Source organism: Humulus lupulus, chromosome 5 (assembly GCF_963169125.1).
Source record: "Humulus lupulus chromosome 5, drHumLupu1.1, whole genome shotgun sequence".
NCBI lineage: Eukaryota > Viridiplantae > Streptophyta > Magnoliopsida > Rosales > Cannabaceae > Humulus > Humulus lupulus.
Genome location: NC_084797.1, coordinates 5,147,695 through 5,273,667, shown reverse-complemented (window position 1 = coordinate 5,273,667; position 125,973 = coordinate 5,147,695). Strand labels below are relative to the sequence as shown.

Here is a 125,973-nt window from a genome sequence, read left to right as displayed (position 1 = left end):
ATTACAAAAAATGGCAATTGTGTCAGTCAAACACGTCAGTCAATGCAGTTGACTGACGCTGTTGACCAAGAATTATCATTTGTGGCAATTGGACACTGCCACAAATGAGGGCCCAATTGCGTCATAACGTACACTGACATTGTTTAATGAGACCGTTTGCGTCAGTGGGGTACTGACGCAAATGGGCCGTTAACGGTGTCAGTGGCCCACTGACGGTAACGGAGCGTTTGCGTAGTGGGACACTGACGCAAACGGCAAAGTAAAACGCGCGTTTTTATAATTATTTAAAAATAAAAAAATCATTTTATAACTTAAATAAAATTTAATTAAACTTAAACTCAATTATTAGAATAATACCATATTAAACATATAATATAATGTACTGTCAATTAGTAACAAATTATTTTTAAAAAAATTACCAGAAACTTAAATTTAAAATCCACCTATAATGTTTAATATTACATTAAACATATAATATATAATCTCTTGTTGTTACTCTTAAATTCAAAAAACTAGAACAAACATAAACTTAAATAAAAATAAATAAATTATTTAATTAAAATATGATATTTATTTGAATTTATATGACATTAATATAAATTTAATAAAAATAGTTAATAAATTCTATTAATAACAGTTTAATGAGTTAGTTAGTCAAAACATTATTGCAATTATTAATTGTTATACCCAGATTTCGAGCCATAGTAAATATGACCTCGAAATCCGGGTTCGCCACAAATGATCTCGTGAGGATTAGAGTGAGCTAGGATTGTAAGTCGAGCCTGCAAAGTATGATGTATGATCTCGAATGCGGTGATCTCGAAATGACCTCGATCTCGAAAGGTAGCTCCGGGAACACCTTCATCTTCAGGAACTTCGGAGCATGGTTCTTGAGCTCGATATCCCATCTCGAAAGAAACGTTAGCTCGGGAGATGTCAGTGGCTCGCACAATGACATGAGACCAGAAATGCTGGAGCCTTGAAGATACGCTATGACCACCTTGAATATCTACAAGTATTATAACTATGAGATGTAGCCCTCATTAATTGATGTAAATCCCCAAGAATTGTGGGATATTATTTAATACAGTTATACGCCCCCTGATCTTTGGGGGACGTTTCCTTTTATATCTGATTATTGGCATTTAAAGCCATTTATTTTTATTCACAAAAGAGTAACTACCCAAAATATGTGGGATAGTATTCTGCATCCTTCTCTATAAATAGAGAAGTCATGCACCATTGTAAATGACCGAAATTCTGATCCTTGGGAGAAAACTCTGTAGAATTCATGCTAAAGAATTGTTCAGAGATAATCTTGAGGTTAATAACAGAGACTCGTGGACTAGGCAGATTTAACTGCTGAACCACGTAAAAAACCGTGTGTTTGATTCGTTTGTTTCTTTTGGCCATTGTCTTTAATTGTTTACGTGCTCTCTTCTTTTATCTGTTGACGAAAAACGGCGTCAACAGTTTGGTGCTTTCATTGAGAGCCTCAAGCATCCATCCCTGAGAGATTCATGGCTGCAAACAATCAGAACACTCCTGAAGAAAATTACCCAAGGCGTCCTGGAAAACAGCCAATGGAGAACCCGGACGCTGATGAAAGGAGTGGGTCCTCTGATTCCCGGGGACCACCTCCACAACCAAGGGATGAGGACATGTACTATAACCCTAAGCGTTATGTCCCTATGGTAGAATTGGAGAATCAGCAGCTGAAACAGCTGTTGGCAGAAGCCAACAAACGTAACGAGGAGTTGACTAGGATAGCCGCAGAGGCGCAGGTAGCTCAACTCCCGCCTCCACGCGAAGACCAAGTCCCTCCTCCAAGGGACGTGCACGTTCCTCCCCGAAGGCCCCGTGGACGTCCACGAAAAAATGCTGCCACAAGGAGGCCAGCATAACCTCCAGCACCAACAGAGCCATCTGCTCCTTCTAGGCCTCAGAGGAGTACCCGAGCTCGGGTCCCGCCTAATCCACCTGTGGAAGTGCCTGCAGGAACTGAGAACAACCGAGCTCCTGCCGAGGCTCGGACTCAGGTTCCTGGTAGTGCACCGAACGCAATTGGCCTATCTCGGGCAAATTCTGGACCCTCCAGGCCGAGGCAAGGACGACAACCACCGTCACCTATACGGTTCCCTCCGTCTCCCATAAGATATCCTTCACCTCCCCGCAGAAATGCTCAACCTGGTCGAGATCAGGATCAAGGGCGTACAGGGGAAAGACAAGGAAACAGAGAGACGTTCCAGGGGCGGAGAGGCGCGCCATCTGAGAGAAGTCAGACGTCCCGATCTCGCACTGCGGAGACAAGGCGACGTAGAAAGGATCCACCACGAAATGACCGATCAATGAGTTTCACCAGTGATGAGTCCGGAGAAACTAGGTCCGTCAGTAAACACGACCGGGGTCGTAAAAATACTAGAAATCACAAGAGCCATCCTGACCTGCGAAATCATCTGAATCAGAGCAGGGGGAAAGGAGATCAGACAAATTCGGATCTAAGGAATCATCTGAATGGGCGTAGAGATCCCTCACGGAGGCGCGAGCCTGGGATCGCGATTAATGACTATCAATTCCAGACACCCCCTAAGGACCCAGTCCAAGAAAGGATTGATCAGCTCGAAAAAGCCTTTAGGCTTTTGAAGAATGAACGAGGGAGTGGTCGATACGAGGACTCTGATGAGGAGCTCGAGCCGTTTGCTCCCAATATTTCTAACACTCAGTTTCCTCAAGGGTTCCGGATTCCTCACGTCCTAGCGTTTGAGGGAAAAACCGACCCATGTAGCCACCTGAGTACATTCAACACTATTATGAGAGCCAGTAACGTAGGTTACGAGCTCAGATGCATGTTGTTTCCGACATCATTGGCCGGACCTGCCAAGAGTTGGTTCGAGAAGTACAAGAGACACTCGATAACTTCGTGGGATCAGTTGTCTAGAGACTTCAAGAAGCAGTTCCGAGCTATGATGGGAGTCAGACCAGAGGCGTCCACTTTGACTAACGTCCGGCAACAGCCGGGTGAAACACTAAAAAGCTACCTGACAAGATTTAATCTAGAGGTCGCCCGGGCACGAGATGTGGACGACAGTGGACACTTGATGGCTATCCGAGCTGGTGTGTTGCCTGGAAGCGCCCTTTGGGATGACATGCAAGGGAAACCGGTGAGGTCAATAACCGAGTTTAACAAGCGGGCGCAGAGATTTGTCAATGTAGAGGAGGCGAGGTCAACGCTAAAAGCGACCTCGCAAACCGAAACTACAACGATAAACATTAACTCCGCCTCAACCTCGGATGATCTAGTAATTTCACAACCTACCTCAGAGAATCCCTCTAAGAGGAAAAAGAGCGAGGGAAATAACCCCGAGGCTGAAGGAGGAAAGAAAAAGAAAGGAGAAAGGTATTACTCCGTATATAAAGTACACACCGAGCTCAACGAGTCTCGGGAAAATATATACCTGGCTAATGAAAACCAGGTCCCCTTCAGGCGTCCGGACCCAATGAGGAATCAAAAGTCCAAGAGGGATTCCAGCAAGTATTGCCGGTTTCATAGAGACACCGGACACACAACTGATGAGTGCCGACAGCTGAAGGACGAGATCGAAGGGTTGATCTCGAGAGGTTATTTCCGGCAGTATGTCAAAAACCAGAGTACTGGATAGACTACTGCAAGCCAGAGAGTAGCCGCACTTCCGGCAGCACAGAATAATAACTCCCGATCTCGGGAAGAAGACAAGCCTCCGCCGATAGATGGAGAGGACGTAATAACCATCTCGGGAGGTCCTCATCTCGCAGGAGGGGGTAGAAATGCTCAAAAGCGATATGCGAATGAGCTGAAGACAGGGGACGGGTCTCCTTATGAACCCGAACCAAGGGCACCAAAAATCCAAAGGGTTGAAACTCAGCCTATAACCTTCACCGAAGAAGATGCCTCCCATGTCCAGTTCCCTCATCATGATCCACTTGTCATCACCCTGCAGCTTGCCAACAAAAGAGTGCGCCGAGTTCTCATAGACAATGGGAGCTCAGTTAACATTCTCTATAAAGCAACACTAGAAAAAATGGGACTCTCCCTTCGCGACCTGAAGGCTTGTGCAACCATGTTGTACGGCTTTTCTGGAGAAGGAACCGCTTGTATGGGGTCCATCGAACTCCCTGTGACCTTGGGAGACTATCCAGTCTCGGTGACCAAGATGATGGAGTTCGTGGTAGTAGAGTTACCATCTACCTACAATGTATTGCTCGGGAGACCCGCCCTGGTCGGGCTGGGGGCAGTTTCATCTGTAAGGCATCTAGCCCTTAAGTTCCCAACTCCGAGCGGAGTCGGAACATTGAAAGGAGATCAATTGGCAGGAAGGGAGTGCTACAGCATTTCCTTGAGGGGAAAGAAACAAACGAGCGCTCAAGCACTCGTTGTCATACAGAATAAAGATAGGACAGTTTTAGAAATTGATGAGGAGATCGATCCGAGGATTGAGGAAAAGGTTGACCTTCAACCTTTGGAAGAGCTCGAAGAGGTTCAGCTCGAGGAAGCTGATCCCTCAAAGAAGGTGAAGGTCGGGAAACACCTCCAAGATGAATCAAAATAGCAATTAATTTGCTTTCTGAAGAAAAACCAGGATGTCTTCGCGTGGTCACACTCTGACATGGTGGGAATAAGCCCTAATGTAGCGAGCCACGCATTGAATATAGACAAAAGCTTTCCCCCGAAGCAGCAAAAGCGAAGGCAGCTGGATGAAGACAGAAAGAAAGCACTAAAGGAGGAGGTGGACAGGCTGAAATCAAATAATTTCATAAGGGACGCTTTTTACCCGGACTGGGTGGCCAATCCAGTGTTGGTCCCAAAGCCCAATGGGACGTGGAGAACGTGCATTGACTACTCGGACCTCAACAAGGCCTGCCCGAAAGATTGTTTTCCCCTGCCGAGAATTGACCAGCTCGTAGACGCCACGGCGGGGCATGGTCTGATGTCGTTCATGGATGCCTATTCTGGATATAACCAGATTCCCATGCATGCCCCCGACCAAGAGCATACGAGCTTCATCACAGATAAAGGGCTCTACTGCTACAATGTCATGCCATTCGGACTCAAGAATGCCGGAGCCACGTACCAGCGGCTCGTAAACATGATGTTCTCAGAGCAAATAGGGAACAACATGGAAGTTTATGTTGACGACATGCTTGTAAAGTCTCAACTTAACAAGAACCATGTTGATGACCTCGAAGAGTGCTTTGGCGTGCTCAGAAGATACAACATGAAGTTGAATCCTCAGAAGTGCACTTTTGGGGTGTCTTCAGGAAAATTTCTGGGTTTCATTGTCAATTCTCGTGGGATCGAGGCTAATCCCGACAAAATAAAGGCCCTAATCGATATGCCTTCGTCTCGGAAACATAAAGATGTTCAAAGCTTGACCGGCAGGATGGCAGCTTTGAGCAGGTTCATCTCGAAGTCAACGGACCGCGGTCTCCCATTCTTCAACTTATTAAAAGGAAGTAAGAAGTTCGAATGGACAGATGAGTGCGAGCTAGCCTTTCAGGAGCTCAAAAAGCACTTAGCCGAACCGCCCATCCTATCGAAGCCTGAGACGGGGGAAATACTGTTCCTATACCTCTCAACTACCGAACACGCGATAAGCGCGGTGCTCGTACGAGAAGAAGAGAAATTACAGAAACCCGTCTACTATGTCAGTAAAAGATTACTGGGGGCAGAATCAAGATATCCACTGATGGAGAAGCTCGCCCTCAGTCTAATCCACTCATCTCGCAAGCTCCGCCCTTACTTTCAGGCACATCCTATCCATGTACTGACAGATCAACCATTAAGGCAAGTCTTGTCTAAACCAGAGGCGTCTGGTCGACTCCTAAAGTGGGCTGTTGAACTCGGACAATTCGAGATCACCTACCATCCGAGAACGACCGTTAAGGCACAAGCGTTGGCGGATTTCATAGTGGAGTGCACCGGTATAGCCGACGACGAGGTAACAACCACGGCCCACGAGCTGTGGAAACTTTACGTCGACGGGTCATCAAATGAAAATGGAGCGGGGGCAGGAGTTATTCTGATCACCCCTGCAGGGAGCAAATTTTACTCTGCGTTAAGGTTCGGCTTTAAAGCATCTAATAATGAAGCTGAGTACGAGGCTTTACTTGCGGGACTACGAATAGCAAAAGAGCTCAAGGCCAAAGCTATACATTGCTACAGCGACTCCCAGCTCGTGGTTAATCAAATCTTGGGAGAATACCAGGCTCGTGGTACAAAAATGGCAGCTTATCTGGAGAAGGCAAAGTCCGCATTAGAGTTTTTTGAGTTTTATGCAATCGAACAGGTTCCCCGAGAACAAAACTCAAATGCAGATGCCTTAGCTCGGCTCGCCACCTCCGTCGAAAATGAGGAGCTGAATGTTGTACCCGTAGAAAACCTGTCAGCACCCAGCATTACTGAGCCTGACGAGGAAGATGTGTGTATGATCGAGACAGAGCCGACCTGGATGAGCCCGATAGTTGAGTACCTCGAAAATGGAATTCTTCCAAAAGATCAAAATCAGGCTCGGAAACTAATGTATCAACTTCCTCGTTACACCATCCTGGACGGAAGGCTATACAGAAGAGGGTATTCCATGCCATTGCTCAGATGTGTAACTCCTCCCGAGGCAAAGAAGATTATTGAAGAAATTCATGAAGGGTTCTGCGGAGACCATACCGGGGGGCATAGCCTGTCCAAGAAGGTTATACGCCAAGGATATTTCTGGCCAACCATTAAAACGGACTCTTTCGAGTACGTGAAAAAGTGCGACAAATGCCAGAGATTCGCCACGATACCCCGAGCTCCACCTTCCGAACTGACCATGTTGACATCCCCATGGCCTTTTGCGGTGTGGGGCATCGACCTCATAGGCTCGCTCCCAACTGGAAAAGGAGGAGTAAAGTATGCTGTGGTCGCGGTTGATTACTTCACAAAATGGACGGAGGCTGAACCATTGGCGACCATAACTTCGAAGAAGATCCTAGATTTCGTGGTAAAGAACATCGTATGCCGATATGGAGTGCCAAGAAAGATTGTGTCTGACAACGGAACCCAGTTTGATTGCGACTTATTTACCAACTTTTGTAACAAGAACGGTATAATAAAGAGCTTTTCGTCAGTGGCTCACCCTCAGGCGAATGGTCAGGTCGAAGCCGTTAATAAAACTCTCAAAAGTTCTTTGAAGAAAAAGTTGGAAGAAGCAAAGGGACGATGGCCTGAGGAATTACCTCAAGTCCTTTGGGGATATAGAACTACAGCTCGGACATCAACTGGACATACCCCATTTTCTCTAGCATACGGCTGCGAGGCAATGTTGCCCATTGAGGTCGAAATTCCAACGATTCGAACTCAGATTTACGACCAAAGTTTCAATCATACTCAGCTCGAAGAAACCCTAGACTTGATCGAAGAAAAAAGGGAAGAGGCTCAGCTGAGAAACGCTGCTTACCAGCAACGAACCACAAGATATTTCAATAAAAGGGTTCGAGATCGAAAGTTCGGAGTAGGAGACCTGGTATTGAGACACGTATTCTTAGCAACCCGAGATCCAGCAGCAGGAGTACTCGGGCCAAACTGGGAAGGACCATACCAGATAGAATCAGTCATCCGCCCTGGCGTATACAAACTTGCGAGATTAGATGGGAGCCTCATACCACGAGCATGGAATGGCGAACACCTTAGACCTTATTATCAATAGTATAGGAAAATCGTTGCCTGTAACCATGATTTTCTATCTATGTTAGTTTGTTTTTGAATTTCCATCAAATAAAATGTCAACTTTGTTTCACATGTAATTTATTTTTATTTTTGCAAACTCTCTTAATTTAATAACCTATGGTCACACTCATAGGATATTAAGGGGGGCATCATTGGTATACATACCTCCAGCTTAAAAAATAAAAAATATATAAAGTATTTGGATATAACCAAGTACGCGATCTTAGGTAGTTCGGACACAACCGAATTGTCAAACATGAAGTATTTGGAGATGACCAAATACGCGAGCTCAGGTAGTTCGGACACAACCGAATTATTAAACATGAAGTATTTGGATATAACCAAATACGCCAGCTTAGATAGTTCGGATATAACCGAACTACCAAAAACCTAAAACGTTTGGAGTTAACCAGATGTGCAAGCTTAACAGGTTTGGAACAAACCAGCCAAATTATCGATCGATGATAAATGGGAACCTAAACCTATTGCGAAATATGTCGAGATCGAGGCTGGAATATCTTAAGAAAAATAGTTTCGAACTCGTAACCTCGGAGCCAAAATACTGAGGAAGAGGAAAAGTGACTAAAAAGATAACCAAATCATTCATATTACATACCATATAAGTACTTTCGAGTTCATGGTTGAAGTAATATCCGACCTTGATAAATAACGAGGTCGGAAACGGATAATTCGAATAAACTATGCATGAATGCATCGAATTTCGAGCCTAAATCCAAACTATGTTTGTATGCACAAATAAACATAACCGGTTCATCAATTATAAAAATGTGCAAAATATTTCGAGCCAAGAAATGTAAAGCATGAAAAAGAATTAGTTAAAAGAAATTGTATCAGCCCCATGGGCATAAATTACAATAATTACGTAAGGGGACGCATCCCCGATAACTGATCTCCCCGAGGTCAGATTCAGTGAAGAGGAGTCTCCTTGGCCTTCTCAGCATCAGTGGCACCGGACCCCTCAGGACGAATAGCATGACTATCCTCCTGAGCTTCCTCCGAAACGGTCCTCGGAGCAGCCTTTTCCTTCTCGAGCTGCTCAGCCTTCTCCTTCTCAAGCCGTTCAGCCTCTTCCTTCTCGAGCCGAGCATTCCATCGTTCAAGAAACGGCGCCTCGAGGGGACCCAAAAAGCTGGTGTCCAGCTCTTCGTTATAAGCCCACATCCGGTACATGGCTGAGTCGACCGCTGTCTCTTTCTTTTCTTTGTACTCGGCAGTAAGGCGAGCTTTGACATCCTCTATAAGGTCGAAGGTGGCGGTCTTCTCTTCCTCGAGCTTCTTATTGGTCTCTCGAAGCTGGGTGTTATCTTTCTTTTGCTCCTCGAGTTCAGTTTTCAGCTTTCCGAGCTCCTTGGCCATTTCCTCACGCTCCTTAACCACTGCCTCGAGCTTAGTATTCGCCGCCTTCAGATCATCATTCGCTCTAAGGTGGAGGTCCCTCTCCTCTTGGGCGAGAGTCCTGCTCGAATGGATTTCGTTGTTCAGCTCGTAATTGAGCTGGGCAGTGAAAGCAAGAGCCTGAAAAAAGGAAGAAACTACCATTAGCCTCGAGTCAGTATGAATGTAAGTGAAAGGAATATAGAAGGATACTTACCGCGGCAGTGTGCTCGATACTCTTCTCGTACAGGACAGTGCGGTCTCGGGTGCCAGTTAGGCACTGCCACTGAGGAGCCTCGAAACTGCTGTAGCTCTGGCCGATCCGGGACATGACGTCCGAAATCAGCGTAGATCCGTGAGGTCCGGCAGCATTATCCACCACATATGAGTCCATATGGGTGGAAATGGTTAGCTTCTGAGCTCGAGAAGCAGAAGGTCTTTTGGCGAGCTGAGCAGAAGACGTTTGACCCGCCACAGGAGGTTGGGATTCGACCACGGCAGGGACACCAGCCTGCGAGGCCGGTGCCACCGCAGAGACGACGGCCTGCGAGGATGGCATCGTTGTGGGGGCGTTAGTTTGGCCAGTCGACGCAGCAGCAGAGCTCGAGGCCGGCGGGGGAGGAGGAGGCGTTTTCCTAGATCTCTTGGAGCCTTTCCCAGGCTGGCTGGTTTTCAGTCCCCCTGACCTGGGGCGTTTGCTCCTCTTGGCACCCGCATTGTCGATAAGGGCGTCGAGGTCGGAGTCCATATCGCCTGCACAAGTCAACGCAGTGAGTCAGTAAAAGAGGTGTACAAGTTACTTCAGTATCGCAGACGTATAGAATGATGGTAGAAAAAACCTAACTGGAACTTTCCCCCGAGCTTGAGCTTGGGGACCATGAAATTCCCCCGTCTTCAGAAGAGGCGGGGGGAGTGCCTTCCCTATAAGTTGGTGATAACCTCGAGAGGTCCCTATAGTCATTGGTCCCGTACTGCACCACTATCCCATTCCACACCTCGTCCGTGGTGTACATGGTATCATATTTCCCGAGCCCACTATCAAACCTATGGACACAGTCATCTACCCAACTCCATATGTAGAAGTGGTATCTATCCTGTGGGCACGAGACTAGTCAATTGGGCCTGTGTTTTAATAAAGTGGGGGACCACATTCGCGAAGTAGGAAGGGTTTTACCTCCACCGGAGTCCGAACTCGAGGCTTCGTCATTGGCCTCATTTCCCGACCGCGGACTTCTCGAGCGAATTGGGAGAGATGCTTTCCTTTCTCTCCTCGGAGGAAGGATGCCTGTGGGCAGTGGCACTTCCTCCCAGCGTTCATATTTTTTACTGGACCAGTCAGAGGTTGACTGGCCCTGTCCCAACAACCCACAAGCTCGTAGCTTGTCCTCATGTAATAGAAATGAGAGAGACCTCTTGCCGTAGGGAAGTCGGAGCAGGGCCTCTCTGTGCTCCTTCATTGTTTCGTCAGGGGTGGGACGCTGAAAGTTAGCTGAAAGACGAGGTACACTTCAACTAAATATGGATTTTAGGGCTAAAATTCTGAGCTCAAAAATGTATAGTAACAAGAGAACTTACGAATTCGCCTGAAAGAGTGATGTCGAGACGGGGACAGACCGTCTGTCCAGAAAAAAGCCTTCTTGGAATCAGGAGGGTGGTTTGGAAGATCTTCAAAGATCTTTGTCTCTTTGGGGTAGCTCGAAAGATAGTAAAAACCATCTCCTCCCCGAGCTCGGGAGGGATTGCTCTTCAAACAAAAGAGATATAAAATCTCTTGGGGAGAAGGCCCTGTCCACCCCAGCTCGTGGAACAAGGACCTCAGGGCAGACAGCACCCTGTATGAATTGGTGTTGAGTTGGAATGGAGCCAACCCAACGAAATCAGTGAAGTCTCTGAAAAAGGACTTCAGGGGCAGCAAAGCTCCTGCCCTCATATGTTCCTGGCTCCAGGCCGCGTATTTCACACTGGAATCGCGACCCCCAGGAGCGAAACAGCTCCGTTCATGCCTTGTCGGAGCTCGACACTTCAGTGTGTCCAACGAACTAAGGCCATGGAGGGCCAATATATCAGTTATTTGGTCAGTGGTGGTAACCGAGCTCTGGTAGAATTCGGCTTCAAACATCTCCCTCCTAGGCTGTGAAGACGAAGGCTCCGTCATTAAGGAAAACTGGAGTTCCCTTGGGTGGTATGCAATCGTGACTTTTAACGCTGGGTCGAGGGGAATTGGCCTAGGTCCTGGGTTGGGCTCCGGATAGATGGCTTCCCGAAGGACTTTTCTCTTCTTTTCAATGACCTCGTCTATCTGACGACGATAGTGGGCTCGAATGTCCTCCTGCTCGCGCGCAAGCTCGTATTCTTTTATCCGACGTTGGTTCCGGGCAAAGACCGATTCCGGGCTCGGAGATTTGGGCTCGTAAGGGATTGCTCGTAATGACCCCCACCGTCTTTCCGGATTCTGTGACATCTAACGAGAAAGAAAAAATGGTGAGGGCCATGCATGCAAGGATCACGAGCTCGATGGGATGAGCTCGGATATCTAAGGACAAGAAACTAAGTATTAAGACCCTCACTAAAGAGTCAGAGCGCGTGTTCCACAGGGAAGAAAAAGAACGTGGATGATTTTTTGAAAATCCCGAAATTCAAGGGAAAGAAAGGTGGCGGTTAGCCAGGAAAGGGCATTTTTGGGTTTCGTGTAATTGTCAAGAACAAGGGTTTTTACCCGAAAACTTAGTGTACAAGAAACATGGCCTAAAATTTTCAAAACCCAGAAAGTTGAAACCCCGTTCAAAGGACAAAACTGGGCATAAACCAGAGGCGAACATCCAGAAAGAAAATCCAGAAAACATAAAAGCCTATTGATTCAAAACCTCCTATCGTATCATTCTAGTATACGCAACAAGTACGACATAAAAAAAAAAAAAGAGCTAAAAACAAAAATGGCATACTTACACAGTGATGGTGATTGCAGCAAAATCGTCATTCGGAGAAGAGGTTGCAAGAAAGAACTCACTGACTCGAACAGACCAGGATTCCTTTGTTTTTTGGGTCGAGAAAACATGCACGGGACGGAAGCTTCTTAAGAAAGTTTCTGGCTTTCTTGTTTTTCTTTTCTTTCTGGTTTACGATGAACAAACGTAAGGAAGAAGACGAAGAGGAGGTCTTATATATATAGGTGGGAAAACTGAATTGATCAGGAGCGTTGGTTAAAATCCTCAACAGATCGAATGGATGGGAATCGGTGACAAGATGGCGCCGAAAAGTTGTCAGACGAACGATCGTGGGCGTGTTCCCAAGGTACTCAAGTACCTAAAGTGAGCAATACCCATCTGGCAAGTGTCCATTTTCAAGAGTGTGACGGTATGGTTCCCAGAAAGAATAGTTCAAAAGTTTCCTTCTCTTAGGACTCGAACAAATACTTTTGAGGGGGCAAAATGTTATACCCAGATTTCGAGCCATAGTAAATATGACCTCGAAATCCGGGTTCGCCACAAATGATCTCGTGAGGATTAGAGTGAGCTAGGATTGTAAGTCGAGCTTGCAAAGTATGATGTATGATCTCGAATGCGGTGATCTCGAAATGACCTCGATCTCGAAAGGTAGCTCCGGGAACACCTTCATCTTCAGGAACTTCGGAGCATGGTTCTTGAGCTCGATATCCCATCTCGAAAGAAACGTTAGCTCGGGAGATGTCAGTGGCTCGCACAATGACATGAGACCAGAAATGCTGGAGCCTTGAAGATACGCTATGACCACCTTGAATATCTACAAGTATTATAACTATGAGATGTAGCCCTCATTAATTGATGTAAATCCCCAAGAATTGTGGGATATTATTTAATACAGTTATACGCCCCCTGATCTTTGGGGGACGTTTCCTTTTATATCTGATTATTGGCATTTAAAGCCATTTATTTTTATTCACAAAAGAGTAACTACCCAAAATATGTGAGATAGTATTCTGCATCATTCTCTATAAATAGAGAAGTCATGCACCATTGTAAATGACCGAAATTCTGATCTTTGGGAGAAAACTCTGTAGAATTCATGCTAAAGAATTGTTCAGAGATAATCTTGAGGTTAATAACAGAGACTCGTGGACTAGGCAGATTTAACTGCTGAACCACGTAAAAAACCGTGTGTTTGATTCATTTGTTTCTTTTGGCCATTGTCTTTAATTGTTTACGTGCTCTCTTCTTTTATCTGTTGACGAAAAACGGCGTCAACATTAATTAAATGATTTATATATAGTTTTTTCAACTTTGATAGATTTCTTATAGATTCATACACGTAAGCATCCATTATTACTTTTATTAGTAGACATATTTTTATTGCTTTTATCCATATAAGAGGGAACAAGTTGTGATAAGATTTTTGCTTTTTGAAGTAAACAACAAAAACATGTCAAGAGATAATTCTACTATCATATAATAATAACACATATAAATATATTTATATACGTCAAATATCAAAGCAATGTACAAAAACCTCATTATACTATTTATTTTTAAAGATTATAATATTTCTATTACTTTTTCTACAAAAAGAGTTTTTAGCAACAATAAATCTATGCCATTTAATTAATATTTTGAAATTTATTAAGAAAAAAAAGTAACAAATATTTTGTGTTTAAGTTAGGCTTTTTATTGGCACATTTAATTTTTCTTGTTGAAGCATGTAAAAGAGAACTGAATCTTATAAGAATATTATTAAATTAAACTTACATCACACAATTGTAATTTTTTTTTAATAAATTAGAGGTTAATTAGTTTGAACGAGAAAATTTCTAGGAGATAATAATTGTAATTAATATTTAGTATATATAGATATATGTTAGGAAGACATTGAAAATGAATGAATCAAGAGTGAAGAATGAATGGAGAGAATGAATATTAAATAATTTTTTTTATTCTTTAATTAATAAATATGTGACTACCATGTCATCAAGTAGTCCTTCCAAAAGTTTGAAAAAATTAAAATTTATTTGTAGAAATATTAATTAACAGCTATAAATATAGATCATTGATCTTAATCTAATAGTTAATATTAAAGTAAATATCCATAGGTAGTAACCATTAAGAGTGTCCCATATATGTTAATATTGTTCATTTTTTTTTCTCACTAGATGTGTATATATATATATGCACTCTTAATAGTTACTACCCATGTGTGTTTACTTTAATATTAACATGTTGACGCCGTTTTTCGTCAACTTAAATTGTAGAGCAATTGAACAATTAAACAATGGAGCGAATGAATGATGAAGAGAAACATGAGAATTTTTACGTGGTTCAACAGTTAATTTTGCCTAGTCCACGAGTTTATGTTATTAAGGCTTAGAGTTTTCTGGAAATTCTTCAGAGATGAATTACCCAGAGAGCTTTCTATCAAGAAATCAGAAATCGATCCCCTACAAGTGGTCATTCCTCATCTATTTATAGGGAAGGTTACAGAGTTCATTCCCACATATTTCGGGATGATATTCTGTATATCAATTCAAATAATGACATTAAATGCAATATCTCCTATATACATGGAAACGTCCCATAAAAATCGGGAACAGATAACAGACTAAATGGTATCCCTTAAATATTGGGATTACACAACAATAAATATGTTCACACGTAATAGGCTATCCCAGGTGACTCACCAGGTCTTCGAGATCAGCCATCGACATTGTGACTGTCAAGACTTACGGAACCGTTACGAACTTGTCACCCAACTTCAGGATATGCTCGGAGTAGGTAGATACTATTGAAGTTGTTACACCCGAGCTTGAACTTCCCAAGCTCGGACTATCTTATCTGAAGACAATCGGTAACAAATATATCCGAGTGTCGTGTCATTTCGAAATCAGAAAGTATCCCGAGGTTACACATCTTCGAGGTCGTTGTTTTACTTCAGAGATTTTACAGCTGGACCATACGATGTTTTCATACATTTCGAGCTGACACTTGACGAGCCCAGATTTCGGGGTCATAACCTCTTATCTCGAAATCTGGGTGTAACATTTTGCCCCCTCAAAAGTATCAGTTCGAATCCTATGAGAAGGAAACTTTTGAACTGCTCCTATTACGAACTGTACCACCAAATACACTCGAGTGCGGACACGCGTCAGCCGGGCATTGACCAATCAAAGCACTTGAGTGCCTTGGAACCCTGCCCACGTTCGTTCGCCTGCCAACTTTATGGTACTATCATTTCATCGGTCCCTAACCATTGGATTGGATACGAAATCTGGCCAATGGCCCAGATTAATTCGGCTTTTAACATTCCCAGGGGTCTATAAATACATTTCCATCATCTTCCCTATTTTACTTTTGCCTTCAAGCTTTCAGAGAGAGAAAAAGAGAAAAACCAGAAATTTCTTTGCCCAGATCTTGCATGTTCTCCAAGCCGAGAAGACAAAGCAACATTGGCCTCTTCGAATCCGTGAGATCGTCTTTGCAACCGCTTATTCGATCATCGATTTCTCTGTTTTCGCCGACTACATTGTGTAAGTTTAAGTTCTTAGCGTGTACATGCACTGCTTTCATGCACGTTTATATTGTTGCATTGTTGGTTCACTTACTAGTTTTGAACACTAGAGTATTTAGGTGATAAGTATTATTCTTAAGTTCTAATATCATGGGTTCCAAACCCAAATTCTATGTAATAGATCCAAATACGGTTCTTCTACTGAGTTTTTTGAATTTTGGATGACATAGTGTGTGCACCAAGATACTGGGTACAAGATTAGGGTTTACATGTATAAAAAAACATTAGATACACATGCAATTGACTCTTTCATCGTGATTTTGGCACTATAAATTATTCTTTACGAGTGTTGAGAATTTATGATAAGATACCAAAATTGTGAAAAATTACACTACTACCAAAAAAAGCTTTTTAGGACTCGTGGGGCGCGAGTCCTCTATTTAAGAACCTTAAAAACTGTGACTTTTTAAGGCTTGCAGAATATTTTAGGGCTCGCATTGCGAACTCTAAAAGAATTGACGCGAGCCTTAAAATAATGACCGAGTAAATGGTGGCATATGAGAATTTATGATAAGAAACCAAATTTGCGAAAAAATTATCAAAACAAAACTATATATATATTTTTGTAAAATGATTATATATAAAAAAAGTAATAATATGTGAACTAAAATTATACATTAAAATATTATACCAATTGATATACCGATTTCATTTAATCAATCAAATTTATTTTAAACCAGACCCACTATTTTATAAAAAAGTGACATATCATTTAGTGTAATATTTTGATACATTACTTTGATTACCAAAGACCTTTTGATTGCATATTCATACACGCAGGCACCCATTAATAATTCTATTAATTAATGCAAATTTATTGCTCTTTTATCCATAGATAAATGGAAAATAAAATCCTACCGTTAATTGATTGACTTCATAATACATAAGATTTTTTTTTTCTTTTTTTTTTTTTGAAGAAAACAACTTGGGAATAGACTTATTAAAAAAAGATTAAAAATACTATTTGGCTTTTTCTCTCTCTCTCTCTTAATGTTTGGTGAGATATGTACGATGAAAATAAACATTCCACTCTACAAATAAATAAATAAACATTCCACTCTCTCGACAAAAATAAAAAAAGAAAAAGAAAAAGCAATTATTAAAGCAAGCACAAACCTCACTCTCCAATTTATATCCCATTTTTTTTTATATCTCTTCAGTATAAAAAAAATGTGCAGATTACATAAATGATTAGTTTTAACTATTTGTATTGTTAATTTTAACGAAATATTTTAAATATTTAATATAATATATTTTTAAAATTAACTAAAAATAGATATTTATTAATTATATTAATATAAATTTAAATATTATAAAATATTATTATTATATTAATATTTAATATAAGACTACATATATAATAATTATATTAATATAAATTCAAATGTTATAAAATATCATTATTATAATAATATATAATACACGACTAGATATTCAATAACTATATTAATATAAATTTAAATATTATAAAATATTATTATGATAATAATATATAATCCTAATTTTTTACTAATTATATTAATATGAATTCAAATATTATTATGATAATATATAATCCTAATTTTTTACTAATTATATTAATATGAATTCAAATATTATAAAATATTATTATTATTATAATATTTAATACTTATATTAATATAAATTTAAATATTATAAAATATCATTATATTAATATATAATACATATTCTTAATTTTTATTAAAAAATTATCATTTATGTTTAAAAATGTTATCATATTATATCTCTTCTATATAATAAGTGTGTAGATAACATAAATTCTTGGTTTTAACGGTTTTTTATTTTTTTAATGTTAACTTTAACAGAAAATTCTTATATTTAACGGTATTTTGTAAACACTTAAACTTAAACTTAAATAAAATAAATAGTTAAAAAAATTAAAATAGGATATTTTTGAGATATTTTACAATGATAATTATTTAAAAATAATAAATAATTAAACAAATTAAAATAGGATATTTTTTAGATTTTTTACATGATAATTATTTAAAAATAATAAATAATTAAACAAATTAAAATATGATATTTTTGAGATATTTTACAATGATAATTATTTAAAAATAATAAAATCATTTTATTATTTAAATAAAATTTAATTAAACTTAAACTCAATTATTAGAATAATACCATATTAAACATATAATATAATATACTGTCAATTAGTAACAAATTATTTTTAAAAAAACTAGCAAAAACTTAAATTTAAAAGCCACCTATAATGTTTAATATTACATTAAACATATAATATATAATCTCTTGTTGTTACTCCCAAATTCAAAAACTAGAACAAACATAAACTTAAATAAAATAAATAAATTATTTAATTAAAATATGATATTTATTTGAAATTTATATGATATTAATATAAATTTAATAAATTCTATAAATAAAACTAAGCAAACGTGCATATTGCATGTTGCTTGTATCTAGTGTATATAAAAAACATAAACAATATTTTGATTTAATATATTTATGTTATTTTTTTATATATAATATTATTTATTTATGTTTATATAATAATAATATAAATTTAATAAATATAATTAATAAATTCTATAAATAAAACTAAATGGATATATTACACCTGAAATAGTTTAATGAGTTAGTTAGTCAAAACATTATTGTAATTATTAATCAAATGAGTTATATATAGTTTTCAACTTTGATAGATTTCTTATAGATTCTTACACGTAAGCATCCATTATTACTTTTAGTAGTAGACATATTTATTGCTTTTATCCATATAAGAGGGGAACAAGTTGTGATAAGATTTTTGCTTTTTGAAGTAGACAACAAAAACATGTTAAGAGATAATTCCACTATCATATAATAACACATATAATTATATTTATATACGTCAAATATCAAATCAATGTACACAAGCCTCATTATACTATTTATTTTTAAAGATTATAATATTTCTATTACTTTTTCTACAAAAAGAGTTTTTAGCAACATTAATAAATCTATGTCATATAATTAATATTTTGAAATTTATTAAGAAAAAAAGTAACAACTATTTTGTGTTGAAGTTATGCTTTTTATTGGCACATTTGATTTTTCTTGTTGAAGCATGTAAAAGAGAACTGAATCTTATAAGAATATTATTAAATTAAACTTACATCACACAATTGTAATTTTTTTTAATAAATTAGAGGTTAATTAGTTTGAAGGAGAAAATTTGTAGGAGATAATAATTGTAATTAATATTTAGTATATATAGATATATGTTAGGAAGACTTCTCAATGGTAATTACTCATGGATAGTTATCATAAATTATTAAATAAGATTTTGATGATGAATGATTATAATGATGATGAAAATAAATAAATAAAATATATAAAAACAATAATTTTGATTTTTTTTTTAGATTAATTAGGCAATAAACATTAGTTGTTGGAAAGATAATAGTCACAATAATTATTCCCATTAATTCCAAAATGATTTTTTTTTCTCATGGAATGGATAAAAAGGAATGGATCAAGAATGAAGAATGAATGGAGAGAATGAATATTAAATAATTTTTTTATTCTTTAATTAATAAATATGTGACCACCATGTCATCAGGTAGCCCTTCCAAAAGTCTGAAAAAATTAAAATTTATTTTTAGAAATATTAATTAACAGCTATAAATATGGACCATTGATCTTAATCCAATAGTTAATATTAAAGTAAACATCCATAAGTAGTAACCATTAAGAGTGTCCCATATATGTTAATATTGTTCATTTTTTTATTCTCACTAGATGTGTATATATATAGGTGCACTCTTAATGGTTAATACCCATGGGTGTTTACTTTAATATTAACCCGTTGACACCGTTTTTCGTCAACTTAAATTGTAGAGCAATTAAACAATTAAACAATGGAGCGAATGAATGATGAAGAGAAACATGAGAATTTTTACGTGGTTCAGCAATTAATTCTGCCTATTACCACAAGTCTATGTTATTAAGACTTAGAGTTTTCTGGATATTCTTTAGAGATGAATTACCCAGAGCTTTCTCTCAAGAAATCAGAAATCGATCCCCTACAAGTGGTCATTCCTCCTCTATTTATAGGGAAGGTTACAGAGTTCATTCCCACATATTTCAGGAAGATATTCTGTACATCAATTCAAATAATGACATTAAATGCAATATCTCCTATATACATGGAAACGTCCCATAAAAATCGAGAACATATAACAGACTAAATGGTATCCCTTAAATATTGGGATTACACAACAATAAATATGTTCACACGTAATAGGCTATCCCAGGTGACTCATTAGGTCTTCGAGATCAGCAATCGGCATTGTGACTGTCACGACTGACGGAACCGTTACGAACTTGTCACCCAACTTCAGGACATGCTCAGAGTAGGTAGATACTGTCGAAGCTGTTACCCAACTTGTCACCCAACTTGTCACCCAACTTCAGGACTGCACTTCCCAAGCTCGGACTGTCTTATCTGAAGACAATTGGTAACAGATATATCCCAGTGTCGTGTCATTTCGAAATCAGAAAGTATCCCGAGGTTACACATCTTCGAGGTCGTTATTTTACTTCAGAGATTTTACAGCTGGACCATACGATGTTTTCATACATTTCGAGCTCACACTTGACGAGCCCAGTTTTCGGGGTCATAACCTCTTATCTCAAAATCTGGGTGTAACATTTTGCCCCCTCAAAAGTTTCAGTTTGAATCCTATGAGAAGGAAACTTTTGAACTGCTCATCTTAAGAACTGTACCACCAAATACACTCGAGTGCGGACACGCGCCAGCCGGGCATTGACCAATCAAAGCACTTGAGTGCCTTGGAACCCTGCCCACGTTTGTTCGCCTGCCAACTTTATGGTACTATCATTTCATCGGTCCCTGACCGTCGGATTGGATACGAAATCTGGCCAATGGCCCAGATTAATTCGGCTTTTAACATTCCTAGGGGTCTATAAATACATTTCCATCATCTTCCCCATTTTACTTTTGCCTTCAAGCTTTCAGAGAGAGAAAAAGAGAAAAAAGAAGAAATTTCTTTGCTCAGATCTTGCATGTTCTCCAAGCCGAGAAGACAAAGCAACGTTGGCCTCTTCGACTCTGTGAGATCGTCTTTGCAACCGCTTATTCGATCATCGATCTCTCTGTTTTCGCCGACTACATTGTGTAAGTTTAAGTTCTTAGTTTCGTATTGTTAGAGAATATATATTATTGCTCAATGGAAATATGGAAAAACCAATATACAACTCTATGCAAAAATACAATAGACAAGGTAATTGATTAAATAAATATTACAACTCAATTGCTCAAAATACATGTAACGCCCCAACCCTAGGGACCGTTACGGTGTGCCTTGTAAACAGTGCTAAACTCGCTAGCCGAGTCATTTGGCCAAAAACGTGAACTAAGCATGGTTAGTGGTTTAGGGATTAAACATTTTGGATAAGATGTAACGTTTCACTAGAACGTTTAATATATACATTGGGATCCCGAAAATATAATTTCAGAGTCTATTACAGAAAATATTTACAACAGGCCGTTCTAAGCGGCAAAACAGGGTTCAACCCTAGTTCCACTCTAAACCTCGGCTGTGGCGGACGAGCAGCTGCATATGTACACGTCATCACCTAAGCTCTCCAACTCAAGGATGGTCCAGCTTCCTCTTGCCTTTACCTGCACCACGTAGCACCCGTGAGCCGAAGCCCAGCAAGAAAACACAATATAACATGATATAATATCAACTATAACCATAGTAACCATTTGGAACCAATGGTCCATCCAGATAGGTGACAATAGCCAAAAGTCACAATAATGAGCATCGCTCCTTCTAGCCATGTGACGATAGGGTCACCAGGGCTTAACTGATAAGTGATCCTTTCATAAGTTTGATTAGGACAGGTGCAAGGTGATTAGTCACCAACATAACCTTCCTCACGACTCTAGAGTCGAAACTAAGGATAGCGTCCCCCAGCCATGTGACAACCAGTCACCGGGGTCATATACCTTGGCTGAAATCATCTGGTCTCAGACCAGGCAAGCGCTTATAGTTCTCATTGACCTTCCGATCGGTCTAGCATTAATACCCCATATGAGTCATTCAATGCCGACCTCGATTAGATCTAATCTTTATTTGGCCCGGCGTTCACAACACACTGCCACCCCTGACCCTTGGGTCGGTAAAACACGACCAGTGCTCAGCCCGTGGTGAACTTAACTAATAAGTCACAGCTTCACAGACGGATCTGGCACCATTGTCGATTCTGACTAATAAGTCAGTGCCATACACAGGTAAGCCATGCCACTAAACATATATCACATGTCCAATATCCATAAACAAGGTATTTAGCATGCTTACTAACAGATACCAGTACAATTAGGACTATGCACAACCACAGAGGCTCAAGCTCAAGACAATATCATACCCAGTATACAAAGCATGTCCTAATCACATGTTTCTCGTGCATCACATGCATCATACTCAACAATCCAACATGCACCAATAATCGCCATGCATGTCACGATCAACAATTAACCAACATGCATCAAGAATAGCCATGCATGCCATACTTAATAATCAATCCACATGCATCAAGAATAGCCATGCATGTCATACCTAATAATCAACCAACATGCATCGTAATAGCCATGCATGTCACATATACACAGGGTGCAGTTTTCTTACCTCAAAGTCGAGCTAGAACGATTAAAAGAACGACCCTTGAGAACGATCAACCTTTAGTCCTTTAGCGGTCACCTAGTCATAACCAAATATAGGATACCATCAATCAAAATGGTCAACATAAGTTCCCAAATCAATATCTAGCCTCCGGGACATCAATCCCCACTTAACCGGGTACTAGGATCAACCCCGAGGCCTTAAGCTAGCATCCCTAGGCCAAAATCCCATTTTTGGCCAAATCTGCCTTGATGGGCCGCGGCTCACCACAGCCATGCCGCGGCTCACCCTCCTGACAGAGCCATTTTCACCTTTAGAGCCAACACAGGCCGCGACACACCACAGACAGGCCGCGGCTCATTTCGCAAATCAGCCAAGAAACCAGCATGCACCAGCCAACTCTCCCCTGCGTTTTCCCTTGGAACCAAGCCTTCAAACTTGTCCCAAACCCCAACCTAACACCCAATTTAACCACCAAACATCCTCTACAACTCACCCTCAACAAAACCCAAAGTAAACATCACCCAAACCTCCATTAATTCAAACTTTCCACAAGTGATTCACAAGTTAAAAACTAAAACTCAAAACAGAGTATGAACCAGAAACTAATGGTTGAAGCTTACCTCAAACACGATTTGAATCCTCTTTAATGGCTGAACTCAAGCTAAACCTCCCCAAGCTTGACTCCCTAGCTTGTTTCCTCAAGATAGGCTCTCAAAACCTAAAGAAGAGGGTGAAGGAGGACTTGTATGGGAAGGAAGGGAGAAAGAGAGGATAGGCTCTGTTTTAACTCTGTATTTTCTACAGCCTTCATGTCATATATATCCTTAGGGTCAAAAGACCATTATGCCCCTAAGCCAAATAAATCCCTCTAAGAGCTTCCAAGGGTAAAACCGTCCTTTCCCGCCTATCTCGTTAATTATAATTAACGCTCTCCAATTTCCGCTATTCTCAATATTCCCAAATACCAATAAATCATATCCCATTACCCTTTAATTCCCGGTAATGATCTAATCATTAATTTCACCCCGAGACTCACCCTGAGCCCCGAACTTAAACCCGTTATGACTAGACCGAACACTTACATCACATGATCGTCTCATGTCGATTAGCTCAAACCAATCCACCTTATAATGTGGCTATATTAATTAATCACAACCATGCACCCAAGATATACAATTACGCCCACAGTGGCCAAATTACCAAATTACCCTCATAATTAACATATGAGCCCATATGCATGCATTCACCATCATATAATAATATAATTCACGTAAACATGCATATAATCATTAAATACTATAATAAATCAATTATGGCCCTCCCGGCCTCCTAATCAAGGTCCTAAACCTTATTAGGAAATTTGGGGCATTACAATACAAGTAACTAGAAAGATGTAAGAGAAGAAGATTACAAACTCAATACTATAATAATACAAGTAAATAAGAAGAACAAGAGGAACAAAAGAATGAAAACACAAACAAACTCTCACACAATCAAAGTGTAGAGTAGTGGGGATCACCAACTTGAACAAGGTTCAAGACCTTTGTCCAAAAGCTTATTTCCCCCTATTCTCTAAGCACTAAGGGATCTCTCTAGGAAATAGCTCTCTGGAATAATCAAGCCTCAAGGTGTATTTTTCAGCCAAGTGCTTTGTGGATGAAAATGGTGTGTCTTACAAGTGAGCATTAGGCTCCTATTTATAGAGTTTTGAGACACCCTTTGAATTTCAAATTCCACCAACCCCTATGGCTGTTACCAATGATTAATTGGATATTTTATGGAATTAAAATAGAGATTTGGGAGTTACTTGGCTGTTGGAAACGTTCAAAATTGAATAAAAACCGAAATTCAAAGAAGCTGTCAGCCACTAGGGCCGCGGCGCTTGTTCCAGGCGCCGCGGCCCTCAGTCAAGTTCAGCAACAAATTTTTTTAGTTTTTTCCAAAATGTTCCAATTTATTCCCACTTGATTTTGTAACTTCCATACACAATATGAGAGTTAAAATCACATCTCTATCAGCCATTTCTCATATGGCTTTATGAAATCCAATCTCAAATGTGTAACATATAATATACACATTATTGGGTAATATTTGGGAGTTACAAATTTGTAACTGATTTTGTAACTGGAAAATATGTCACATTTGGACACACACATGTGTCCAATTTTGTGACTCTCAATAATATGTTACAAGGTATGACAAATCACATTTGTGTGACAAATCACATTTGTGTGACAAATCACATTTTGTCACATTATTTAATCTAATATTATATTATATGAAATAATATAACACATATGTCCGTGTACATGCACTGTTTTCATGCACGTTTATATTGTTGCACTGTTGGTTCACTTACTAGTTTTGAACACTAGAGAATTTAGTCGATAAGTATTATTCTTAAGTTCTAATATCATGGGTTCCAAACCCAAATTCTGTGTAATAGATCCAAATACAATTCTTCTACTGAGTTTTTTGAATTTTGGATGACATATCGTGTGCACCAAGATACTGGGTACAAGATTAGGGTTTACATGTATAAAAAAACATCGGATACACATGCAACTGACTCTTTCATCGTGATTTTGGCATCATAAATTATTCAGAATTTTTTCAAAAATTAGTGGAATGCCTGCAATAACTAAAATGTACACCGTCATAAAATTTTTTGAGTTATAATTTCTTTACACGCGAAAAACAAAAATGCTTCGTAGAAATAAAAATGATAACCCAATACCTAATATATGTATATATATTTATATATAAAGTTTTAAACAAAACTAAAATGAGTGGGCACGATTTTGATTTGAGTGTATTGGATTTGTCATTAATAATTGGTTTGTCAACATTGTAAACATATATATATATATATATATTTATATAAGAAAATTCTTCTATAGAAGATTCACTTTAAGTCCTACCGGTAGGGCTTTCAGTGTTTCTCGACCCGTGAACAGTTTTCGGCGCGACTTTTTTTTATGATCATGTATATTGTAGCGATTTAGAGCATTCTGCAAATTTTCAGAAAATTCTGAATAGTTTACAGTACCGAAAACTAGGTTCAAATATATTGTTTTCCACGAGCATAAAAAAAATTAGTCACGCGTGCAACAACATGTTTGAACCTAGTTTTCGGTACTGTAAACTATTCAGAATTTTCTAAAAATTTACGGTTCTGTGTGGGGAATTATCTCTTAATTTGCACATTTTTTTGGGATGCTTTACCCTATATAGTTCTATTTTACTATATTCACATATATAATTCAAACATATCTTATCAAATTCAAAAAGAGATGGAAAGACAAAAGATAATTATTACACACTAGCTATTATACACTAGTGCATTTTTTGCATGTGCTACAATATTATAATTAGAAATTTGTTTTCCATATAGACCAACTATAAAATAAACATGTAATTTATATTGGAACAACTACATATTTTTTATTATTATTTGCTATTCACACTATTCTTTCTTTTATATATATACATATTTTTAGTCACGGATATTACTTTTGACCCTACTCCCCACTTTATCATTTTATTTCTTTTTTATTTTCTTATCAAATGCTTTGCTGCTTTATAAATACATATAAATTATTTTCCTAACATAAAATTAAATTTAAAAGATGCTTGATTCTTTCTTTCTGAATATGAATATCCCAAAATTTCCATTTTTTTTGTAAAATAATTATTATTGGTTTTTTTGGTAACTTTATTCCAAAAAAATATTTTTTTATTAAATAAGTTAAACTAAAAGGTAACTTGATTAAAAATAATCCTCACATAAAAAAAAACCTTTATAAAAAATGAACACGATTATCTTACCTTAATAATAATTAAAAAAAAACTCACGGAAGGAATAGTCAGCCACCTTCCCAAATAATTACGCTTCAAAAAGTTTAAACAATAGTTTTTTCTTTTTTTTAAGCCATAGATTTGTTGTCCACGTGGCAACTCAATAATTCAAATGAAATGTTAGAAAAACTAGAAAAAAAAGGAAATATTGAAAAATACTTAAAATATTCTGGTTTTTATCTTTTGTTGGCATTTAATTCTCTACTCAAATTCTGATTTAACTTTTAATTTTTAAAAGAGAGTTTATGTTATTAAGACTTAGAGTTTTCTGGAAATTCTTCAGAGATGAATTACCTAGAGTTTTCTCTCAAGAAATCAGAAATCGATATCTTACAAGTGGTTATTCCTCCTCTATTTATAGGGAAGGTTACAGAGTTCATTCCCACATATTTCGGAAAGATATTCTGTACATCAATTCAAATAATGACATTAAATGCAATATTTCCTATATACATGGAAACGTCTCATAAAAATCGATAACAGACTAAATAGTATCCCTTAAATATTGGAATTACACAACAATAAATATGTTCACACGTAATAGGCTATCCCAGGTGACTCATCAAGTCTTCGAGATCATCAATCGACATTGTGACTGTCACGACTTACGGAACCGTTACGAACTTGTCACCCAACTTCAGGACATGCTCAGAGTAGGTAGATACTGTCGAAGCTGTTACACCCAAGCTTGCACTTCCCAAGCTCGGACTGTCTTATCTGAAGACAATCGGTAACAAATATATCCCAGTGTCGTGTCATTTCGAAATAAAAAAGTATCCCCAGGTTACACATCTTCGAGGTCGTTGTTTTACTTCAGAGATTTTACAGCTGGACTATACGATGTTTTCATACATTTCGAGGTCACACTTGACGAGCCCAATTTTCGTGGTCATAACCTCTTATCTCGAAATCTAGGTGTAACATAACCACTAAATTAAGATCAATGATCTATATTTATTGTTGTTAATTAATATTTCTAAAAATAAATTTGGATTTTTTCAAATTTTTGGAAGGGTTACGTGATGAAAAACATGTATTTATTATGAAAATATAATATTGTAAACTTTTCATTTTTCAAATGCATGTCAATTTCTAAATATAGCTAGTGTCTCTCATTGGTTGGAAACAACATTAATATTTATGATAACAAAAAAATAATTAAATTCGAAATTAATGTAGAAAAAAAATATATACCTGTTGGTGATTTGCTATACCAAGTCACTATGTTGCCACATCATCATAATGATTAGTATCTATCTATGAGTAGTAACCACTGTTGGTGATTTGCTATACCAAGTCACTATGTTGCCACATCATCATAATGATTAGTATCTATCTATGAGTAATAACCATTGAGAAGTCTTTCATATATATATATATAAATCCACTTGATCACAACAAAGTAAATAAATTGATGCAACAAAACTATATGATTAATTATTTTCCACCACCAACAAAGTTGTCAAAACAACAAATCATACAATTATTTTCCACTACTACCAACAAAGTTTTATTTCATTATTTTAATTAATTTACATGGGAATTGGATTAATAATCAAGTCTAAAATGCGTTCCTTTGTTTGACTAGTCTGAGAACCATGTCCATCTCCATGCTGGTACATGAGTAGTGCCATTCTACCAAGATTTTTGCAAACTTGGACAAACTCTTTCGAGTAACAAGAGTTATATTCATCTTCACTATTCATCTCCTTCCATATTTTACTTATCATAAATTTGCTATGCTCACGAGCTTCGTCTTCAGAAACACCAGTATCATGCATGTAACATTGAATCGATTTAGGATTGTCACCTCTTTTCAACTCATCCTGGTTAATTAGTTATAAGAAAATATATCATGTTGAGTTGAGTAAATAGACTATATATATATAAGGTAAGACTATGTGTTCACAATGTTTTGTCAATACCGGTATTGATAAAATTGGTTTTGGCATGTGGATAGTTATAAATTCTAATTTTTCAATATCACAGTGTATATTGTAATCATTTAGAACATCCCATAAATTTTCAAAAAATTATGGATAATTTACAGTGCCGAAAACAAGGTTCAAACAGCTTGTTGCACGCGTGCACTCAAAAACAGGCACGCGTGGAAAATTCGACTGTTTAAACCTTATTTTCAGCATCGTAAATTATTCAGAATTTTTTTGAAAATTTGTGGGATGTTCTAAATGATTACAATATACACTGTGATATTGAAAAATTAGAATTTATAACTATCCACGTGCCGAAATAAACTTTTATCAACACCGGTGTTGACAAAACACGTTTTCAATAATGATAATTATTAATTTATGATAAGCTTACTGATGATGTTCCAAGATCATCTGCAAGTCTTAAAATTGTGGATCCTTGGCGAATTATAGAAGGATAATAACCATCTTCCAAGAACTGTAATGCCTCTTTTGTTATGGGATTTGTAAAAGAGAAAAATGCATGCACACAAATAACTGGTCCTCCAATTGAAAGCCAAGCTTTATCAATATATTCTTTCAAGGTTGGTTTGTATCCACTATAGAACCATTTTGCCTCATGCAAATAACATCTACACAACTCTGCCCACTGCATATTTTTTGCTAGAAAAATGTTAGACAAAATTATATATGTAATATTCTATATATATATATTAATTTGAAATATATTTTTCTTAAGAAAAAAGAGAGAGAAAAAAATCATACCGTATTCTTGAGGAATTTAACACTGACAAAATTTTGCTCTCCTAGTAGATCATAAGCCATTTCATTTATGGTATTAAATAGAGTAAAGAAAGGCATCTTCATGTAATCCGGTAACTCATCTATTGCTTTCACATCCCACCTAGAACAACCATTTTAATTTTTACACAAATTAAAAATCAAATAAATATTGCATAAATAAAAAATAATCTCAAATAAATATTGCATAAATAAAAAATAATCTCGATTCAGTCTATAGTCCATCCAGATGATAAAATTGTACAGGTTTCACCGATAATACTGTTAACTCTATACCGAGAACATATTTAATGTCCTCGATAGAAGTTTTCCTCTACCGACGAGATGTATACTGAAAACTTTCTACCGAGGACATGTTCTCGGTACAGTATTTACCGAGGACATACGAGCTTCTGCCGACAACGTATATTCTCGGCATAGCCGCTGTTTTTTTTTTTGTAATAAGTTTCATTCACACGCATATATATATATATATATACTGAATTTAAGTAGAAGATGAATATATGCTGTTATAAATAATATAATCACAACCTAAATATCTTTTTTTTTTTCTTTGATCGATCAATAATATTCAAGTATCTATATATGTATATAAAATATATTATTATTGCACTACTACTTACCTCTCAACAGCATTTGTGAAAAGCTCTAGTTCTTCCAAAGTTCCATACACATCATATATATCATCAATTGCTGTAATTAGAACATATAATCTTGCAGATATTCTCCTAAAGTAGCTGAATTCTGGCTCAAATGTTACTCCAATCTGCCATAGAAAACCCTCCATCAATCTATCTCTAGCATAATCCATTTTCTCTCCAAGTTTAGAATGACTCCACCACCTTAATCATATGATAATACAACCATTGCATAATTAATAAGTACTTGAAGAGAAGAAATAAAACTTTTATTTATTTCATAACATTAATTTTATTACCTGGATAAATGCTTTAGATCTTCCTGATATATTGATTGTACCATGTTGAAATCCAATTTGGCAAACTCAAGCAAAGTAGAATTATTATTATTCATGTCTTTTCTTCTCTCATACACATCAATGAACCACCTAGCTTCTGTTTTTGTTGTCCTCCAATGAAGTGGAATCTCCAAGGCACGTCTCACTAATAATACCATATTATCATCATTACATAATAATTTATTTTGCTCCATCATAATCATGTATTTTTTGAGATATTCAGTTGTGAAAACTCTTGCTTCCTCCAAAATATTTTCATCTTTTTTCTCATAGAAAGAAGCTTCGTACAAGGCTAACACTCCCATAACATCATCACTAGCCTTGAACTCTCCTCTCTCGTCCTTAAAAACGTTAAAAATTTCTGCAATTATAACACTAATAGATCAGTGTTCATCACACTTATTAAACAATTAATTTATATATATGTATATGGAAGACTTCTCAATGATTAGTACTCATAGATGGATGGTAACAATGATGATGATGTGGCAACATAACCAACAGGTAAATATTTTTTTTTTCTACATTAATTTTGAATTTAGTTATATTTTTGTCATAATTAATGTTGTTTTCAACCAATGAGAGACACTAGCTATATTTAAAAATTAAAATGCATTTGAAAAATGAAAAATTTACAATATTATATTTTCATAATAAGTACACGTTTTTCATCAGATAACCCTTCCAAAAACTTTGAAAAATAAAAATTTATTTTTAGAAATATTAATTAACAACTATAAATATAGACTATTGATCTTAATCCAATGATTAATATTAAAGTAATAATTCATGGGTAGTAACCATTAAAAGTACACCCATATATATACCTTGAGTTACTGCAAATCCATACTGACTGACGTAGAAGCCTAAACTCAAGGGCAGTGGCGTATAAATCACAAGTAGGATTACTAACAATAGTATTGTTGATGAACTTTTTCTTCAAAAGAGTTTTGATTTCATTCTCAAAATGGTAAGGTATTCCAAGTCTCTGAAGTGTATCAATCAACTCAAGTTGAGTTAATAATAAAGAGCTTTCCATCTCAACTAACATCCTTTTCACATCTATCTTTAGCTTATTCAGTCGAGTTGTGTAGGGTTCTCCCTGCATGCATGCAATTATTATACTTATATGATTGTCATGTTATATATAAAAGAAAACAAATATAACATCATCATCATCATATATATATATATGTATATTTGAAAAAAATAAAATAAATGACCTTATATTGGCTTGAAAGAGACTGAATGTAATCAAAAGACCAAATCGGTGGCTCATAGTTAGCTGATCTTCGATCTATTGTAGTAGAATTAGAGCTGTTGACCACACTACATTGGATGGGATAGCAAGTACTTGATCCTACTTTTGATTTTGCTCTTGCAGTACTAAATGTTTTTTGTGTAATAAGTGTACCAAAACTACTTTTGCATATAAGGAGAGATGAAGTAGTAAATTGGTGTTGAAGTGCCATACACTGCATTTTTTTTTTCTATATATATTATAACAACACAATATTTTGGGATGAGAAAAATTTGATTGCATTACCTATAGTATTTATAAGTGTGGAATATTAGTTAGGCAAATATTCTTTAATCATATTCATTAATAATGTCTATTTGAAAACTAATGAGTAACAATTTTCAACTAATTCTAGTCATAATTATTATTGTTATAAACCCCACCAGCTTTATAAAGAGAGGCAATGTTTTTCAAATAATTAGTGAAATTCATATGTCATTTATCGATTTAGAGAGTACAAAAGATAGTGTAATATAGAGTGTATTTAGCAGTTATCTATAATATATTCTACCGTATGAATCTTCAAATAAAATTGCTAAGGGCATCACTGATGCCCAACACTACAAGTAGGTGACATAATGCTATTGATGTAATCCAATATCGATTCTCACACATTTGACTTTAATAAGAATTATAAGGCATCGCTAACCAACCATATAATATGCTAAATAGGAACACTCATCTTCAAAAGTCCTATGTAAGATTTTCTTTTGTGGAAAAATAACAATAATTAACAAATACAACTTGGAAATTTAATTATTAAAAAAATGTTTAAAACACTATTTTGGATGAGATATGATAACGAAATAATAGAACTCAGTATTAGAACACGTTTTACTTTCTAAAAAACAACAAAAATGAAAACAACAAAAAAAACCCCAGATATGCTTCGTTTCAGTACAAAAAAAAATAATTGATTGTTATATATATTATAATGGCAATAATTAAAGCGATAAACACAAACTCTATACCGAGAACTATTATCATCGATACAACTTGTATTGAGAACATATTTAATATTCTCGGTAGAAGTTTTCCTTTACTGATGAGAATGTACTGAGAACTTTCTACCGAAGACATGTTCTCGACACAGTGTCTACTGAGAACATACGGGCTTCTACCGAGACGTTTCATACACATATATATATATATACATTTATTAATTTTATTTTGATTTACGTACATCATTACACCACTCATCATTACCTAAATTACAATTTAAGTATATATATATATTGAATTTAAGTAGAAGATGAATATATAATATAATCACAACCAAAATTAGGATTATAACTATTCATATAGTAGTAGAATTAGAGCTGTTGACCACACTACATTGGATGGGGTAGCAAGTACTTGATCTTACTTTTGATTTTGCTCTTGCACACTACTAAATGTTTTTGGTGTAATAAGTGTACCAAAACTACTTTTCCATATAAGGAGAGATGAAGTAAATTGGTGTTGAAGTGCCATGCACTGCATTTTTTTTTCTATATATATTATAACAACACAATATTTGGGAAAAATTAGATTGCATTACCTATAGTATTTATAAGTGTGGCATATTAGTTAGGCAAATATTCTTTAATCATATTCATTAAATGTCCATTTGAAAACTAATGAGTAACAATTTTCAACTAATTCTAGTCATAATTATTATTGTTATAAACCCCACCAGCTTTATAAAGAGAGACAATATTTTTTAAATCACTAGTAGAATTTACATGTCATTTATTGATTTAAGAGAATATAAAAGAGAATGTAATATATAGTGTATTTAACATTTCTCTATAATATACACTGCTATATGAGTCTCCAAACAAAATTGTTAAAGGTATCACTGGTGCCTAACACCACAAAGATATGACATACTGTTAATGGTGTAATCTAATATCGAATCTTACACATTTTGACCTTAATAAAAATTATGAGGTATTGTTAACCAACCATATAAGATGCTAAATAGCAACACTCATCTTCAAAAGTCTAGATTTTTTTTTTTGTGGAAAAATAACAATAATTAACAAATACAACTTGGGAACTTAATTATTAAAGAAATGTTTAAAACACTATTTTGGATGTGATATGATAATGAAATAATATAGAACTCAGTAGAACACGTTTTACTTTCTAAAAAACAACAAAAATGGAAAAAATAAAATAAACCCCAGATATGCTTCGTTTCAGTACTCTTCAATTGATTGTTATATATATTATAATGGCAATAATTAAAGCAATAAACACAAACCCCACCCTCCCCATTACAATTTATATATTATTAAAGAAATAATTAAAGGCGAATCCAATGTACAAATCTTAAACGCACTCATCTCTTTTTCTTAATTTAATCTATATATAGGAAAATTATAATAGTGATTTTGTTTAAATCACTATGCATATAGGTACCAAACATTTATAAAATAATTTTTTCTCCATGTTTTCTATTCTCACAGCATATAACTGAAGAAATTATAATTCAATTTTTCTTATATGATGACATATATGATAGTTATAACATGTTTTCCACATATTTTAATTTTTTTTAATAATATAGGGTACCGAAACATTGTTCAAACATTGTGTGGTTTACATGTATAAAAAAACATCGGATATACATGCAACTGACTCTTTCATCATGATTTCGACACCATAAATTATTCAGAAGTTTTCAAAAATTAATGAGAGATGCCTGGAATAACTAAAATGTACACCGACATAATTTTTTTTGAGTTATAATTTCTTTACATGCTAAAAACAAAAATACTTGGTAGGGACAAAAATGATAACCCAATACCTAATATATGTATATATATTTATATATAAAGTTTTAAACAAAACTAAAATGAGTGGGCACGATTTTGATTTGAGTGTATTGGATTTGTCATTAATAATTGGTTTGTCAACATTGTAAACATATAATTAAGATTGTAAATGGAGTAAGAACGAAACATTTGTGGTTCCGTGTGATGCTTTACCACTTAATTTGCACATTTTTTTGTGATGCTTTACCCTATATAGTTCTATTTTACTATATTCACATATATAATTCAAACATATCTCATCAAATTCAAAAAGGGACGGAAAGACAAAAGATAATTTTTTTTTTTTTTTTTGATGAATAAGCCATTGTATTACTCATAAACAAACCAATACAACCACCATTTGTACACCCAATACATATACAATAACCCACAGTATTCAACCGATTAACAGACCCAACCAATCACCCCTGATATCTGACTAATACAGATCAAAGCAACCTGGTAAAAAAATCTCTATCTTTCCTAGAAGCTTTACAAGGAAATACACTAAGCAATCGAAATTTACAATCACTTTGAATTCTACTAACTGTATGATGCACTTGCCACAACTTTTGATTCCAAAGCACATCATTTCTTACTCTCCAAAGATGGTACACTGTCGCAACAATACAGGAGAAGAATATACTTTTATATGTACTCGACACATGCTTGGCATGATAAATGCAATGCAGGAGCCTGTGTAGATTGATGGACTGTGCATTCCAATGAAGCCAGCCTTTGATAGCCTCTAAACACCTCTTGCTGTATGTACACTTGAAAAAGAGATGGTCTATGTCTTCATTCTCTGTTCCACACAGCAAACAAACCAGATCCATATTAGAATTATATCTAGCTATTCGATTCTTTGTGTGCAGCCGTTCCCACATGACTAACCACATGATAAAACGATGTTTGGGAGTGATAAATCTATCCCAAACAAATTTCCTCCACGGGACTCGGACTTCAGGAGAAACCAGCAGATTTACACCAAGTTGTATATGATATCTCTGTGATAAGAATGAATCAGAAGAGATTTTGTCTTTAAAGCAATCCTTCACAGCTACTAAGCGCTTCCAGTACCAACTACAATATGAGGGACACTTGTAATCCCACCAATTCTTGTCCATTAGATAAACGCTATTAATCCACTTGACAAAAAGGTTATCTTTCTTTTTGGCAATTGCCCAAACATACTTTCCCATGGCAGCTAAATTCCAATCATGTAATCGCCGAAAGCCCAATCCACCAGCCGCCCTTGATGCGCAAGTATACTCCCAAGCAATCAATCCTGGTAAATGGGATTATGAAATATCTTTCCAAAGAAAAGCCCTACAAATTGCTTCAACATCTTTTATCAATTTCTTTGGTAGAATCATTATTTGGGCCCAATATGAATGCATTGAGATGAGGACTGAATTGATCAAGGTCACTCTCCCCATATAAGATAGATTCCGAGTGCTCCATGAACGAAACCTACTAGTCATCTTCTCCACGATGCATTGACAATCTGCTGCAGAAATTCGTTTAGAACATATAGGTATCCCGAGGTACCTGAAAGGCAGGTAACTTCGAGTGAAACCAGAAGCCGCCAGCACTCTATCTACAACAGCATCAGAAATTCCATGACAGTATATAGCAGTTTTCTCAGCATTAGGAAGCAAACCCGAAGAAGAAGAGAACAGCTTCAAACCCCTCAACATAAGCATAATTGAAACAAAATCTCCATTGCAAAAGATAAGAAGATCGTCCGCAAAACATAAATGATTCAACTTCAGATTTGAACATTTATTATGGTACTTGAACCCAGGTAATGACCCCACCTTACTCATAATTCGGGACAAGTATTCTAACCTAAGCACAAACAATAAGGGGGAGATGGGGTCTCCTTGTCTAAGTCCTCTTTTTGATGCAAAGAACCCATGTAATGAGCCATTGAGAAGCAAGGAAAACTTGGGAGTTGTTACACATGCCATTATTAAATCTGAAAAAGATTGAGGAAACTCAAAAGCCTTGAGCATCTCTTTAATGAACCCCCATTCTATTGTGTCATACGCTTTCCTTAAGTCAATTTTTATCATACTGCTAGGTTTGCAATTGCTCCGCCCATATAATCTCACCAAATCCTGACACACCATGATATTATGGGCAATATATCTTCCATGTACAAAACCCCCTGGTTCTCAGCAATTAAGTCAGGCAAAATTTGTCTTAATCTCGCGCAAATCACTTTCGATGCAGCCTTATATATCACATTGCAACACGAGATAGGCCGAAAATCACTCACACTTCGCGGACAACTGCTCTTAGGGATAAGAGTAATGGTAGTTGTATTAATTGCCTTAAGAATTTTTCCTGATCTCAAAAAGGACAGAACAGCAGATACCACATCTGAACCAACCAATGCCCAATTATCTTGATAGAAACAACTTCCAAAACCATCCGGACCTGGAGCCTTCAAACCAGGAATAGAGAAGATAGCTTCTTTGATCTCCTGAGCTGTGTATTCGGTTTTAAGTATGCTGGAATGCACCTCAGAAACTTTTGGCCCAAGGTTGATTATACAATTCTTCACCCGATGTCTGTTCTGCATCTCAGATCCAAGGAGCTGATGATAATATTGTAAAAAGGCTTCCTGAACAGCAAGAGGAGTATCACACCAGACCCCCTGCGCATCCTCTATTGAAATTTTTTTGTTCTGAATTCTCCTAGCCCTCAGTGACGCATGGAATATTGCTGTGTTTTCATCTCCATTTTTAGCCCAAGAAACTTTGGCTTTCTGAGCTAAAAAGAGAGAATAAGCCTTATAAACTTTAGCATATTTGTCCCGAGCCACCTGTTCCTCATTCTGTAAACGAGAGTTGTGGGGATCTTTATTCACTTCTTCCTGCAAAATCACCAACTCCTCCTTTGCTATCATTTCTGCTTTGTGAATCTCATGAAAACCTTCCTTATTAATGCACTTAAGAATTTGTTTTAGGCGTTTAAGTTTAACTGTCAGCTGATACATATCCGTGCCCTCAACTCCTTCCTGCCAACACTTAGCAATTCGCTCACCAAAATCATCTGCATCCTTCCACATTCGAAAATATCGAAATGGCTTCTTGCCACTAATCACATCCTGATATATAGAGACCAATATGGGGCTGTGATCAAAGCTTCCCTCAGGTAGAAAGTTAGCCTCCGAATACTGAAAGCAATCTATCCATTGAGGATTAACTAAGGCTCTATCTAACTTAGAGAAAACTCGATTCGCTGGTTTCTGCTTATTATTCCAGGTGTAAAAAATCCCAGAGTATTTCAGGTCTTCCAAATTACACTTTTCCACACAATCTCGAAAATCTTGAGTAGGAATTTTAGTAGATCCTTTTCCCACTCTTTCATTGCTAAACAGAATATCATTAAAATCTCCCATAACTATCCAAGGCCCCTGGATTTGTAGTGAAATCTCTTCCAAATCCATCCAAAGCTGGCCTCTCTTCTTATCTTCATTAAATCCATACACAAAAGTAACCTCAAATCTGTCTTGTTTCTGTCTTGGGTGCACAACACAATGAATTACTTGAGCTGTACATAAGCTAATATTAACAGTAAACAAACTTGGCATCCATGCAACAACTATCCTCCCTTTATCATCCTGAGAACTGTATGGTGATGGACACAGTTCTCAGGATAATCGATCAAAAAAACGAATTTCAGAGTTGATTATTAAACCTATCCCCTAATAAGTAAAACTAATTAATGATCATTATATATATAATTTCATGAATATAATATATGAAGTAATTCCACTATATGTGTGTTGATACATAAATAGTCCCATCCTAGCAAAATTTCTGGCATCTTCAATCATTGATGAGCCTCCACATAATCCTTCTGGATTATTCATCTCTTTCCATGTTTCACTTATCAAAAACTTTATATGTTGACGAGCTTCTTCTTCAGATACATTTGTTTCTTGCATGTAACATTGAATTGATTTAGGGGCATCTCTTTCCTTTTTTCTCATAGAATGAAGCTTCGTACAAGGCCAATACTCCCATAATATCATCACTTATGCTTGCTTTGAATTTACCTGTCTCATCCTTAAAAATATTAAAAATTTCTGCAGTAACACCAATTGAGACTTAATTAGTATTATAAGATTATTTGATCCAACGATTAGCAATTATTTTATAAAAAAAGTAAAAAACACATCAAATCTAAAACGACCAACTCAAAATAGATGACAAAATTAAGTTTTCTCTGAAAACCTTGTATATATACATATATATATATATCTTTAGAATATTAAATTAAAGTTAACAAAACAGACCGTTAAAACCAAGAATTTTCGTTTTCTACACACTTTTTATATAGAAGAGATATGTCATGTACTTGGAATAGAATGTAAGTGTATTTACCTTGAGGTACTGCATAGCCATGTTGGCGTAGAAGCCTAAATTCAAGAGCAATGGCATATAAATTATAATTAGGGTTATCCATATTATAGGGAATTTTTTTCTCCAAAATAGTTTTTATTTCATCATCAAGACGGAAAGATAATCCAAGTCTTTGCAATGTATCAATGAGCTCAAGTTGAGCTAAAGTGTTTTCCATCTCAACAAGCATTCTTCTCACATCTCCCTCGAGCTTATTCACTCGACTTGTATAGGGCTCGCCCTGCATTATGCATGCAATATATACTATCCATTATGCTCGTATTTAGCTAGTGGAATCGAATAGAATTGGATTGGATTAAAAATTATTAGAGAACAAAAATAGAAGAATGAATGAGTTGATGAATTGCTAACAACAAATTAGAATAAAAAAAAAACATATTGGTACAAAATGGTAGGTAATTATGCTTTTTTCTTACATTGAATTGCCAAACAAAATACATAGATGGAGATGAATAATTGGATAAAATATTTATCTCAAGTTTTTTAATGGGATTATGTTATCCCAAACAAAAAAGGATTGTTTTGATTGTTGGATTACATTATAAAAAAATAATTCAATCCAACCCTATCCTCCAAATATGACCTATCTATAAAAGGGTAAGTGTGTGGTTAGGGCCGGTCCTATACAAAATATGTTATTTTAAAAAAAATTAAATATAAAATGATATTTTTTAAAAAATTTAGGGTCTCATTTTGTGGACATCCTAGGCACAGGTGTGGCCCACCTGTGCCCAGGGCCGGCCGGTTGGTTATAAAACTTTATTTGGTGGTATGACTAAGATTAAAGTATATCAAAAATATTGCAAATATTTGTAGAGAATCATGAGAAATAAATCACCTTATATTCGCTTGTAAGAGACTGAATATAATCAAAAGACCAAATGGAAGGTTCATAGTTGGCTGATCTTTCGATCAATAGGATTAGAACCAGTCCTATTGACCACAGTACATTGGATGGGGTAGCAAGCACTTGATCTTGATATTGCCCTTGCTCTTGCAGTAGTAATAATAGTACTATTAGATTTTCTTGGTCTAAGTCGACTACTAAAATTACTACTGCAAATAGAGACTGATGATGGAGCAAATTGGTGAACTGCCAAGTGCATTTTTCTTTTTCTTTTAAGATCTAATTAAAAACCACTATTTTTGGGGGATGAGAGCTTGTGTATTGATTTGCCTTGTATTTATAATGGTCTAGAAAGTGAAGAAGTCTTTAAATAAAATTAATGAGTCATAGCCTTTCATTTTCTATTACACTACATATTTTTGTTGATTAGATAAATATCTTGAAATTAATAAAAAGAGTTTGAGAAAACTTAATCTTTCTTTTCTTTGTCCTCAGTATAACACTTTTGTGTAATTGGAACATTTGTCTATCTCTATTTAAAAGTTTTGTTGAATTTTACTCTAATTAGATAAATTTTGAATTAAAAAAATGTAATTTAAGAAAATGAAACAATAGAGATATGGATTAACATAGACTTTTATTACACTATGAAAAAAGAAGTTATTTAGTGATAAGTTTCATGTAACTAAAGCTTAGTTATTATTTTTTTAAAAAAAAATAATTACTTAGTTACAACAAAAAATATATTGATTCGACCAAGAAATGACAAATTCGATGAAAACTAAGTTGTCTAAACTAAAAAAGTCAAAAAATAAAACCGCCACAAATAGGTAGCTAGTCAAAGATCAAATGTGCAAAATACCACGTAAATAATATTAACCCCACGACAATGAGGGCTAAAATAAAATAATTTCGTACGTTAGGGTGAGGTTTTCTTAATTTCTATATATTTTTATATATATATATATATTATTTCTTTATTTTGGGTTTCTTTATTTTTATTGTCATTCTCTTTGTTTGGATGTTTGCAGATGGTGGTGGTGATTTTGCTTTATTAAATGTCCTGGTCGGTTTTTCTTTTGAGTTTCTATGTTTGGGTTTGGTTTAATGAGATGTGTTACACTTTAATTTCGAGATCAAATAAATAGCCTCGAGATGTAGGCTTGTAATGTGTAAGCTTGAGAATAACAGATGTTAGCAATACACTTGTATAAATTGACAAATGGTTCCAGATTTGCTATCAGCGTTCGAGCATGAGTTGCAAGCTCGAAGATACCAACTTTCTCCGAGAAATGAGTTTGACCGGATTAGTGAATGAGGAGGAGGCAACAACTGGAATGATGAGCTCGAAGCGTGGTTAGTCTCGAAAACGCGTTAACACAACGTTCGAGCTCAATGAAAAACACACATTTATCACACGGGAAAGTTGTTAGGAAATCCCTATTTCCTAGGGATTGGTCAACACCGTATATCAGATCCTTATTTTTATGGGATCGTTATTTAATTAATGCATTTGATTTGTATTATTAATGGGGATATTTGTTTGAATTTAAACATTTGATTGTAACTTCCCTGAATTGGGTGAAGATATGCATACAACTAGGTCTATAAATAGTCTGGACTAGGTCATTTGTATTCACGGACAAATTTGTAATAAGAAGAAACTCTGCCAAATTGCTTTCATTTGAGGATTCATTGTAACAATGACTCGTGAATGTAGGCAGATTTCAACTGTTGAACCACGTTAAAATCTTTGATTTCTTCTGTTCTTCCTAAATCGTTGCTTATTGCTCTATATAATGAAGTTGACGAAAAATGACGTCAACAAAATGAAATGTGCTTTATATAGTGTCTTAAATTTTATATGATCAAATTATATAGTTAAAGCAATTAAACTAACCTTTCTATTATTCCTTAAATTCTTCACTGATGAAATGCAACTATATCACTTCAACAAACCTGAAAAAAAATATTGGAGAAGGAGAGGATTAGTTTTTGTGTATTGATAAAATTGAATAGTATAGATTTCTATTAGATTCATACACGTACGAATCCAATAATACTTCTATTATTATAGTAGACACTTATTTCTCTTTTTATTCATAATTAAAAAAGAAAAACAAAAACAAAGCCCACCAAGATATAATATTGTATATCTTAAAAAATGTGAAATGATTTTTTCTTTTTGAGGTGAGGGCATGTCAATTAGAGCCTGGATCTTGTCCGAATTTGCTTCTATTCCCCAGGCATTTACAATGAAGCCTAGGAACTTTCCTGAGGATACTCCGAAAGAGCACTTCTGGGGGTTGAGCTTCATGTCATACCTCCGTAACATGGCGAAGCATTCTTCGAGGTCGTCTACATGGTTATTGTTATGTTGAGATTTAACTAACATATCGTCAACATAAACTTTCATGTTGTTACCTATAAATACTGTTTTAAACACAGTGATAACTGTTGAAAGAACCAAGATCAATTTTTAGAATTTGCCTAATATTTGGGAAGTCATTGCTAATATATTGTTTTGCATGAAATCCATATAATACATTACTGTTATAACTTCTTCTTGCTCTGTATTTGTTCTTTAGGCACGAATGGGACAAGTTAAAGGCCACCTTATCCTTTCAGCTGAAGCAGGTATGGGGAGGTATGCCAGCATGTGGGTCTTTTGTAACATTTAATTTTGTTAGTTTATATGTAATTTTGGTATGGGGAGGTATGCCAGCATGTGGGTCTTTTGTAACATTTAATTTTGTTAGTTTATATGTAATAAATGTATAGCTTTGTATAATGTTTTCTGCTTTTTGCATTTCTAACCATCCAAGTAGTTATTTTTTTCTTTTAGCCACTTGAGGCTAGCTCAAGCCGTGAAGTGGGGTGGGGCGTGTGTGTGTGTGTTGGGGGGAAGGGGTTCAATCCTCACTTGTAGCCAAAAAAAGAGTAGTAGTACTACTCTTTTAATAAAATAAAAAAGTTATTTTTTAATGTTTAATTTTTCCCTTTTTCTATAATTTATATGAAGGTTTTGTCGGAGTATCCTGAGGCAAAAATGACGGATGAACAGAAAAATGCTTCTCTAGGAGAAACATTTATTGAGTTGGTAAAAAGGTTGGATGAAGGTATTTTTCATTTCCTTAATCTATATTTTCCTTCATTTGGATGTTGTTTAAAGATAGTAATATAGTTTTAGTTGTCAGCTGGAATATATGAGCTGATATTACAAAATGAAGAGTGATTTTGGTCACTTGACCCCATTTGTCAACCTTTGAAATCTTCCCAGCCATATGTTTTTCTTTTATGATATTAATAGAATTGTATATATCATACCCGAGAGGGGTAGCTCGTATGTTGTGAATACCCCACAAAGGAGCTGTTTAAACTGTTTTGTGGAATTTGATGATCCAGGTGTCTTGTTGACCAATACATTTAACAACAAGGAAAAAGAGAGATGTTGAATATCATTCTTGCAATGTGAAAATGGAAATGATTCTTTCGTCTTTTTTTCTTCTTTCGAAACTATTATTTTCCAAGCGTTCTCCTTGTGTGTGAATAACTAATTGAGTGTTTTCTACGTTTTCAGTTCTCCATAGCTTCGATCGAGGTCCTCCATTAACCCTTCAGAGGCTGTGCGAGGTACTTGCTTTGTTTTATGTGTTGCATTTACAACCGGCATGGTGATATTATATATTTATTTACGTTTAATGCCTTTTCAAGCATTAACTTTCCATTAATTTACTTTGGCCAAGCAAGTATGATTTTGACTTTTATTTTTCTTTTTAAACTGATCAGATCCTCCTGAATGCCCGGGGCATTTATCCAAATCTCTCCAAGCTTGCACTAGCACTTGAAAAGGTACTTTAGTTTAACATGTGGCGATTATTCTCTTTTATAGTAGAAAACCTCCATAAATTGATAACCTTTGTTAAATAATATATTTTGCTTGTCAAATCTAATGTGCTAATTAGTTTGTTTGGTCTAATGTTTATAAAACAGAATAATGTAATTGATATAATTGTAATTTTGTAAAGAATAATTACTTCTAGTTTCATTAACTTTTCTTGTTAAAATACATCAAATATAATTAGATTCACTTAATAGGTTGTTATCTTATTGTGTTAGATATAATGTTTTGGAAAAATAAGTCTTTCCCAGAAGTTGAATAATTATCTTTAGCTGTGCTTGCCACTTTCGGTTGTGTAGAATCTCCTTGTGACATCCATGCTTACCATCTCCACCGATCCATATCCACAACCAACGACAATAGAGCCAAACGAACCGGAGAACAAACCGGAGAACGAACTGGAAAAGGCTATCGAGGAACCAAAAATGGAATCTATTTCTGCACAAAATGGGGTAGAAGATGCGACTGGTGATAAAGATGAAGTAATGACAGAGGTAGAAGAAGCCGATACTGTTGACAACATGACAATCGACATGGAAGCCTTGGAGAATTTTGTTGAATCTACTGAAACAAACACCGCCCCCCCCAGCTCATAATTCTTGGTTTCCAGTACTTTGGCTCGCACATTAATTCTAGGCGCTTAGCTGTCGGTATGGCAATGCTGTTGGATTCTGATGAAGATAAATATAAGGTAATCATATGGGAAGGCAAATTTTCTACGGATATTTCTTATATGGTCATCTACTTGTACAATCCAGTTCATTGACTTGAGGAGGACCCATTCTGCTTCCTCAACATTTTATTTTATATTAATTTCAGTTACATTGAGTTGTGTAACTATACATGTTTAGGGGCTATAAAGCTGAAGTCTGTCTGTCTGTCTGTGATGTCTTCTGTGGTAGTTAAGAATTCCAGTAGTTTCTTGTTTTGCAAGGAAACCCATCTCCATTCATGCTATTACATCACTGTATTTTTGTCCCAAGGCGACTGATGATGATTCTAGTTTCAAAACTTGTCATATTATTTTTTATAAATGTGTTTAGAGAATGAAGTGCATTTGCAACTCCAACTTCCTTGACCTATTTTCTTGTTTCATATTTTATCAACTTTTCATGACTTGTAGTTGCAAGTAATTTGTGAAAACATATACATTTTTGAGTAATGATATGTGCGCATATCATAACTCAACAAGGTAAGAAATGCTGATTTTACCGTATTTTGGTGTACGTCAGTTGGTATAATATTTTAGTGCACATAGATTGGTATTACTATGTGCTAACATGATTTTTTGGAGTAATGTCTTTTACCCAAGAAAAAATGAGAGGAAAGAAAGAAAAATGAGAGGAAAGAAAGAAAAGTGGAGAGAACTATAAAAAGTGAGTAGTTTGGTAGGAGGGAAGAGAGAAGGGGAAAGAAAATTAGATAGAAAAATGTGGTGGGACCACCTAAAATATATTCTCTCCAAAATGGAGAGAGAACCAAAGAGAAAAAGTGTGGTTTAATAATATGAAGTTTAATGACTAAAATGCCATTTAAATGGTGAGACTCGTATATTGGAGTTCATATTTTCAAAGATGTGGAAAGATTATAAAATTGACTTTCATATTATTTATTATTTTTAAATTTTTTATCTTCACATTTTTACATATCTTCAATATATTGTATAGAAAAGGACATTATATATATATTTATTATTTTTTAGCCTAAATTTTTTAAATATAAATTATTTATATGTATTTAATTTAGAATATAAATGGAAAAAAAGAATAGTATGCATTATAAAAAATTTATTTTCATGCAATTATGATAAAATTATAAAAGAAAAATATATTTATAATTAATACATAAAGATAAATATACAAAAATATGTAAATATTAATATAAGGATAAAAATGTCAAAAAAAAAAAATTATTTCCTCCCAATTTTATCTCACATACCAAACAAAAGTAATAAAAAAAATTCTTTCTTCTCATTTTACCAAACAAGTAGGAGAGAAAATATATATTTTTCTTTCTTTTATCTTTTCTATCCCTCTTATTTTTTTTTTCCTCTCTTGCAAACAAAGAAAGTGACATATATAAGCTCAAAATAGTGGTTATAATTTGAAATAGCAATTGTTCACCCTCAAAAAAAAGAACAAAAAAAAAGAAAAAGAAATAGCAATTGACACAATGATATTGGTCATCATATTGTTATTTTTCACCACTAATAACATGCAAAGTTTAACACAACAAAGTGTTATCATGTATTTTAATTACATCAAATTCATTATTATTATTATTATCTACTGTAAAATTACTAGGGAATATGATTAATTATCAATTCTGAAATACGTTGTTTTGATAAACTGTCCTGAGAAGCATGTCCATCTCCATATTGATATATGAATTGTGATATTCTACCAAGATTTTTACAAGCTTCGACAAATTCTTTTGAGAAACAAGAATTATCTTCATCATCATCATCCTCAATATCATTCATCTCCTTCCATGCTTCACTTATTAAAAACTTGATGTGTTCTCGAGCTTCGTCTTCAGAAGCACCAGTATCATGCATGTAACATTGAATTGATTTTGGAATATCACCTCTTTTCATTTCATCCTGCTCAGCAAATTAATAATTAAATACATTATTATAAGTTAAATAATAATTATTATAAGGGTCATTTGGCAAAATGACATATTTCTTAAAGTTATTTTGTACTTTAGTCTAGTTTTAATAATTTTTTGCAAAATGATCTCTCGTAATTTAGTCAGCTAGTCGAAAATTTAGATAGGTGGTCGAAAAATTCAAACAATCAATCGAAAAATTAGACATGTTGAATTTTAGACATAGACCATTTTGCAAAAAAATATCAAAGGTAGGCCAGAGTGCTAAATCACTTACAAAAATATGTTATTTTCACAAATTTCTCTAATAGCAACTTTGGCAAAATGACATATTTTTTAAAGTCATTTTCCACTCTAGCCTAGTTTTAATAGTTCTCTGCAAAATGACATCTCATAATTTAGGCAGTTAGTCGAAAATTTAGACAGGTGGTCAAAAACTTCAAACAATCGGTCGAAAATTTTAGACAGCTGGTCGAAAATTTTAGACAGCTGGTCGAATTTTAGACAGAGACCATTTTGTAAAAAAATAATATCAAAAGTAGGCTAGAGTGCTAAATTGCTTAAAAAAAATGTCATTTTCACAAATTTCTCAAATAGTAACTTTGGCAAAATGACCTATTTTTTAAAGTCATTTGCACTCTAGCCCAGTTTTAATAATTCTTTGCAAAATGACCTCTCATAATTTAGACAGTTAGTCGAAAATTTAGACAGATGGTCAAAAAATTCAAACAGCCGGTCGAAAATTTTAGACAACTAGTCGAAAAATTAGACAACTAGTCGAAAAATTAGACAACAGATCAAATTTTAGATAAAGACCATTTTGCAAAAAATGATTAAAAGTAGGTCAGAGTGCTAAATCACTTAAAAAAAATAGGCCATCTTCACCAATTTCTCTAATAATAATTAAACAATATATTATGCTTACTTACTGGGGATGTTCCTAGATCATCTGCAAGTCGTAAAATTATGGATGCTTGGTAAATTATGTTGGGATAACCCACTTCCAAGAATTTCAAGGCATTCTTTGTAATGGGATTATTATTTGTAGAAGAGAAATAAGCATGAACAAGGATAATGGGTCCTGATACTGAAATCCATGCATTGTCAATATACTCTTGGAATGTTGGTTTGTATCCACTGTTAAACCATTTTGCCTCTTGTAATTGATGTTTACAAAAATCTACCCACTGCATCAATATATTGCAAGAAAAAAATAATGTAATTATTATTATTTATAATTAGCATTTTTAGAAAGAAAAAAATAAATAAATAAAGAAAGAAAGAAAGAAAATAGAACTTACCGTTTTCTTAAGGTATTGAATGTTGAAGAAATTTTGGTTTCGTAACACATCAAAGGCCATTTCATTGATAGTATTGTACAAGAGAAAGAAAGGCATCCTCATGTAATCCGGTAAATCATTTATAGCTTTCACATTCCATCTATACCAACCAATATTGAATTTTAACACAAATTTAACAAATCAGAGCTTCGTTATTATGTTTTGTAAAATAGTTCAAATAGACTCCGAAACCCGATTTTGATCAAAGTTGTTTGAACTAAAATCACAAATAATTTACTAAACTAACAGCTTAGAATAAGAGCACAACCATTCTGTTCATCGAAATTAGGTTTAGGTGTCTAGTTGAACTATTTTACAAAATATATAGTCCAAAAAGTAATTTATCAAAATACAGGATCCAAACAAATAATAAGACAAAATACAAGATAAAAAAAAATATAAACCCTAAAATAGGTCAACAACATTATTAATTAATGAATCAGTTACCTCTCAACAGCATTAGTGAAAAGCTCTAGCTCCTCCAATGTTCCATAAACATCATATATATCATCAATTGTTGTTATCAAAACATATAATCTTCCAGATATTCTTCTATAGTAGCTGAGTTCTGGCTCAGATTTTACTCCCACAGTCCATAAGAAACTCTCCATCAATCTATCTCTAAAGAAGTCCATTTTCTCTCCAAGTTTGGTTTGCCTCCACCACCTTAATTATATATATATATATATTATATATTATATCATCTTCTTGGTCATTTTCATCATATATATATATATAATCTAAATATATTTTGTTATAGGATAGTTCTCTAGTGGTACCCCTGAAAAAATGATCATCGGTGTGTCCCTAATATTTTTGGTACGTAGATAAGTTATAATTCAAATTTTTTATATGAATTGTACGTAGATAAGTTATAAGGTATTTAGAGCAGATATTCTGAAATTTTTTGGAAAATTTATTGTGCCGAAATTAGAACTCAAACAACCTATTTCACATGCATATATATAAAAACCAAAACAAGCACATGTAATACAAGTTGTTTTGACCTTGATTTAGGCAAAATATATTGTTCTAAATTTCACGAAAAACTAGTAAGAAGGGTCTGCTATAATTACAATGTACATTATCATAAAAAACAATTAGGATTATAACTTATTTACATGCCAAAATAGAAAGGGCACACTGGTAGTCCCTATTTTAGGGTCACCACTTGAGAATTTTCTTAAAAATATATATTATTTGATAGATATTAACAAAATCATCAATAAATTTTTCTTCTTGGGTAAATTATATTCAAATTTGATGATTTTACTAACAAAGCTATCCATATTTTTCAATTAAATGAAGTTACTAATTTTTTTTATTTTTTATAATAACTATAAAATCATAATTTACTTATATAACTAATTACCCGGAGAGATGTTTTAGATCTTCTTGATATATTGATTGCACCATGTTGTAATCCAATTTGGCAAACTCAAGCAAAGTAGAATTCATGTCTTGTCTTCTCTCATACACATCAATGAACCACCTAGCTTCTGACCTTGTTATCCTCCAATAAAGGGGAAGCTCCAAGGCATGATTCACTAATAATATCATATTATCATCTAATAATAAATTATTTTGCTCCATCATCACCATTATGTAATTTTTAAGACATTCGGTTGAGAAAACCCTAGCTTCCTCCAAAATACTTTCACCTTTTCCTCCATAGAATGAAGCTTCATATAAAGCCAACACTCCAATAATATCATCATTACTTATTACTCTTGCCTTGAACTTCATTGTCTCATCATCCTTAAACACATTAAAAATTTCTGCAATAACATTAATCATATATATATTTAGGGAATTTTTCATATAGGAGCTTCACTTTAAGCCCTACCGATAAGACTCTCAGTGTTATCGACTTTTGAACAGTTTTCGGTGCGATTTTTTTTATGACCGTATATATTGTTGCTATATAGAGCATCTACGAGATTTTTAGAAAATTCTGAATAGTTTACAGTACCGAAAACTAGGTTCAAACATATTGTTGCACGCGTGACTAATTTTTTTATGAGAGTGGAAAGCAACATGTTTGAACCCAGTTTTTAGTACTGTAAACTATTCGGAATTTTCTGAAAATTTGCAGGATGCTCTAAACAACTACAATATATACAGTTATAAAAAAAATCTCGCCAAAAATTGTTCACAAGTCGAGAACACTGAAGAGCCCTACCGATAGGATTTAAAGTGAAGCCTTATTGGAGAATTGTACATTTAGGGAATTTATATCATATACTTAATTATTATTATGTGAGCATATATATAAATGTATACCTTGAGGTACTGCATATCCATATTGTCGTAGAAGCCTAAACTCAAGAGCAGTGGTGTACAAATCAAAATTAGGATTGTTGATAATATTATTAATGTTGGTGTACTTTTCCTTCAAAATAGTGTTTATTTCATTTTGAAAATGGTAAGATAATCCAAGTCTTTGCAATGTATCAATCAGCTCAAATTGAGCTAAAGAGTTTTCCATCTCAACTAGCATCCTTTTCACCTTTTCCTTCAGCTCATTCAATCGACTTGTATAGGGTTCTCCCTGCATAAAATATAATTATATACACAATTATATATATATTTATATGATTAGGCATAAGATCAATTTGTAGTATATAGTATGAGAAGAAGACATTAATGAAAAAAGAAGAATAAGAGATTATTATAACAAAAATAAATGACCTTATATTGGCTTGAAAGAGATTGAATATAATCAAAAGACCAAATGGGAGGTTCATAATTGGCTGATCTTCGATCAATAGTAGTAGTAGTGGTGGTGGTGATAGAACTATGGGTATTGACCACAGTACATTGGGTGGGGTAGCAAGCACTTGATCTTGCTCTTGCAGTAGTACTAATAGTACTAATGCACATAGGGACTGAAAATGGGTGAACTGCCATTGCCATGCCTAACATTATGTTTTTGTTTAATATGAATAAGAATATTAAGTAACTTGGGATATGAAAGTTTGTGCATTGCTTTGGGTTGTTTTTATATATGTCAAACAGTAAAAGGAGTTAGGTAGAACATATGTTGAAATTATTGATTAATAGTTAAAGACATGTATTTGGAAAAAATAGTATTTTTCCACTTGTAAAAATAGACTATATTTATATTTTTAAGAGTAATTGGTAAAAATAGACTATTTTATATTTCGGGCAGGGTGTTTAGAATTTTTTACGAGTGTTGAGAATTTATGATAAGATACCAAAATTGTGAAAAATTACACTACTATAAAAGAAGACTTTTTAGGACTCGTGGGGCGCGAGTCTTTTATTTAAAAGCCTTAAAATCTGTGATTTTTTAGGACTTGCAGAATGGTTTAGGGCTCGTATTGCGAACTCTAAAAGAATTGACGCGAACCTTAAAAGAATGACCGAGTAAGTGGTGGCATATGAGAATTTATGATAAGAAACCAAATTTGCGAAAAAATTATCAAAATAAAACTATATATATTTTTTGTGAAATGATTATATAAAAAAATAGTAATGATATGTGAACTAAAATTATGCATTAAAATATTATACCAATTGATGTACCAATTTTATTTAATCAATCAAATTTATTTTAAACTGTACCCACTATTTTATAAAAAAATGACACATCATGTAATATTTTAATTCATTACTTTGATTACCAAACACCTTTTGATTGCATATTCATACAAGCAGGCACCCATTAATAATTCTATTAATTAATGCAAATTTATTGCTCTTTTATCTATAGATAAATGGAAAATAAAATCCTACCGTTAATTGATTGACTTCATAATACATAAGATTTTTTTTGAAGAAAACAACTTGGGAATAGACTTATTAAAAAAAGATTAAAAATACTATTTGGCTTTTTCTCTCTCTCCCCCTTAATGTTTGGTGAGATATGTATGATGAAAAGAAACATTCCAATCTCTCGACAAAAATAAAAAAAAGAAAAAGCAATTATTAAAGCAAGCACAAACCTCACTCTCCAATTTATATACCATTTTTTTTTTATATCTATTCAGTATAGATAACATAAATTATTGGTTTTAACCATTTGTTTTGTTAATTTTGACAAAATATTTTAAATATTTAACGGAATATATTTTTAAAATTAACTAAAAATATATATATTTATTAATTATATTAATATAAATTTAAATATTATAAAATATCATTATTATATTAATATTTAATATAAGACTACATATATAATAATTATATTAATATAAATTCAAATTCAAATATTATAAAATATCATTATTATAATAATATATAATATACGACTAGATATTTAATAATTATATTAATATAAATTTAAATATTATTATGATAATAATATATAATTCTAATTTTTTACTAATTATATTACTATGAATTCAAATATTATTATGATAATATATAATCTAATTTTTTACTAATTATATTAATATGAATTCAAATATTATAAAATATTATTATTATTATAATATTTAATACAAGACTAGATATTTAATACTTATATTAATATAAATTTAAATATTATAAAATATCATTATAATAATATATAATACATAATCTTAATTTTTATTAAAAAATTATCATTTATGTTTAAAAATATTATCATATTATATCTCTTCTATATAATAAGTGTGTAGATAACATAAATTCTTGGTTTTAATGGTTTTTTATTTTTTTAATATTAACTTTAACGGAATATTCTTATATTTAACGGTATTTTGTAAACATTTAAACTTAAATAAAATAAAATAAATAATTAAAAAAATTAAAATATAATATTTTTGAGATATTTTACAATTATAATTATTTAAAAATAATATAATTAAACAAATTAAAATATGATATTTTTTTAGATTTTTTACATGATAATTATTTAAAAATAATAAATAATTAAACAAATTAAAATATGATATTTTTGAGATATTTTACAATGATAATTATTTAAAAATAATAAAATCATTTTATAACTTAAATAAAATTTAATTAAACTTAAACTCAATTATTAGAATAATACCATATGAAACATATAATATAATGTACTGTCAATTAGTAACAAATTGTTTTTAAAAAAACTAGGAGAAACTTAAATTTAAAATCCATCTATAATATTTAATATTACATTAAACATATAATATATAATCTCTTGTTGTTACTCCCAAATTCAAAAACTAGAACAAACATAAACTTAAATAAATTATTTAATTAAAATATGATATTTATTTGAAATTTATATGACATTAATATAAATTTAATAAAAATAGTTAATAAATTCTATAAATAAAACTAAACAAACGTGCATGTTGCACGTTGTTTGTATCTAGTGTATATAAAAAATATAAACAATATTTTAATTTAATATGTTTATGTTATTTTTTTATATATAATATTATTTATTTATTATGTTTATATGATAATGATATAAATTTAATAAATATAATTAATAAATTCTATAAATAAAACTAACAAAATGTAATTACATGTTACTTGTGTATGGTAAAAGATAATCCACCTGAAACAGTTTAATGAATTAGTTAGTGAAAACATTAGTGTAATTATTAATCAAATGATTTATATATAGTTTTTTCAACTTTGATAGATTTCTTATAGATTCTTACACGTAAGCATCCATTATTACTTTTATTATTATTTTTTTGAATGGATTACTTTTATTATTATTAGTAGACATATTATTATTAGTAGACATATTTATTGCTTTTATCCATATAAGAGGGAACAAGTTGTGATAAGATTTTTGCTTTTTGAAGTAAACAACAAAAGCATGTCAAGAGATAATACATATAAATATATTTATATACGTCAAATATCAAATCAATGTACACAAACCTCATTATTCTATTTATTTTTAAAGATTATAATATTTCTATTACTTTTTCTACAAAAAGAGTTTTTAGCAACGTTAATAAATCTATGTCATATAATTAATATTTTGAAATTTATTAAGAAAAAAAGTAACAAATATTTTGTGTTGAAGTTATGCTTTTTATTGGCACATTTGATTTTTCTTGTTGAAGCATGTAAAAGAGAACTGAATCTTATAAGAATATTATTAAATTAAACTTACATCACACAATTGTAATTTTTTTTAATAAATTAGAGGTTAATTAGTTTGAAGGAGAAAATTTCTAGGATATAATAATTGTAATTAATATTTAGTATATATAGATATATGTTAGGAAGACTTTTCAACGGAATTACCCATGGATAGTTATGATAAATTATTAAATAAGATTTTGACGATGAATGATTATAATGATGATGAAAATAAATAAATAAAATATATAAAATCAATAATTTTGAATTTTTTTAGATTAATTAGGCAATAAATATTAGTTGTTGGAAAGATAATAGTCATACTAATTATTCCCATTAATTCCAAAATGATTTTTTTCTCATGGAATGGATAAAAAGGAATGAATCAAGAATGAAGAATGAGTGGAGAGAATGAATATTAAACAAATTTTTTTATTATTTAATTAATAAATATGTGACCACCATGTCATCTGGTAGCCCTTCCAAAAGTTTGAAAAAATTAAAATTTATTTTTAGAAATATTAATTAACAGCTATAAATATGGACCATTGATCTTAATCCAATAGTTAATATTAAAGTAAACATCCATAGGTAGTAACCATTAAGAGTGTCTCATATATGTTAATATTGTTCATTTTTTTATTCTCACTAGATGTGTATATATATAGGTGCACTCTTAATGGTTACTACCCATGGGTGTTTACTTTAATATTAACCTGTTGACGCCGTTTTTCGTCAACTTAAATTGTAGAACAATTAAACAATGGAGCGGATGAATGATGAAGAGAAACATGAGAATTTTTACGTGGTTCAGCAGTTAATTCTGCCTAGTCCACACGAGTCTATGTTATTAAGACTTAGAGTTTTTTGGAAATTCTTAAGAGATGAATTACCCAGAGCTTTCTCTCAAAAAATCAGAAATCGATCCCCTATAAGTGGTCATTCCTCCTCTATTTATTATAGGGAAGGTTACAGAGTTCATTCCCACATATTTCAAGAAGATATTCTGTACATCAATTCAAATAATGACATTAAATGCAATATCTCCTATATACATGGAAACGTCCCATAAAAATCGGGAACAGATAACAGACTAAATGGTATTCCTTAAATATTGGGATTACACAACAATAAATATGTTTACACGTAATAGGCTATCTCAGGTGACTATATATATATAGGACAATTCTTCTATAGGGGCTTCACTTTAAGCCCTATCGGTAGGGCTCTCAGTGTTTCTCGACTTGTAAACAGTTTTCGGCGCGATTTTTTTTATGACCGTGTATATTGTAGCTATTTAAAGTATCTTGCAAATTTTCAGAAAATTCCGAATAGTTTACAGTACCGAAAACTAGATTCAAACATGTTGTTTTCCACGCGCATAAACAAAATTAGTCACACGTGCAATAACATGTTTGAACCTAGTTTTCGATACTGTAAACTATTCAAAATTTTCTGAAAATTTGCAGAATGCAAAAATATCACGCCGAAAACTGTTCATGGGTTGTAAACACTGAGAGCCCTACCGATAGAGCTTAAAGGGAAGCCCCTATAAAAGAATTCTCCATTTATATAAATTGTATATTAGAGTGGGAGAGGGTAAGGTTTCTCTTTATATTGCTTTATAATTGCTTTGATAATATATAATTAAGATTGTAAATGGAGTAGAACGAAAAATTTGTGGTTCTGTGTGGGGAATTATCTCTTAATTTGCACATTTTTTTGTGATGCTTTACCCTATATAGTTCTATTTTACTCTATTCACATATATAATTCAAACATATCTCATCAAATTCAAAAAGAGATGGAAAGACAAAAGATAATTATTACACTAGCTATTATATACTAGTGCATTTTTTGCATGTGCTACAATATTATAATTAGAAATTTGTTTTCCATATTGACCAACTATAAAATAAACATGTAATTTATATTGGAACAACTACATGTTTTTTATTATTATTAGCTATTCACAACTATTCTTTCTTTTATATATATACATATTTTTAGTCACAGATATTACTTTTGACCCTACTCCCCACTTTATCATTTAATTTCTTTTTTATTTTCTTATCAAATGCTTTGCTGCTTTATAAATACATATAAATTATTTTCCTAACATAAAATTAACTATAAAAGATGCTTGATTCTTTCTTTTTTTTTTTTTTGGAGAAAAAACCCCAAGACTCACCAGCCAAGCAAAAGAGCTTGAAGAGAAGGTGAATATGAATATCCCAAAAATTCCATTTTTTTTGTAAAATAATTATTATTGGTTTTTTTGGTAACTTTATTCCAAAAACATATTTTTTTATTAAATAAGTTAAACTAAAAGGTAACTTGATTAAAAATAATCCTCACATAAAAAAAACCTTTATAAAAAATGAACACGATTATCTTACCTTAATAATAATTAAAAAAAAAAACTCACGGAAGGAATAGTCAGTCACCTTCCCAAATAATTACGCTTCAAAAAGTTTAAACAATAGTTTTTTCTTTTTTTTAAGCCATAGATTGCAATTTGCATAATGTTGTCCACGTGGCAACTCAATAATTCAAATGAAATGTTAGAAAAACTAGAAAAAAAGGAAATATTGAAAAATACTTAAAATATTCTGGTTTTTGTCTTTTGTTGGCATTTAATTCTCTACTCAAATTCTGATTTAACTTTTAATTTTTAAAAGAGAATTTATGTTATTAAGACTTAGAGTTTTTTTGGAAATTCTTCTGAGATGAATTAGCCAGAGTTTTCTCTTAAGAAATCAGAAATCGATCCCCTACAAGTGGTCATTCCTCCTCTATTTATAGGGAAGGTTACACAGTTCATTCCCACATATTTCGGGAATATATTATGTACATCAATTTAAATAATGACATTAAATGCAATATCTCATATATACATAGAAACGTCCCATAAAAATCGGGAACAGATAACAGACTAAATGATATCTCTTAAATATTGGGATTACACAGCAATAAATATGTTCACACGTAATAGGCTATCCCAGGTGACTCATCATGTCTTCGAGATCAGCAATCGGCATTGTGACTGTCACGACTTACGGAACCGTTACGAACTTGTCACCCAACTTCAGGACATGCTCAGAGTAGGTAGATACTGTCGAAGCTGTTACACCCGAGCTTGCACTTCCCAAGCTTGGACTGTCTTATCTGAAGACAATCGGTAACAGATATATCCCAGTGTCGTGTCATTTCGAAATCAGAAAGTATCCCGAGGTTACACATCTTCGAGGTCGTTGTTTTACTTCAGAGATTTTACAGCTGGACCATACGATGTTTTCATACATTTCGAGCTCACACTTGACGAGCCCAGTTTTCGGGGTCATAACCTCTTATATCGAAATCTGGGTGTAACATGACCACTAAATTAAGATCAATGATCTATATTTATTGTTATTAATTAATATTTCTAAAAATAAATTTTGATTTTTTCAAATTTTTGGAAGGGTTACGTGATGAAAAACATGTACTTATTATGAAAATATAATATTGTAAACTTTTCATTTTTCAAATGCATGTCAATTTCTAAATATAGTTAGTGTCTCTCATTAGTTGGAAACATTAATATTTATGACAACAAAAAAATAACTAAATTCGAAATTAATGTAGAAAAAAAATATTTACCTGATTTGCTATACCATCTCACTATGTTGCCACATCATCATAATGATTAGTATCCATCAATGAGTAGTAACCTTTGAGAAGTTTTCCAGATATATATATATATATAAATCCACTTGATCACACAACAAAGTAAATAAATTGATGCAACAAAACTATATGATTAATTATTTTCCACCACCAACAAAGTTGTCAAAACAACAAATCATACAATTATTTTCCACTACTACCAACAAAGTTTTATTTCATTATTTTAATTAATTTACATGGGAATTGGATTAATAATCAAGTCATAAATGCGTTCCTTTGTTTGACTAGTCTGAGAGCCATGTCCATCTCCATGCTGGTACATGAATAGTGCCATTCTACTAAGATTTTTGCAAACTTGGACAAACTCTTTCGAGTAACAAGAGTTATATTCATCTTCACTATTCATCTCCTTCCATATTTTACTTATCATAAATTTGCTATGCTCACGAGCTTCGTCTTCAGAAATACCAGTATCATGCATGTAACATTGAATCGATTTAGGAATGTCACCTCTTTTCAACTCATCCTGGTCAATTAGTTATAAGAAAATATATCATGTTAAGTTGAGTAAATAGACTATATATACATAGGGAACGATTATAATATATCATTTTTTTGCAACACCGATGCATCTTTTTTTTATTTTTGGCACCTGGATAGATATAATTCTAATTTTTTTTATATGACAGTGTACATTGTAGGTATTTAGAATATCTTGCAAATTTTCAAAAAATTCTGAATAGTTTATGAAGCCGAAAACAGAGTTCAAATTGTCAAATTTTACACTTGTACATAAAAAAACATGCACGCTTGCAGCATACAGTTTAGACCCTATTTCGGTACCATAATTTATTTATAATTTCTTGAAAATTTGTAGGATGTTCTAAATAGCTATAATGTACAAGTGTTGCAAAAAAAGGAGATGCGTTGTAATCGCTCTCTATATATATAATTTTTCAATAATGGTAATTATTAATTTATGATGAGCTTACTGATGATGTTCCAAGATCATCTGCAAGTCTTAAAATTGTGGATCCTTGGCGAATTATAGAAGGATAATAACCATCTTCCAAGAACTGTAATGCCTCTTTTGTTATGGGATTTGTAAAAGAGAAAAATGCATGCACAAAAATAACTGGTCCTCCAATTGAAAGCCAAGCATTATCAATATATTCTTTTAAGGTTGGTTTGTATCCACTATAGAACCATTTTGCCTCATGCAAATAACATCTACACAACTCTGCCCACTGCATATTTTTTGCTAGAAAAATGTTAGACACAAAATTATATATGTAATATTCTATATATATTAATTTGAAATATATTTTTCTTAAGAAAAGAGAGAGAGAAAAAAATCATACCGTATTCTTGAGGAATTTAACATTGACAAAATTTTGCTCTCCTAGTAGATCATAAGCCATTTCATTTATGGTATTAAATAGAGTAAAGAAAGGCATCTTCATGTAATCCGGTAACTCATCTATTGCTTTCACATCCCACCTAGATCAACCATTTTAATTTTTACACAAATTAAAAAACAAATAAATATTGCATAAATTAAAAAAAAATCTCGATTTAGTCTATAGTCCATACAGATGACAAAATTGGACAGATTTCACCAATGATATTGTTAACTCTATACCGAGAACTATTATCCTCGATACAACCTATACTGAGAACATATATAATATCATCGATAATAAGTTTTTCTATACCGACGAGGATGTATACCGATAACTTTCGACCGAGGACATGTTCTCGTCTACCGAGGACATACGGGCTTCTACCGACGATGTTTATCCTCAGTATATCGACTGTTTTTTGTAGTGAGTTTCACATATATACATTTATTAATTTTATTTTAATTTACGTCCATTGTTACTATATATTATTACACCACTCATCATACCTAAATTACAATTTAAGTATATATATATACTGAATTTAAGTAGAAGATGAATATATTCTGTTATAAATAATATAATCACAACCTAAATATCTGTTTTTTTTTCTTTGATCGATCAATATTCAAGTATCTATATATGTATATATATATATATAATATATTATTATTGCACTACTACTAACCTCTCAACAGCATTTGTGAAAAGCTCTAGTTCTTCCAAAGTTCCATACACATCATATATATCATCAATTACTGTAATTAGAACATATAATCTTGCAGATATTCTCCTAAAGTAGCTGAATTCTGGCTCAAATCTTACTCCAATCTGCCATAGAAAAGCCTCCACCAATCTATCTCTAGCATAATCCATTTTCTCTCCAAGCTTAGAATGACTCCACCACCTTAATCATATGATAATACAACCATTGCATAATTAATAAGTACTTGAAGAGAAGAAATAAAACTTTTATTTATTTCATAACATTAACTTTATTACCTGGATAAATGCTTTAGATCTTCCTGATATATTGATTGTACCATGTTGAAATCCAATTTGGCAAACTCAAGCAAAGTAGAATTATTATTATTATTATTATTATTATTATTATTATTATTCATGTCTTTTCTTCTCTCATACACATCAATGAACCACCTAGCTTCTGTTTTTGTTGTCCTCCAATGAAGTGGAATCTCCAAGGCATGTCTCACTAATAATACCATATTATTATCATCTTTACATAATAATTTATTTTGCTCCATCATAATCATGTATTTTTTGAGATATTCAGTTGTGAAAACTCTTGCTTCCTCCAAAATATTTTCATCTTTTTTCTCATAGAAAGAGGCTTCGTACAAGGCTAACACTCCCATAACATCACTAGCCTTGAACTCTCCTCTCTCGTCCTTAAAAACGTTAAAAATTTCTGCAATTATAACACTAATAGATCAGTTTTTCATCACACTTATTAAACAATTAATTTATATATATATATATGGAAGACTTTTCAATAATGGTTACTACTCATAAATGGATAGTAACAATTATGATGTGACAACATAACCAACATGTAAGTATTTTTTTTTACATTAATTTTGAATTTAGTTATATTTTTGTCATAATTAATGTTGTTTCCAATCAACGAGAGATACTAGCTATATTTAAAAATTAAAATGCATTTGAAAAATGAAAAAATTTACAATATTATATTTTCATAATAAGTACACGTTTTTCATGAGGTAACCCTTCCAAAAAATTTGAAAAATAAAAATTTATTTTTAGAAATATTAATTAACAACTATAAATATAGTTCATTGATCTTGATCCAATAATTAATATTAAAGTAATCATTCATAGGTAGTAACCATTAAAAATGCACCCATATATATACCTTGAGTTACTGCAAATCCATACTGACGCAGAAGCCTAAACTCAAGGGCAGTGGTGTATAAATCACAAGTAGGATTATTCACAATAGTATTGGTGATGAACTTTTTCTTCAAAAGAGTTTTGATTTCATTCTCAAAATGGTAAGATATTCCAAGTCTCTGCAGTGTATCAATCAACTCAAGTTGAGTCAATAATAAAGAGCTTTCCATCTCAACTAACATCCTTTTCACATCTATCTTTAGCTTATTCAGTCGAGTTGTATAGGGTTCTCCCTGCATGCATGCAATTATTATACTTAATTATATATATAATTGTCATAATGTTATATAAAAGAAAACAAATTAATCACTATTGTATAACATCATATATATATGTATATTTGAAAAAAATAAAATAAATGACCTTATATTGGCTTGAAAGAGATTGAATGTAATCAAAAGACCAAATCGGTGGCTCATAGTTAGCTGATCTTCGATCTATTGTAGTAGCATTAGAGCTGTTGACCACACTACATTGGATGGGGTAGCAAGTACTTGATCTTACTTTTGATTTTGCTCTTGCAGTACTAAATGTTTTTGGTGTAATAAGTGTACCAAAACTACTTTTGCATATAAGGAGAGATGAAGTAGTAAATTGGTGTTGAACTGCCATGCACTGCATTTTTTTTCTTCTATATATATTATAACAACACAATATTTTGGGATGAGAAAAATTAGATTGCATTACCTGTAGTATTTATAAGTGTGGAATATTGGTTAGGCAAATATTCTTTAATCATTCATTAATAATGTCAATTTGAAAACTAATGAGTAGCAATTTTCAACTAATTCTAGTCATATTTATTATTGTTAGTTAATCAATAAATTAAAAGGAGCAACAAACCCCACCAGGTTTATAAAGAGAGACAACATTTTTCAAATCATTAGTAGATTTCATATCATTTATTGATTTAAGAGAGTACAAAAGAGAGTGTAATATAGAATGTATTTAGCATTTCTCTATAATATATTCTCCCATATGAATCTTCAAATAAAATTGTTAAGGACATCACTGATGCCCAACACTATAAGTAGGTAACATACTGCTATTGGTGTAATCCAATATCGATTCTCACACATTTGACTTTAATAAGAATTATGAGGTATCGCTAACCAACCATATAATGTGCTAAATAGCAACACTCATCTTCAAAAGTCCCATGTAAGATTTTTTTTTTTTGGAAAAATAACAATAATTAACAAATACAACTTGGGAATTTAATTATTAAAAAAATGTTTAAAACACTATTTTGGATGCGATATGATAATGAAATAATATAGAACTCAGTAGAACACGTTTTACTTTCTAAAAAACAACAAAAATGGAAAAAATAAAATAAACCCCAGATATGCTTCGTTTCAGTACTCTTCAATTGATTGTTATAAATATATATATATAGATATATATATATATATAGATATATATATATATTATAATGGCAATAATTAAAGCAATAAACACAAACCCCACCCTCCCCATTACAATTTATATATTATTAAAGAAATAACTAAAGGCGAATCCAATGTACAAATCTTAAACGTGCCCACTCATCTCTTTTTCTTAATTTAATCTATATATAGGAAAATTATAATAGTGATTTTGTTTAAATCACTATGCATATAGGTACCAAACATTTATAAAACATGTTTTCTATTTTCACAGCATATATAACTGAAGAAATAATAACTCAATTTTTCTTATATGATGACATACAAGATAGTTATAATATGTTTTCCACATATTTTCAAATTTGTTTAATAATCTAGGGTACCGAAATAATGTTCAAACATTGTGTGGTTTACATGTATAAAGAAGATATTGGATACACATGCAATTGACTCTTTCATCATGATTTCGGCAGCATTAATTATTTAGATTTTTTAAAAAATTAGTGGGATGCCTACAATAAATAAAATGTACACCGTCATAAAATTTTTTGAGTTATAATTTCTTTACATGCAAAAAAAAAATGCTTCTTAGGGACAAAAATGATAACCCAATACCTAATATATGTATATATATTTATATATAAAGTTTTAAACAAAACTAAAATGAGTGGGCACGATTTTGATTTGAGTGTATTGGATTTGTCATTAATAATTGGTTTGTCAACATTGTAAACATAGATATATATATATATATATTAATACATTTATATAAATTGTATATTAGAGTGGGAGAGGGTGAGGTTTCTCTTTATATTGCTTTATAATTGCTTTGATAATATATAATTAAGATTGTAAATGGAGTAGAACGAAACATTTGTGGTTCTGTGTGGGGTATTATCTCTTAATTTGCACATTTTTTTGTGATGCTTTACCCTATATAGTTCTATTTTACTATATTCACATATATAATTCAAACATATCTCATCAAAATCAAAATGAGATGGAAAGACAAAAGATAATTATTACACTAGCTATTATATACTAGTGCATTTTTTGCATGTGCTACAATATTATAATTAGAAATTTGTTTTCCATATAGACCAACTATAAAATAAACATGTAATTTATATTGGAACAACTACATGTTTTTTTTATTATTATTAGCTATTCACAACTATTCTTTCTTTTTTATATATTTACATATTTTTAGTCACGGATATTACTTTTGACCCTATTATAAGAGCATAATCTATTTTCAACATTTTGAGAAATTATAACTTAAGTTTTTGTTTATGACAACATATATATGATAATTATAGTAAGTATCCTGCCAATTTTCAAAAATTCTTAATGATTTTGAGGCGGATTTGGGAATCTCCACTTTTCTCCTTATGTTTCTGGCTGCCCTTAGGGTGAGGTTTTCTTAATATATATATATATATTATTTCTCTATTTTGGGTTTCTTGATTTTTATTGTCATTCTCTTTGTTTGGATGTTTGCAGATGGTGGTGGTGATTTTGCTTTATCAAATGTCCTGGTCGGTTTTTCTTTTGAGTTTCTATGTTTGGGTTTAGTTTATTGAGATGTGTTACACCCTAATTTTGAGATCAAATAAATAGCCTCGAGATGTAGGCTTATAATGTGTAAGCTTGAGAATAACAAATGTTAGCAATACACTTGTATAAATTGACAAACGATTCCAGATTTGTTATCAGCGTTCGAGCATGAGTTGCAAGTTCGAAGATACCAACTTTCTCGAGGAATGAGTTCAACCGGATTAGTGAATGAGGAGGAGGCAACAACTGATGAAATGATGAGCTCAAAGCGTGGTTAGTCTCGAAAGCGCGTTAACACAATGTTTGAGCTCAATGAAACACACATTTATCACACGGGAAAGCTGTTAGGAAATCCTTATTTCCTAGGGATTGGTCAACACCGTATATCATATCCTTATTTTTATTGGGATCGTTATTTAATTAATGCGTTTGATTTGTATTATTAATGGGGATATTTATTTGAATTTAAACATTTGATTGTAACTTTCTTGAATTGTGGGAAGATATGCATACAACCAGGTCTATAATGACTCGTGAATGTAGGCAGATTTCAACTGTTGAACTACGTTAAAATCTTTGATTTATTCTGTTCTTCCTAAATCGTTGCTTATTGCTCTACATAATGAAGTTGACGAAAAATGATGTCAACAAAATGAAATGTGCTTATACAGTGTCTTAAATTTTATATGCTCAAATTATATAGTTAAAGCAATTAAACTAACCTTTCTATTATTCCTTAAATTCTTCACTGATGAAATGCAATTGTATCACTTCAACAAACCTGAAAAAAAATATTGGAGAAGGAGAGGATTAGTTTTTGTGTATTGATAAAATTGAATAGTATATTTTTAATGGTATTGGTTCAAATAAAATTATTACGAGATTCGATATAATTTATTTGTACTGTTTTTATAAATGCCAAAGATTGTGTACTCACTACAATAATATAATGGTTTTATGAATTTATTTTGGAGACATTAAAAGTCTATAATGTTTTTCAATGGGAAAGACATCCTAGGTGAAGTCATTTTAATAGTTTACATCAATAGTGTAAGACATTGTAAGGCGTCGTTGAAAGTTGAATTTGTTATAGTGACTTCTGAAATGTTGCACTGCTTGGATTTGAAAAGGATCAATTGTTGCAGTTTTTTATCCGAGAAGAAGCAAACCTTTCCGTTTGAATGACTAATTAACCGGTATTGTTAAAGTTAAATGATTTTAATAAATTGTGTTTAACATACAAAACTCTGTTCAGTATAAAAAGTTCCGTTTGATAGCCATTTATATAATATAGGTTAAGATTTCAATTAATAGTTAATGCAATATTTTGGGATGAAATATTCTGCATTAATATGTTTTGGCTTGTATTTATATCTCGGTGCTAGGATGAGTTAATTATTAATTAAATGATGAGTTTTATCGTTTTCCACTTTGATAGATTTCTTTTTGATTCATACCACTTTGATAGATTTCTTTTTGATTCATACACGTACGCATCCAATAATACTTCTATTATTATAGTAGACACTTATTTCTCTTTTTATTCATAATTAAAAAACAAAAACAAAGCCCACCAAGATATAATATTGTATATCTTAAAAAATGTGAAATGATTTTTTCTTTTCGAAGGAAACGACAAAAACTAACTACATGTCATCAAGAGACAACACCACAAAACCACATGATTCATGAATTCACACAATTAAGTACATTTAATGCATATAAATATGTGTATATATATATAAAATATTAAAGCAATGAACACAAACCTCACACCCTAATTACAATTTATATTTGTTTTAAAGAGAGAACTTATACTATTTATTATACATGTCACGTTTGGTTAGAGGGAATGAAAATATAAAAATATGAATAAAAATTGAAAAAATATATAAATAGAATGAAATAAAAATTAATATTATTAAAAAAATTATTAAAAATTTTCAATCTTGTATTGGAATGATCTTTCTTCTAATTTTTGAATAAAATAGTCATTTCACTAAAATGGTGGAAAAACCATTTCATTGGAATGACATTATTATAGTAAAAAATACAACCAAATAAAGCAATGGAATAGAAATTAATTCCTTTCCATTCCATTCTTTTTTATTACCCCAACCAACCAAGCATCACTTTAAGTATATTTCTTATATATAAGCGTGTTAAGAGAAGGAGTTAAGCACATTTACATTCATCCATCTTCCTTGACCTGTTCTCATGATTTTTTATCATCAAATCAAATATGTAGAAACTTTAGGACAGCCTTTTATTGATCATGAGTATTTTACTAAAAAATATATAATAAATAATTTAACTATAAAAAATGTGTGGGTACATTCAACGAAATATACCCATGTACTTAATCTTTTTACTTTTACTGTTTAAACTACATTAATTGGACATGATTATTAAAGGTGGTATCTCATAGTTTTTTATTGTTTGTAAATTAGACTATCTTACACTAACGTCAAGAGATTAAAGTATTCGCAGCAAGGTTATTTTATTCTATAAAAAATTTAAGAGTAAAAATAGGGCTAAATATTTATTTGGTACATTGTGTTTTATCGAAATACATATTTAGTATTTTATATTTTTAATAATGTTCATCTGGTACCTTGTAATTTGAAATCGTACATATTTGATGCCCCGTACTTAAATTAGATCAATATGACAAAACTGTCCTCAATTATGAATTTCAAACTTAAATTTAATTACTTAATTACATATAATTGATGATAGTTTAGTCATATTGATAAAATTTTACTGTTCAAAATCTATATACATGAACACAACAAAGTAAATAAGCACATGCATTGAAACTAGAACTGTTGACGTGAGTTTTCTTCAACTATAACTAGGAGAAATTTAAGAAGCTAAACAAGAACAAAACAAAGGGATTGACTAAGAACTCACAATACTTAAATTCTCTTTGAGTTTGTAATTCAGTAGCATTTTGGCTTGCTTGAGTGTACTTGTATTAATGATATCAAATGCCTATTTATAGGTGGCTATGGATGCTTAATAAGGCTTTCAATAAGAGTGAATTACAATGCTTAACATAATTCGCTACAAGAAATAAGACTTTTTGTGGTGCATTTCATCATAGAATATGGTGTCACAAAAAGATGCACTTTCGTGATGCCTTTTGTGAAATGCATCGATCGTGAAACATATCTTAAAATAAATTTTGTGAGAAGCGTACATTTCACGACGCTTTTAAGAGTTGCAAAATGATGATGTTTTAGTAGGGAGAGTTTCCCATCAAATTTTGGAAAAAATTATGAATATATACACCGTTATATAAAAAATTTGAGTTCTAATTTATCCTCGTGCCAAAAACAAAAATGCAAAAAAGACATAAATGATGAGCCTATACCTAAAATATATATATAAAGTTTAAAAAAAAACTAAAATGAGAGTGGGCACGATTTTGATTTGAGTAGCGTGAGGTTTCTGTTTATTGCTTTGATAATATATAATTAATTGTAAATGGAGTAGAATGAAACATTTGTGGTTCTGTGTGGGGTATTATCTCTTAATTTGCACTTTTTTTTTTGAGATAGAAAGACAAAAGATAATCATTACACTAGATATTATATACTAGCTAGTACATCCTTTTGCATAATGTGCTACAATTATAATTAGAAATTTGTTTTCCATATAGACCAAATATGAAAGAAACATTTAATTTATATTAGAACAGCTACATGTTTTTATAGAATAAAGAATTGGAAACTTGTGATAACCCGTTTTTGTTATCGGTTGCGATAATTTTTATTAAAAAAATTATTTTGAATAGGAGATACATATGTCTTTCTAATATGAAGTAAATATTTTATTTATCTTTGAAAGGGTTAAAAAGTAATTTCAAATTTCTGCCCATGCAAGTATACGTGGCATATGCATGCAACGTAAAAGAGAATTACACATTATTTACATGTTACAACACAAATATTTAAAATATTTTACACAATTGTTACACTATTAGAATTACACAATTGTTGCACAATTGTTACACAAAGTCATCAGAGGGATCAACAAAATTGTTCACTTGAACAGGTAGGCCTCTGAGAACTCTTCGTCATCTGCGCCTTTGGATGTAATAGTGAAGTTCGTGTTAACCCTAACCAAAACCTTAAACAGACTTGGAAGAGAGCCAAAAGAGAAGAGGAAAACACCACCAATCACCCGAAATCGCTAATTCCTCCACCGACATGTATGTCAACGCCTCTCGGTTGCATCTCATGTTCGTGAACGAGAGAGATTTCACGAAGAGATCGTAAAATTGCAAAATTATAATTTATTTTGCAATTTTACATGGGTTTATACATGTTTAGACATTGTGTTTTGTCTTATTACTTGTTTGGACCCTGTATTTTGTCAAATTACTTTTTGGAGCCTATGTTTTGTAAAATGGTTCAAATAGAACCTTAAACCTGATTTTGGTCAAAATTTTCTCAACTGATATCACAAATAATTTACTAATCTAATAATTCAAAACAAAAACAAAATCATTCTGCTTAAAAACTGTGTTGTTATATTCAATTTTTTCTTCATAAAAATTGAGTTTAGGGGCCTATTTGAACTATTTTACAAAATATAGGGTCCAAAAATAAATTTTTTAAAACACAGAGTCCAAACAAGTAATAAAAAAAACAGGGTCAAAAAAAGTATAAACCCATTTTACATTACTGAAATGTTTTAGATATTACTGAAATCTTTATATGTTTTATATATATTTATTAATGAAAAACCAATTATATTTTATTTTGCTTTCCATTTTAAATAAAACAACTATATGGAGATTAGTTTAAAGGAGAAAACTTGAAAGGAACAACTGTAATTAATATATATTTAACATCTTAACACATAAAATTCATGAAGTAAAAGAACCCATAATATAACAATATAGATGAATACTACTACTACTACTACTACTACTACTCAATACAATTATAGTTGTTTTATAACACAAGATATAAAACTAACGAAAAATAACTACACAAGATATAGTTGTTTTTATATATTTTGGTTTTAATTGTCGACACCATTTCAAATCGATCATAAGGGAATATGATTAATTATCAAATTTGTAATACGTTCCTTTGATAGAGTATTCTGAGAAGCGAACCCATCACCATATTGGTAAATGAATTGTGCTGTCCTACCAAGATTTTTGCAAACTTGAACAAATGCTTTTGAGAAACTAGAGTTATCTTCATCTTCATTGTTATTCATTTCCTTCCATATTTCATTTATCAAAAACTTGATGTGCTCACGAGCTTCGTCTTCAGAAGCACCTGTCTCATGCATGTAACATTGGATTGATTTGGGAACATCACCTCTTTTCATTTCATCCTGACCAATAAGACAATATATTATTATCATTATTATTGTTGAGAAACTTGATCAACTATGTCAAAACGATATATATCTATTTTTTCTTACACGATAGTGTAAAATATAGTGGTAGGGACGTCTCACAAATTTTTAAAAAATTCTGAATAATTTCGAATGCCAAAATCCCGATTCAAACATCTTGTATATTGTACTCATGAAACAACTATTTAAATCATGATTTCAACATTCGAAATTATTCAGAATTTTTTGAAACCAAAAATACTAAAATGTTTATAAATATGTAACTGCTTACTGACGATGTTCCTAGATCATCCGCTAATCGTACAACTTTGCATGCGCTAAGAATTATGTTGGGATAACATTGTTCCAAGCATTTCACATTTTCTTTTGTAATGGAATTGTTAAAAGAGAAATAAGCATGCACAAGAAGAACCAGTCCTCCTACTGTAATCCATGTGTTCTCAATATATTCTTGCAAGGTTGGTTTGTATCCACTATAATACCATTTTGCCTCTTGTAGTTGACATTTACAGAACTCTACCCACTGCACACAAATTTTTTTTGCTAGAAAAATATTAGAGACAAGAAATTATTCAATAACATTTCCTAAAAGAAAATTAAAAAAAATTGTACATATATATACGTACCGATTTTTTGAGGTACTCAATGTTGATGAAATTTTGCTCTAATAACACATCGAACGCTGTTTCATTTATGGTATTGTATAAAACAAAGAAAGGTATCCGCATATATTCCGGTAAATCATCCATGGCTTTCAAATCCCATCTAATTAAGGAACAAATTTAATTAATTATAATTAATGTATATATGTACAATTAATACTTAATATTGTGATGACATGGATATACCTAATAATCTAATCAAAATAAAATACAAAAAAGTAGGAGAAAATTTAGCTTGAGATATACTAATTAATTAATTAAATAGAGACAGACACACAACTTAATATCATGATATATTAATATATAAAATATGAGTGGTGTCAAACACCATATGGAAGTGACATACGGCTACTGTTATAATTTAATATCAGGTCCCACATATTTTCATATAATAAGTATTATGGAGTATGACTAATCAATTATAGTATGTGTTGGACATGTTAAGGTGCCAAATAACAACATATTCTGAATTCAATGGTTTCGATAAACTCCATGCACCCGTTCGTCTTGAACCAGATCTAGAACTACCCTCAACAGTTTGTGTAGCCATAAATCCTATTTTCTACTCATTGAGATCTGTTGACTTTGTATACTATTCTATTGTAAATAAATTATCTTAGCAACACTCATAAAATATATATTATATATGAATAGCATTAATTTACTAACCTCTCAACGGCATTGGTGAAAAGCTCTAGTTCCTCCAATGTTCCATAAACATCATATGTATCATCAACTACTGCTATTAGATAATACAATCTTGCAGACATTCTCCTAAAGTAGCTGAATTCTGGCTCAAATGTTACTCCCACATTCCATAAGAAACACTCCATCGTTCTATCTCTAAAGAAATCCAATTTCTCTCCAAGTTTGGAATGCCTGGCCCACCTTTAATTTATATATATAGGACAATTTTTTTATGGGGTTTCACTTTAAGCTATACTGGTGGGGCTCTCAGTGTTCTCGATCCATGAATAGTTTTCAGTTCGATTTTTTTTACGATTATATATATTGCAGCTATTTAGAGCATCTGCAAATTTTCAGAAAATTCTGAATAGTTTACAATACCGAAAGTTAAGTTCAATCATGTTGTTTTTCACGCCCATAAAAAAAATTAGTCACACATAACTTAGTTTTTGGTACTATAAACTATTCGAAATTTTCTTAAAAATTTGCAGGATGCTCTAAATAGCTACAATATACACGGTTATAAAAAAAATCGCCCCGAAAACTGTTTACGGGTTGAGAACACTGAGAGCCCCACCGATAGGACTAAAAGTGAAGCCCCTATAAGAAAATTCTCCTATATATATTTATCAGGATATATATATAATATAAATAAGAAGAAAAAAAATAGGCTTGATTTACTTATTATATTATTACCTAGATAAATCTTTTAGATCTTCTTGATATATCGATTGCACCATGTTGAAATCCAGTTTGGCAAACTCAAGCAAAGTGGAATTCATGTCTTTTCTTCTCTCATACACATCAATGAACCACCTAGCTTCTGACCTTGTTATCCTCCAGTGAAGTGGGAGCTCCAAGGCATGACTCACTAATACCATATTATCATCCAATAATAAATTGTTCTGCTCCATCATCACCATGTAATTTTTGAGACATTCGGTTGAGAAAACCCTAGCTTCCTCCAAAATAGGTTCATCTTTTTTCTCATAGAATGAAGCTTCGTATAAGGCCATTACTCCCATAATATCATCACTCAAGCATGCTTTGAACTTTCCTGTCTCGTCCTTAAAAACACTAAAAATTTCTGCAATAATTAATTGAGCACTCTCATCAGACGCTTCAGAGTAGAAAGTTCTTCAAATATATTTGAAGAAATGAGTAACAAACGTAAATTTCTTTTTCATTTTAAAGATTCTCTAAAATTTACTATTATTCTCTCTAGATAATATAGAGAAGGATTTAGAGCTCCTTAAAAAAAATTAATTAATATTTTATTACTTTTGCTTTTGTTTTTGTCCTTTAAAGAATTTTTAGTTAATATTTAGTATTTTCTTTTTATTTATAATGAATAAATAGTGTTTAAAAGTATAATATTTAAATGATGTAAAGATACATAATTCTTTATCAACGAATGGTTGCTCGATAGTGCTCGATGCCAGCTCGATGAGGCCTTCAAAATAAAGATTATTCATGCAAAAAACGACTTTACTCGATGATGGTTCGGTGGTGGCTCGATGGTGCTCTATACGATTTTTGCAAGATACATAATTTTTCACTTGGGCGTCCGTTTTGGGGTGATTTTTTTTTAATTTTTTTTATGTATTTTTTCAAGATCTACACGTTTGACATGCTCATATGCATATTTGAGAAGTTTAAAACATGAAAACATACCAAAAGATGTCTTAAACATGAGGTATGTTTTCATTTTTGTATTTTTTTCAAGTGTTACACTTCACAAATGTGCATATAAGCATGAAAAACGTGTGTAGATCTTGAAAAAATACCCAAAATAAAAAAAAATCACAACAAACGGACATCCAAGTGAAAAATTGTCTCTTGCAAGAATTGCATTGAGCACCATCGAGCCACCATAAAACCACCATTGAGCAAAGTCATTTTTTTTTAAGAAAAATCATGCTTTTGAAGGCCCCATTGAGCTGGCATCGAGCACCATCGAACCACCATCGAACAAGGTCGATTTTCTGCAGATTTCAGAGTTTCAGATTTGAAAAAAATCACAAAATAACCAAAAAATCATGCACAGATCTGTTCGAAATGCAATATTTAGTGTCTTAAGTTAAAGAAAAATCATTATATTTAAGAAACAATTAATTAACCATAAATTTCTACTAAAGAATCATAAAAATGAATGTTTCTTTGGGTATATTGTGGTTATCTCTACAAGGTGGCGGAAGTAATTATGGAGGTTTTTCTAGTATTGGTGGAAGAGAGAATGAACAGAGAGAGAGAGGGAAGAGAGAAGATAGAAAAGAGAAGTGAGGAGAAAATGACAAGGTTATTTTGGGTAGAGTGTCAAAGAGTGACATTATTTTGAAATCTTTATTATGCCTAGTATTTTTTTTAATTAGCACCATCCATGATACATATATATATCATGTTTATACATACGTACCTTGAGGTACTGCATGGCCTTGTTGGCGCAGAAGCCTAAATTCGAGAACAGTGGTGTACAAATTAAAAGTAGGATTATTAATAATATTATCAATATTGGTGTACTTTTCCTTCAAAATATTGTTAATTTCACTCTCAAAACGGTAAGATAATCCAAGTCTCTGCAATGTATCAATTAACTCAAGTTGAGGTAAAGAGTTTTCCATCTCAACTAGCATCCTTTTCACATCTCCCTCCAGCTCATTCAATCGACTTATATAGGGTTCTCCCTGCACATATATATATATATCATACATTATGTATATATATATATTATATGATCAAATTAATAACAAATAAATCACCTTATATTCGCTTGTGAGAGATTCAATATAATCAAAAGACCAAATTGAGGGTTCATAGTTAGCTGTTCGTCGATCAATAATTGTAGTAGCAGTAGTAGTAGTAGTAGTAGTAGAGCTAGGGCTGTGGACCACAGTACATTGGATGGGGTAGCAGGCACTTGATCTCGATCTTGATCTTGATTTTGCAGTAGTAGAAGATGTTTTTAGTCTAATAGGCAGTGATGATGGAGTAATAATAAATTGGAGTTGAACTGCCATGATCAGCATTTTTACAATATTTTGGGATGAAATCTTCTTCATTGCTTTGCCTTGTATTTATATAAATGTTAGTATAATGAGTTAATGATGCAAAACATTATTGTAATTATTATTTAAATGATGAGTTACATCGTTTTCCACTTTGATAGATTTCTTTTAGATTCATACACGTACGCATCCAATAATACTTCTATTATTATATAGTAGACACTTATTTCTCTTTTTATTCATAATTAAAATAGAAAAACAAAAGCAAAGCCCACCAAGATATAATATTGTAAATCTTGAGAAATGTGAAATGAGTTTTTCTTTTTGAAGGAAACAACAAAAACTACATGTCATCAAGAGACAATACTACTAACCCTATATGCCCCCCCACAAAACCACATGATTCATGAATTCACACACTCTAATTAAGTACATTTAATACATATAAATATGTGTATTTATAGATATATATATATATATATATCAAATTTTAAAGCAATGAACCTCACTCTCTCCAATTACAATTTATATTTGTTTTAAAGAGATAACTGATCATACCATTTCTTATGTAGGTGACGTTTGGTTAGAGTAAATAAAAAGAGAAGAATATGAATAAGAATTGAAAAAAAAGATATGAATAGAATGGAATAAAAATTAATGTTAGTATAAAAGTTAAGCGTGCTTGACCTGAAGTAAAATATTTTTTTCTATTTTTCCTCATAATTTTTTTCCTTACTAAAATTGAATGTCCAAACAAGGCCTTAAAAGACGGCGAAAAGATTTGGTGAAGGGCAAAAGGTGTCAAGGACTTTGCTATATGCGACAGAGACAAAAATTGGGGTGGTGATGGTCGTTGGTTGGGGTGAGATCGATTTGTTGAGCCATCGACTGATGATTAATTGGAGAGAGAGAGGTAGTTAAGGAAGCGTCGGACACTTAAATTATTGACTCCATAAGGTTAAAGTATAGAGATTTTAAGCCTTGTTCCTTAATCAATACTTTAAATATTCATGTTTCTAAAATATTAGTTAACGCCTTTGACTGACACTAAGTAATGACACGCACTAAAAGTTTTTTTTGTAATAGTGATTATGTTGAGCCTATATCCAGAAGAGCTCGAAAAATAATGTTAAGTATTTAAAGAAAAGTAGAAGGTATAATTTCATATCTGTGGTGCCTGAAAAACTAAACAAGAAACCAGAAAACACAACCAAGATAATGAACAAAGTAATAAAACAGTAATAAACTACTCACAAAACAATTTACGTGGTTCAGCACAATGCATGTGCCTACATCCACGGGAGAGAAATAGCAGCTTCTTTATTGATGAACTTCTCAAATGGTGTTACAAAATCTCAACATTACATCAGGTGTCTTGCACCTTAATCATAAGACAGGATACTCTCAAGAACAAGTTTCAGTATTCTTCAATGTCTCTAGCTTCAAGATTCTGATCTTCTTCCTCTGTTTTTGTATTATGTCTTCTGACTCTAAATAGAGAACTAAGTATCTACTTATACACGAGAACCCAGTTCTGCTTCAAAGCCAACCAACTTAACTGTCTTCTTCATTAAGTCAACATTCAATAGGATGATGACATGTGGATAAGTGAGCTGAACCCCACAAATTCCACCTGGTTCAGTTTACTTAAACATATTTGAGAGTTGAGATAAGTTTGCTGTTCTCTAATTCCAATGAGTAAGTCTCATCAAGACTTAGCATTCTTCAATGTTCAATAAGTTTAGGCAGTGACTAAACTTCCCTGCAGTAACACTCTTGGTGAAAATGTCGGCTGGATTGTCATGAGTGCTTATCTTCTTGACAAATACCTGCTTTGACTGAATAACATCTCTGATAAAGTGCAACTTAATATCTATGTGTTTAGATTTCTCATGAAACATAGGATTCTTCATTAGATGTAGTGCACTTTGATTATCACAGTGAACTGTGATGTCATCTGATCTGAAACCCAATTCCTCAGTCAAGCCTCTAAGCCAAATTGCCTCTTTAATTGCCTCTGTTGCTGCCATATATTCAGCCTCTGTAGATGACAATGCCACAACCTTCTGCAAATTTGATTTCCAGCTGATACAACCTCCAAGTGCAGTAAAAACATAACCTGTCAAAGACTTCCGAGTGTCTATATTCCCAGCAAAATCTGAATCAACAAAACCAGTGATTTCTTCATTGAACTGACTTTCATTTCTGAATACCAAACCTATGTTTAATGTCCCTTTAATGTACCTCATAATCCACTTGACAGCACTCCAATGTTCAGATCCTGGATTGGCAATATATCGACTAACAACACTCATAGAGTGTGCCAAATCAGGCCTAGTACATACCATAGAATACATTAAGCTACCAACACAACTAGCATAAGGTACCTTGTCCATGTATTCCTTTTCATCATTAGTACTGGCAGCCTGCTTCATAGATAGCTTGAAATGCTGAGCTAGAGGAGTAGAGACAGCCTTGGAGTTACTCATTCCAAACTTTTCTAATACTTTTAGTAAGTACCCTCCTTGAGTCAGTGTAATCACATGAGGTTTAGGCCTTCTGATATCAATGCCAAGAATTTTCTTGGCCTTCCCGAGATCTTTCATCTCGAATTCTTGCCTAAGTTGCTCCTTAAGTTCATCAATTCTTATCCTGTCATCTCCAAAAATCAGCATATCATCAACATATAACAGTAGATAAATCTGATTGTTGATGTAAACACAAGGGTCAAAATCACTCTTCTTATAACCAATCTTTGTCATGTAGTCATCAAATCTGAGATTCCACTGTCTTGGAGCTTGTCTAAGTCCATATAAAGACTTCTTGAGCAGGCAAACCTGATTTTCATTACTGCTTTCAAAACCTTCGGGCTGCTGCATAAAAATTTCTTCATCAAGGCTCCCATGTAAGAAAGCTGTTCTTACATCCATTTGATCCACCTCAAGATTGTGTTTAGCTGCTTTTGACATCATTACTCTAATGGAAGTTTGCTTCACTACTGGTGAGAATATCTCATTATAGTCTATGCCCTCTTGCTGTGTGAATCCTTTAGCTACTAATCTTGCCTTAAATCTGGTAGTTTCAGTTCCTGGTATTCCTTCTTTCCTTTTAAAGATCCACTTGCACCCCACCAGCTTCTTTCTTTCTGGTTTGTCTACTAGAATCCATGTTTTGTTTTTCTGTAAAGACATCATCTCTTCTTGTATTGCCTTAAGCCATTCAACACCATCTTTGCTGTTTATTGCTTCATGGTAAGTTGTAGGTTCTGCATTGTCTATCTCTTCAGCAACTGACAATGCAAAAGCAATAAACTCAGCATAGCCAAAACGATCAGGGGGTCTAGTATCTCTTCTTTCTCTATCTCGGGCCAACTGATATGAACTCAAATCAGATGCAATTTCTTTATCTATGCTGTCTTCACTGTCAACTTTTCTGAGTTGTTGATCCACCTCAAGCTGCAAACTATCTGCCTTTTCTGATTGTAATTCTGTTTCTGGTTGCCTCGGTTTCATTGCCATTTCAGTTTCTCTAAATACCACATCTCGACTAATCAAGCATTTCTTGTAACCTGGTTCCAAACACCACACCTTGTAGCCTTTTACACCATCAGGATAGCCCAAGAACATGCACTTTAGTGCTCTTGCATCCAGTTTATCTTGTTTAACATGCACATAGGCTGTACATCCAAAGACCCTTAAGTGTTCAAACTTTGGTGGCTGTCCTGTCCAAAGTTCTTGTGGAGTTTTGAAATTTATTGCTGCAGAAGGGCATCTGTTTATTAAATAACATGCTGTTTTCAAAGCTTCTCCCCAGAAATACTTTTCCAAATATGCACCTTTTAGCATACATCTCACTCTTTCTAGAAGTGTTCTATTCATGCGCTCTGCCAGCCCATTTTGTTGGGGAGTTCTAGCCACTGTGAGATGCCTTCTTATTCCTTCCTTATTGCAGAACTCCTTGAACTCATTTGAGCAATATTCAAGACCATTATCTGTTCTCAACACCTTAATCTTCTTGTTTGTCTGATTTTCTATCAGCTTCTTCCAGTTAACAAAGGTCTCAAAAGCTTGGTCTTTGCTTTTCAACAGAAACACCCATACCTTTCTACTAAAATCATCTATAATACTCATGAAGTAGCTTGCTCCACCAAGTGTTTGAGTTCTTGAGGCACCCCACAAATCCGAGTGTATATAGGCCAGCTTTTCAGTTGTAGTGTGTTCTCCTTTGCTGAATTTTACCCTGCTACTCTTGCCATAGACACATTCTTCACAAAAGTCAAGTTTGTCTTTCAAACCTCCCTTAAACAGACCTTGTTTATTGAGCTCATTTATTCCTTTCTCACTTACATGACCCAATCGCAAATGCCACAATTTTGTAGTGTCTTCTGAATTCTTGTCAACAACAGTTGTAGCATCACCAATAACAGTTTTACCATCCAAGAAATACAGGCCATTATTCAGTTTGCCCTTCATCACAACTAATGAACCTCTTGTAACCTTGAGTGTTCCATCATCTATCTTGACAGTAAAGCCATTTTTATCAAACATGCCTATGGACAATAAGTTTCTTTTCAGGTCAGGTACATACCTTACATTCTGTATTGTCCTTGATATCCCATCATGCATTTTGATAACTATAGACCCGATACCTTTGACTTCACATGCCTTATTATCTCCTAGTAACACAGTTCCACCATGTTCTTCAGTGATTGTGGCAAATAGTCTTCTGTTTGGACTCATGTGAAAAGAGCATCCCGAGTCCAAAATCCATTCTTCCCCTGAATTGGAACTAGATACCACAAGGACATCAGCTGAGTCATAACCATCTGATGCCACACTTGCCTCACCATGATTTCTGTTCTTGTGATTCTCTTCTCTTTTAAGTTTGGCTTTTAAGGCTAAACATTCATCTCGAAAGTGTCCCTCTTTCTTGCAGTAATAGCACTGTTTTGTAGTTGAGTTGTTCCTTGTTCTTGATTTAGATCTGTGATAACTCTGACCCCGAGAGTTCTTCTTGCCTTTGTACTCTCTTTTCTCTGATCTGCCTCTTACAAACAGTCCCTCTCCATTAGTTTCATATCTGTCATCTCCCCTTTTCTGTAATTCCTTAGAACTCAATGCTGACTTAACTTCTGACATGGTTAATGTATCCTTGCCATACAATATGGTGTCCACAAAATGTTCGTATGGCTTTGGCAGAGAACTTAGAAGGATAATAGCTTGATCTTCCTCATCGAACTTGACTCCAAGATTGTTCAAGTCGAGTATTATCTTGTTAAAATCATCAAGATGCCTTCTTAACTCCTTCGATTCATCCATTCTAAGGGTGTATAGCTTCTTCTTGAGATACAATTTATTGGCAAGAGATTTCTTCATGTAGATAGAACTCAGTTTGTTCCATAACCCAAGAGCTTTTTCTTCACATGACACTTCCCTCAAAACTTCATCACCAAGACTTAGGAGAATGGTACTGTGAGCCTTTGATTCGATGTCCCTCTTTATCTTTTCCTCTTTGATTTCCTTCATCAATTCAACATCAATTGCCTCTGATATTCCCTGATGCACCAGAAGTGCTTTCATCTTAATTCTCCATAAACTGAAGTCATTTGCCCCTGTGAACTTGTCAACTTCAAACTTGGTTGTTCCCATGTCTTGATCTGTTCTTGATCCTCAAAGCTAGTTTCTTGATCCTCTTAATGCAACCTGGCTCTGATACCAATTGTGGTGCCTGAAAAACTAAACAAGAAACCAGAAAACACAACCAAGATAATGAACAAAGTAATAAAACAGTAATAAACTACTCACAAAACAATTTACGTGGTTCAGCACAATGCATGTGCCTACATCCACGGGAGAGAAATAGCAGCTTCTTTATTGATGAACTTCTCAAATGGTGTTACAAAATCTCAACATTACATCAGGTGTCTTGCACCTTAATCATAAGACAGGATACTCTCAAGAACAAGTTTCAGTATTCTTCAATGTCTCTAGCTTCAAGATTCTGATCTTCTTCCTCTGTTTTTGTATTATGTCTTCTGACTCTAAATAGAGAACTAAGTATCTACTTATACACGAGAACCCAGTTCTGCTTCAAAGCCAACCAACTTAACTGTCTTCTTCATTAAGTCAACATTCAATAGGATGATGACATGTGGATAAGTGAGCTGAACCCCACAATATCACTCTCTTTATATCTTTATTGTTACAATTCTTGCTTTATTTTCTTTATTTTAGAACAGTAGCAAGTCCATTATCACGATTGTAGATAAAATGACATATGCATACACATAGTGGAATTACTTTATATATTAGATTCATGAAATTATATATATAATGATCATTAATTACTTTTACTTATTAGGGGATAGGTTTAATAATCAACTCTGAAATTCGTTCTTTTGATCGGTTATCCTGAGAACTGTGTCCATCACCATGTTGATACATAAATAGTCCCATCCTAGCAAAGTTTCTGGCATCTTCAATCATTGATGAGCTTGCACATAATCCTTCTGGATTATTCATCTCTTTCCATGTTTCACTTATCAAAAACTTTATATGATGACGAGCTTCTTCTTCAGTTACATTAGTTTCTTTCATATAACATTGAATTGATTTAGGGGCGTCGCCTCTTTTGAGTTCTTCCTATTTTAATTGAAATATATAATTGTTGTTAATAAGTCAACCAATACAATAAAGCAATATATAATGTATTGAATATATATATAAACATAATTATAGGGACTTTAGGTGGGACATTACTTTTGCTCTTATTGTAGGAGTGTTTATTATTTTTCGCATTGGAGAAATTATAACCCAATTTATTTTATATAACTATGTACATGATAGTTATAGTATGCATTTTGCCAATTTTTTTTAGAAATTTTGAATAATTTACCGTGTCAAAATTAGAGTTAAAATAGTCTGTTTTCCATGCGTGTAAGTGACTCTTTGAACTCTGATTTCGGCACTTTAAATTATTCAGAATTTCTCAAAAATTGGCGGGATGCCTGCTATAACTATCATATACGCTATAATTTTTCCAAGTACCGAAAATAGAAAATGTCCCTCTAGGGCAGGGGCAAAAGTGATGTTGTACCTAAAAAAAAATTCCTATAATTATATATATAGTTAACTTACAGATGATGTTGCTAGATCATTTGCAAGTCTTAAAATTATGGCTGACTGACGAACTATGGGGGGATAACCTTCTTCCAAGCATTCCAAGACCTCATTGGTTATAGTGTGATTTGCATGAGAGAAATAAGCATGAACAATAAGAACCGGTCCTCCTACTGATTTCCAAGCATTATCAATATATTCTTGCAGTGTTGGTGTGTATCCACTATAGTACCATTTTGCTTCTTGAAGAAAACTTCTACACATGTCTACCCACTGAAAATTGTATAATTAGGCTTCATAATTAAGGATATAATTAAGTTAGAGTGATGTTATGACTTTTGTACTAATTAGATACACAACTGAATTTTATACCATTAAAATGTCATGTAAACCCTACATGTGTATTATTATAGTTGTGATGTTATTAGACCATCTCCAACGAAAGATGTAAATAATGTGAAGAGAAAGTCAATATATTATATATTTGGCACAATTTTTAACATTATGCTCAAATGCACAATTGTAAAATTTAATACATTTCAATAATACTAATTTGATATTTATTGAAAGTGTACAAAAAAAATAATCATTTTTTTTTATATTTTATTATTGATAGTATAAGATAATAATAAAATAATGAGGTAAAAAGTATAACATTTAATACAAATAGATAAAAATAATACTAAAATAATATAAATGACATAAAAGTAAATAAAAAAGTGTAGCATTTATGGTGATGCAAAATATGTACCATGTTATATTGTGTGCTAAATTTGACCAAACTTTTAGCATATGTCAAATTTGGATGTCGATAGTATAAGATATAATAAAATAATAAAGTAAAAAATATAACATTTAATGCAAATATAGCTAAAAATAATACTAAAATGATATAAATGACATAAAAGTAAATAAAAAAGTGTAGCATTATTTATGGTAATAAAAAATATGCATCATGTTATATTGTGTTAAATTTCACCTAACTTTTAGCATGTGTCAAATTTGACATAACTTTTGGCAAACCATTAGAGCAAATTTTTTGTAAAGTGATTTATATTTTAACAATTCAATACTAATTTGATACTCAATTGGAGATGGTCTTAGGCACTAAAATACATGCCTTTTTTGTCATTTTAACATATAAGAAAATAAATATGATACCGTTTTCTTGAGGTATTCAATGTTGATGGCGATATCTTGGTCTCTTAATACCTCAAATACCATTTCATTTATGGTATTGTGTAAAACAAGGAAAGGCATCTTCATATAATCAGGCAACTCATTTATCATTTTCACATCCCATCTGCGAAACAATATTACATACTAAGCAAGAAGAGCTTCATATTATTGTAAATTTCATATTGGTGAAATAATATATATATATATGCTTATTTGCAACTAAGGTTGTATTTATTAGACTTAGTAATAAGTACATATATATACATGTCGAGATGATTGCACTAACCTCTCAACAGCTTTGGTGAAAAGCTCTAACTCCTCCAATGTTCCATAAACATCATATATATCGTCAATTAATGTTATTAGCTCATATGATTTGGCAGTTATTGTTCTAAAATAACTGAATTTTGGCTCAAATCTTACTCCAACCTTCCATAAGAAACACTCCATCAATCTATCTCTTGTGAAATTCAATTTCTCTCCCAGTTTAGTATGCTTCCACCATCTTGTATTATCATAAAAATTCGAAATTATTAATTTTATATATTTATTTTCATCATCGCTATAATCATTCCTCGTTAGAAACTTGTTTAGTAATTTATGGTAAGAATTCATTAGTATTCAGTCTCCAAAAGTCATTTCACAAACCATGGTAGGAAACATATCCATCCCTAGCTCAATTTTTTAATATAATAAAAAAAAATCTTCGTGAGTGTTATTAATTGGTTCAAATTTAGTCAAGATATTATATAAACACTACAAATAAAGTTAACATTTAGTGACAACTTTTGAGTCACTTAATGTCACTTTAGTAACAACAAAAAATTAATTGTGACTAAAAAGTCATACTTAATCACAAGTTGTCACTAATGTAGTTTTACACAACCTATTATTTTTAGTGATAAAATTTGTTGTGACGAAAAATACATTTAATGACAGCAAATTGTGATTTTTGCGGCTAATACTTTTAGCCACGAATTTTTTAGTAATGACATAGGTAAGATGATTTTTTTTTACTCACAAAAATTATTGTGACTAAAATTAAGATTTTTTGTAATGAAAAGTAGACTAACATATAGGGTAACTAATGGTCACACCAAAATTTGTGAAAAATGCCACTTTTCTCACCAAAACAATCTACTTATATCATTCTTTGACTTTTGCTGCAAAAATATTCCTATATAATAAAGTATATTAAAAGAAACATTATTAATTTATTTATAATATCACCTGAATAAATGTTTTAGTTCCTCATGATGTGTTGATTGTATGATGTTGAAATCTAGTTTGGAAAACTCAAGCAAAGTAGGATTCATGTCTTGTTTTTTTTCATATACATGGATGAACCACTTGGCTTCTGTTCTTGTGGTCCTCCAATGAAGTGGAAGCTCCAAGGCATGACTCACTACTTGGATATTATAATTATAATCATCATCATTATTATTATTTATCAAGTAGTTTTTGAGACATTCGGTTGAGAAAACCCTAGCTTCCTCCAAAATACTTTCACCTATTTTCCCATAGAATGAAGCTTCGTACAAGGCCAATACTCCCATAATATCATCACTTATGCTTGCTTTGAATTTACCTGTCTCGTCCTTGAAAATATTAAAAATTTCTGCAATAACACCAATTGAGACTTAATTAGTATTATAAGATTTGATCCAACGATTATCAATTATTTTATAAAAAAAGTAAAAAGCACATCAAATCTAAAACGACCAACTTAAAATAGATGACAAAATTAAGTTTTCTCTTAAAACCTTGTATATATACATATATACTTTTAGAATATTCAATTAAAGTTAACAAAACAAACCGTTAAAACAAAAAAATTTCGTTTTCTACACATTTTTTATATAGAAGGGATATGTCATGTACTTGGAATAGAATGTAAGTGTATTTACCTTGAGGTACTGCATAGCCATGTTGGCGTAGAAGCCTAAATTCAAGAGCAATGGCATATAAATTACAATTAGGGTTATCCATATTATAGGGAATTTTTTTCTCCAAAATAGTTTTTATTTCATCCTCAAGACGGTAAGATAATCCAAGTCTTTGCAATGTATCAATGAGCTCAAGTTGAGCTAAAGTGTTTTCCATCTCAACAAGCATTCTTCTCACATCTCCCTCGAGCTTATTCACTCGACTTGTATAGGGCTCGCCCTGCATTATGCATGCAATATATACTATCCATTATGCTCGTATTTAGCTAGTGGAATCGGATAGAATTGGATTGGATTAAAAATTATTAGAGAACAAAAATAGAAGAATGAATGAGTTGATGAATTGTTAACAACAAATTAGAATAAAAAAAAACATATTGGTACAAAATGGTAGGTAATTATGCTTTTTTTTTTCTTACATTGAATTGCCAAACAAAATACATAGATGGAGATGAATAATTGGATAAAATATTTATCTCAAGTTTTTTAATGGGATTATGTGATCCCAAACTAAAAGGATTGTTTTGATTGTTGGATTACATTATAAAAAAATAATTCAATCCAATCCTATCCTCCAAATATGACCTATCTATAAAAGGGTAAGTGTGTGGTCAGGGCCGGTCCTATACAAAAATATGTTATTTTTAAAAAAAATTATATATAGAATAATATTTTTTTTAAAAATTGGGACCTTTGTGTATGTAAAAAAAATAACATTTTAAAAAAATTTGGAGCCTCATTTTGTGGAGATCCTAGGCACAGGTGTGGCCCGCCTGTGCCCAAGGCCGGCCGGTTGGTTATAAAACTTTATTTGGTGGTGTGACTAAGATTAAAGTCTATCATAAATATTGCAAATATTTGTAGAGAATCATGAGAAATAAATCACCTTATATTGGCTTGTAAGAGACTGAATATAATCAAAAGACCAAATGGAAGGTTCATAGTTGGCTGATCTTCGATCAATAGGATTAGAACCAGTCCTATTGACCACAGTACATTGGGTGGGGTAGCAAGCACTTGATCTTGATATTGCCCTTGCTCTTGCAGTAGTAATAATAGTACTATTAGATTTTTTTGGTCTAAGTCGACTACTAACATTACTACTGCAAATAGAGACTGATGATGGAGCAAATTGGTGAACCGCCAAGAACTGCATTTTTTCTTTTTCTTTTAAGGTCTAATTAACAACTACACTATTTTTGGGGGATGAGAACTTGTGTATTGATTTGCCTTGTATTTATAATGGTTTATTGAAAGTGAAGAAGTCTTTAAAATTAACGAGTCACAGCCTTTCATTTTCTATTACACTACATATTTTTGTTGATTAGATAAATATCTTGAAATTAATAAAAAGAGATTGAGAAAAATTATTAATCTCTCTTTTCTTTGTCCTCATTATAACACTTTTGTGTAATGGGAACATTTTTCTATCCCTATTTAAAAGTTTTGTTGAATTTTACTCTAATTAGATAAATTTTGAATTAAAAAAAATGCAATTTAAGAAAATCAAACAATAGAGATATGGATTAACATAGACTTTTTATTACACTATGAAAAAAAGAAGTAATTATTTAGTGATGAATTTCATGTAACTAGAGCTTAGTTATTATTATTATTTTTTAAATAATTACAATAAAAAATTGATTGTGACTAAAAACATAATATATAGTCACAAATTATCACTAAATGTAATTTTAGTCACAACAAATTATAACTTTTGTAACTAATACTTTTAGGCACAGACTTTTTAGTCACGACATAAGTATAATGATGACATTTTAGTCACACTTTTGTGAAATTAAATTGGAAATATACAATTTTGGTCTTCATAAATACCGAAATGGTACTATATGTTTTGTTGTTCATATCAAAATAGTACCCTGTACCTAATTTTGGTCAAAATTATTTTTTCAATTAGATAAAATAGTATATTCCCAAGTAAATTTTACTTGTGAAGATGGAAGCCAATTAGATAAGATTTGCATTAAAAGAATGCTATTTAAGCAAATCAAACAATAGAGATATGGATTAACATAGACTATTCAAACATTAGATTTTTATTTCTTTGTATTTTTCTACTATTATGGAGACTTGATTATGCCCCAAACAAAAGATATGATACAAATGATTTTATAATTAAATATTTGATGTATTTGTTGGACTATGCACTTGGTTATGATTTCGATTAAATATTGTGGTGCAGTACATTTAAATATATTTTTTGAAAAAATATTTAAATGCAACTAAAAAATTAAAGAAAATATATTGATTCGGCCAAGAAATGACAAATTCGATGAAAACTAAGTTGTCTAAACTAAAAAAGGCAAAAAATAAAACCGCCACAAATAGGTAGCTAGTCAAAGATCAAATGTGCAAAATACCACTTAAATAATATTAACCCTCTAACACGACAATGAGGGCTAAAATAAAATAATTTCGTACGTTAGCATGTTTTATTTAATATTTTATTTTATTTTTAAAAAATTTTCCTTTGTAAGTTTCCCTTGAGTAGTCAAAGAATCCAAGACAGCCATTGATGACCAAGCTCCTCACGCCACAACTCATTTTCCAACAACTAGTGTTGATCACAGAGGTGAAAAATAGTTACCGCCGTAGTTTGGTAGCCATGGAAACTGAGACCACTGCTTGAAAAATATATTTTAGTTACTACAAGAAAAGTAATTGCAGCTACACCTTGTCGCCCGCAATAATACCATGTCGCTTCAAAAGATAATCCCACAAATTTAATTGGTAAAAAATAAGTATTTGTGGTGATATTATTGACATTTGCAGTGACAGTCCGCAATTAATGAGTCAAAAGGGAGGGAAATGTTAGCTCCACCGTTTCTCATTCAAAGAAAAATTTTGAGTATTTGGGGCAAAAATTTCAAAATAAAATAAAATTCGGCCACACTTCTAGTTGGTTGGGCTCAAGAGTGGTACCATCGTGACCTATTCTTCAAAGTGATCATTTTGATATGTGGGAAGCATATGCTTTTTCACCGTCGCTGGAGAAGATGACTAGAATAAAAAAATTACTTTTTAGTTTCATCTTCTTTATATTTTGTTGACAAAAAAGTAACTAAATTTTAAACTTAAACAAAATTTAATATACCAAAAATTGTATTCTTATTTTACATTTAAAAGATAACATATAATATTCTGAACAACTTTAAAGTTATTTTAGAAACATTCAAGTAATTATTTTATAATAGATTATTTAGGATATTGTTTGGTAACTTTTAAATGAAACATAAAAAGACTCTTTTTGGTAGCTCACAAAGTTTGTTAGTTGCTATAAATTTGTAGCATACCACACAATTTAGTCACATATCAAAATGTAACCAATTGGTATCCTAAATGATTTTAAAAGCAACAAAAATATACATTTTAAAAGTAATTATGTAGTATACTAAATAATATCATTTTCTAATAAGTTATTCATGATAGCTTAGAATTATAGGAGTAACTTTTTATTCTATATGATAATTAATTCGTTTTTAAAATAGACTTGAAGGTGATGTAAAAATATTTTAATAATAAGACATGTAAATTACATGATTGACTCAAAAAGTCTATTAAAAGGTACCGTGTAGTATAATAAATTAATTTTTATTGATAAACTATATGGTAACTTATTATACTACATAGCAACTCATTAGTTTCTTAAATAAGCTTGAATGTTACAAAAATGTATCTTAAATAATAAGGTACCATAATATAACATAAAAATAACTAATTGGTATATTAAGATGCCTACAAATGAGTTTTCGAGGTAACCAAAAGGTACATAAATAATATGATCTAAAAATAAATCTTTTAATCAAAAGAAAGTGACCAACTAGTATCTTATCAATATCGTAAGCAACCAAAATGTAACTTTTTATAACCCAGAAAAACAAAAAAAAATCGTGAAGCAAGATTTCCCAATTTTTAAAAATCCAGTATGCTATGTTGATGTGGCACCGATATTTGTGTAAATAATTTTGTTGAAGGTTGCGACAAAATTTATTTGTTGAAGGTCTTCTTGTAAATACTTTAAATTCTAGGTGTATAATTGTAAAATTCTCCTTTTTTTCCCCTTAATTTCTTTCTATTAACTATTATGTGGTTATAAATTAAATGTTGTGAAATAATTCATTAAGAAAAAGTAACAACAAATTATTTACCGAGTTTTTCGAAAACTATAAATACATTAATAAATTAGAGCTAGTAAGAATAAAGGAATGAAATAAACAAGGCCAAATATTTTATGTGGTTGAGGCATTAATCAGTCTTAGTCCACGAGTCAGTTGTATCGAGCTTTAGAGAGTTTAACAATGAATGTTTTCAGCAAGTTCAGCAGTGTTTTTCCATACATGAAAGGATTGGATCAAATCCTTGCTATAGTGCACTAATGAACCTATTTATAGGTAGCCATATAGTGTGGGCCAGACTAATCTAGATCCAATAAAGATATAAGCATAATTACCCTCTGATGGAACTATAATACAAGTGGAGAATGTAAATACATAGTGTTTAGTCTGGGCCCATTGGGCCGGCTTAAGTGTGGTAGAGCACTACAACTGTCCCTTGTACGCTGATACGGACTGGTGCGCGTGAGCTGTTAGGGAGATTCTTGGGACAGGATCTGTCAGAATAATGACAGTATCAACCCCTAGGAACATTGTACGTTCTGTGCGTATCCCTTTTGCAGGTTAGTTGAGCAGACTAACTGTCGGGTTTCTCAGGGACACATCAGCTGGATGGAGTATTGGTCTAGTTCTACCAGGACGTATGGTCCATCTTCAATTTGAGCACCACATCCAAAGAAACTTGTTGGCGTATCAATTCCTCTATGACTAAGTGCCTCAGCTGTAGGTAGGATGTTGTGATAGACTCTCCATATAAAAATCTTGATTTTTCCTTGGATGTCTAGCTGCCATATTCTTTTCCACCACTCCATCATGTTGCAAGAAGTTGAAGAGGAACCCTCTTGGACAAACTCCATAATAGTTTTGTATCCTGTACGAATAGAGTAATCTCCATCCTTATCAAAGTACAAATCAAACAGTCAAGCACTTCTCGATTACTGAGGTGTATATTACCAATAAGTTCACTATCAATCTTCCAAAAACATTGTTCTATAAAGCTTGTATTCCATCTTATGGGGTCTGTCGATATAAAATCTGCAACTCTCCAATCATTTCGATGGAACACAGCAGTGGTACCATATTTTAATCTTTTATTTTATGAATAAATAGTACCTTTTAAGCAATATTGTAGCGACAATTTTGAGCATTTGCAGCGATAAATGTTACCGCAATAGATCATATTTCTTGCAGTCAATGCATAAAAATATTTTTTAATTAACAAGATTTTTTTAGAAAGCAAGCCAAAAAAAAAAAGAGAAAAAAGCATATTATATAATTAATGCAAAGGTAATAATACCCATAGTTAATTATTTTCCACCAAAAAGATTTGAAACAAACAAACAAACAAGTTGAAGATTAGATACATAAAAAACTTCGCTGAGGGAAATCCTCGACCTTAAGCTTCGCTGTTGCTATGGCGGGTCGCGGCAGACCAAGGAAGAGCGGCGTTCAAGGGACGAGATGAAGATCTCGCGGAAGAGAGGACCGACATCGTCCGATAAGGTCCTCAAATCGAAGTCGATGGCGGAGATAATAGGAGTGGATGCGCTCTCTATTTTTGGCGATGAGACGGAGGAAGAAGGGATCACGACGAAAGTGGAGCAGGAGGCTATTACTCCCCGAGCGATTCTGAAACTCATCCAACGGGAGCAAGAGGTTCGTTCGGAGTTTGGAGCTCATCAGGAGCAGGAAGAGACAAAACGTGGTGACGTAGAGGCTAAATCTGGTAAGAATGCCACATCCCCGATTCTCCATTATGGAAAGATTATACAGAATTTAAGCAATAGATTTGGAGAGTCTGAATCAAAAGTGAAATGCTCATCTAGGGTTAAAATTGACATGGTAGACATTAAAGAGGAAATTGAATTTTGGGATTCTGCCTTAGTATGCTATGTACTGGGAGCAAATATCCTTTTTCATGTTTTTGATGGATTTGCTAACAAAATGTGGAAGGATAAAGGACTGCATAAAGTGGGAGTATTAGCTAAAGGAATTCATATTGTCAGATTCACTTCTGTGACTTTCAGGGATGAGGTTCTTCATGGCGGATATATGCTCTTTGACAAGAATTCGATTATAATGAAAGCATGGGATCCCTATACAGATTTTACTCGGGCAGATGTCTGTTCGGTAGCTACTTGGATTAAAATCCCTGGTTTGGATCTTAGATATTGGGGGGAACATACACTTTTCAAAATTGTTGGTCAATTAGGGACTCCTCTAATGATAGATGAGGTGACAAAGAACAAAGAGCTATTGAATTTCCCTCGGGTGATGATAGAGGTGTAGTTACACCAAGCCTTTCCTGATGCAGTTTCGTTCACTAATGAACTGAATCAGGATGTTGTTTTGCCGGTGAAATACAAGTGGCTACTGATTTTCTGTGATCATTGTTTTGGTATGGGCATAAGTCAGCAGTGTGTAAGAAGAAAGAGGTGACAAAGCAAGCATGGGTGGAGAAAAAGAAAGTGGCAGCGACGGATTTAAAGGGAAAAATAGTCGAGGAACAAGATGATGATGGCTTTCAACAAGTTAAGAATGGAGTTAAAGGTGCCCGGATGGAAGTGAAGGAAAGGAAAGGTATTGATACGTCGAATAATTTTGGGGTATTAATAGATACAAGGGAATGATCTAAGACTGAGAATGAAGAGGTTCGCACAGGGAAGGGGGGAGCCTCCCTTGGGGAATGGATAGAATATTGTGTTGGAATGTCAGGGGGATCAATAAGCGCCAAAAACAGGAGGAGGTTAAAAGGTTGATTTTCTCGTTTCAAGTTGGTCTTGTTGGTCTCCTTGAAACCAAAATACAGGCTCATAAGTTGGGTGTTGTATATGTAAATATGTTCTCGGGATGGTGTTTTACTACCAATAACGGCTGGCACAAAGGTGGAAGAATAATGGTGAGTTGGAACCCTAATATGTTTTTTATAAACATTAAGAAATGTACTAGCCAATTAATGCATTTAGAGGTGCAATCGAGAGCGGGAATGGAAATCTTCATGGCAACCTTTGTCTATGCTTTTAATGATGAGGAGAGTAGAAGAATTTTGTGGAAAGATTTGAAAGAGATTGAAAAGGAATTGAAGGCACCTTGGATGGTTTTGGGTGACTTTAATGATATTTAGAGTGTAGAAGAAAGGATCGGGGGGAACAAAAGGAAACAGGTTTCGAAAGATTTTAAGGAGTGTATAGAGGCTTGCGAGTTGGAGGATGTGAAGTTCACAGGTAGTTTCTTTACTTGGTCGAATAAACAAGATATGCTGAAACAAGAATTTACTCCAAAATTGATCGAGTTTTAGCTAATCAGAAATGGTTAGATAAATTCCCAACTGTTGAGGTATTGTTTATGGAGGAAGGAGAGTTTGATCACTGTCCCGCTTTGCTTTCGGTGTATCCAGTTGGGCAGCAAGGCAAGAAATCATTTATGTACTTCCGTTTTTGGCAAAATGCTCCAGGTTTCACCCAGCAACTACAACAAGTTTGGAATTTGCGCATTGAAGGTACTCCTATGTTTATACTGGTACAGAAGCTTAAGGCATTTAAGGAAGTGTTGAGGAAGCTGAATAAAAATGAGTTTGGGGATGTATAGGCTAATGAGGTGCGGCTAAGGCAGATTTTGTTGGACAACCAAGAAGAATTGCAAAAAGACCTCCTTAATGCAGATTTGATCATTAAAGAGAAAACTTCTCGGGCCCAACACAAGGAAGCACACCAGAATTTTATCTCCTTCCTTCAGCAAAAAGCCAAGTTATTTTGGCTTAAGGATGGAGATGATAATTCTGCCTTATTTCATGCTAGCATCCGTTCCAGGAGGGCCTTAAATAGAATATATTCTATTAATGATCAGCAAGGTAACACGATTCATCAACCCGAGCAACAGAGGCTTTTTTAAGCTTTTATAAGACTTTATTGGGAAGTATTCTCATTGGGAGGAAGGCTGTTAGTAGACAAATTGTGGCTTTAGGGCCGATTATAAATGCAAACCACACCAGATTATTGTTGTCTGACTATTCTCATGAGGATGTGAAAAGAGCAGCGTTTGATATTCCGTGGAATAAGTCACCTGGACTAGATGGATTTAGCAGTTTCTTTTATCAAGATAACTGGGAGATGATTGGGCAAGATGTGGGTGAAGCAGTTCTTTCCTGGTTGCATACTGGGAAGCTCCTTAAAGAAATCAGTTCAACCACCTTGACATTAATCCCAAAAGGTAAGTGCCCGAACTCTGTCTTGGACTTTCGACCCATAGCTTGTTGCAACGTGATTTACAAGATTGCAACCAAACTCATATGCTCTAGACTGAGAATGATTCTTCTTGATATCATTGCTCAAAACCAAAGTGGGTTTGTCCAAGGTAGATTCATAGCATATAACACTATGATTTGTCAGGACTTGGTGAGGCATTACGGGAGGAATGGAAGGCGTCCCAAATGCATGATAAAATTAGATCTACGGAAAGCATATGATACAATTGAATGGGACTTCATTGAAGAGATGCTGAATGCTTTCAAGTTTCCGAAAAAGTTTGTGGATCTAGTCATGATTTGAGTTAGAACTCCTCGTTTCAGTCTTATGTTTAATGGGAGTTTGCATGGGTTCTTTGTAGCTAAGCGGGGTCTTCGTCAAGGAGACCCAACGTCTCCTCTTCTTTTTGTCTTGGGCATGGAATATTTATCAAGAGTGATGATGAAGGTTGGGGAGAAAGAAGATTTTAAGTTCCATGAAAGATGTGAACAACTAAAATTGAATCATCTTTGCTTTGCGGTTGATGTCTTGCTTTTCTGTCATGGTGATTTTAAATCGATTTACCATATGCTTCAAGGTCTCAAACTTTTATCTCAAACATCGGGTCTACAACCAAGTGATTCCAAATCTGAACTTTATTGTTGCAACATGGCTGAAAGTGAAGTTCAAAGAGTGGTGGATGCCTCAGGTTTTGGAAGGAGCCAACTGCCATTTCGTTACTTGGGCATACCGATTTGTGCCAAAAAAATTACCTAATGCTGAATGTGACATTCTGATTGAGAAGATGGTGCAAAGAATCAAAGTGTGGAGTTCAAGGAACTTGTCTTATGCAGGTCGGGCAACATTGGTAAATTATGTTCTCATTGCTATTCATTCTTATTGGTCACAATTAATGATTCTCCCCTTCAAAGTTCTACAAAAAGTCAACTCTGTTTGTAGAAGTTTTCTTTTGAAAGGGGTGGACTCAAGCGGTTTAGGATTAGTAGATTGGGAGGATTTGTGTAAGACCAAAAAAGAAGGTGGGTTGGGGTTAAGAAGAATCAAAGAATGGAATGAGGCGGCGATAGGCAAATATGTTTGGGCTATTGAGTCTAAACAGGACACATTATGGGGAAGCGTGATAGCCGTCAAAAGTTTGCTTGGGAAGCAAAAAGGCATGATTGGACGTGGATAGGTCACTTTTTCCAAGGAGACACGAACTACTCTAACAGATTTGGTGGGGTAATCGAAGGGTCATTTTCCTAAAGTTTATTTATTGCTGGTCGTAATTAATAAACTTGGGGGGCAAATGTTATCCAAAAGACAGGTGTGGATGATGTGGCAAATATTTTCAACACGTGGCTGACACCTGACAGAGGTTCTGTTCGACCATCGATCAGGGATGTTCCCCTGACACGTCGTTTGAGTTTTATATACGACCAGACTGCTCGTATAATCCGTATCTTTATGAGTAATCTTGTAAAATTGTAACTATATTCGCGATTATTTCCATTTATACCTGATTATCCAATTAGTTAGGTGAAAATATCTTTGACTAATTCATGTAACCCACCTTGAGCTTATAAATAGAGAGAAATAGCTCAAGGGAGGGACATTTTGGCTGATTTTTGTTTATGCTTTAGAAGATAATTTTGGCTATTATCTTTCGGTTGTATTACTCATCCCTCTAAGGCTTGTGAAACTCGAAGAACCCTAGTTCTTTGATCACTCATTTGAGAATCAAGATCAATAATAGCTTAAGTGGACATAGGTCATTACCAATTCTGGGGGCCGAACCACTATAAATTGTTGTGTCGTTTATTTTTCTTTCTATTAGATTTTATTCAATACTTTTCATCACATAAAGCATTTGACTCCGTGTCAGTTGACCAAAACGAGGGTCAACATTTACAAATCTAAAAACTTATAGATTATAATAACAAATTTTTTACAAGGAGCTAATTATATTAACAATTTAATTGTCTTCTTTTTTTAAAAAACTAACTTTTACAATTGAAATTAATCTATCTATTACATACAATGTTAGAACACAACAAAACTATATACATAAATAAAAACCTTACTGTACATAATTTTTACAAGCAAGAAAGAAAATAATACCCAACAACTTGAAGAAGAATTTCTTGTTGGCTTGGTTCTTTTATATAATTGTCTTGGTTCTCTTAAATATCCAAGTATAGTTTTAGCCTATAATACAGAATAAACACCATTAAAGTCAAACCAAAACTAAAATAAATAGAGAACTTGAGGTTGCAGAAGAAATTAAAAGGATGACTGTGGTTTTCAGTCACAAAAATAATTTATATAAAAGTTGTATTTTTCTTATCAAACTGGATAGCTTCAAACATAAAAGATCAAAATTTTTACATTTCTATTGAAAAATAAAATAAAATAAAAGTTTTTTTATCTTTACATGACAAAAACAAAAATACTTTTGTAGGGACAAAAATGATGACCCAATACCTAATATATGTATATATATTTATATATAAAGTTTTAAACAAAACTAAAGTGAGTGGGTACGATTTTGATTTGAGTGTATTGGATTTGTCATTAATAATTGGTTTGTCAACATTATAAACATATATATATATTAATACATTTATATAAATTGTATATTAGAGTGGGAGAGGGTGAGGTTTCTCTTTATATGGCTTTAATAATTGCTTTGATAACATATAATTAAGAATGTAAATGGAGTAGAACGAAACATTTGTGGTTCTGTGGGGTATTATCTCTTAATTTGCACATTTCTTTTGTGATCCTCTACCCTATATAGTTCTATTTTACTATATTCACATATATAATTCAAACATATCTCATCAAATTCAAAAAGAGATAGAAAGACAAAAGATAATTGTTACACTAGCTATTATATACTAGTGCATTTTTTGTATGTGCAACAATATTATAATTAGAATTTTGTTTTCCATATAGACCAACTATAAAATAAACATGTAATTTATATTAGAACAACTATATGTTTTTTATTATTATCAGCTATTCATAACTATTCTTTCTTTTTTATATATATACATATTTTTAGTCACGGATTACATTTGACTCTATTATAAGAGCATAAACAATTTTTAACATTTGGATAAATTATAACTTAATTTTTTGTATATGACAACATATATATGATAATTACAGTATGTATTCTACCAATTTTTAAAAATTCTTAATGATTTTGGGGCGGATTTGGGAATCTCCACTTTTCTCCTTATGTCTAGCTGCCCTTAGGGTGAGGCTTTCTTAATTTATATATATTATTTCTCTATTTTGGGTTTCCTGATTTTTATTATCATTCTCTTTGTTTGGATGTTTGCAGATGGTGGTGGTGATTTTGCTTTATTAAATGTCCTGGTCGATTTTTCTTTTGAGTTTATATGTTTGGCTTTGGTTTACTAAGATGTGTTACACCCTAATTTTGAAATCAAATAAATAGGCTTGAGATGTAGGCTTGTAATGTGTAAGCTTGAGAATAACAAATGTTAGCAATACACTTGTATAAATTGACAAATGGTTCCAGATTTGCTATCAGTGTTCGAGCATGAGTTGCAAGCTCGAAGATACCAACTTTCTCCGAGGAATGAGTTCGACCGGATTAGTGAATGAGGAGGAGGCAACAACTGAAATGATGAGCTCGAAGCGTGGTTAGTCTCGAAAGCGCGTTAACACAACGTTCGAGCTCAATGAAACACACATTTATCACACGGGAGAGCTGTTAGGAAATCCCTATTTCCTAGGGATTGGTCAACACCGTATATGAGATCCATATTTTTATGGGATCGTTATTTAATTAATGCATTTGATTTGTATTATTAATGGGGATAATTATTTGAATTTAAACATTTGATTGTAACTTCCCTGAATTGGGGGAAGATATGCATACAACCAGGTCTATAAATAGTCTGGACTAGGTCATTTGTATTCATGGACAAATTTGTATTAAGAAGAAATTCTGCCAAATTGCTTTCATTCGTGAATGTAGGCAGATTTCAACTGTTGAACCACGTTAAGATCTTTGATTTATTATGTTCTTCCTAAATCGTTGCTTATTGCTCTACATAATGAAGTTGACGAAAAATGACGACAACAAAATGAAATGTGCTTATATAGTGTCTTAAATTTTATATGCTCAAATTATATAGTTTAAGCAATTAAACTAACCTTTCTATTATTCCTTAAATTCTTCACTAATGAAATGGAACTATATCACTTCAACAAACCTGAAAAAAAATATTGGAGAAGGAGAGGATTAGTTTTTGTGTATTGATAAAATTGAATAGTATATTTTTAATGGTATTGGTTCAACTAAAATTATTACGAGATTCTAACCACGATATAATTTTTCAGTATTTGTACTGTTTTTGTAAATGCCAAAGATTGTGTACTCGCTACAACAATATAATGGTTTTATGAATTTATTTTGGAGACATTAAAAGTCTATAATGTCTCTCGTTGGGAAAAACATTGTAGGTAAAGTCATTTTAATGGCTTACATCAATGGTGTAAGACATTGTAGAGAGTCGTTGAAAGTAAAAAATTTTATAGTGACTTCTGAAATGTTGCACTGCTTGGATTTGAAAAGGATCAATTGTTGTAGTTTTTTTTTTTCTGAGAAGAAGCAAACCTTTCGGTTTGAATGACTAATTGACCGGTATTGTTAAAGTTCAATGATTTTAATAAATTGTGTTTAACATACGAAATGTTGTTAAGCATAAGAAATTTCGTTTGATAGCCACTTATATAATAAGTTAAGATATCAATTAATAGTTAATGCAATATTTTGGGATGAAATATTCTGCATTAATATGTTAATTATTAATTAAATGATGAGTTTTATCGTTTTCCACTTTGATAGATTTCTTTTAGATTCATACACGTACGCATCCAATAATACTTCTATTATTATAGTAGACACTTATTTCTCTTTTTATTCGTAATTAAAAAAGAAAAACAAAAACAAAGCCCACCAAGATATAATATTGTAAATCTTAAAAAATGTGAAATGATTTTTTCTTTTTGAAGGAAACAACAAAAACTAGATGTCATCAAGAGACAATACTACGAACCCATATGGCCCCCCACAAAACCACATGATTCATGAATTCACACACTCTAATTAATTACATTTAATACATATAAATATGTGTATTTATAGATATATATATATATATATCAAATTTTAAAGCAATGAACACAAACCTCACTCTTTAATTACAATTTATATTTGTTTTAAAGAGAGAACTGATTATACTATTTCTTATATATGTGATGTTTGATTGGAGGGAATGAGAATAGATGAATAGGAATGAGAATGTGAAAAAATATGAATAGAATAGAATACAAATTAATATTGATAAAAAATTATTAAATTTTTTCAATCTTGCATTTGAATGATTTTTTCTCTATTTTTCAAATAGAATAGTCATTTTCCACCAAAATGGTAGAGAAACTATTTCATTGGAATGATATTTTGACAGTAAAAAATGCAACCAAACAAATGAATGGAATAAAAATTGATTCATTTCCATTATTCCATCTTTTTCATTATCCCAACCAAGCATCACCTTACGTATATTTCATATATATAAGTGTGTTAAAAGAACGAATTAAGCACATTTACATTCATCCGTCTTCCTTGACTTGTTCTCATCATGTTTTTTTATCATAAAATAAAATATGTATAAACTTTAGGATAGCCTTTTATTAATCATGAGTATTTTACTAAAAGATATATAATTAATAATTCAGCTATGTTATAGTACTATCTCACATAAAAAAATATGTGGGCACATTCAATAATATATACCCATGTACTCAATCTTTTCACTCTTACTGTCTAAACTACATTCATTGGACATAATTATTAAAGGTCGTATCTCATAGTTTTTTATTGTAAATTTGACTATCTTACACTATAACGTATTCGCAGCTAGGTTATCTTATTCTATAAAAAATTTAAGTGTAAAAATAAGGGCTCATTTGGTAACATGAGTTTTATCGAAATACATACTTGGTACCCTATGATTTTAATAATGTTCATCTGGTACCCTGTAATTTGAAATCGTACATATTTGATACTCTGTACTTAAATTGGATCAATATGACCAAACTGTCCTCAATTATATGAGTTTCAAACTCAAATTTAATTACTTAAGTATATATAATTGATGACAGTTTAGTCATATTTATAAAATTTTACTGTTCAAAATCCATATACATGAACACAACAAAGTAAATAAGCACATGCATTGAAACTAGAAATGTTGACGTGAGTTTTCTTCAACTATAACTAGGAGATATTTAAAAAGCTAAAAAGGAACAAAACAAAGAGATTGACTAAGAACTCACAATGCTTAAGTTCTCTTTGAGTTTGTAATTCAATAGCATTTTGGCTTGCTCGAGTTTACTTGTATTATTAATGAGATCCAATGCCTATTTATAGGTGGCTATGGATGCTTAATAAGGCTTTTAATAAGAGTGAATTACAATGCTTAACATAATTTGCTACAAGAAATAAGACTTTTTGTGGTGCATTTCATCATAGAACACGGTGTCACAAAAAGATGCACTTTCGTGATGCCTTTTGTAAAGTGCTTCGATCATGAAATATGTCTTAAAATAAATTTTGTGAGAAGCGTACATTTCATGACACCTTAAAGAATCGCAAAATGATGATGTTTTAGTAGGGAGATTTTCCCATCAATTTTTGGAAAAATGATGAATAATTTATTGTACCCGAACCAAGGTTCAAACAATCTATTTTATACATGTATAAAAAAATCAGATATGCATACAACTGATTGCTTGAGCCGTGATTTTGACAGCATAAATTATTCAAAATTTCTCGAAAACTAGTGGGATGTCTGTTATAACTACAACATGTACATCGTTACATAAAAAAATTGTGTTATAATTCATTCACGTGCCAAAAACAAAAATGCCCTCACCAATATTTCAAATTTCTTACCATGCAAGTATACGTGGCATATGCATGCAACGTAAAAGAGAATTACACATTATTTACATGTTACAACACAAATATTTAAAATATTTTACACAATTGTTACACTATGAGAATTACACAATTGTTACACAAAGTCATCAGCAGGATCAACAAAATTGTTCACTTGAACAGGTAGGGCTCTGAGAACTCTTCGTCATCTGCGCCTTTGGATGTAATAGTGAAGTTCATGTTAACCCTAACTAAAACCTTAAACAGACCTGGAAGAGAGCCAAAAGAGGAGAAAAACACCACCATTCACCCAAAATTGCTAATTCCTCCACTGACATGTATGTCAACGCATCTCTGTTGCATCTCATGTTCGTGAACAAGAGAAATTTCACGAAGAGATCGAAAAATTGCAAAATAATAATTTATTTTGCAATTTTACATTAATGAAATGTTTTAGATATTACTGAAAACTTTATATGTTTTATATATTTATTAATGAAAAACCAATTATATTTTACTTTGCTTTCCATTTTAAATAAAACAACTATATGGAGATTAGTTTAAAGGAGAAAACTTGAAAGGAACAACTGTAATTAATATATATTTAACATATTAACACATAAAATTCATGAAGTAAAAGAACCCACAATATAACAAAATAGATGAATGCTACTACTACTACTCAATACAATTATAGTTGTTTTATAGCACAAGATATAAAACTAAGGAAAAATAACTACACAAGATATAGTTGTTTTTATATATTTTGGTTTAAATTGTCAACACCATTTCAAATCGATCATAAGGGAATATGATTAATTATCAATTTTGTGATACGTTCCTTTGATAGATTACCCTGAGAAGCGAATCCATCACTAGGGGTGGCAATTCGTGTTATCGTGTCATAATCGTGTCGACACGATTATGACACGACACGATTAGAGTAAACCCGTACACGACACGATTATTATTCGTGTCAGAAATTCAAACCCGTACACGACACGATTATCTTAGCGGGTCACACGTGTCGACACGATAACACGTTTAATAAATTTGTCATTTGACACAAATCTAAAACTGACACGATTAATACACAATTAAACATGTAATGACACGACACGAAATTGACACGATTAACATAATATAAATAAATTAAAATGTTTATATAATCTTAAACGTGTCTTAAGCGTGTCATTTTCGGGTTAAGCGGGTTGACCCGAAAATGACACGTTTAATAAACGTGTCGACACGATTATGACACGAAAATTAAATGTGTCACCCAAACCCATTTATTTCGTGTCGTTTTCGAGTCGTGTCATCGTGTCGTATCGAAAATTTCCAACCCTATCCATCACCATATTGGTATATGAATTGTGCTGTCCTACCAAGATTTTTGCAAACTTGAACAAATTCTTTTGAGAAACTAGAGTTATCTTCATCTTCATTATTATTCATCTCCTTCCATGTTTCATTTATGAAAAACTTGATATGCTCACGAGCTTCGTCTTCAGAAGCACCTGTGTCATGCATGTAACATTGGATTGATTTGGGAACATCACCTCTTTTCATTTGACCAATAAGACAATATATTATTGTTGAGAAACTTGATCAAATATGTCAAATCAATATATATCTCTTTTTCTTATACGATAGTGTAAAATATAGTGGTAGGTACGTGTACGCCCTCGTTTTCCTACGGACTGATTAGCAGGTCGAGCATCAGACTAATCAAGGTTAGTCCGTAAACTTCCCCAGGTCGGAGATCCTGTTTTCCAGGTCGTACCCCCTTAGCTCGAGCTATCCTCAAGAACTCTCCAAGGCTGCCCAAGAATGGGGGAAGGAATCCTTGAGGCCGAAGGTCGGGTCAGGGAAGCAGCTCGTGGTACGAGCTTCTCGTGGATCTCTGACCCTTTGTAAAGTCAACACACGCAAGATAAACGTGCCTATATCTGACATCACGTGTCCGATATCTCTGTGACTTCTCGGACACGCAGCAGGAACGTGCGTATTCAGACACCCACGGCTGGGTTGGGCCGTGCGGCCCATTATCTCCTCATCTATCAATTTGACCATACTCATGTGTCAGGTTTAGGAATTAATCATGAATGTCACAGAGTTGATATGACAAATAATAAGGTCACGGGATGACATCCTTACCAACTTCCAAGTGCCTTCTCCTATAAATATGGAGACCCTTGGAGTTGATAAGGGTTGGAAAAATAATAGTCTCGAAGAGATATGCACTTTGTAACCAAACACCCAGAATATATCAATAATATCGACTAGTGGAGTAGAAGGATTTTAACCTTTGAACCACTTAAAAACGTGTCTTGAGTCACCTAGTTCATCCTCTAAGATTTCATATCTGTGACGGTTCTATTTTCAGCACTAATCATTTTCTCTCTTTCTCTTAATTACCTGTTGGCGAAGAACCGCGTCAACAGTTTGGTGCTTTCTGTAATGACCCACTACTCTAGACTATTTGGACCATTAGCGAAACTATACATAAAATCCTTAAAAGAACTTACATTTGCGAAAATACCATAATTTCATTAAGTAACTTATAAAAATAAGAGTTACTTACAAAGTAAATACCAAAACGGATATGGGATCCCATTGTCTTTAAAACAAAAACATAATTTAAAATAATAAAACATTACATAATTAGTGCGAAAAATACATATAAAAAGACATAAAACCGAAACTACATCCTCGAATCGATTAACGCTCGGCCCCTTGACTCCATTCATCATCGATACACATCCTCCAAGCGCCACGAATCTTACCGCCTCTAAGCTTATTTTCCTGCACATAAACAGAAAGGAGTGAGCCTAATGCCCAGTAAGGAAAATCTAACACAACGTCATATACATAATTTCATAAGAAAACATAAAGACTTAACATAATACATATAACATACACTTATTATAATGGCCATTATTACTTGGGGTCCCATAGACTAAACAAGCATATGCCCATGGGATTAGTGGGGTCCTACTAGCTAAGTAGGTCATATGCCCATAACCCATTTGGGGTCTTGTTAGTCATATGGGTCATATGCCCAAGCCTACAAACATACATGCATACATATCATAACACATTTAACAACATAAAACATAAGATAACATAAGCATATAACATATTGATTCTAGCCTATTTTCCTTACCAAAGTTACCGGGATATAATGGACTGAGTTGGGACTTTTTGGAACACTCCTAAAACCATAAGAAAGAGTGAGTCTAAAGAAGAAAGGAGATGAAATGAAAGGGATGGAAAGACTAAACCATTAAAAGTCACACTTACCAAACTTATGCGCTTCAAGAACTTAGATCCCCTAACCAAAATGAAGATTAAGGTTAGAGATTGAGTAGAAGACTATGAGGAAGAAAATAACATAATACAGAAATGAACTAGAGTTTTGGTTACCTCAAAGACTTGAAAGACCAATCTACACCTCAACTGAAATACTATAGAACCTCACTTCCCAAAGTGTTTGATAAGCTTATGATGTTTAAGCTTATGATTTTCCCAAACCAGGTGTTTACACTCTCACACTCACTTAACACTAGCAGCTTCTGAACTTAGAGCAAAAGGTGAATAATGGCTGGGTACTAGGTCCTATTTATAGAGTTTGGGAGTGAAAGTATCTTGATTTTACTTGAATAAAAATAATGGCTTTTTAGGTGAAAATCATTTGAATAATCGTTCAGCAGAGGCTGAAGACTCGTTCAGAAGATGCTGGACTGTTGAAGGAGTTTGAATGGCTGAAAGGAAAAGAATTCAAAAGTATTTGAAAACATGCTGGTGGAGGCGATATATCGCCCCCTATAGGCGTATTCAGACACCCACGACTGGGTTGATATGACAAATAATAAGGTCACGGGATGACCTCCTTACCAACTTCCAGGTGCCTTCTCCTATAAATATGGAAACCCTGGGAGTTGATAAGGGTTGGAAAAACAATAGTCTCGAAGAGATATGCACTTTGTAACCAAACACCCAGAATATATCAATAATATCGACTAGTGGAGTAGAAGGATTTTAACCTTTGAACCACTTAAAATCGTGTCTTGAGTCACCTAGTTCATCCTCTAAGATTTCATATCTATGACGGTTCTATTTTCAGCACTAATCATTTTCTCTCTTTCTCTTAATTACCTGTTAGCGAAGAACCGCGTCAACAGTACGTCTCACAAATTCTTAAGAAATTCTCAATAATGTCGAAAGTCGAAATCATGATTCAAACAGCTTATATTGTACTCGTGAAACTAACCATTTATATCCTGATTTCAACATTCGAAATTATTCAGAATTTTTTGAAAATTTATGAAAGGTATCAAACAATGTACCGAAAATACTAAAATATATATAGATATGTAACTTCTTACCGATGATGTTCCTAGATCATCAGCTAATCGTAAAACTGTGCATCCACTACGAATTATGTTGGGATAACATTCTTCCAAGCATTTCACATTTTCTTTTGTAATGGAATTGTTAAAAGAGAAATAAGCATGCACAAGAAGAACCAGTCCTCCTGCTGTAATCCATGTGTTCTCAATATATTCTTGCAACTTTGGTTTGTAACCACTATAATACCATTTGCCTCTTGTAGTTGACATTTACAGAACTCTACCCACTGCACACAAATTTTTTTTGCTAGAAAAATATCAGAGAAAAGAAATATAATAACATTTCCTAAAAGAAAAATAAAAAAAATTGTACATGCATATACGTACCGATTTTTTGAGGTATTCAATGTTGATGAAATTTTGCTCTAATAACACATCAAACGCTGTTTCATTTATGGTATTGTATAAAACAGAGAAAGGTATCCGCATATATTCCGGTAAATCATCCATGGCTTTCAAATCCCATCTAATTAAGGAACAAATTTAATTAATTATAATTAATGTATTTATGTACAATTAATACTTAATATTGTGATGACATGGATATACCTAATAATCTAATCAAAATAAAACACAAAAAAGTAGGAGAAAATTTAGCTTGAGATATACTAATTAATTAATTAAATAGAGACAGACAGACAACTTAATCATGATATATTAATATATCAAATATGAGTGGTGTCCAACACTATATGAAAGTGACATACGGCTACTGTTATAATCTAATATCAGATCCCACACATTTTAATATAATAAGTATTATGAAGTATCGCTAATCAATTGTAGTACGTGTTGGACATGTTAAGGTGCCAAATAACAACATATTCTAAATTCAATGATTTCAATAAACTCCCTGCACCAATTCATCTTGAACCAGATCTAGAAATACCCTCATCAGTTTGTGTAGCCATAAATCCTATTTTCTATTCATTGAGATCTGTTGACTTTGTATACCATTCGGTTGTAAATAAATGATCTTAGCAACACTCATAAAATATATATTATATATGAATAGCATTAACTTACTAACCTCTCAACGGCATTAGTGAAAATCTCTAGTTCCTCCAATGTTCCATAAACATCATATGTATCATCAACTACTGCTATTAGATAATACAATCTTGCAGACATTCTCCTAAAGTAGCTGAATTTTGGCTCAAATGTTACTCCCACATTCCATAAGAAACACTCCATCGTTCTATCTCTAAAGAAATCCAATTTCTCTCCAAGTTTGGAATGCCTGGCCCACCTTTAATTTATATATATATAGGACAATTTTTTATGGGGATTCACTTTAAGCTATACTGGTGGGGCTCTTAGTGTTCTCGACCTGTAAATAGTTTTCGGTACAATTTTTTTTACGACTGTGTATATTGTAGCTATTTAGAGCATCTGCAAATTTTCAGAAAATTTTGAATAGTTTACAGTACCGAAAACTAGGTTCAATCATGTTGCTTTCCACGCCCATTAAAAAAATTAGTCACACATGTAACAACATGTTTAAACTTAGTTTTTGGTACTATAAACTATTTGGAATTTTATAAAAATTTGCAGGATGCTCTAAATAACTATAATATACTGTAATGATTCAACAGAGAATGAGAAAATGAGTGACACGAGAGAAACAAGAAATATGATGAAGATGACAAAATGACTGAAATGATCTCAACGTGATGTTGAGACTAACTGAGCTGATATTTATAGATAGAGAGGCAACAAACAGTTACAACGGAATTAGTTATGCCAGCTGCAGACAGCTGTACAAGCTCATAACAACCTAACTAATCAGTCATTAGGAGCTCAACTAATCCCTGATTAACTACCCTTAACTGTATTTCTAACACCCCCCCTCAAGTTGGACATAGAGAAGTGAAGTCCCAACTTGTTACAAAGATTGTTAAAGTGTTCTATTGGTAATGGTTTTGTCAAGATATCAGCTACTTGGTTTGCGGAGTCGACATATCGAACATCCAGAAGCTTGGCCAGTACTCTATCGCGAACAAAGTGTAAATTGACTTCAATATGCTTTGTTCGGGCGTGGTATACGGGATTCGATGCTAAGGAGCCTGCCCCCAAGTTATCACACCACAGAATCGGACATGCAGACGTAGAGATGCGCAGTTCAGCTAAAAGCGATTGTAGCCAAATGAGTTCTGCAGTTGCCAGCGCCAAAGCTCGATACTCAGACTCTGTACTCGATCAGGCTATGACGGATTGTTTCTTTGAACACCAGCTAATCAGATTGCCTCCTAGGAATACCACATAACCAGATGTCGACTTGCGATCATCAAGACATCCGGCCCAGTCGGCGTCAGAGAAAGCATGCAAATCCAGGGAAGAGCTGCTGGTGAAACGAAGTGCTTGAGATGGTGTACCAGCCAAGTAACGAAGGACTCTCTTGCAGGCTGTCTAGTGCATTGTCGTTGGTGCTTTCAGATACTGGCTCAGGCGATTGACTGCGAAGGAGATGTCCGATCTCGTTAGTGTAAGATACTGTAGAGCGCCTATGACTGACCGATACAAGGTTGGATTGGCTAAAGGAACTCCTGAATCAAGTGTGAGTTTGAAACTGGGGCACATGGGGGTCGGCTGAGGATTGGAGTCTAGCATATTCGTCTTGTTGAGTAAGTCACGAGTATACTTTGCTTGACTCAAGAAGATACCGTCTGATGTTCGCGAGACCTCAAAACCAAGGAAGTATTGCACTGGACCAAGTATTTTTAAGGCAAAGCGAAGATTGAGATCCACTATAAGACGATGTATCTGAGCACTATCACTGCCAGTGATTAATATGTCGTCGACATATACTAGTACAAAGAGTTGCTTGCCATTGCCAACTGAGAAGAATAAACTGGTATCTGCTTTAGAGTGTTGAAGACCCCAGCTGAGCAGATACGACTTGAGTTGATCAAACCACGCACGAGGTGCTTGACGAAGGCCATAGATTGCTTTGTTAAGTCGACAGACATGGTTTGGAAAGGTAGAGTTGATGAAGCCCTCAGGTTGATGCATGTAGACGGTTTCTTGAAGATTGCCATTCAAGAAAGCATTATTGATGTCGACTTGTTGTATTTCCCACTTATGAGCTGCTGCAAGTGTAAACATAACCCTTATTGTGCATGGCTTCACCACTGGGCTGTATGTCTCAAGAAAATCGATGCCTGGAGTCTGCTGGAAACCTTTTGCTACTAAACGGGCCTTATGTCGATTGATAGTGCCATCGCTGTTGTACTTGATCCTGAAGATCCATTTGTTGTTGATGACAGCCATATCTGGAGTGTGAGGAACTAGACTCCATGTATTGTTTGCCTGCAAAGCCTGAAATTCAGAGAGCATTGCTTGTTTCCAGCAAGGGTTAGTGAGTGCATTTTTCACATTTAGAGGTTCTAGTTCAGTGGAAAGATTAGCCAAATAAGTCTTTATTTTTAGATTGCCTGTCTTTGACCTAGTGACCATGGGATGACCATTTGTGGGGTTCGGAGGTATTGGTAAACTGATTTGTATATCTGATATGGGAATAAAAGGGGGAACAATTGGTATATCTAAGTGTTGAGACATGGACAATGACTGTGACTCCGAAGAGTTTGGTGTTGCAGGGGACTCATGTGTACTAATGATTGGTGAAGAAGGAGTAGAGGGGTGATTTTGAACTAAAGAATTTGACACTGGAGAGACCTGTTGTGGTGACTCTGAAGGCCTATTAGGTGAGGATGATGGCATTGGTTTGTTGAGTGACACTAGGGGAAGACTAAAGCCAGGAGTAGAGTTTGTGGTGTTGTGTGATTGTGGTGTTTGAGGGGACTGAAATAATAGACTGTAGGGAAACTCATATTCATTGAAGGTAACACTACGTGCAATATAGAGTTTTCCTGATGGATGTAGACACTTGTAACCTCGATGCAGGGAGCTATATCCAACAAACACACACTTAGATGACCTGAAAGAGACTTTGTGATTTTGGTATGGGCGAAGGAGGGGAAAACATGCACACCCATATGTTTTAAACAACGTGTAATCTGGTTTTGATTTGTGTAGAGTTTCATATGGTGAGATGTTGTTTAAGATTGGTGTGGGGAGCCTATTAATCAAGTGAGCAGCAGTGGAGAAAGCTTCCCACCAGAGATTGAGTGGCATGTTGGCATGGGCTAAAAGAGTGAGTCCCACATCAACAACATGTCTATGTTTCCTCTCCACTCGACCTTGTTGTTGATGTGTGTGAGGACATGAATGCCTTCGAGAGATGCCTAGTTCATTAAACAGCTGAAACAGTGACCTATATTCACCCCCAAGATCCGTTTGGATGCTTTGAATTTTTGTATTAAATGAACGTTCAACAAAGGCATTAAACTGCTTGAATAAGAGAAAAACTTCAGATTTTACTTTCATTGGATAAAGCCATACATGTTTAGAGTAATCGTCTACAAAACTCAAATGATATCTATAGCCATCAATTGAAGAGTAGAAGGAAGGGCCCCATACATCTGAATGTACTAATTGAAAATGCATAGTTGTTTTATTAGACGTACTCTTAAACGTAAACTGATGTAATTTGCCAATTTGGCATGCATCGCAGAACTCTACATGTTTACACTTCAAAGAGGGATTTATTGATGACAATACACTAGCTAGTACAGGTTTAGAGGGGTGACCTAAGCGAGAATGCCATATCATAGCAGCTTTAGACTTATCAGATACTACATTGCTTGTAGTGGTTATATTGTAAGCTTGCTTGATAGGCGGCTTTATTGTAGTGGACTGAGATAATGGAGTAGCAAGAGATGACTTGGACGTTGAGACCTGAAGTGTATAGAGTCCATCACGAAGCGAGCCCTGAAGAAGTGCTTGCCTCGTATTCTTGTCCTTGACAACACAGGAAGAGGAATCAAACTCAAGAATGACATGGTTATCTTTTGTGAACTGTGATATACTAATAAGGTTCTTGGTCAAATTAGGCACAAGTAATATATCCTTTAGGATTAAAGACTCATTAGCTTTAATAGTAGATATTGAACTACAACCAATATGTGAAATAGGTAGAGACTCACCATTGCCGACTGTTACCTTTGCTTTCCCTTTGTAGTCAGTTCTATTTTTCATGGCGTGATCGTCATGAGTCATGTGGTTCGTGGCTCCTGAGTCAAGGATCCAAGCACTCGGTGCATTGTCAGTGTATGTTGCTTCAGAGATCAAGGCATTTGGTGACTCAGTGTTGTTGTTTGGGGGCGTATCACTGGGAGGCTGAGTACTTGAAAAATGAACATCAAACCGATGAAAGCAACGATGCGCCGTATGTCCGGTCCTTCCACATAACTGACAGCTCAGTCGGCTCGATCGACCAGATCCACGTCCACCATTAGGAGGTCTGTTGCCACGCCAAGATCCACGTCCACGAGGTTTGTTATGATCGCGAACAGAGAGTCCTGCAAGATTGGCTTGGACATTGTCGATGTTGGACGATGTATGCTGCTGGAGTCGCATTTCTTGCGTGTGAAGGCTGAACTGGACGTCTTGGATCGTCAGCGGCTCAGATCTGTTGGTCAGATTGACTACTGTAGCTTCGTACTCCAGTCCTAATCCACCAAGAACATACAAGCACAAGCTATCGTCGGAGATCGGATCTCCTGCTTCAGAGAGAGTGTCGGCGTAGGTCTTCATCTTCAAGAGATAGTCATCGATCGACATGGATCCCTTCTTGGTGGACTGGAGGAGTCCTTTGATCTGAAGTATCCTTGCTTTCGACTTTGTGGCAAAGAGTTGTGCAAGAATCGTCCAGATCTCGGCCGAAGTCCGGCAACGCACCACATGTCCGAGCATGTTTTCAGTAACAAAATTGAGAATCCAATGCATAATGAACTGATCAAAGCGGATCCACTGAGCATGAAGAGGATTTGGTTGATCCGTACCTGCAATCATCGACGGTGGCTGAGGAAGAGTGCCGAGAACATATCCGTCAAGAGTGTACGCGCGCAGAGCAGCCATAACTAAAACGCGCCAGTAGGAGTAGTTGTGACGATCCAGGCGGAGATGAAGCGGAAGAAGAGTGTTGTTGGGGAGGGGAACTTGATCGACGGCGGCGAGAGCTTGTTGAGCATTGTCAGCAACGGAGTGAGTCGTTCCTTGAGACGCCATTACCGTGTAGCTCGGATACCATGTAATGATTCAGCAGAGAATGAGAAAATGAGAGACACGAGAGAAACAAGAAATATGATGAAGATGACAAAATGACTGAAATGATCTCAACGTGATGTTGAGACTAACTGAGCTGATATTTATAGATAGAGAGGCAACAAACAGTTACAACCGAATTAGTTATGCCAGCTGCAGACAGCTGTACGAGCTCATAACAACCTAACTAATCAGTCATTAGGAGCTCAACTAATCCCTGATTAACTACCCTTAACAGTATTTCTAACATATACACGGTTATAAAAAAAAATCGCGCCGAAAACTGTTTACAGATCGAGAACACTGAGGGCCCCACTGATAGGGCTTAAAGTGAAGCTCATATAAGAAAATTCCCTTGTATATATTTATCAGTATATATATATATAAAATATAAATAAGAAGAATTATTATATTATTACCTAGATAAATCTTTTAGATCTTCTTGATATATCGACTGCACCATGTTGAAATCCAGTTTGGCAAACTCAAGCAAAGTGGAATTCATGTCTTTTCTTCTCTCATACACATCAATGAACCACCTAGCTTCTGACCTTGTTATCCTCCAGGGAAGTGGGAGCTCCAAGGCATGACTCACTAATACCATATTATCATCCAATAATAAATTTTTCTGCTCTATCATCACCATGTAATTTTTGAGACATTCGGTTGTGAAAACCCTAGCTTCCTCCAAAATAGGTTCATCTTTTTTCTCATAGAATGAAGCTTCGTATAAGGCCATTACTCCCATAATATCATCACCCAAGCATGCTTTGAACTTTCCTGTCTCGTCCTTAAAAACACTAAAAATTTCTGCAATAATTAATTAAGCATTCTCATCAGACGCTTCAGAGTAGAAAATTCTTCAAATATTTGAAGAAATGAGTAACAAACGTATAAATTGATTTTTTATTTTAAAGATTCTCTAAAATTTACTATTCTCTCTCTAGATAATGTAGAGAAGGGTTTAGAGCTCCTTCAAAAAAAATTAATTAATATTTTATTGCTTTTGCTTTTGCTTTTGTTTTTGTATCCTTTAAAGAAATTTTTAGTTAATATTTACTACTTTCTTTTTATTTATAATGAATATATAGTATTTAAAAGTATAATATTTAAATGATGTAAAGAAAAAATATAGAGAAACTAATGTATGAAGCGATGTAAAATATTAGAGATATATTTTGAAAGATAGAGTAGAGAAGCTAGTGTGGTGCTCTAACATCGGTAAACTTAGTAATAAAATGTCAATAATAATGGTTCGATCTAAAACCATCAAATGACCTTATATTTTTAAGATATCATACTTTTTTGGACCCTGTATTTTTTCCGATTACCTGTTTGGACCTTATTTTAAAAAATTATTTTCGGATCCTATATTTTGTAAAATGGTTTAAATAGACCCCTAAACTTAATTTTGATGAAGAAAAAATTGAATATAACAACATAATTTTTAAGCAGAATGATTTTATTTTTGTTCTTAATTGTTAGTTTAGTGAATTATTTGTGATTTCAGTTGAGCAAAGCACATGATTCAAACAAATAATGAGACAAAACACAAGGTCCAAAAAAGTGTAAACCCATAATTATTTATATGAAAATTAATTTCAGTACTTAGTAAATTCATATTGTGATAGGAGGAATTTTGTTCAATCCAAAACCATCAAATCAATATCATTGGATATCAAACAATTATCAATTATCTATTAATATATAGAAAATTTATTATATTTTAATATCACTTGTTATAAATATATATATATATATATCATGTACTTGTGTACTTGGTAGTGCATACGTACCTTGAGGTACTGCATGGCCATGTTGGCGCAGAAGCCTAAATTCGAGAGCAGTGGTGTACAAATTAAAAGTAGGATTATTAATAATATTATTAATATTGGTGTACTTTGCCTTCAAAATATTGTTAATTTCACTCTCAAAACGGTAAGATAATCCAAGTCTCTGCAATGTATCAACTAACTCAAGTTGAGGTAAAGAGTTTTCCATCTCAACTAGCATTCTTTTCACATCTCCCTCCAGCTCATTCAATCGACTTATATAGGGTTCTCCCTACACATATATATATATATCATACATTATGTGTGTATATATATATTGTATGATCAAATTAATAACAAATAAATCACCTTATATTCGCTTGTGAGAGATTCAATATAATCAAAAGACCAAATTGAGGCTTCATAGTTAGCTGTTCGTCGATCAATAATTGTAGTAGCAGTAGTAGTAGTAGTAGTAGAGCTAGGGCTGTGGACCACAGTACATTGGATGGGGTAGCAGGCACTTGATCTCGATCTTGATCTTGATTTTGCAGTAGTAGAAGATGTTTTTAGTCTAATAGGGAGTGATGATGGAGTAATAATAAATTGGAGTTGAACTGCCATGATCAGCATTTTTACAATATTTTGGGATGAAATCTTCTTCATTGCTTTGCCTTGTATTTATATAAATGTTAGTATAATGAGTTATAATGATGCAAAACATTATTGTAATTATTATTTAAATGATGAGTTACATCGTTTTCCACTTTGATAGATTTCTTTTAGATTCATACACATACATCCAATAATACTTCTATTATTATATAGTAGACACTTATTTCTCTTTTTATTCATAATTAAAATAGAAAAACAAAAGCAAAGCCCACCAAGATATAATATTGTAAACCTTAAGAAATGTGATATGAGTTTTTCTTTTTGAAGGAAACAACAAAAACTAGATGTCATCAAGAGACAATACTACTAACCCTATATGGCCCCCCACAAAACCACATGATTCATGAATTCACACACTCTAATTAAGTACATTTAATACATTTAAATATGTGTATTTATAGATATATATATATATATATCAAATTTTAAAGCAATGAACCTCACTCTCTCCAATTACAATTTATATTTGTTTTAAAGAGATAACTGATCATACCATTTCTTATGTAGGTCACGTTTGGTTGGAGTAAATAAAAATATAAGAATATGAATAAGAATTGAAAAAAAAGATATGAATAGAATAGAATAAAAATTAATGTTAGTATAAAAGTTAAGCGTGCTTGACCTGGAGTAAAATAATTTTTTTCTATTTTTCCTCATAATTTTTTTCCTTACTAAAATTGAATGTCCAAACAAAGCCTTAAAAGACGGCGAAAAGATTTGGTGAAGGGCAAAAGGCGTCAAGGACTTTGCTATATGCGGCGGAGACAAAAATTGGGGTGGTGATGGTCGTCGGTTGGGGTGAGATCGATTTGTTGAGCCATCGACTGATGATTAATTGGAGAGAGAGAGGTAGTTAAGGAAGCGTCGGACACTTAAATTATTGACTCCATAAGGTTAAAGTATAGAGATTTTAAGCCTTGTTTCTTAATCAATACTTTAAATATTCATGTTTCTAAAATATTAGTTAACGCCTTTGACTGACGCTAAGTAATGACACACACTAAAAGCTTTTTTTGTAATAGTGATTATGTTGAGCCTATATCCAGAAGAGCTCGAAAAATGATGTTAAGTATTTAAAGAAAAGTAGAATGTATACTTTCATATCACTCTCTTTATATCTTTATTGTTACAATTCTTGCTTTATTTTCTTTATTTTAGAACAGTAGCAAGTCCATTATCACGATTGTAGATAAAATGACATATGCATACACATAGTGGAATTACTTTATATATTACATTCATGAAATTATATATATAATGATCATTAATTAGTTTTACTTATTAGGGGAATAGGTTTAATAATCAACTCTGAAATTCGTTCTTTTGATCGATTATCCTGAGAACTGTGTCCATCACCATGTTGATACATAAATAGTCCCATCCTAGCAAAGTTTCTGGCATCTTCAATCATTGATGAGCTTGCACATAATCCTTCTGGATTATTCATCTCTTTCCATGTTTCACTTATCAAAAACTTTATATGTTGACGAGCTTCTTCTTCAGATACATTAGTTTCTTGCATGTAACATTGAATTGATTTAGGGGCGTCGCCTCTTTTGATTTCCTCCTATTTTAATTGAAATATATAATTGTTGTTAATAAGTCAACCAATACAATAAAGCAATATATAATATATTGAATATATATATATATAGATAATTATAAGGACTTTAGGTAGGGATATTACTTTTGCCCCAATCGTAAGAGTGTTTTCTATTTTCGGTATTTGGAGAAATTATAACCCAATATATTTTGTATGATTGCATACATGATAGTCATAGTAGGCATTCTGCCAATTTTTGAAAATTTTCGAATTATTTACCGTGTCGAAATCAGAGTTTAAATAGTTTGTTTTCTACACGTATAAAAAAATCAGGCACGCGTGCAAGTGACTGTTTGAACTCTGATTTCGGTACCTTAAATTATTCAGAATTAATCAAAATATTAGCAGGATGCCTGTTATAACTATCATGTACGCTATCATAAAAAAGTTATAATTTCTCCAAGTGCCGAAAATAGACAATGCCCCTCTACGACAGGGGCAAAAATGATGTCGTACCAAAAAAAATTCCTATAATTAGATATAAATGTATATATAGAAGACTTCTTAATAGTTACTACTCATCTTAGTATAGCAAGCAAGCCACCAATAACTAAATATATAATAGTTAACTTACCGATGATGTTGCTAGATCATTTGCAAGTCGTAAAATTATGGCTGAGTGACGAACTATGGGGGGATAACCTTCTTCCAAGCATTCCAAGACCTCATTGTTTATGGTGTGATGATTTGCATGAGAGAAATAAGCATGAACAATAAGAACCGGTCCTCCTACTGATTTCCAAGCATTATCAATATATTCTTGCAGTGTTGGTGTGTATCCACTATAGTACCATTTTGCTTCTTGAAGAAAACTTCTACACATGTCTACCCACTGAAAATTGTATAATTAGGCTTGATAATTGAGGATATAATTAAGTTAGTGATGTCATGACTTTTGTACTAATTATGTACACAACTGAATTTTATACCATTAAAATGCCATGTAAACCCTACATATGTATTATTATAGTTGTGATGTTATTAGACCATCTCCAACGAAATATGTAAATAATGTGCAAAGAAAGTCAATATATTATATATTTGGCACAATTTTTAGCATTATGCTCAAATGCACAATTGTAAAATTTAATACATTTCAATAATACTAATTTGATATTTATTGAAAGTGTACAAAAAAAATAATCATTTTTCTTTATATTTTATTATTGATAGTATAAGATAATAATAAAATAATAAGGTAAAAAGTATAGCATTTAATACAAATAGATAAAAATAATACTAAAATAATATAAATGAGATGAAAGTAAATAAAAAAGTGTAGCATTTATGATTATGCAAAATATGCACCATGATATATTGTGTGCTAACTATGACCAAACTTTTAGCATGTGCCAAATTTGGCTATCGATAGTATAATAAAATAATAAGGTAAAAAATATAACATTTAATGCAAATATAGATAAAAATAGTACTAAAATAATATAAATGACATAAAAGTAAATAAAAAAGTGTAGCATTTATGTTGATGCAAAATATGCACCATGTTATATTGTGTGCTAAACTTTACCAAACTTTTAGCATTTGTCAAATTTGACATAATTTTTGGCACACCATTAGAATAAATTTTTTGTAAAGTGATCTATATTTTAGCAATGCAATACTAATTTGACACTCGATTGGAAATGGTCTTAGGCACTAAAATACATGCCTTTTTGTCATTTTAATATATACGAAAATAAATATGATACCGTTTTCTTGAGGTATTGAATGTTGATGGCGATGTCTTGGTCTCTTAATACCTCAAATACCATTTCATTTATGGTATTGTGTAAAACTAGGAAAGGCATCTTCATATAATCAGGCAACTCATTTATCATTTTCACATCCCATCTGCGAAACAATATTACATATATTAAGCAAGAAGAGATTCTTTTCATATTGGTGAAATAATATATATTTGCTTATTTTCTAACTAATGTTGTACTTATTAGACTTAGTAATAAGTATATATAAATACATGTCGAGATGATTGTACTAACCTCTCAACAGCTTTGGTGAAAAGCTCTAACTCCTCCAATGTTCCATAAATATCATATATATCGTCAATTAATGTTATTAGCTCATATAATTTGGCAGTTATTGTTCTAAAATAACTGAATTTTGGCTCAAATCTTACTCCAACCTTCCATAAGAAACACTCCATCAATCTATCTCTTGTGAAATTCAATTTCTCTCCGAGTTTAGTATGCTTCCACCACCTTGTATTATCATAAAAATTCAAAATTATTAATTTTATATATTTATTTTCATCATCACTATAATCATTCCTCGTTAGAAACTTATTTATTAATTTATAGTAACAATTCATTAGTATTCAATCTCCAAAAGTCATTTCACAATCCATGATAGGAAACATATCCATCCCTAGCTCAATTTTTTAATATAATAATAAAAAATCTTCGTGAGTGTTATTAATTGGTCCAAATTTAGTCAAGATATTATATAAACACTACAAATAAAGTTAACATTTAGTGACAACTTTTTAGTCACTAAATGTCACTTTAGTAACAACAAAAAATTACTTGTGATTAAAAAGTCATATTTAATTACAAGTTGTCACTAATGTAGTTTTACACAACTTATTATTTTTAGTGATAAAGTTTGTTGTGACAAAAAATACATTTAGTAACAACAAATTGTGATTTTTGCGGCTAATACTTTTAACCACGGACTTTTTAGTAATGACATAGGTAAGATGATTTTTCTTTAGTCACAAAATTTATTGTGACTAAAACTAAAATTTTTTGTAGTGAAAAGTAGACTAACATATAGGGTAACTAATGGTCACACCAAAATTTGTGTAAAATGTCACTTTTCTCACCAAAACAATCTACTCATACCATTCTTTGACTTTTGCTGCAAAATTATTCCTATATAATAAAGTATATTAAAAAAACATTATTAATTTATTTATAATATCACCTGAATATATGTTTTAGTTCCTCATGATGTGTTGATTGTATGATGTTGAAATCTAGTTTGGCAAACTCAAGCAAAGTAGGATTCATGTCTTGTTTTTTTTCATATACATGGATGAACCACTTGGCTTCTGTTCTTGTGGTCCTCCAATGAAGTGGAAGCTCCAAGACATGACCCACTACTTGGATATTATAATTATAATCATCATCATTATTATTATTTATCAAGTAGTTTTTGAGACATTCGGTTGAGAAAACCCTAGCTTCCTCCAAAATACTTTCACCTATTTTCCCATAGAATGAAGCTTCGTACAAGGCCAATACTCCCATAATATCATCACTTATGCTTGCTTTGAATTTACCTGTCTCGTCCTTGAAAATATTAAAAATTTCTGCAATAACACCAATTGAGACTTAATTAGTATTATAAGATTTGATCCAACGATTATCAATTATTTTATAAAAAAAGTAAAAAGCACATCAAATCTAAAACGACCAACTTAAAATAGATGACAAAATTAAGTTTTCTCTTAAAACCTTGTATATATACATATATGTTTAGAATATTCAATTAAAGTTAACAAAACAAACCGTTAAAACAAAAAAATTTCGTTTTCTACACATTTTTTATATAGAAGAGATATGTCATGTACTTGGAATAGAATGTAAGTGTATTTACCTTGAGGTACTGCATAGCCATGTTGGCGTAGAAGCCTAAATTCAAGAGCAATGGCATATAAATTACAATTAGGGTTATCCATATTATAGGGAAATTTTTTCTCCAAAATAGTTTTTATTTCATCCTCAAGACGGTAAGATAATCCAAGTCTTTGCAATGTATCAATGAGCTCAAGTTGAGCTAAAGTGTTTTCCATCTCAACAAGCATTCTTCTCACATCTCCCTCGAGCTTATTCACTCGACTTGTATAGGGCTCGCCCTGCATTATGCATGCAATATATACTATCCATTATGCTCGTATTTAGCTAGTGGAATCGGATAGGATTGGATTGGATTAAAAATTATTAGAGAACAAAAATAGAAGAATGAATGAGTTGATGAATGGCTAGCTAACAACAAATTAGAATAAAAAAATTAAACATATTGGTACAAAATGCATAGATGGAGATGAATTGGATAAAATATTTATCTCAAGTTTTGTAATGGGATTATGTTATCCCAAACTAAAAGGATTGTTTTGATTGTTGGATTACTTTATTTTTTTCCCTTTTCAATATCCTCTCTAATTTCATAACAAAATTACATTATAAAAAATAATTTAATCCAATCCTATCCTATCCTCCAAATATGACCTATCTATAAAAGGGTAAGTGTGTGGTCAGGGCCGGTCCTGCACGTGGTATGAGACCCTATACAAAATATGTTACTTTTAAAAATTTTATATATAAAATGACATTCTTTAAATTTTTGGGGAATTTGTGTATGTAAAAAAATAGTATTTTTAAAAAAATTTGGGGCCTCATTATGTGGAAGCCCTTAGGCACAAGCCTAGTCCACCTGTGCGCAGGGCCGGGTCTATGTGTGGTTGGTTATAAGGCTTTATTTGGTGGTGTGACTAAGATAAAAGACTATCATAAATATTGCAAATATTGGTAGAGAATCATGAGAAATAAATCACCTTATATTGGCTTGTAAGAGACTGAATATAATCAAAAGACCAAATGGAAGGTTCATAGTTGGCTGATCTTCGATCAATAGGATTAGAACCAGTCCTATTGACCACAGTACATTGGGTGGGGTAGCAAGCACTTGATCTTGATATTGCCCTTGCTCTTGCAGTAGTAGTAATAATAGTACTATTAGATTTTTTTGGTCTAAGTCGACTACTAAAATTACTACTGCAAATAGAGACTGATGATGGAGAAAATTGGTGAACCGCCAAGAACTGCATTTTTTTTCTTCTTTTTAGGTCTAATTAAAAAGACTACACTTTTTTTGGGGATGAGAACTTGTGTATTGATTTGCCTTGTATTTATAATTGGTTGCAACCTATAAACACAATAGATTATATTGAAAGTGAAGAAGTCTTTAAGATTAATGAGTCTTAGCCTTTCATTTTCTATTACACATATTTTTGTTGATTATATAAATATCTTTAAATTAATAAAAAAAGAGATTTATTTTCTTTGTCCTCATCATAACACTTTTGTATAATTGGAACATTTGTCTATCTCTATTAATTTAAAAGTTTTGTTGAATTTTACTTTGTCAAGACTGAAGCCAATTAGATACATTTTGAATTAAAAAAAATGCAATTTAAGAAAAGGAAACAATAGAGATATGGATTAACATAGACTTTTATTACACTATGAAAAAAAGAAGTTATTATTTAGTGATAATTTTTTAGTTACAACTAAAGCTTAGTTATTATTAATTTTTTTTTTTAAAAATACTTAGTTACAACGAAAAATTGATTGTGACTAAAAACATAATATTTTGTCACAAATTATCTCTAAATGTAATTTTAGTCACAACTTATTATACATAGTGATAATTTGCTGTGATCAGTATAAATACATTTAGTCACAACAAATTATAACTTTTGTGACTAATATTTTTAGTTATAGACTTTTTAGTTATGACATAAATATAATGATGGCATTTTAGTCACACTTTTATGAAATTAAATTGGTAATATACCATTTTGTTCCCCGGAGTTTATACAAAATATCAGATATGCCTCTGTCTTCATAAATACCGAAATGGTACCCTCTGTTTTGTTGTTCATATCAAAATGGTATCCTGTACTTATTTTTGGTCAAAATTATTTTTTCAAATACCATTTTACCCCTCTTATATATTTTTTCTATAATTAAAATTATTTTTCATTATTTTAATAAATTAATAATACTCAAACTTTATTTTTAAAAACATATAAACTTACATAAATAATAATAAAAAAAAATAAATGAGAATAAAAATAATTAAGTTTTATTTTTTATTCTTTTAATAAATTAATTAACATATAAACATACATATATTTAAGTTTTATTTATTTAAGTATGTATGTACATAAATAAATAATAACACTCTAAGTTTATTTAAGTTAAAATCAAATGTTAAATAATAATAAATTATTTCTCATTATTAATTTATTTTAATTATTTATTTTATTATCATTTTTTTTAATTTTATTATTATTTCTTTAAGTTTGTATGTTCTTAAAAATAATTTTAATTGTAAACAAAATATATAAGTAGGGGTAAAATACTCTTAATTTGAAAAAATAATTTTGACCAAAAATAAGTTCAGCGTCCCATTTTAATAAGAACAACAAAACAAAGAGTATCATTTCGATATTTATGAAGACTGAAAGACATTTTTGGTATTTTGTATAAACTCATGAGAATAAAATGGTATATTCCCAATTAAATTTTACTTGTGAAGATCGAAGCCAATTAGATAAAATTTGAATTAAAAGATTGCTATTTAAGCAAATTAAACAATAGTGATATGGATTAGCATAGACTATTCAAACAATAGACTTTTATTACTTTGTATTTTTTTACTATTATGGATACTAATGGTTATGCGCCAAACAAAAGATATGACAAATGATTTTATAATTAAATATTGATGTATTTGTTGGACTATGCATGTGATTATGACTTCGATTAATTATTGTGTTGCAGCACATTTAAATACTAGATACAAGCGTAATATCCACGCTTGTTTAGTTTTATTTATAGAATTTATTGATTATTTTTATTAAATTTATATTAATGTCATATAAATTTTAAATAAATATTCTATTTTAATTAAATAATTTATTTATTATTGTTTGAGTTTATGTTTGTTCTAGTTTTTGAATTTGGGAGTGACAACACGATATTATATATTATATGTTTAATGTAATATTAAATATTATACGTGGATTTTAAATTTAAGTTTCTTGCTAGTTTTTAAAAAAAAAATGTTACTAATTGATAGTAGATTATATTATATGTTTAATATGATATTATATTCTAATAAGTGAGTTTAAGTTTAATAAAATTTTATTTAAGTTATAAAACAATTTTATTATTTTTAAATAATTATCATTGTAAAATATCAAAAAAATATCATATTTTAATTTGTTTAATTATTTATTATTTAAAAATAATTATCATTGTAAAATATCTCAAAAATATCTTATTTTAATTTGTTTAATTATTTATTATTTTTAAATAATTATCATTATAAAATATCTCAAAAATATCATATTTTAATTTTTTTAATTATTTATTTTATTTTATTTAAGTTTAACTGTTTACAAGATACCATTAAATATAATCATATTATGTTAAATATAAAAATACTCTATTAAAGTTAACATAAAAAAAAATAAAAAACCGTTAAAACTAAGAATTTTCATTATCTACACACTTATTATATAGAAGAGATATTTTTTGAAAAAAATTATTTAAATACAAATAAAAAAATATATTGTTTTGGCCAATAAATGACAAATTCGATTAAAACTAAAAAAGTCAAAAAATAAAATCGCCACAAATAGGTAGCTAGTCAAAGATCAAATGTGGAAATTACCACTTAAATTATATTAATTAACCCTCTCACACAAGGATTAACTTAAACGACAATGAGGGCTACAATAAATTTCGTACGTTACAATGTTTTATTTACTATTTTTTTCTTTTTTCTTTTTAAGTTTCCCTTGAGCAGTCAAAGAATATCCAAGGCAGCCATTGATGACCAAGCTCCTCATGCCACAACTCATTTACCAACAACTAGTGTTGATCACAGAGGTGAAAAATAGTTACCACGGTAGTTTGGTAGCCATGGAAGGTGAGACCACTGCTTGAAAAATAGATTTTAGTTACTACAAGAAAAGTAATTGCAGCTACATTTTGTCGCTCCCAATAATACTATGTCAATGCAAAAGTTAACCCCACAAATTTAATTGGTAAAAATAAGCATTTGTAGCGACATTATTGACATTTGCCGTGACAGTCCGCAACTAATGAGTCAAAAGGGAGGGAAATGTTCGCTCCACTATTATTCGTTCAAAGAGAAAATTTGAGTATTTGGGGTAAAGTTTGTCACCATTTGCGGTGACTATATCGCTAGCACTTACACAAATGGTATTGTCTGGAAAATTGGAGGGAAATTTTTCCTCTAATTTATTTTAGTGTCTAATTGCAGTGACATGATGAGGTTTTGCAGCAATATTATAATAAATAATCAATATATGCAAAAATTTATCTTAATTATTTATTTCATAAAATATTATTCAACACATATGCTTTCAATGACATGATTCCTAACAATAGCTACATTAATAAATTAGGAATATGTCGATATTATCTAAATATTATTCAATAATAATAAACATTAATTATATAAAAATATTTTTTTTTCTAAATTTCATAATTAACAAACTAATTTCTTTGCTTTAATAGCACTTTGCCTAACAATCTCTCACATGTCCTAAAGCAAATGAGGCATCTTCTTTAACCCCATACTTAGAACAAGACCCTAAAAGACTTGATAGATAAAGTCTTGGTTGACAAATTCGTAAGGTTCTGTTCTGAAGTTATCTTCGTAAGAGTTAGGTTACTTGGTGCACTGACCTTAAAGTTGACATTCGACTATCTTTGTCTGATTAAAAATCAGAATTAGTGAATTCAATGGAGTCCAAGTTTACACCTGAGTATACCAATATTGTTTCTCATTCTCCTAGATACTTGAGAATGTGATTTACTCCAATCCTGGATTGGATTGATAATGACTAACCATCCTTATTGCATAACAAAAGCCAGGTCTCATATACAATATGACATACATTAGACAACCTACAATTGAGGCATAGAGAATCTGTCTCATTTCTTCTTCCTCATGAGGTGTCTTAGGACACTACTCCTTGGAAATAAAAATTCCATGACGAGTTACGAAATAACTGTAATGCCCCAAATTTCCTTATAAGGTTTAGGACCTTGATTAGGAGGTCGGGAGGACCATAGTTGATTTATTATGGTAATTAATGATTATATGCATGTTTATACGAATTATATTATTATATGATGGTGAATGCATGCATATGGGTTCATATTTTAATTATAAGGGCATTTTGGTAATTTGGTCTGTTGAGGGCGTGATTGTGTATTTTTATGCATGGGGGTGAATTATAAATAATACCACATTATATGTGGATTGGTTCGAGTCATTCAGCATGAGACAATCATGGTATGTAAATTATCGATTTGGTCATAACGGGATTAAGTTCGGGGCTCGGGGTGAGTCTCGGGATGTTTAAATGATTAGAACGTTGTCGGGAATTAAAAGGGATAACTGTAAAACCCCAACTCCAGGGACTGTTACGGTGTGCCTTGTAAACAGTGCTAAACTCGCTAAATCGAGTCATTTGGCCAAAAGCATGTAACTAAGTATGATTAGCGGTTTAGGGATTAAACATTTTGGTTAAGATGTAACGTTTCACTAGAACGTTTAATATATACATTGGGATCCCGAAAATAAAGTTTCAGAGTTTATTACAGAAAATATTTACAACAGGCCGTTCTAAGCGGCAAAACAGGATTCAACCCTAGTTCCACTTTAAACCTCGGCCGTGGCGGACGAGCAGCTGCATATGTACACGTCATCACCTAAGCTCTCCAACTCAAGGATGGTCCAGCTTCCTCTTGCCTTTACCTGCACCACATAGCACCCGTGAGCCGAAGCCCAACAAGAAAACACAACATAACATGATATAATATCAACAATAATCATATTAGCCATTCAGGACCAACGGTCCAAAACTGATAGGTGACAATAGCCAAAAGTCACAGAAGTGGGTACAGCTTCCTCTAGCCATGTGACGATCGGGTCACCAGGGCTTATTTGATAAGTGGTTCCTTCATAAGCTTGGTTAGGATAGGTGCATGGTGATTAGTCACCAACATAACCATCCTCTCGACTCTAGAGTCGTAACTAAGGACAGCGTCCCCCAGCCATGTGACAAACAGTCACCGGGGTCATATACCTTGGCTGATGATCATCTGGTCTTAGACCAGGCAAGCACTTATAGTTCTTATTGACCTTCCAGTCGGTCCAGCATTAATACCCCATATGAGTCATTCAATGCCGACCTCGATTAGATATAATCTTTATTTGGCTCGGTGTTCACAACGCACTGCCACTTCTGATCCTTGGGTCGGTAAAATACGACCAGTGCTCAGCCCGTGGTGAACTTAACTAATAAGTCACAGCTTCACAGACGGATCTGACACCATTGTCGATTTTGACTAATAAGTCAGCGCCATACACAGGTAAGCCATGCCACCAAACATATATCGCATGTCCAATATCCATAAACAAGGTATTCAGCATGCTTACTTAACAGGTATTAGTACAATTAGGACTATGCATAAACACAGAGGCTCAAGCTCTAAGCGATATCATACACAGTATACAAAGCATGTCCTATTCACATGTTTCTCATGCGTCATATGCATAATATTCCACAATCCAACATGCACCAATAATAGCCATGCATGTCACGTTCAACAGTCAACCAACATGCATCAAGAATAGCCACGCATGTCACATATACATAAGGTGCAGTTTTCTTACCTCAAAGTCGAGCTAGAATGATTTAAAGAACGACCCTTGAGAACGATCAACTTTTAGTCCTTTAGCGGTCACCTAGTCATAACCAAATATAGGATATCATCAATAAAAAATGGTCAACATAAGTTCCCAAATCAATATCTAGCCTCTGGGACATCAATCCTCACTTAACCGAGTACTAGGTTCAACCCCGAGGCCTATGGTAAGCATCCCTAAGCTAAAAACACAATTTTAGCCAAAAATGCCCTGATGGGCCGCGGCTCACCACAGCCATGCCGCGGCTCATCCCCCTGACAGAGGCATAATTGCCTCAGAAGCCACCTTAGGCCGCGGCACACAAAAGCCAGGCCGCGACTCATTACCCAGATCAGCCAAAAATCAGCAACGCCCCAGCTCGACCCCCCTGCGTTTTCCCTTAGAACCAAGCCTTCAAACTAGCTCCAAACCTTCTCCAAACACTCAATTAAACCTCTAAACATCACCCATACCTCCCCCTCATCAAAACCCAAACTAAACATCAATTAAAACCTCTTCAAATCCAAACTTTCAACAAGAATCAAAAGCTGAAAAACTAAAGGGAAAAACAGAGCACAACCAGAAACTAAAGACTAGAACTCACCTCAAGCTTGATTTTGAATCCCCTTTAATGGCTGAAACAGGTTCCCACCCTTGCTCTCCAAGCTTAATTCCTCAAGATGGCTCTCAAAATTGAAGGGAAAGATGAGGGAGAAATCTTGTACGGGAGAGAAGGAGATAAGGCTCTGTTTTATTCTGTTTTCCACAGCCTTCTAATCACTCAAAGCTGATATAAATCCTTAAGGTCAAAAGACCATAAATCCTTCTAAGCACTCCCAAGGGTAAAATCGTCCTTTCCCGCCTATCTCGTTAATTATAATTAACGCTCTCCAATTTCCGCTATTCTCAATATTCCCAAATACCAATAAATCATATCTCATTACCCTTTAATTCCCGGTAATGCTCTAATCATTAAATTCACCCCGAGACTCACCCCGAGCCTCGAACTTAGACCCGTTATGGCTAGACCGAACACTTACATCTCGTGATCGTCTCATGCTAAATAGCTCGAACCAATCCACCTTATAATGTGACTATATTAATTAATCACAACCATGCACCCAAAATACACAATTACGCCCACAGTGGCCAAATTACCGATATACCCTCACAATAATAAATTCTCCCATATGCATGCATTCACCATTATATAATAATATAATTCACGTAAACATGCATATAATCATAAAATACCATAGTAAATCAATTATGGCCCTCCCGGCCTCCTAATCAATGTCCTAAACCTTATTAGGAAATTTAGGGCATTACAACTATCCCCTCCTTACAGAAATTCCGTCCTCGAAATTTACTCAACAGCTCGGAACCAGAATTCCACTCACATGACATAAATTTCCTTAGGTCATTTCCTTGACCCCACTATTTCAATAGCCTTACCTTAACCCAAGGTACATTTTGCTCAATAGAACCTCATTACTTATGTCACCATCTGAACTGGCTATTCCTTACCGGAATACTTAACATTAACCTTCAGATCCTCATAACTCAACTCATAAGTTCCTTCGGCCCATGCCCACTGCATGGAAGCACATAAATCAATGTATACAACTGCCAGTGCCAAAAGAAGAGGCTGATCCAAAATCAACCTAACCAACCTATCCAGAATCCAACTGCTGAGACATACTAGGGCTTAACTTGTCTTAATTCCTCATTCCTTTCCCCATGGGGATACCTTAGAGAAAATACATTCTGCTACCTGGAATTCCACATTCCTACTATCCAGTTCAATAATATTTCCCATTTATTCCAAGAAGTGATCATCCAAGATTCAAACTCCAGCAATCTCATAACTCCCCTGAACCACCTCAGGATTCAGACATATATATATATTTCCTCACTCATCTTATAAGATGTTCCTCCAATAATAATTGGATAACCCTCTCTCTCTGATTTACCACCAGTCTGAGAGTGATAAACTATACTGAGTTCCATTTATATATTCATCACCTTTCTACTCCTTCCAGAACCTGGAAGTCACAATAAAGTCTTCATCTGATAAGATGGACCTTGGGTTCACGAAGGCTCTCTATCCTTCTCACAAGGAGACTCAAACATTGATCAGCTGTACTATTCACCTATCCTTACTGATGTAATAACTCACTTGGACTACCAGTCCACCATGACTTAATACCCATTTCATATCGATCCATCAACCTGGGAATCCCACCGCGAAACTCACCGCGATGCTCTCTTATTCCCACTATGAAATACCCAAAGGCTGTAATGGCCTTGCTGTTTCCTGATATTCTGTCTCAATCTGTTAACAGGTTAAGAAC

The 125,973-nt window shown here is 33.0% G+C and overlaps 6 protein-coding genes and 2 pseudogenes across 6 annotated transcripts; 1 reads left to right on the top strand and 7 right to left on the bottom strand.

Moving 5' to 3' along the window:
• Positions 1-27,702: 27,702 nt before the first annotated feature.
• Positions 27,703-39,556, bottom strand: LOC133780217 ((+)-alpha-pinene synthase, chloroplastic-like; annotated as a pseudogene).
• Positions 39,557-41,836: 2,280 nt separating this feature from the next.
• On the top strand, positions 41,837-44,267 carry LOC133834266 (uncharacterized). Its single transcript, XM_062263823.1, has 5 exons — positions 41,837-41,934; positions 42,320-42,416; positions 42,878-42,930; positions 43,087-43,149; positions 43,498-44,267. Exons 2-5 carry the CDS (start codon positions 42,347-42,349, stop codon positions 43,792-43,794), a joined length of 483 nt encoding a protein of 160 aa, XP_062119807.1. The 5' UTR covers positions 41,837-41,934; positions 42,320-42,346; the 3' UTR covers positions 43,795-44,267.
• Positions 44,268-45,497: 1,230 nt separating this feature from the next.
• On the bottom strand, positions 45,498-50,090 carry LOC133780216 (myrcene synthase, chloroplastic-like). The gene is made up of 7 exons (XM_062220081.1): positions 49,840-50,090; positions 49,432-49,699; positions 48,521-48,926; positions 47,596-47,814; positions 47,110-47,248; positions 46,738-46,995; positions 45,498-45,800 (listed from the first exon to the last, which is right to left on the bottom strand). Exons 1-7 carry the CDS (start codon positions 50,071-50,073, stop codon positions 45,498-45,500), a joined length of 1,827 nt encoding a protein of 608 aa, XP_062076065.1. The 5' UTR covers positions 50,074-50,090.
• Positions 50,091-57,088: 6,998 nt separating this feature from the next.
• On the bottom strand, positions 57,089-60,809 carry LOC133780215 ((+)-alpha-pinene synthase, chloroplastic-like). The gene is made up of 7 exons (XM_062220079.1): positions 60,552-60,809; positions 60,151-60,421; positions 59,259-59,685; positions 58,945-59,163; positions 58,218-58,356; positions 57,849-58,103; positions 57,089-57,382 (listed from the first exon to the last, which is right to left on the bottom strand). The coding sequence occupies exons 1-7, from the start codon at positions 60,807-60,809 to the stop codon at positions 57,089-57,091; spliced, it is 1,863 nt and encodes a 620-aa protein (XP_062076063.1).
• Positions 60,810-68,184: 7,375 nt separating this feature from the next.
• LOC133777919 (myrcene synthase, chloroplastic-like) lies at positions 68,185-72,881 on the bottom strand. The gene is made up of 7 exons (XM_062217685.1): positions 72,624-72,881; positions 72,281-72,548; positions 70,561-70,951; positions 69,847-70,065; positions 69,142-69,280; positions 68,787-69,038; positions 68,185-68,491 (listed from the first exon to the last, which is right to left on the bottom strand). The coding sequence occupies exons 1-7, from the start codon at positions 72,879-72,881 to the stop codon at positions 68,195-68,197; spliced, it is 1,824 nt and encodes a 607-aa protein (XP_062073669.1). The 3' UTR covers positions 68,185-68,194.
• A 6,275-nt stretch (positions 72,882-79,156) lies between these two features.
• On the bottom strand, positions 79,157-84,283 carry LOC133834265 (myrcene synthase, chloroplastic-like). The gene is made up of 7 exons (XM_062263822.1): positions 83,999-84,283; positions 83,074-83,332; positions 82,397-82,784; positions 81,453-81,671; positions 81,149-81,290; positions 80,006-80,260; positions 79,157-79,510 (listed from the first exon to the last, which is right to left on the bottom strand). Exons 1-7 carry the CDS (start codon positions 84,266-84,268, stop codon positions 79,226-79,228), a joined length of 1,818 nt encoding a protein of 605 aa, XP_062119806.1. The 5' UTR covers positions 84,269-84,283; the 3' UTR covers positions 79,157-79,225.
• Positions 84,284-99,797: 15,514 nt separating this feature from the next.
• Positions 99,798-111,426, bottom strand: LOC133777908 (myrcene synthase, chloroplastic-like; annotated as a pseudogene).
• A 1,185-nt stretch (positions 111,427-112,611) lies between these two features.
• Positions 112,612-118,023, bottom strand: LOC133780214 (myrcene synthase, chloroplastic-like). The gene is made up of 7 exons (XM_062220078.1): positions 117,657-118,023; positions 116,699-116,957; positions 116,024-116,411; positions 115,081-115,299; positions 114,790-114,931; positions 113,655-113,912; positions 112,612-113,044 (listed from the first exon to the last, which is right to left on the bottom strand). The coding sequence occupies exons 1-7, from the start codon at positions 117,927-117,929 to the stop codon at positions 112,742-112,744; spliced, it is 1,842 nt and encodes a 613-aa protein (XP_062076062.1). The 5' UTR covers positions 117,930-118,023; the 3' UTR covers positions 112,612-112,741.
• Positions 118,024-125,973: the final 7,950 nt, after the last annotated feature.

Bases quoted from the DNA above. Each gene is read 5' to 3' on its own strand.
- LOC133834266 (XM_062263823.1), top strand. From the start codon at position 42,347: ATGACGGATGAACAGAAAAATGCTTCTCTAGGAGAAACATTTATTGAG. The intron at 42,931-43,086 runs GTACTTGCTTTG...TAAACTGATCAG, and splicing joins CCCTTCAGAGGCTGTGCGAG to ATCCTCCTGAATGCCCGGGG. The intron at 43,150-43,497 runs GTACTTTAGTTT...TCGGTTGTGTAG, and splicing joins TTGCACTAGCACTTGAAAAG to AATCTCCTTGTGACATCCAT.
- LOC133780215 (XM_062220079.1), bottom strand. From the start codon at position 60,809: ATGCAGTGCATGGCAGTTCAACACCAATTTACTACTTCATCTCTCCTT. The intron at 59,686-60,150 runs GTATATATATGG...TTATAATTGCAG, and splicing joins TGGATTTGCAGTAACTCAAG to AAATTTTTAACGTTTTTAAG. The intron at 58,357-58,944 runs GTTAGTAGTAGT...TGGTTGATCTAG, and splicing joins TTCACAAATGCTGTTGAGAG to GTGGGATGTGAAAGCAATAG.
- LOC133780216 (XM_062220081.1), bottom strand. From the start codon at position 50,073: ATGTTAGGCATGGCAATGGCAGTTCACCCATTTTCAGTCCCTATGTGC. The intron at 48,927-49,431 runs GTATACATTTAT...ATGTTATTGCAG, and splicing joins TGGATATGCAGTACCTCAAG to AAATTTTTAATGTGTTTAAG. The intron at 47,815-48,520 runs GTAATTAGTTAT...TATATAATTAAG, and splicing joins GATCTAAAACATCTCTCCGG to GTGGTGGAGGCAAACCAAAC.
- LOC133834265 (XM_062263822.1), bottom strand. From the start codon at position 84,268: ATGCAGTTCTTGGCGGTTCACCAATTTGCTCCATCATCAGTCTCTATT. The intron at 81,291-81,452 runs GTTAGTGCAATC...ATTGTTTCGCAG, and splicing joins TTCACCAAAGCTGTTGAGAG to ATGGGATGTGAAAATGATAA. The intron at 79,511-80,005 runs GTAAGTTAACTA...CAATTAAAATAG, and splicing joins ATGATCTAGCAACATCATCT to GAAGAACTCAAAAGAGGCGA.
- LOC133780214 (XM_062220078.1), bottom strand. From the start codon at position 117,929: ATGCAGTTCTTGGCGGTTCACCAATTTTCTCCATCATCAGTCTCTATT. The intron at 115,300-116,023 runs GTGATATTATAA...TGATAATACAAG, and splicing joins GAACTAAAACATATATTCAG to GTGGTGGAAGCATACTAAAC. The intron at 114,932-115,080 runs GTTAGTACAATC...ATTGTTTCGCAG, and splicing joins TTCACCAAAGCTGTTGAGAG to ATGGGATGTGAAAATGATAA.
- LOC133777919 (XM_062217685.1), bottom strand. From the start codon at position 72,881: ATGGCAGTTCAACTCCAATTTATTATTACTCCATCATCACTGCCTATT. The intron at 69,281-69,846 runs GTTAGTAAATTA...TTCCTTAATTAG, and splicing joins TTCACCAATGCCGTTGAGAG to ATGGGATTTGAAAGCCATGG. The intron at 68,492-68,786 runs GTAAGCAGTTAC...CTTATTGGTCAG, and splicing joins ATGATCTAGGAACATCGTCA to GATGAAATGAAAAGAGGTGA.